This window comes from Cheilinus undulatus, linkage group 6 (genome assembly GCF_018320785.1).
Source record: "Cheilinus undulatus linkage group 6, ASM1832078v1, whole genome shotgun sequence".
Lineage (NCBI taxonomy): Eukaryota > Metazoa > Chordata > Actinopteri > Labriformes > Labridae > Cheilinus > Cheilinus undulatus.
The window spans coordinates 42,887,007-43,008,252 of NC_054870.1; the positions used below are offsets into that span (position 1 = coordinate 42,887,007).

The following is a 121,246-nucleotide window of genomic DNA, read 5'->3' on the forward strand; positions in this document are numbered from 1 at the left end:
TGAGAGCTTATATTGCTCTGAAACCTTTATATTTCCTCCAGCATTGTTAGTGCCTTTCCAGATGTGTAAGCTGCCCGCACCATTGGCAGTAATGCAACCCCATACCACCAGAGATTCAAGCTTTTGAACTGTGTGTTGATAACAAGCTGAATGGTCCCTTCCCTCTCTTAGTCTGCAGGACATGATGTCTGTGGTTTCCAAAAAGAATTCCAAATTTTGATTCATCTGACCATGATGAATTAGCATAGGCTCAGAGAAGGCAGCAGTGTCTGCTTCTTCATTGCACGATACAGCTTTACCCTGCATTTGTAGATGGATGCATGGTTTACCTGTGATAATGATTTCTGGACGTGTGCCCAAGCCCATGCAGTGATTTCCAGCACGGAATAATCCTGTTTTCAATGCAGTGCCACCTGAATGCCTAAAGATCATGAGCATCCAATATTGACTTTCAGCCTTGTCTATTGCACACAGAAATTTCTCCAGATTCTCTGAATCTATTGATGACATTATGTACTGTAGATATTGATGGATATGTGCAAAAATAGACATTTAGAACCCCCATATAGGCTAGCTGGAGTGAAATGATCCTTGTTTCATATGCAGGGACCATGAGATTGGTGGTCCAGTAAGGCGAGTATCCTTATTCATAATAGAAGATTAATTTGGGAGTTCCAAAAACAATTGAAGTGTTAGAAGCTATTTGGTAAAGCAGGAAATTAGTGTCCCAAGTATGTTTGAAGATAAGAATGTAAAAGAAAACTAGACCTGTAAAAATCCTTCTTCTTTTCAGTGCATGTCTCCCATTGACTCAGTGGTATGTACTTATTATTTATCACCAGCAGAGGGCAGTGTAAGACTGCAACATTGAGCTCTTCATTTTCAATTCTTGCAAATGAACTGTGGCACAGTAGTACAAAGACATCAGTTTCTTTGCAGAATGTTTTCATCTAGTGTTTGACAGAAACAGAAAAAAAATCAACGCTCTGTTTTCCTGTTAGCTGAAAAAAATCACAGTAATTCAGCAAGAAATTGTGGATTTTGGAGGCCATTTGTTAACATCTCTGCCTTGTTACACAATTTGATCAATGACACAAAAACAGAGCAGTATGCAGGCGATAAAGAATGACTCAGCATTTTATGTGTATAGTATAGTGGGCTTGTTTCAGCAGAAATCTCCAGCTGATATATTACAGTCCACCAAACAATGGCCCTTTAGTTTGGGTGTGCATGCCTGGAAACTAGAAGATGCTCCGCTGCATTTCTTTATGTAGTAAGTGTAGAGACAATGTATGCTGTTATAAACATTTGAAAAATGATCCAATGCATATTCAAAATGACCAGAATATCACCTCCATGTGACTTTTTTTGTAGATATGGTGACAGAAAACGTCAAATTAAGACAGCATTACAGGCATCAGTTTTTATCTTTTTAAATGTTATATGACTAGATTTTCCTTTTCAAAATATCAGCATGAACACTTTAATGCACTCTTATCAAGATCAAGAGGGAACGTATGTTTATGAGACAAATAAATATTGAAGCTCAGAGCCAGGCAGATGAGGGAGGAAGGTTCCCTCTTTCTAAAAAGTGGGCATTTTATGTAGTTTCTCCCCTCATTTTTTAGAATTTACTTCAAGCATCAGATTATAGGGCTGCAATGGGAGCACAGGGGCAGGAGGTTTTACTGTTGCTGCAGGGGACAGTCAAAAAAATCCCAACCAGTCCCTGAATGGTCCTGGTGATTTAGAGCCTCTTATGATGGAATTAAAAAACAGAATGAAAAAGACTGATGTTGGTTTTTATGACACAAAGAAAAATCTGGGCTAATTTCTCATTTATAGATAAGAAAGTAACTGGCAAAGTAATTCAAAATGGAACAAAATGTGAAAAAAGTTCTGATATATAACAGAAACAAATCTAGCATGTGTGGGATGAGATGATACACATGATCTTTTCTCCCAGTACAAAGTAAGCTCTTCAGTCCCTGCAAAACAAGAAACAACAGAGAAACATGTCACACTGTCAGAGACATTTACTGAGACCTCATGTTGCACATACGCTATATAGGACAAGAGTATATGACTACCTGCCCATTACACCAACCAGGATTGTAATGACATTGTATGACATTGCTTTAACAACCTCCACTCTTCCACAGATTTTTAAGTGTTTCTGTGAAAATTTGTGCCTGTTCATTATGTAGAGCATTTCTGAACTAAGGCCCTGATGTTCAATGAGAAGGCCTGGCTCGCAATCTCCATTCCATCTCAAGCCAAAGGTGCTCCATAGGGTTATGGTCAAGGCTCTGTGCAGGCCAGTCAAGTTCTCCACACCAAACTCATCAAACCATGTCTTTGTAGTTCTTGGTTTGTGCACTGGGACACAGTCATGTTGGAATAGAAAAGGGCCTCCCATAAGCTGTTGCCACAAAGTTGGAAGCATGGCATTGTCCAAAATGTCTTGGTACGCTATCAGCATTAAGATTGCCCTTCACTGGAGATAAGAGGCCAAGCCCTAACCATAAATAACAGCCCCATACCACTATCCCTGCTCTACCAAACTCCACAGTTGACACAATGCAGTCAGCCAGGTAATCATCTCCCAACATCTGCCAAACCCAGACTCACCCATCTGACTAGCGAACAGAAACTGTGATTCGTCACTCAACAGAACATGTTTCCACTGCTCCACAGTCCAGTGCCAGTGGGCTTCACACCACTCCATCTGATGCTTAGGATTGGACTTGGTGATGTGAGGCTTGCATGCAGCTGCTCAACCATGGAAACCCATTCTATGAAGCTCCCACTGCATGTTTCTTGCACTTAATAATAATGTGGAACTCTTCAGCAATGGAATCAGCAGAACTTGGTGACTTTACCCCCCTGAGCAGTCAGGTGAATTTCATGTGGTCTTCTGCTTTGTGGCTGAGTTGCTGTTGTTCCTAAATGCTTCCACTTTCTAATAATATCACTTATAGTTGACTGTGGAATATCTAGAGGGGATGAAATTTCACAAACGTATTAATGCAAGGGAGCATCCATCACAGTCACAGCATTTCATAACAGCCAATTCAATTCAGTCCAATTCAATAACAATTACTGTATTCATCCCCCAGGGACGGTTGGTTTGAAACAGTAAGTACATAAAAAAACAAAATGCAGTGACATGGATAGCAACACTAAAAACACAAATTAGGCTGACACTAAATAAGCAGACTGAATAAGAACAATAGGGATTTAGTGATCTGACTGCAGAGGAAATGAATGATTACAAATGGCGGTTGGTTAATGACGTCCTGATGGCAACAGAGACAACCAGAGGAAGCCAAAGTACTCAGTACTCAAGTCTGTTTTTTCACCAATGATCTAGAACAGACTTTTTAAGTACTGTTCAGACTGTTCCTGTCCATAAGTGTCCAAACAATGTGATGATGCTTTGTAAAGGCTGAGGGCCTGATTCACAGAGGACTGAGCAGCTTTTGCACCCCTTGTGACTGTACAAATGAGTCTAAAAGACACCATCTAAAACAGGGAGTTTTGCCTTTTTTCAGGGTGTAAAAGATCATGCTATTTCATGCATCCATGTCTCATCTTTAAACAGTTTTTCAGTGTATTTGAAAATGTTGTCTGCATATTTTTTCCAAGCATCCCTCTTTGAGAGGTAATTAGTTTATTGCTTTTGGCAGTAAACTAATCACCAGTGTTCCCTTATTATCATCCTCACCTTTAATTTAGTGGGAACAATGAGTATGCATTTATGCGGTTGATGAGGGTTTCCCTGTGGAAAAGAATGGCCACAGGTCCTCCTCCACCTGCAGCCTTAATTGCTTTTGATAAATGTGAATAACCCACATCCACACAGGTGTCCTTGGTGTTTTCAATGCTGAATGTCTAAGTTGCTTTTGTTCTTGTCGCTTTCTGTCAAAACACTCTGGTGACTTTATTACCAAATTTGGGCGCTTAACCTCAACATGATGTTGGTGTTTACCGGTCTCATGCTGTCATTAGCTTGCACCTCTTACATACTGGGCTGTGGAGCACCATCAGGACCAATCCAGGTGAATCCAGACTTTGATGGTCATACATTTTTTTTCTACTCATTTCAGAACCTGTCTCTTCTTTCTTTCTAGTTATAAAAATACATCTTTTTCCTCACACATTGCTGAGGTTAGCTAAAGCATTTTTTTTCTTGTTTTCCCACACTGTGCCTTCCCTGAAGTTCTCTGGCTCCTCAGCCACTGTGTGTAATTTGCAAAGAGGTGCAAGCTAATGACAGTATGAGCTTGTATAAACCCCAACATCATATTCAATTCATAACCAAAGTAATCTGAATACACTTACAAAGAGGGCGGGTCTAGACTGTTCTCTTTGATGTATTATTATAAAGACCCAACACTAATCACCATAAGCTCAGCACCAGCAGTGTTTAGCCTCGTTACAGTGGCGAGGAAAACCTTCCCTATAGTTGGCAGGAACCTCGAGCAGAACCAGACTCATGCTGACAGCCAACTGCCGAAGCTGTTGGAAAGGGGTAAGGCGGTAAGGGGTGGGGGAGGAGCAGGAAGAGGGGGGTGCAGAAAGAGGGACAAGAGAAACAACAAAAAAACAAATGGGGGACAAATCTATGGCTGAATTTGCTATAATGATGAACTGTTGGCTACATTTCTCAACATCCCCAGTTATGGTGACTTTGCACTGCTTGGCCTGTATCAGTAAGCTTCAGTGAGATCACTCAGAAATATGCATGAAATGAACATGGAGTACCGACAGAAAGCTCCGTCTGTATCCATATGCGTTCATCACATAAAGCATGTATGAGTCTTTATGCATTACAGGGCGAGCTTGGGCAATGGAATGCAAAGCTGGTGGCAGAGAAAAATCCTGGTCCATCACAAGTAAGTAGCACAAAATAAGAAATTATAAGATTTTGTGCTGACCTTGCAAAGAAAATGCATTGGCTAGATTCCATGTTTGTCATCAGGCCAATCTGTCTTACAAAGCTCAAGTCTCAAATGACTGTGGCAGGTCTGAAAACAAATCTGACCAGTCAGCGTAATTTGAGGAGAATGAGGGTAGCTACAGGCGGGTTTTAGTAGCAATAGCTGCTGCAGGCGTAGCATTTGGCTTGGCTGTCACTGTAGTATAGTGGTAGTTTAATCAGAACTGGACCAGATTTTTTAAATTATATAAATAGCAAAGAACCACACTGAAAGCTTTCATAATAGAAGATGTTTTCACACTCCTGACCAGCCATGGCATGAGTTTTACCCATCAGCAAGCTCCACTGTTTATAATAGCAGCGCCTGTCTGATGAACTCAGGTTACAGCTGGAGCTGCACATGCTTGCAACCTCATTTTTTCTTGTTGCTGTAATTGGCCCGTGATAAATGTGACAGAACATTCATCCAATCACTGTCAAGAATGTTTTGAAAGTCCCGCTCTTCCTAAATGCTTTGTATGGGAGGTTTCCCAGATGAATATGAAATATTTTCCTTGCAATGTATAAAACGGTCTATCTGGCATGTCAGGTTAACTTTGTACAATTGTGTATAAAATAGTGTTCAATTTGAATCAAATTTTCTAATAATATTAATTTATCATGACATAACCTAGGACACTTCATTTATTAAAACAACAATTTAAAATGTTTTTCCTTGTTTTTGCTAAAATTGATTTTCTTATTGTCTTGCAGGCAGACTAATAATAAGGCTGATGCATTTGTGTTGAGCAGGCAGGGCTGAGTTCATGTTTACGATTAAACAGTGTAACTTTTATAATATGGAGTGTTTTCTCACCTTAACCACGCTTAAATACGACACATTCAGACCAGAATGGAAACACCGGAGAGAAAAATACATCTGACTGACTCAAAAAAAGAAATCCAATTAAAAACTCTGAATGACAGATATATGAAGAAACACATGCTTCCTCAACCGTGAAATACTTTATCAAATTAAATGGACGAGAAGTCTGAGGTGCAGCCTTGGTTAACATTATAAAATGTGTCAACTTGCTCTGCCCTCTCAGATACGGCCTTCACCTGGTTTTAAAGCTGCTCCAGGAAAGATTTATGTTGAAAATTACTCACGCCTCACACCTCATCTCATCTGCCTAAACCTTGAATTGGGCTGGAGTAAAGATCCGTCAAAAGCTTCAAATCAAGAGTCGCGCTCAGGGTATGGTCACTCGTTTTAAATGTCTTTGTGCACTGAAAATGAAAAATTGAACCTTATGGGCAGAAAGAAAATGTCTTCCCTGAGAGCAAGCAAGCTAGACCCTGCAGAAGCAGATAAACCTGCTCCTGATGGGATTCCTCCTTTATCAGTTCTCCTCCGAAGAGTTATCAAGAAGACGGTGTTTAAACATGCCCTATGATGTCTGGGTGTTAATATACATCAATTATTTGTTGTAATTTAAAAGTATTGTATCCAGCTTTCTGTCTTAGGCCACTGTGTGTAAACTTCAGCACAGTTTAAGGACAAGTACAGCCTTTCCTCTGCAGATCCCCTTAATGTTTCCTTTGCTTATGAAGGCAGAAATGATTGTTTAAGAGCAGAGAGGGAGGCAGCTGGCCAGGCTTTGCAATAACAAATTAACACGGTGTTTGTTTTTGGAATAATCAGTTCTAAATTCTAGCTTAAAAACATCATTTTGCTGATTAATATGGGTTTTATGCCAAAGAGTATCAGCCAAGAAGTCTGGCACATTTATCATCTGCATTTATTAAGGGACGGGGGATGGTGGCTTCCTCATTAATCAGCAAAAAGAAGTCAATGGATATTTGACATAGAGCAGCAGACTCTAGAAACAACACAGACTGGAAATTATAAGCATTGTCATCCTGGCATTGCAATTTCCCCATCTACACAATAAACACACCCAAAAAGTTGCAATAAAAGTCGTAATTTGTCACAATACATCCAAAAAGTTTAAATGCAATGCACAAAAAATACAAGAACAAAAATCTGAGAACATGGTTTCACACAAACTGTTAACTACCTTCAAATTAACAGTGGTTTTGGATTTATTTTAGATTCAGAAAAAAAAATGTCCAAACACTTTGGACTGTAATGACATTTTATTGAAATCCATCTACTTTAATATGGAGTTGGGTCCATTTTTGCAGCTATAGCAGCCTCCACTCTTCTTGGAAGGATTTCCCCAAGATTTTGGAGTGTTTCTGAGGGAATTTGTGCCCATTTATTCTGTACAGCTTTTATGAGGTCAGGCACCCATGTTGGACGAGAAGGCCTGGCTTGAAATCTTCATTCCAGTTCATCCCGAAGGGGCTCAGTGGGGTTGAGGTCAAGGCTCTGTGCGGGCCAGTCAAGTTCCTCCACATCAAACCATTTCTGCAATGGGGCACAGTTATGTTGCATAAAAGGGCCTTTCCTAAACTGCTGCCACAAAGTTGGAAGCATAGCATTGTCCTAAATGTCCTTTTCTGTTCCAACATGACTGTGCTCCAGTACACAAGGTAAGGTCTACAAAAGCTGTTTCTCAAAGTCCAGGTTCCGTCCTCTGTGGGAAGGATCCTCCTGAGTCAGGTCCATTGAAGGTGAAGATGAGTCCTCCATGGTAACTCTAGAACACACTTCTGGAAAGGCTAGCGAGTGTGCGTGATTATGTCAAAGGAAGGGCTGCACCCATGTACAGTGCTTAACAAATTTATTAGACCACCCTAACCCTAACCCTAACCAAAGTAAGGTTTATGTCACAGCTGCCCTAAATTAATAACATTGGTAATTACCAAAATATTTTTTTATGTTTCTGCAATGGTTAATACACCAATATGTTGAAGCTCTTTAACCCAAATGATATTTTTAATGCTAAAATATAATTATTATTGTTATCCATGAATTTTCACAAATTACAGATTTACAAAAAACTGAAAAATCAGTAAATCACATTAATATTTCTTGATTAATATGTCAAATTATAGTTATTTACTTGCATTCCCGAACAGAAAAAATGAGTTTTAGTGGCTGAATGTTATGCTTGATTAATTTCTGACTTCTCAGAGAACCCCATTGAGCCGGCTCAAATTTGGGTGAATTCAGTTTGAAATTCCTCATTCCTGTTCAAAATGGTAAAACATGGAGAGCTCACTGAAAATGAAAGAGTCCACATTAAAGCACTTCATGATGCTGGATAGTCTTTGAGACAAATATGACAGGTGGTCTAATAAATTTGTTAAGCACTGTACGCGGTGCTAATAAGCTGTCACATCATCATATAATCATAATATATATAATGATAAGATCATATAATCATTTAATATAATGATATGAAATAATTATATAATATAATCATATTATATGGTGCTACTTTTACCCATTCAGCTTTACTATGATGATTTGAAATAATGATGGCAACATATCTGCGGTGGAAACAGAACATTTAAAAGTGTATTGAGCATGGTAGAACCTGGCTTTCTCCTGTAATATGCTATTTTTTTAAGAGAAGGAAAACAATGTGTATTGGATTGTGAGTAATTCCTGCAAGCAGAGGATACACATGTGCATCCTTGGAAATCCTCTGTTTGACGGACTCAGTCCTTGGAAAAATCCCAGACATTGGAACAGTCCTCTGGTGGCAGTCGATGACGTAGTGTCCTTTAAAAACGTCTGTACGAGGATCCTCCCTTGGCTTTGAGAAATAGCTAAAGACATGGTTTGATGAGTTCATTGCAAAAGATCTTGACTGGCCCACACAGAGCCCTGACCCTAACCCTGTGGAGTACCTTCGTGATGAACAGGAGCAAAAATTGCAGGCCAGGCCTTCTCATCCAACATCAGTGCCTGACCTCATAAAAATGAATGGGCACACATTCCCTCAGAAAATCTTCAGAATCTTGTGGAAATTCTTCCTAGAGGAGTGGAAGCTGTTTTAACTGCAAAAGGAGGGAACAACTCCATATTAAAGTACATGTATTTGAATACATTTCCCTGTTGGTGTAATGGTAAGGCGGGTGAATACTTTTGTCCATATTGTGTAACAGAGAAACTCGTTAAGATGAAGCAGTTCAGCCTAGAAACATAAATAAATGATAAAGTGGAAGCAAAAGTTGTCAATAAGAATAAAGATTCCTCTCAGAAGAATACTGACAGTGTTCGGGTGCACGCTGTGAGTTGCTGATTTGTATTACAGTCCATGGGTGCATGAAAAGCTTTGAATAACTGGTAAGAAACATGAAAATATTCTCAAACAATCAACTTTTATTAATATTCGATCACTTGCATTCTCAGTGGACAGCACAGAAAAGCAATAAAGAGACTCTCCTTGTATCTCTGACGTGCTACATCAGTTTTATAACCGTGGATTTTTTTAACCTTTTCCTTTCCTCCTGGGTGTTGTTTTCCTCTCCAGTCACTCCTCTAGCAATGCTGTTGGAAAGCAGGCTCTGTGGGACTCCTCTTAGCATAATGAGGAGCGCACATCAGGCTCATGTAGATTCCCTGAGCACTGCTGGGACTGTATAGACAGAGACACCATGATATAACCGCTCAGCCTTTCCTCTCTTCCTATGCTTGCTAATGGTGCAGCCAGTCTTGTCTTTGTTGTTTCTCTCACTTTACACCAACATGAAACAGATTTTATGATCACAAGGTTTCATTTTTCCTCTGCTTTCTTCAAGGTGAAACACAGAGGCCAATTAAAAGTACTAATCCGAGTGATTAATACCTCTCTCCAGTTTGCATCCGCTCTGTGATTTCCTCCATCCGTCCTCTCTGTTCTGCAGCTGAACCTTATTGAAATACCATAAATGTGTAGGGTTCAGTAACACATTAATTCAGCTGCCTCCGGGGGAGCTGAAGTGGGGACAGTCGCTGATAGTGGAGTGATAGTGCAGTCAGCAGATTTAACTCCATCCGCAGAGCTGCAGCATCTATTTCTCCAGACAGAAAGGAGGAGAGTATTTGTAGAGATGAGACGGGGAAAACGAGACAAAAGAGAGATTGGAAAAGATATTGCAATTGTCCTCCTCCTGGTGCCGTAGGAACAATTTGGTCTATATTTAGGTGCATTTAGTGGCTGCAAACAAGATTATCTGCAGCGCCCACACGTATAAAACATGCACAATTTGCCCATAAAAGATCAGCAGCAATATACCTGTGCTATTTGCTTTTTCATCGCTTTACTCTCCTGCAAATACAGTGGTTGTACACACTGATTTGCAATTCAAAATGCAATTTAACCACCCCCATTTAAGAATCAAATTGAGTTTGTATTTTTTCCTTACTCAAGAGATTCAGAAATTCCATCGCTAAACAATATACTTTAGTTCAACTAAAGCTGTCTTTTCACATTAAAGGAGAAGGCCCAGATGCAGAGTACAAAAAGGATTTATTACAACAGCAAAGAAAGTTTACAAAAGGCCCTTGGCTGCTGAGTCTAAAGGAAGCAAGTAGGAAACAGACATCCTGAAATAAAAAGGCAAGGTCAGGAACAAAAACAATGAAAACGGCTGAAAACATGGGTACTGCCTGAAGGAAAACGTCCACACAAGAAGCAACATTTGAAGGAACAAACTGACACAGACAAAACGTGAGGTAATAAGGTGAAAACAAAAAGGACAGGCTGACAATAAAACAGAAGAAGAAAATACATAAATAGGTATTCATAAGAAATGACAGTACTAACGGCTCATGTCTTTCATTGCAATTTGAAGTTTCAATATGTTAAACTTTCACTGAAATGTCTACATTAATTTAAAATGACTACTCCTATGTTACAGTGCATTCAGAAAATATTTAGACCCCCTTCACCTTTTTCAGTTTTATGTTGCAGCCTGATGCTACAGTCAAACAAATGTAGTTTTAGCCTCATCAATCTCCACTCAGTATCCCATCATGGCAGAGTGAAAACAGTTTTAGAAATTTTCGCAATTGTAAAATAATTGAAGAATAAAAACCTAAAATATCATACTGACATAAGTATTCAGACCATTTGCAATAACACTCTTTAGCTCAGGTTCCTCCCATTTCTCTTGGTCTTTGCTAAAATGTTACAACACCTTGCTTGGAGTCTACATGTGGTATATTAAATTGATTGGACATGATTTGGAAAGGCCCACACACCTCTCTATAGAAGGCTTCAAAGCTGACAATGCATATCAGAGCAAAAACCAAGCAATTAGCTCAAAGGAACTGCCCTCAGAGCTCAGAGACAGGATTGCTTCAAGGCACAGATCTGAGGAAGGCTGCAAAAAATTGCTGCACTCGGGGCTCCCAAGAGCACAGTGGCCTCCGTTAGTCTGAAACGGAAGAAATTTGGCACAACCAAATTGTGAGAGCTGGTTATCCAGCCAAACTGAGCAATCAGCGGGGACGGGTCTTAGTAGGGAGTTGACCAAGAACCAGATGGTCACTCTAACTGAGCTTCAGAGATCCTGTGTGGAGATGGGACAAAGTTCCAGAAGGACAACTATCACTGCAGCCCTCCACTGACCTGGGCTTATGGCAAAGTGGTTAGACAGAAGCCTCTCCTGTGTGCAAAAACAAGTGAAATCCCACATGGAGTTTGCAAAAACTGCATTTGAACCTGTACTTGAATCTCCCGTTCTGTTGCTGTATCTCATTTGGGTTTTGTGCTGCTTACTTGTGATGGACCATGATTATCCTCTGCTATCTGCTGTGAGTTTTATCACCCAAAGTCATCCTCATAATGCAGAATTTTACCCCCTTCAGTGACACTGAAGTCACTGCACAAGTAGGCGTTTTCAGGTCGGGTAAAGACCAGGCCCACGGCTTAGCACGCCCATGTCCATAGTTTACTATTTGTTTTGAATTGAGGATTCTGTTCATTAAAAACTGCATTCCATAAATAGAGCATAATGATACTGACTGTTTTAAGGAGAGGGACCGAATCTCCTGCAGTTCAACATCATGTAAAGTTTCACCTTACTACACAATATAAGTTGTACCACTATTGTTTTACCAGCATGCTCCTTAGCTACATAAGTCCTCCATCTGCAGAAACTCAAGGGCTATTTTTGGAGAGATCAAGGGCTTTCATTCAAGTGACTTCCCACAGCCATTTATGAGCACATTGGAAGCATGAATATGTAAAGTGATTTTGATGACACTCCCATCAACAATGGAAGCAGACACACACACACACAATGGGGGAAATTCATTTTATTTTGAGATTGGCTTCAGATATGAAGATAGTAAATCACTGCTCACCACTCAGCACAGCAACAGACATTAAGTGACTTCTGGAAAGTTGGAAAGATACACGGATTCAGCCTTCCTGAGTAAATAACTCTGCAGCTGAACATAGGTTTTATCAAAGTGACACCTCTTTAAATCATGGTGCTGCACAGAGAGTTACAACTGGACTTTCATCCGCATGAGCCGTCCTCTGTAGCAAATAATACACACTGGCTGCTGGGAGTACTTGGTAGAGACTTGAGTGTGCAGGGACCATCTGTCCCATCTGGGTGTGCAGTGCAGAAATCACACATAAATCATTAGAAGATCCATAAGTTTTGATTACAATTCACCAGTTCTCTTGTGTCAAAAAGGACAATTAAATTAAGTCACTCAAGATAAAGTTCTTCAGCAGAGGTGGGCATAGTTATTCTAAAATTACTGTTAATCTGTTAATAAGACATTTACTATGATAGCAGTGAATGAGTTACTTCCACTCGTAATTGACTGGTTAACCACTATCATAGAGAAAAACAACACAACAGCAGCTTTTTGAATTGTCAGTAGACTGATTTTTTGAAGCCACGATGACTTAGAAACTCAAAATTAAATACTGGCTCTCTGCCAGAAAAAGGTTGATTGCTCTCTCCAGGTGGGGAGTGAGTCTTTGCTCCAAGAGAAGGAGTTCAAGTTTCTCAGGGTCTTGTTTACAAGAGGGGGCAGAATAGACCAGGGGATTGTTGTAGAATCAGCAGTGTTGCAGACATTCAGGATTGTTGTTGTGAAGAGGGAGCTGAGCCAGAAGGCAAAGCTTTCAATTTACTGGTCAATTTTCCTTCCAACCCTCACCTGTAGTCTTAAGCATTGAGCAGTGACTGAAAGAAAGATATTCTGGATACACGCTGCAGAAATGAGTTTCCCCCAGAGGGCAGCTGGGTACACCCTTAGAGATAGAGAGAGTATCTTCAAGGTGGAAGGGGGGTCCTGGAGTAGAGCTGCTCATCCTTACATTGAAAGGAGTTGGTTGAGGTGGTTTGGGAATCTGATCAGGGTGTCTCCTGGCCATCTACAGCGCATATTTGTCACACTTGAATGTTTCAGATCATCAAATAAATTTAAATATTATTCAAAGATAAACAGAGTAAACACAAAATACAGCTTTTAAATGATTTAATTCATAAAGTGAAAAAAATCCCAATCCAAACCTACCTGGCCTTATGTGAAGACATAATTGCCCCCAACCTTATAACTGATTTTGCCACCCTTGGCAGCAACAGCTGCAAGCAAGTGTTTAGGGAAACTGGCTAACTTCTTTGTTTTAATTCAGCCACACTAGATTTCCGAGCATTCTGGCATGGCCGGACTTTCTCCTTCAGGATTTTCTGGTAGAGAGCAGAATTCATGGTTCCATCAATATTGGCAAGTCATCCAGGTCCTGAAGCAGCAAAGCAGCCCAAGACCATCATACTACCACCACAGTGGTTGACTGTTGGTATGATGTTCTTTCTATGAAATGCTGTGTTGGTTTTACGCCACTTGGAACAGGATGCAAATCTTTCAAAAAGTTCAACTTTTGTCTCATCAAGCCACAGAGTATTCTCCCTAAAGTCTTAGAGGGGAAAAACACTGACCCTAAGTGAGGCCTGTAGGTCTTTAGATGTTTAATGGGATGTTAGATGGTAAATTGACCTCAGCTTGTTTAGCTCTTTTCTTATCATCTGACCACTCAAAGTGCTTTTACACCACAGATCACACCTACCCATTCACACCCTTTCTGATGGTCAAGTTTGCTATGGAAAACTGGCCATCAGTATTAGCTAATCGCATACAGTTGTATCCATACCCATTTACACGCCACAGACGAAGCAGTGGGAGCAAACTGGAGTTAAGTGTCTTGCCCAAGGACACATTGAACATGTGACTGCAGGAGCTGAGGAGCCCACAACCTTCCAACTGTGGGACGACTAACTCAACCTGCAGAGTCGCAGTCGCCTCTTATAGATGTTCTGAGTTCTTTTGCGACCTCCTGGATGAGTTGTTGATATGTTCTTGGAATAATTTTTGTGGGCCATCTGCTCCTGGGAAGGTTCACTGCTGTTCCAAGTCTTCGCCATTTGTGGATAAAAGCTCTTCCCATGGTTTGCTCAAGTCCTAAAGCCTTAGAAATGGCTTTGTACCCCAATCCAGACAGATAGATGAATTTCTTCAGACGGTGCCATGATGTGTTGCTTTTTGAGATCTTAGAGCCTACTTCAATTTGTCAGACTGTTAAAGGAACTTCTTGATTCAACAGGTCTGGCAGTAATCAAGCCAGGGTGTGGATAAAGAAGTTTGAACTTAGCTTTCCAAAAAAATGTGGTTAATTCATGATTTAACGGGGGGGGGGGGGCAATTACTTTAACACATATGGTCAGGTAGGTTTGGATGGCTTTTTTCCTGTAATAAATGAAATAAGAAATCAGGTTAGGGGCGAATAACTTTTCATAGCACTGTAGGTGGCAACCAAGACCGTCAGCTTCACCATAGTGTTCAGCAGCAGGAAGCCGTTCTTGCCCACCAGGGGCGGTTCCATGAGTAAGATATGAATAAGAGTGCAGGCTCTTGTTCAAGTTATTCCGGGACCAGAGCCAGGCACATTAACCCTTCAGCCCTTCTGTTTGACCAACCACCGTATGTTAATTGTCCAGCTACTGTATTTTACACAGGGGGCATAAAACCACTACGTGGAAGGTCTAGGTGGTTGGAGCAAAGGTTTTCTCTCTGTGGCTCCATTTGAGGAAACATAGAGCTTCTTACAGGTAGCTTAAATAATGCTTTCCCAACATCTTTGAGGATGAGGATGAAATCTGACAGGGTGCATTTGTAGTGACTAACCCACAGAGAGTTTTCATTATGTTTACTGAGAATCTCTTAAAACCAGTTGCACACAACATCACACAGAAGAAAATCACAGTCAGGGAGAAGATAATGAACAGAAATGACCAGGAAGAAGAAACAGTGCTCTCATTTGCCCCCAGTTGGCCAAGAAACTGCCGCTGTAGTGACTTATTGCGAAAATAAAGCCTTTAGACACAATTACAGTTTCCCATTGCAGTATTGTAATGAATTTTTCACAGAAAATGTGTTATTTGAAATAATGTGGTGTTAAAACTGCAGGGGATCGAGTTTTTCTTCTGGGTAAGAGCAAATAAAAAATAATGTGACTGCAATTTTTTTTTCTGCTTCTAACTCAAATGCAGACCAAGTTAAACGTGGTGGTTTTTTTTTTTTACTTGCACTTTCAGGCACAGAACTTCACCTGCCGTGCAGCTAAGTTACATATGAAAAGCAGCCTGACAAAGTGGTATTATAAGTTAGAAAAAAGCAAATCTCTGTGACTGAAAATTTGCATAAAAGTATTATAACGCTGTCAGGACTGTTGAACAGAGACGCTTGGAGATGAGCTGCTGGTTTCACTGGCACTTCAAAGTGAGCTCTGTACCTGTGAAGAAAACTAAAACTTGGATTATTTGGAGATTTTCAAGGAGCAATCAAGAGAGCTACTCTCTGTGGACTCTTAGATAATTATTTTCTTTAACATTTTAATGAAGAAAATCCATTATTTACTCACTTAGTCTGAGCACAGTCTTCATAATGTTAACAGACAGAATACCCACAAGAGCCATGAAAGTGAGCAGATCAGATGTTGTGGCCTTAGATCAAAATACCTGGAGACATTTCATTCTTGTGTGCTGTGTGGGCTTTTAGGACACACAGTAATTGGAAAAAGGATGGGCATTCAGGTTGCAGATTTTTCAGCTAGAATTAAAAAACATTCAAAGTGCTCACATAAAAAATGATAGACCTGAAATGGATGAAATAATGACAAAAAATTATTAAGCAATTTCTAGAAGCCCTCTGTAGACAAAATAGGACAACATGGAGAAGACTCTCTTTGGTTTTGGGATGTTAATAAAGTTGCAGGGAACCAAAGGGTCACTGGTACATGTCCCAGTTGGATCAGGTCTTGGACCTGGACAGGTAGCTGGATAAGTGCCAGTTCAGGGAGGGCAGGACTTTTCAAGAAATTCTTGGAAGGTGATTGGACCAACATTCTGTCATATTTGTTACGGGCCAATCAGATCAGCAAGACAAAGTGAGGTAGTAAACATGCACAGCTCCGTCAAGCAACCTGTGTAGTTTATGAGCAGTGGAGCTTGTTGGTGGATTAAACACGTGCCGATGCCAGACGGGGAGTTGCATAAACATCTTCTCTGCCAAGAGAAGCTTTTAGAGTGGCTCATTGCTCTTGATTTAATAAAAACAATGTGACCAAGATCTAATAAAACTCCCCCCTCACTATGGATACATCCGAGCCAAACGCTACACCAACGGCAGTCGTTGCTATTGGTTTCCAGTCGCATTTGACCACGCCCATAGCTACCACCTCATTCTCCTCAAATGATTCTGATTGGTCAGGTCGGTTTTCAGATCTGGTACAATCATTTCAGATTTAAGCTTTACAAGATACATCTGCCTGATGACGGACGTAGAATCCATCTGGTTTGTAGTTTTCTAGAGAATGTTATCCAAGAACATTCTGAGAAATTATCAGAGACTTTTCAGTGAAAATATTTTTGAGAACATTAGGGCATGATGTTCTTGCAACTATGTGCTTAACATTTTAGGTTACAACGAAGGATGTTGAGATCAACTGAGTGAATCAAGTTTAATCAAGATTTATAATTAATGCACTTATTGTTTTAATCGCAATTAATCGTATACCTTATTGTCCCTTTCAGCACACTTTGGTTAAGGCTCGTCAGCATCTCCTTGCAGCCACAGTCATGTAAAATAAGCCCAAGACTTCTTATTGTCTTGTTTCACTTTGAAAACCTCACAGACAGTTCAGTGGACAAGTCAGAACTCACCCGAACCCTTTTAATGAGCTCTTATTTCATTTTTAATCCACGAAAAGTTCCTTTTTCTGTGGTTCAATTCAGGTTAAAATCTTCAATCTATCTCTAGAAGCAGGTCTGTATCAAAAAAGGTCAATTACCCTTAGTTTAAGACAGTAGAAAAATCCAAAAATGACAAAATAAATACAATAAATTGCAAAATCAAGGAATTTTAAAATGTGATAAAAAGGATGTGATTAATAGAAATTAACTTCAGAAATTCAGTGATTAAAAATGTCAATCTTTTGAAAGCCCTAATTAGAACAAACATTTTAAGAAGGTTATCACCAACAATAAGCAAGGGATGAATGTCAGGTCAGGTCAGGTCAGGTGTGCCGGTTTGGCACTTCATTGCATCAAACTTGTCCCTGTACTGCTCCATCCTCCTGATAGCCACTATCCAGGCCTGTGCCAGGCCCATGCCCCATCTTTCCAGGTATCTTCCCAGCTGACCCCTCTACAATGTGCACTGCCGCCCCCGATGTCTGGGTCCTGGGCACCCAGAATGCGGTGAGCTGGATCAGGCCTGGGAAGGCAAGCCAAGTACCCATAGAAGTGCAGCTGTCGCTCCCGTATTCAGCAGGTGACCCTTCTCTTTCTCGCTCTTCTGGGCACATCAGCATTACACACACGGTCTTGCCAGGGGATACCCAAAATATTGACAAGTCATCCAGGCCTCACGTAGATATATTACCACCAGGAGGACCCAGGACTGAAAGACACTGACACCAGTCTGCATACTTAGATACTGTGATCGCCACACTGCCTTGGCCTTACAACCCATCGCTCCATGTGTGAGGTAAAGTTTGTGGTTGATCTCAGTCTTTCAGATCCATGGATTACGCTGCTAAGACAGATGAACTGCCACACTCTCTTCCACACCCTCACAATTCACAAACACAGATTTGATGGCAGCATCCAAGGCATATCCAAATGCCTGGATCTTTGTTTTGGCCCAAAAATTTGCACTCCCAACATTTCAGCCTCATTCAGCAAGTTAAGAGTCCCAACAAGGACATAGAGGGATGAATGTGAGGTCTAAATACCTTGATCTTTGATTTTTCCTCCAAAATCGAATCAGTCCATCTTTGAGCCAGAGCTGACATTTGCCGAAAGTTTGAAGAAAATCCCTCAAAGCCTTCTTGAGATATTGTGCTCACAAGAATGGCGTACGAACATCCAGAGGACCTGAAAACATAAGACTTCTGCCTTGGCTATCACCATGACGGTGTTGTAAAAACAACACTTAAAATGACGTTTCTGCAGAGAAGGAGGGAGATTTTCTGCAGAAGCTGGACATTTTCCTCTTTTTTCATCTGCAGATAATGAACGACCATTTGAATTTTCTTCATATCGCCATTTATCTGACTCATAGAGGTGTTCAGAGCAGCGAGGTTTCCCTCTCCTCTCCTCTTGATTAGTATTCATCTAAGTTTATCTGCTGTGAACTGTGTGCTTTATTCCATTTACGCGAGCTGACACTGAAGGATTGTGCCGCAGTAAACACGCTGCTGTGTTGTAATCTAAGGAAGAGATCATATTAAACTTCATTAGCTGAATCGGTGTGTTTCCCTTATCTATTAACCCCTCTGTCTTTGCATGGTAATTGAAAGAGCAGATGTTACAAGGTAATTGGCTCATCATTCAGGCCGCTCTACATGTAAATGTCACTTTTCCGTGATGACTTTTGATTTCCATGCTCCGCTTTAAATGCAGATACGCTTGCTGTCTCTTCACATACACTTAAAGCTCTGCAGGATTTTCTCCCCACTGTGCATTGTGGGTAAACTGATGTAACCGCAGCCACTTTCTCAGCACATTAAAGGCTCATAAGAGGAGGTCCCAGGGTTCAAAGTGATTTTCGACGTGGCTTCACGTATCATTGCCTCAGGTGGATATAAAGTGGAAAGAGCCTGAAGGAGAGCTGTTAACTGTCTTATTATAAATGTCTAACGTTATATCAGAGACAGCTTTATTCCTAAGAGCTGTAGGTCATTGCTCCGTCCTCATTTCATATTCAAGAGTCCTTTGTCTGTCCTTCTTTTGGCTCAGAGAGACGATCAGTTTTAAGGGCCATCTTGGACAAAAATGACATTTTTTGAGTGTCTCGGTCTAGTTTTTATTTTTTAATTCAGACAGGCTGTATACAGGAGTGGTCTGGGTTGCCTTCATCTGGATTAGTTTAAACATGTAGACACTGGCTTGCATGAGTCAATTCAAGCCCTGGCCTATCTACTTGGTGTAATCTGCTTTGGACTTCCAGTAAAACAATGTCCAGCCTCGGCCATAGCTTGTTGTCTTGAACTGAGTTGTCATTTTAGTAAGAGATACCGCAGATGTCCTTATTGTAGGATACTTGTTGCATTGCTCCTTGGGTGGAACTACTCTGTCGAAAAAAGTCAGCAAAAGCATGTTGTGGAATGAATAAGGATGACTTTAGTGCTCCTTTTATCACTGCCACATGTTGAAGGTCCCCCCTCTAATGGGTGCCAGAAGACTTCAGGGGAAACAAAAACCAATAAAAGTCATTTTGCAAAGCTGTCTTCTGCAAAGCTTGGGGCAAATTGGAGTGATTTTTAGTAAGTACAGAGAGAGAGGAGACAAATCCTGTTGTGAGCAGAAAAAAGGAAGTACGACCATGCCTACTTAAAGATTAGCCACGCATAGAGGTGCAAACCAATGATAGCAGTAGGGCATGTAATGCATAGACGAAAATTGATGACCAAGCACAAGAGTAGCCCCCCATAAACACATTTGAGATATTAAGCGCTGTAAATACCAGGACAACCTACGTGAGTTTGAATTTTCATCGTTGATAATTATCAAAACTAAATACCAACACCAAAGTCACCAACACCTTGCTGAAGAGTTCTGAACTGGCACTAATGTAAGCACAAAAACTGTGCAGCAGGAGCTTCATAGGTTTCCATGGTCAAGCAGCTTCATGCAAGCCTCAGTTCATGGACTACAATTACAAGTTTTAGACTGAGTGGTATAAAGCACACCGACACTGGAATGCAGAGCAGTGGAAACGCGTTATTTGGTGTGACGAATCACAATTCTCTGTTTGGCAGTCAGATGGGTGAATCTCGGTTTGGCGGATGCCAGGACAACATTACCTGCCTGACTGCATTTTGCCAAGAGTGAAGTTTGTTGGAGGAGGGATAATGGTATGTGGCTGATTTTCAGAGTTTGGGCTAGGAGACTTATCTTCACTGAAGGCCAATCTTAATGCTTTAGCATACCAGGACATTTTAGACAATGCCATGCTTCCAACTTTGTGGCAACAGTTTGGGGAAGGCCTTTTTTTTTATCCTAACATCGCTGTACCCCAGTGCACAAAGCAAGGACTAAAAACACATGGTTTGAAGAGGCTGGTGTGGAGGAACTTGACCAGCCCACACAGAGCCCTGACCTCAACCCCATTGAGTACCTTTGGGATGAACTGGAACAGAGAGTGTGAGCCAGGCCTTCTTGTCCAACATAAGTGCCTGATCTCATAAATGCTCTACAGAATGAATGGGCACAAATTCCCACAAAGCACTCCTAAAATCTTGTAGAATTTGACTAGAGTCCCTGTTGATGTAATAACCAATGTATGTCACAAGAATGGGAAAAACATAAGGGTTAATGACCTTGACCTTTGACCTATGGCCTCTAAAATACAGTCAGTGCATCCTTTTGTCTGAAAGTACATTTCTGCAAAGTTTGAGGAAAATTCCAAATATGAGATATTGCATTTAAAAACAGACTCGACAGACGGACCAGACAACCTGAAGCATAATGCCTCCAGCCGCGACTATCAGTGCCACACAGAGGGGTATAAGAAAGGGCTTAAATGATCTGGACCAGCAGGCTGCTCTAGGTTCAAGCAGAGTTTATTCAAACAGAAGGACATTGGTTTTTTGTCATTACATTAAAAATTTTACCCACAGTACCCAGCAACATAATATGAATCCCAGTAGCACTAATATTTAGAACATCTCTCCTCATAAATGCTTGTAGCAAAAATGTGTTAAATTTGGTCAAACTAGTACATTATTTACTTTTAAAGAGCCCTTAAATGCCAGCTGATTTGGCTATGTTAGTCTGATTCCCTCAACATAAACTACATTACCCATCATCGCTGTAATAAAAGACTTATTTAGACTTTGCTTTGGTAGGAAATCAAACGCTGAATAACCGCTTTTATTTTTCCTTTTGTTTGAGCGACCAAATCATGATCTTTATATCAATCCATGTTTGATTTGAAGAAGTTGCTTCCAAGTGAGAAAATGTACTGCTGATGACACTATAATCCTGAGGTTGACTGTTTCAGAGCGTGTCACCGTTCGCTCTTCTCAGACTGATCATTCAGTTTATTTCATCTGACAGCAGTTTGAGTCTCAACAGCTGGACAACCAAATCACATGTGACAATCCAAAAACGAAGATAGATGACATGTTAGCAGTGAGTGGGAAGAGAAGAGTCGGAGTGCATTTTTATCTCCTCCTTTCGTGTAAGCAGGTCGATTCATCTACGACTGGTTTGCAGACACGGATTGATCTGTACCGTGTGTGTCCATGTTTTATGTCTGAACAGGAGAGAGAGAGAGTGAGGGAGGAAACACGAGGAGACGTAGAGAAACAGCAAGATCACTTCTTGACAAACGGCGGGGAGTCTGAGTTTTTCTGCCGCAGTGAAGGAATTGACACACGCACGCAAGCAGTGAGAGAGCTCAGAGGAAACACTTCAGTCTGCTGCTGGAGGTTTAACTGCAGTCCTGTCTCCCTGTGGGATAATCACACTGTGTTTCACCGTGTGTTTGTGAGTGTGTGTCTCAGAGAGGGTTGTTTGTATGCACAACAAGAGAGAATGACTTCACTGATACAAGCTTGTAAAACGACCTCTTTCTGCTGCTGTATTACTCCTAAAATTTGTATTTTATTTTCTTTTACTCATTAAAGGGACTCTGATTTTAACATTTACCATTATCAAAAGATTTTCTTGGTTTGAATAGTTTGTCATCGATTCCTTTTTTTAATCATCATTTAATTGCTGATCTACTGCAGCGGTTCCCAAACTTTTCTTAGCTGACACACCAGATAGACTGTTTCTTATATTGCACAGATATATTTCACATTCATTACAGGCCAATCAGAGCAACAAAACAAATAGGGAGTTAAGGAGCATGTGCAGCTCCAGAAGTAACCTGAGCACAACAATGGAGCATGTTGTTGGATAAAACTCATGACGAGGCTGGTCAGAAGAAGTCTCTCCGCCAGGAGAAGCTTTTGGTGTGGCTCTTTGGTCTTGTTTAATTAATAAATGTGGTCAAGTTCTGATAAAACTTCTACTAAACAATATACATCGAACGGAAGCCATTGCTCCCGGCTTCTAGTGCCTCTAAACTCCTACTGCCACATTCTCCTCAAATTACGCTGATTGGACAGGTCTGTTTACAGACCTGGCACAGTTGTTTCAGACTGGAGCTTTACAAGATGAATCTGCCTGATGACAGACATGGAATCTGGCCAATGCCTTGCCTTTGCAAGGTACATTTTCCTAACCTTGCAAAGAGCAGATTTGCTAGTCTGTCATCAGGCAAATCCATCTTGAAAAGCTCCAGTCCATCTACCATTTGTTCAGCACCAAACACAGGTCAGACCAATCATTTGAGGAGAATGAGGCGATAGCTATGGGCGGGGTTTAGTAGTATTGAAAGCCAACAGCAATGGCTGCCGCTAATATGTCAGAACTGCACCACCTTTCTTCATGACATTAAGAGCAAGTAGCCTTCTGTAAGCTTTTAATGCTGGGAAAGGTAGGTGTTTTCGCTCATCTGATGATCTGCTATGGAATTGTGAGTCGGTATGGTGGATGTAGCCATACCGCAGTTTTAATCTGAATTCGACCACATTTCTCCATGAAAAAAGAGCACAAAGCCACACCAAAAGCTTTACAAGACAAACAGGGTGTTTTACCTCTTCTCCAGCATGGGTTGAGTTCTACTGAAATGGCTTCTACCACTGAAGCGTTTTGCATTAGAAAGCAGCACTCTTATTAGAATTGTGCCACATTTCGTATTTAACTAAAGCAAAGAGCTACACCATAAACTTTCATTGGCAGAGAAGACATTTTCACTCTTCTCCCGATCAGCTTGGCATAAGTTTTATCCATTATGCTCCGCTGTTTATACACTACAGTAGAGACGCATTGATTAGCCCATAATGAATGTGACAGAGAGAGCGTTTGTCCAGTGACCTTCTGAGATTTTTTTTTTTAAAGTCCTGCCCTTCCCAAACACTTTGCATGAGAGGTTTCCCAGATGACTTTAAAACATACCCATGCAATGGATATATGAAACAGTCTAACTGGCGTGCCAGGTTCTAATTTTCCTGTGACAAGTAAATTTAGGTTGTTTTTAAGATCTTGACTTATTTAACTTCTTACCTTGTGATCACAATGCAGGTTGTTTATGGCTGCCTTACTTTTTATAATGTGTCCGTAGTCTCTAGCTTGAGTCTTCGTCCCTCCATCTAGACTCATGGAGAGATTGAAGGAATTGAAGCACAGGATAGATGTTTTAAGAGATCATGAGACATCCTTTCCTCTGCAGGATGGACCCAACTGTTGCCCTAATTCTTCTCCAAGCAAAGCAAAGCTTTATTGAAGAGTAGCAAAGACAAAGCTCCATTTGATGAAAATTCAAATCAAATGTGTACTAAAGTTCACCAAAAGGGCATGTGGGATCAACCACAGACCGAGGACTGATGAAATAAATGACATGGGATGGACAGCATAATAATTGAGTTGATTTCTTAAGACCTCGAGTGTTTGAGTGAAGTTATAAACAAGCAGTCACCTTTAAATAAATGAAATAGATGAATTCATACCCCATGAGACAACCAAAATGCTATCGTTGTCACAGGGAAACAAAATAAAGTGTATAGATGCATGTCCTCTTAGGGCTTCTGCAACATACAGCTAATAATAACATTAATATCACTTAATGTGCTGTTCTTTCTTTATTCTAAGGCACTAAAAGCTGAATTTCTTTGCAAAAAAAAAAGGCTACAAATGTTTCTGTTAGTATTAAAACAAAGAAATGGCTCAGGGATTATTTCTACCCATAACTGAAACCAAGGAGTCAAATCTAGTTACTGTGGAAAATCCTGATTAATTCTTCTTTCTTTTCTCAAGAGAAACTTCAGTAAAAAACAACTATTTTGTTAGGTAAAATGCACTAGTTCAACAAAATCTATAACTGTAATTATCCCAAATAAAGATCCAGTAAAAGCAGAGTTGTTTTAGGGTTGCACTGATTCCCCGGACGACATAAATGGACTCTTTAATGTTCTATTCAATGGTAGAGACCTGGTTTCTCACTGAACAGAAAATAACCGGTGAGCTCAGACTTTGTGGCCACAAGGACTCATTTTAACCCCTGAGCAGTGAGATAATTGATGTTGTTTTTCAGCATAATAAGCTTGGATCAGGCTCATTTCAATAATGAATGCAATTACAGGTCCCCCTTTATGACTTACATCCTGATCAAACTATTACTGAAGAGACACGCTGTTTCCAAGGTCCTTCCAACAGGCCGTGTGTTTTCTGAGAGAAACAGTGAGACTGAGGAACACAGAACTGTTTTAAGCCATAAAAGATCAAATATATTTATTAAAAGGCAAAATAAATATGGTTTATTTTTCTTTGTGTGCAGAAATATGATTTAAGCCTCTTAAAACAGATCAGAAATTAGATTTTCTGTTGCATTAAAACTTGCTGTCCATTTAGTGAAGTTTGAGATTTTTATAAATGAGAAATACATCAAGGAAAATTTCTTAAAAGTCAAACGAAATATCAATTTGCACTCATGGACTGACTCAAGGATTCCTGGTTATTACTTGACTGCAGAATTTCAGGAAAGCTTCAAGGGAGTTTCTTTAAATTATGCATAACATTCGTACGGATCATTTGGTGGTCAGAGTTTGTCCTCGTGGACACAAAACCTCCGTGACAGAAGGTCAGGGGCAGTTTTTAGTGACTTGGAGGCCCCAGGCAAAGAACAATGTGAGGCTCTACTTCATTTTGCTAAAGCAAGTGAAGAAAAATACTCTAAACCATTTTTTTTCAATTAGAATACAGACGTAAAACAAAAGAACTACATGACAAAACAACACCCAAATATGAACGAGGACTTCTTCATCACATCTTACATGAGAAACATAAGTCAAAGTTTCCACGTCAGTGGTTTCAGCAAAGGTGTGACTTATAGGAGGAAAACAACTATATGCTCTCTAAGTGGTGTCATAGCTGTTCCTCTGACAAAATTAGTGATTTTAATATATGCATTTAATATCATTTTACCACACAGGAATACAATTTTTATGGGTTTGATGTTTCTAATGAGATCTACCTTGCTATAACATACTTGATGTAAGGACAGAGTGGGCCTTTTTAGGGGCTTGAACTCAGGAGGAAGAACTAGTGTCCCTCCTAGGGAATGATTTTGACTATCAAACTCTGTTTCCATGTACTTTCACAGCTTTGACACAGCTACGTGTACAATCAATGCCATGAAATCCGATTTCCGCCCATGGACCAAATGGTAATCTTTTTTTTTTTTTGAGTCAAAATATCCTTCCTTGGATAAACAGAACTCTGCAGAACTTTTAAGAATATTTGGGCCAGAAATTGAGGCTGAAGTTAGGCATGTAATGGCATGTAAGCCGCCTGAGGGCACCATCTCACAGAAAGGAGGATTAACAACCCCGGTCATGCTCTGGATGACTTTGCATACTACCAGGGGCATGGGAAAACAGTTTGTGTTTCTGAGGACATCTCCAGGGCCCAAAAACTGCTGGCAGTCTCTGGGTGTATTACTAGGGGTGAAAAGACCCAGACGAAAAAAAAAAGGCCCTTGAGATTGACCTTGCTGCACAGCGGCACATTTGTGAGAAGTTTTATTTGATTGGAATTTGACCTGGGGGTTCATAACACAGTGACCTATCATACAACAAACCTAAATACAGATCTGTTTCCACTTTACAGGGTCTTTAAAGGGATATTCTGGTATTTTGAAGTTGGGTTGTATGAGGTACTTGGCAATAGTGGTGGCATTAGCCTTTAGAGATTTTTGGTGTTTCCCTTTCAAACTAACCTTGCAAAGCAGATGGATACGCCTGTTTCCTTGTTTTTCACTGGCAAATCCATCTTGCAAAGCTCCCATCTGAAGTGTTTGGGCCCGGTTACAAAGTGACAGGACCAATCAGGGACGAGGGGCAGTACTTTCAGGCGCAGCAGAGTCGTGACGTAAACAAGCTGCAGCAAGAGCTGGTGCAGTTATGGAGGAAGAGATTAGCACGGATGCTGCTAAAGCACCAGTTTTATCAGAACTTGACAACATTTCTTCCATTAGAAGAAGAACAAAGAACAGCAGTGAACTGTTTTCTTTTCAAACACGACAAAAGTCGAGTACTTACATGTCAACAGTCACCATGTTTTGCATTATTCCTCAGTAGCTGCGCAGGCGCAGCTCGATAGAAGCAACGTCACGTGTTTTGTTGCTCTTATTGCCCCCTAGAGATGTGATAGACAGAGCAAGTTTTTTTCAAATCCTCTGCCTTTTCTCAAACAATTACTATTGAAGCTTCCCGGATGGATGTGTGAAACAAAGCCATCAGGCTTGTCAGGTTACTTTCAAACAGGATATTACAGACACTAGGGAAGCAGTGCTACAGACAGCTACAGTTGTTCTGTGTAATTTAGAGAGTTTTTGGAAAAAATGGACCAAAAAACAATGTTGGCTCAAATGTACGCTATATTGAACATTTTTGAAGTGTTTAATTTTTCACTCAAAAACCTCTGTATTTGGCTCTATTTTGCAATACAAGCTACAGATACCGGCTACATGCCCTTTTGCCTCATCCTATCTGATTAGCTGTTTGGCTCTGCAGCTTCGTCAAAGAACATTTATTATTTCAGCTCAGTTTTCCACTTAAACAGCTGACAGTTTTCACAGCGTAAACATATCACAATGACTGTAGCTTGTCTAATTATCAGCCATTAGAAGAATAAAGTCACAGCCATAAACTTACTTGATGACAAAAATCCATTTAGCTCTTATGGACAGAGATGGTTTTTCCAATTTGTCTCCAGAAAGGTAAAGAGGGTCAGTAAAACATCGGCATTCAGTAAGGCAGGGAACTCTGGATGGGGAGTGATGCAGGCTGCAGGCGTCTGTGAGCTACTGTCCTAAATCAGAAACTTCCTGAAGAAGTGTTCATTTTGTTTTAGCTGAGTTTGTTATTTCCTCTGACAAAACCTGCAGACCCAAACAGCTGATTGGGAGATGACAATTTGCTGAAGTGGAAGAACACAGAATGCCAGAAGCTGCACTGCAAAATAGTGCCAAACCCAGAGGCTTTTGGGGGGAAAATGAAATGATTCGAAAAAATTTAAATGCTGCATACATTTGAGCCAGCATTGTTTCTTGACCCAGTTTCCCTAAAACTCACAAAATTACGTGGAGCAACTGTATCTGTCTGCTATGCTGTATAGCAGCATCCCCGGCAGTAATCTGAATCCATCTTTCTTAAAGATGCAGCTCTTGTTGAAATCACTGGAGACTAATGCCACTACTATTGCCAATTACCTCATATAAACCAACTTCAAAAATATTTAAATATCCTAATTATGGACCTTTATCAATCATGATTTGTGTATTCATGATGACGTGATTTTTCTCCCAAATAAGGGAATTAAGTTTGCAAAAATAATAACATCATGATGCGGATTTGTAAAAAAAACATTCTTTGTCAGGTTTGTCCTGAAGAGGAGAATAAAACTTTTAAATGTCATGTTTTTTATAATGGAGTCTGGTCTGAACCACTGGTTGGCTGTGTTCAGTGTCAAGCAGATTTCAGGTTTAAGTTTAAATGTTTGATCTACAATGGATGTTAGCTGCACTTTGATGTAGCTTTTCTTTATAGAGACAACGAAATCATTTAAGGGCTTTTATAATGTGTCTCCTGGGTTATTATGATGTTGGGCTTACATTGTTGGTGTGGGTTCTTCTGTTGTAGGAGTTTTCTCTCATGCTTGTGTTGGGTAATGATGCTTTGCATTATTTGGGATTCTTCATAGTCAAAGCACTTTGTAAATCTCAGTTTTTAACCCTTATGCCCCCCTTGGGCATTTTTGTCTATTTTTCTCAACTTTTTTTTTTAAATTAGAGATCATTTTGGCAGTTTTACAGCTTGTGGCATGCATTTTTGCAGGAACTTTTCTTTCTGGTTAAATTTTTGAAATCAACTCATTTTACTCCATCATGCCATTTATACTATATTGATGCATTTTGTACCCTCTGGACACCTTCGAGGCAAAAATGTACACGTACATAAAACTGTCATTAAACCACCATACATCAGTATTTTTTTTTCTACTTTTTTCCCCATAAATCTCTTTCACAACATCAGACCTGCTCAAAACTACCAAACTTTCAGTCATTTTCAAGATTTTAACCCTTAAAATGCCAGTTTTATTATTTGAAATATTTTATTTTTTACTACAAAAAAAACACAAAAAGTGAATTATTTTCCATAAAATTAATAGTGGAAAGAAGGAGCTTTGTTGCTGATAAGAGTCTTGGATGGGCCAAAGATTAGCAACAAAATTGATTTGATTGCATTTGTATTTTCTGTGTAGGGCCAGCTTTAACATTCGGGCACCCTCTGGACACCTTTGAGGCAAAAATACGTAAATGGTCAACAAAGTTTGGACTACAAATGGAATCTGGAGCTCCTATAGGGAAAATACAACCTCTGTTTACAATTTCTGCATCTCTGTGTAGAATTTGAAAGTAGATTTCTATGAGAATAACAGTCCAGACATCAAAGAAACATCAATAAATATCAGAGTGTTTAATGGAACCCCGTCTTCTTTCATATAGGTTTTACTTTTCATTACATAAATATAAAAAGTACAATCATTGGTATAAATGTGCAACTTGCAAACAGAATTAATTTGCATACATTAACTGGATGTTAACACCACAATGCAAGCAACATGAGACACACACAGAGGTGTAGAAATATGTCCATAGAGCTGAAGGTTGACATAACTGTGGATCACAGACTCTTTGTATTAAGAAGTCAATGTGGTTTGTTGCTCTGCGTCATTCGTCTTAATAGAAAAACAAGAGCCGCTTAGATTGTGTCGATTTGGAAACAATGATCCAGATCAGAGCTTACAATGTGACTCCTGTTGAAGATGAGAAATGGCTGAGTGGAGCGGTCATACATCATTCTGTTAGGCTGGGAACACACACAATGATTTTAGGCCTGACTTTGGGTCCGTCTACCCCTCTTCAAAGGTTTGTGGCAACTGATTATTTGTCCAAATAATCCTGAAGTTGAGTGTCAATACAGTTATTTTACTTCTCCCAGATGAGTTGGAGTGAACCTGACACGCTGGATAGACTGCTTCACATATCCATGGCATGGGATATGTTTACTATCAGTGGAGCCAGTTGGAATAAGTCTGTAGAGGAGACAAACATCAGTGTGGTTCTTTGCTCTTCTTTTAGCAAAGAAATGTGTCCAATTCTGTCCAAGTTGTTCTCCTCAATAGACATTGATTGAGCTTTTGTTTCAGCATGATGTTTTGCAAGATGGATCCGCTGAAGACAGACATGGAATCTGGCTGTGGTTCAGTTGGAGCCTTTCTGATTTAAATATCAAACATGTTTAAATGTGATGTGTCAGGATTAGGCTGCTTCTGAAGAAAAACCTGCTTTCATTATCTGCGGTTAAATAACTGCTCTTGATCAGCTCTCTATGAAAATCAGTGCACTCAGATAAAGGGTCATTTTTACCCACTGGCAGTTTTAGGTATATAGAGACCCCTGGTGGTTCTAGTGGGGTTTTTTTGCCCAAGGCACAGGTAAGATGAAACCAAAATGGTAAGGCTCTCCATATTAATATCCAAAGTAAACAGGCTTTGTAACACATAGTACAGTATCTGTAGTTCTTATAGAGTTGTAGTAAAAATGAATGTAGGTAGAAATTCCCACAGCCCATCTAGACTTGCCTCAAGGTACACTAGTGTGCCTCAGCTCAGCAATGAGGAAAACCTGGTCTTGGGTGTGCATTTGGAGGACTATAAAGTTCTAACCTGGCAAAGCAGATGGACTGGCTAGAAAGTAGTCTGTCATCAGGCAAATCCATCTTGCAAAGCTCAGATCTCACAACCTGCTAAGTCTGAAAACAAATCTAACCAATCAGTGTTTAAGGAGAACGAGGCTGATGTAGTCCAATTGCACTGGAAGCTGATAGCAATGGCTGCCACTAGTGTAGTGATTAGCTCAGATGTACAGTGCTTAACAAATGTATTAGACCACCTGTCATATTTTTTCTCAAAGACCACCCAGCATCATGAAGTGTTTTAATGAGGACTCTTTCATTTTCAGTCAGCTCTCCAAATTTTACCATTTTGAACGGGAATGAGAAATTTCAAACTGAATTTACCCAAATTTGAGCCAGCTCACTGGGCTTCTCTGAGAAGTCAGAAATTAATCAAGCATAACATTTAACCACTGAAACTCATTTTTCTGTTTAGCAATGCAAGTAAACAACTATAATTTGACATATTAATCAAGAAATATTAATGTACTTTACTATTTTTTTCAGTTTTTTTGTAAATCAGTAAATTTGAAAATTCATGGATAACAATAATAATTATATTTTAGCATTAAAAATATCATCTGGGTTAAAGAGCTTCTACATATTGGTGTATTAACCATTGCAGAAACATAAAAAAATGATTGTTCATTTTGGCCACATTTATTTATGAAATAAAGAGCAAAGAACAGCCCTGTAGGCTGTTTTGTTTTTGCTTTTCTTTTTGCATGACTCCTGACCAGCTTTGTCCTAAGTTTTGTCCACTGACAAGCTCCACCATTCATGAAATACAGCAACGCTTTAGCCAATACCACCCAGGCAAGTGTTGGAGCTGCACATGCATACTGCCTCATTTTGTCTTGTCGCTCTGATTGGCACATAGTGTGACAAACAGAACATTTGTCTAATGACCTTCAGCCAATTTTTGCCCTTCTCAAATGCTTCTCATGGGAGGTTTCCCAGATGAATGTGAATATAACCATGCGATGGATATATGAAACAGTCTATCTGGCATGCCAGGTTTATAAAGCTTAAAAACGAGTTGAAACCGTCTTCATGTCATTGATCTCCTATGCCTCAAAAATCTGTACAACATTGCCAGTGTGTCGCCAGCCTTTCTGAGATCCTTTACTGTTTACTAGGCCTGTCCAATGTGCTCCAGCTGTTAATTTCAATGTTTCATTCCTGAAACAAGCAGTTTAGGCAATAAAAATATTAGAGTTTACACACTCCTCCTGTAGAGAGATGGCGTTCTATGTCATACTGTGATTACAGAGAAATAAAAACCTTACTGAATAAATAATTATGCCATTAGCTGCATCTTGAGTCGTCACTTATTCAGAACAAATTGTTTTATTATGGGGCTTGTAATGGCTGTGGAGCATGACATTTTAATGGCGCTATTTTACAGTCAAATTATTGTCTACACTTCAGAGCAAATCCTCAAGAGTGAATGGATTGAAATATGCTTTTTAGTGAATAAACACCAGCAGTGTTTGACAATTTACTGTAGAATTAATGCCGACAAAATTTCTGCTGTGATCCACGTCTGCTATGTTCACCCAGCAGTGCGGAATAATAACCTTGCATCATTTAAATATTATTCTGCTTTTGAGAAGGATATGAGAGGCAATAATTACACACAAAAGAATAGTCAGTGATATCACATTGAAGAGCAATTCCTGCTGATAACAAAGAGACGTACAGTAATTCCTACGACCACCTGTCTCCTCTTACAGAAGATACAGAGGACAGCGGGGCAGTTTAAACCATTGCAATCAATGGAGATCAATTTTGCAAAATGCAAAAAGGTTGTAAAGTACAATACACGAGCTCTACACACTATAATCTTTTCAATAAGGAACCTTTTTGTTATATGCAAGGACTAAAGTAAGGCAATTGATTTCAAGCCAGGCATGCATTTTAGGTGAGCAAACATTACTCTAGACACTAGTTTCATGTTTTAAAAGCTTTTTTTTCAGGCTTAAGGAAAAGACATTTTAATGGATATTATCTTAAATTGAATATCTTCTGGGGGGAGCATTTACCATAACATGTCAGAGTCCTTTCACTCTCATTTCCAGTCCTTTACAACCCGGTGTAGACAGAAATGCAAACATACACACATGCTCCTTCACTAATAGTCAAAGATACAATGCAGCTAGCTCGACCCCGGAGGCTGCAGACGCTTTTAAAACTCGGTAAGTAATCCTGAAACGTCTGCTGTTGTAACCTTAAGTCTCAAGGGGGAGATTCATCATTCAGGAATCATTGTCGAGCCATCAAAACATCCCCCCTGACATTTTACAGCAGGGGAACACCGGTGAATTCAGATTACAGTGTTTCATTTGCTACAGCATGCCGTCCCCCTGCTCGATAATCCCCTGGGTTTGACACTTTCCCATGTCTGTAATGTCACAGCGGGGCACGGCATGTCTGACACCACGAGCTTCACAGCACATCAACAACAGCAGCTCAAACTGCTCATGAGCCTCTGCTGGGAGGTGTTAAAGAAATAACATCACATTTGGGAAAAACAACACATTCACTTTCTTACAATAAAATAAGATGAGAAGGTTAATATCAGGTAGATTCATAATGCTGAATACGTACATCCAGTACACAGGGTCCATAGGTTAAGAAGACTGGAAACTGCTAGTTAACTATATTTCACTAGTTTTAAGTGAATTAAATATTTGAGATATGATGTGTTTAATGAGCTTTAGATATGTCTTAAACTATGCTTTAAACAGAGCAAGAAAACTGCAGCCAGAAGCTGGTTAGCTTTGCAGAAAATGACACTTATGGCTGTAAAGCTCTTAATTCTCTTATCTTGACAGTTCATTATTTAACCTTTCATTGTTGTTAAACAATTTCTTTGTGAGAAAGTACCTCCCTGAAGACACAAATTCTTGTCTGAATAAAAGTGGAGCACAATTAATTTGAGATTTTTTGACTAGTCTAATGCTGTTTCAGCACCATGGACAGTTACCATGTGGTCCATTATAACAGACTCAGCTTTAAAGTCATCCTGTTTCTGTTTTGATCATAATTGGATTTACATGTCAGTCCCTATAACCTGGTCCAGGAGCATGGCTCTCAACCTGGGGGACCCTCAGAAAGGGCCACTAGCTCTGTCTTCTCTTTATGGAGCTTTTACTGTTGCAAAACTGTTTACAAATGTGTAAAGAGAGCTGCAAGTGACAGATGCAAATATGTGCTTAGCAATCTGCAAATGTGGAGAAAAATTTGGAAATTTGGTGTTTTAGAAATTAAGTATACACACAAGTTGTCAGTGACAAGTGAGGTGAGCCTCTCGGTTGGCTGCCAGCTAACACATGAATTTTGCAACACCTCCGCTGTGAAAGACTCATAAATGTGTGACAAGATCCACAGCTATCTGTTGCGAGGGTTTCACTGCCCTGAGCTCAGGCTGTGAGGATCATTCTGGTTTATTTACATCCATCCGCCCTCACTGGTCACTTTTTGTCTTGAATTGACAAGTTACTTCAGTCCTACCAGCCCTCTATAGCTTTTACAGTATACTTATCAAATATTAATTTAACACCCTCTTAAAATGAATGACTGAAACACTCAGCTGTTTAAAGAGGCACTGCTGGTCTCTTGGCTTGAGGCTCGGTATCCCTGCTTGCTATGTGCAAGCCATTGCACAAAGTCTGCCTCATTTTTAATACAGGTAAATTATTTTAAATGTGAGTCAGTTTTTCACCTGGATGTTGACGGGGACTCGGCTCTGTTTTAGCGATAGGTGGGTCGGGCTCTAAGGAAAATGGTTGAGATAACTGCTCTTAGGCATACCTAGGAATATTATCACTAATTTTACTCCTAAGGATATCTTAATTCACAAAATAAATGTCAAGCTGCATTAAAAAGACTGGAAATTTGCAACCTTGAACATATTAGAAGTGTTTACTCTGTAAAAAAAAATCTGAGAACCCAGACAAGATAAAGAATGAAAATAAAACCCTATCAGTATCTCCATTTAAAGAAACATTCATTTAATACCGCGTTAAATCCATGCATCATCCTACAAGTAAAAGTAAGCTATCCAGCTTCACATACAAGTTCACTTAAAGGACATGAGAGCAGAATCTTCTCACCTTCTTCTCTGTAAGAAAGCGAATGTGCATATTCCAGAAAGCAGTGTTCCCTTCGTATCTTTGTTTTCAGAGGGTAGTTCAGTGCTGAATGCTGCATCTTAAGTAAGAGAAATATGACAGTGAGACCTCCTCAATCATCCACATGTAGATATTTGAAAGCTATATGTAGAAAAATAGACTTGAAAGAGTCCTCTGTTTTATATATACAGCTATCTTGTATGGCTTTACCATAATGGCATGCAGGAGAAACTAAGACAAGCCTGAAGATTTAACTACCTGAGTCATTTTCTCTATTCCTCTGTGTGAAGTATTGGAGTACAGGAAATTATTCAGATCTATGCACAAACAGGATGAAAACAACACAGATCCAAAAAAACAATTCACGCCTTTTCGTAAAGGCGGTCATAAGACATCACAATGCTGTATATACACAACGATTTATGGCATGTCTCATCATATTCACAGTGTACGGGTGATGAGCGTGAGGAGAGAGCCGAGATCTGCAAGGAAAAGGAAGCAGGAGGGTTTTGAAGGGGTGTGTACAGGGGTGACCGGGGGGGCACCGATCTCTGTGAAGTAGACCCAGAGGACCATCCAGTTTTTCTGAACTCTGTTGTGTTTGGTGTCAGACGCCTGAGTTCACTTTTTAAGTTTTGTTGCAAAGCTGCTTGTAGCTTTGGGGACATTCCAATGTTGTACATACTCTTTTGTTGGTAATGTATACTGTAACATCAAGAGCTTTCTCTCCTATTGACAGAGTCTTTATAGCATTTGACACAAGTGAGCATCAGCAACAAAACCAGCTTGATTCAGCGGTTTTCTTCAGAGTGCAAACAGCCGGAAAGCAGCACAGTGTGAAATAGTGCAATGTGGTGTGTCATTTTCAAACCTGATTTTTTCCTTTACTGTGGCTTAGAGAGGGAGATTGACAAGGTGCTGGGGGTGTCCTACAAGAATATTTTCTTCATTTTCTTTCACTTTTCTCACTCATAGAGCTTGTTAGGTTGTTTTACAAATAGTAGATGGTGGTGCGATAACAATTAAAAAAAAATTATATATATATATATATAATTATTATTATGATAATAATTATTATCATGTTCGGGGTCTGGAGCTTGCCCCAGTCAATCACTGCTCCATCATATAGAGACAACCAGGCACTTTCCCACTCACATCCATGGCCAATTTAAAGTCACCAATTAACCTAGCAAGCATGTCTTTGGTCTGTGGGAGGAGGGCAGAGTACCAGGAAAGAACCCAAGTATGCACAAGGAAAACTCTGCACAGAAAGGCCCTGACTGGGAAGCAAACCAGCAGCCTTCTGCATTGTTAATAGTGTAAAGTCCACACTAAACGCTACATAAAAAGTAGTTAAGGTATAACTTAAGTTGTGTGATTGTTCAGTTGCACCACAGAGACATAAAGTTGATCTTAACTAGCAGAGCTTCACATCCAAACTCACTAATATATTGTTGCAGATATGACATTTTCACTTAATTTAACCAAGCCTTTTTTAACCCAGTTGTTTCCAGCTCTGCCTCACATGTCCAGTTGTCTCTAACAGACTAACAACTAAAAATAACTTCAGAACAATCATCATGTCAATCATTTTATGGAGGACTTTACATCTAGCAGGAGGTAGGTGTAATATTTAAGTTATAACTTAAGCCTGCGTTGAAACTATCTCAGCTGGTACACCTTATGTTACACCTCCATGTTAGTAGCACATAAACTGTCATACGTGAGAACTTCTGTTCAAACTAGGCTACATTTAAACTTATGCACAGGTGGTGTGACCCATAGCTGGAATCTTCTTGCTGTGAGGCATCAGTGCAAACCCCTGCTCTGCTGTGCAGCCTTATCATTGTTATTAATATTATTGTTATAATTTAAAAAGTTGATAGGCCTCACTGTGCAGGTCACCAGACTCTCCTCACAACCCTTTAACCCTTGTTTAATTAATTACATTTTTTCAACTTTTAGTCAGTCTTAAAAGATGCTTTTTCAATAAAAGTTTGGTAACCCTAGAAAAACACTGCTGTGACTCTTAGCTTTCCCATCCAAATGTGTGACATTTAGTGCTTTTACTTTGAAATGCCGAGAAATCAAAGTGTGTTGCTTTGTATTTCAAAAACCTTTGATGGCTGTGAACCGCAATTTTGTCTCCATGTTGACCCAATTTAGTGCAGAATATTTCAAATATGGATATAAATATTACATTTATATTGCAAGATATAATGCATGACTATCTGTACTTTATAAAACAAGCTATGAAGTTCTGTTGAGAGGGGCAAGTGAAAGAAATTCAAGAAAACCTCCCTTTCTGACACTCCTGGTCCCTTGTCATCTCCCTCTCTCCTTGTTCCTTGTCCTTCTCAACACCAGTGACTGAGAGGAAAACAGGAACAAGACATCAGGGGAAAAACCTCATCCCTCTTTGGCAATTAGGATACAACAAGAATCAGTGTAATCAGACTGATTTCACTGCTGATGCTTGCTTTGCATGGACACACTGGTAGAATTTCCTAGGATGCCAACTTGTTTTGCTATTATCTGTAAGAAAGAAAGGATAGCATATTCCATCATGTGTTTAATGCAAACTTCACTGCATAAACCACTGCCTCTAATGGGCCACCCCAGTCTCAGATGTCCTGACACACCTCTGTGTTTTGGTGGAGTGTGTTTTAAGTAAATGCAAAGATGACAGAGAAGAAGAAGTGAGTGGCCTTGGAGGATATTGGTTTTTAAAGATGTATGCCAAGAAGAGTTCAGCCCTTGGCTTAAAGTGGCCATCGATTTTCAACTGGGCATGAATTTGGATACGAAAGGAGTGGATTAACACCATCTCCCCTCCTCTGCGGCTGTCACCAGGCCATGTATCTCATATCTAGTTCGCGTCCTCCTTTACCGCCTAACAGACAGTTTAACTAAGAGCGTCTCCCCCTCTGTCTGCTGCTTATGAAACATCAAACGCCATCACACTGCTTTAAATCACTGCTGCCTCAGAAGAGATAGTTGCCAGCTTTGAGGGCATTGATCGTGCAGCCTGACAGGGAAGAACTGTTTCCTCTGCAAACACCTCCCATCCATTAAACCTCGGCTACACTTTTACACCAAATCAAGGGAAAATCAACCTCTGCGGGCTTTTGGATCATGCTTTGTATCTACACTGAAGTCTGCCTGGATGAAAACAAAAGAAAAGATCTCTCACAAAAGATAAATCGATGCAAGTGGGAGAATCCTAGAGGGTTTTGTTTTGCACTTCAGCGTTTGAGATTGACCCAGCTTCTTTCAATCTGCATCACTTAACATAATGTGCCTACGGGATAAATCCATCTATATTTTACCTTTTTCTCTGCCTTCCTCTGTTGACTCCCTTACATTTCACTTCAAAAAACATTAACTTCCCTCTTGTTTATTGTTTTACATGAGTCTACATGAACACATTGCATGTCTTAATTGTTTGTTTTCCTTGCAGACAGCTGTTAGCTTCAAAAGGAAGAGAGGCCTGGAAGGTGCCTTCTTTTACCCTCCGAGTCAGTCCTTGGCCGCTGAAGCATTTTCTCAGCTGATAAGAAGGCAAGTTCCCCCCTCACGAGAAATGGATTTTCATTCTTCAACTCAAGCTCGAGCTTCAACTCCTTGTAGCCTGTTAGTGCAGCAGACTTACTACAGCTCTGGCACAATCAGCTACATTGCAGCCGCGCTAAGCTAAACGTCTCTTCATGCCCGCCTAGATAGGAAATCAGTCACCTGAGCGTAAACCATGTCAGGAAAAATGGGGGTTACACAATCAATGGGAGGTCTAGAAATGGTGCAAAAAAATGCATGAGAAGTAAAATGCATAGATCCATATGTGCTATATCATTCAGTGATTACACTACATCAGCATTCAGTATGTACATTCAAATGAAACCCAGCAATGATTGCACTCTGTGCTAGTCCTGGCTCCATCACAGCTCAACATTTCAATCACATATGTCTGATATATTGAGCGTGTTACAGATTAATTCTCTGCAGACTAACACTGACATTAGAGAGACTTGCTGTGATTTGTTCTGTGTTGTGTTTGAGGTTAATGAAACGGTTGATGAGTGGTCCCCGCGCTTCCAGGTAGGGCTGCCCCGGGCTAAAGAATGTCCTCTTCGACTTGTAGTCATTAGTCTGAGTTGGCAGTTTAAAGGTGGTGGCATGTTTGTGAAATGAACTGAATTATTTACCTTTATACTAGGGGGAGGTTATCAGTGACATTTGAACTGTGCTTCATTTCATGAAATAAGCTTTTTAGAATTTAAACTCTGTGGCTAACACAAGAAGTAAGCTGAAAATCCTAAAAATGAAAGTACTAGCCTTGATGATTCTGAATGTAGGAAAAAACCAAGAACAATTCTCTCCTGTCCAGAGATGGAGATCAGCCCTGTTAAGACCCGGTTCTGCATTTTTTAAAACTGAAAATCAATGACGATTGAGCTTATTGACACCACTATTGGGTCTTGTGACAAGATTTAAATTAACTCACTGGTGCATAAGCCATTGCCTTAAGTTTTTGAATAATTGAAAAGCTGGCAAAAAAATGTTAGCCATATTTGATCACATTAAACTGCTTGAGGAAGACTCCATTGCTCTGTCTGCTTCGACTAAGTCATCCTCCTCCACTTTTACTACACTATATGGACACAAGTATTTGGCCATACCTGTTAGTCATTGAATTCACCCAGCCATACAGTCTCCATTTGCAAACATTTATGATACAAAATGGGTCGTTCTAAAGAGCTCAGTGACTTCAAGCGCAGTACTGTGATGGATGAGGCCTTTGTAACAAGGCGGTTCATGAAATTTCATCCCTGATCCACAACTGTATGTGAGATTATTAGAAAGTGGAAGAGTTTAGGAACAACAGCAACTCAGCCACAAAGAATAAGACCACGTACAATAACATGGCACGGTCAGTGACTGCCGAGGTGCATGTTGCTTAAAGTCACTAACATTCTGCAGATCCCATGGCTGAAGAGTTCTGGACTTTCACTAGCATTCATGTAAGCACTTGAAAGCTTCATGGAATGGGTTTCCATGGCCGAGCAGCTGAATGCAAGCCTCACATCAGCAAGAGAAATGCCAAGCTTAGGATGTGGAGTGACCAATCATGCTCCTTTGTTTGGCAGTCAGATGAGCAGTCTGGTTTTGGCAGATGCCAGGAGAACATTACCTGCCTGATTGTGTTGTGCCAACTGTGAAGTTTGGTGGAGGAAGGATAATGACATGGGATGTTTTTCAGTATTTGGGTTAGGCCCCTGATCTCTAGTGAAAGGCAGTTTTAATGCTTCAGCATACCAAGACACTTTGGACAATGCTATGCTTCCAACTTTGGGGCCTTTTTCTATTACAACATGGCTCACATGGAGATTGTGAGCCAGGCCTTCTTATCCAGCATCAGTGCCTGACCTCATAAATGTTATTACCATTGGTTACCAACCTAGAGTCTGGGACACCCTGGGGGGGCACCAAAGTTGTCTTTTCTGCTCTGAGGCTGACACTAAAAACATGTGTAGGCCTATGTTCTTAATTTTTAACCAACAAAACAATAAAGATAAATGTTGAATTATGATGGAAATGTATGACTTATCTTTTCATGTGGTCTTGGGGGGCTTAGACATTCTTATGTGCATGTAGGGCAGGCTGGGAACCACTGCTCTGCAGAATGAATGGGTACAAATTCCAAAAAACAATCCAAAATCTTGTGGAAACCTTTCCATGAATAGTGGAGGCTGCTATAGTGGCAAAAAGAGAACTAACTCTATATTAAAGTACATGCATATGAACACAATGTCATTACAATCCTTAGTGGTGTAATGGTAAGGTGGCCAAATACTTTTTTACATATAGTGTAGCTGTGTTGCCCCAAAACTTTGAGATGATCCCATTTGTGTAAGATATTTATCCAATTTTAATCCAATGTTTTAAATAAGCTCTGGTCACTATAAAAGATCAGTAATCACTGTGTGCTCTGCCAACTTTGCCGCTCATTTTGCTGAGGGTCTATCATCCTCCTCGTCTCAAAACAGCAGCTGTAAAGTACCCCAAAGTCTGAAGCAGTACAAAAGCTAAAATGAGGTTACATACTGTTCATTGCTTTGGTTGTTAAAGGTAGCTTTGGTAAAATAATTATTAGGTCAAGGTAAATAAAATGTCATGATGACAATCTTGTGTTCAATTATGACTTTAGGAAAAGAAAAATACAAGTATTTAGCCAAAACTCGAATGAATACAGTTGTTTGGCGATTAAATTTGTTTGTTTCTTTAACCATGTCCTAACTGCATGCAATGCAAGCAATTTTGTCAAAATCAGCTGATTTTGACTTTTTTTGGTGGTATCCTGTCAGCCCGTGAGCAGGATGCATGCAGACTGCGGTAGAACATTTTGAATCAGTATCTGTGTTTGAAATGTTATAATCTGACTTGTGTTAACGCCAAGGCAAAACGACCTGGCTCACAGCTGTCAAAGGTTTGTCAATACAACACATTACTCTTCAGCTTCTCCACTTTCACAATAAAAGCACAAGATGCCATATTTTTAAACTGAAATCCACAAACAGAGGATTTAACAATGCATTAAAAAAGTATTCAGACCCCCTTCACTTTTTTCAATTTTGTTATGTTATGTTGCCGCCTGATGATACAGTTGAAAAAACCCTTTTTATTCTCATTAATCTACATTCAGTATCACATAATGATAAAGTGGGAACAGGATTTTAAAAATATTTTCAAATTTAATAAAAATGAAAAACTAAAATATCACACTATTTTCTTTACAAAACACTTGAAATTTAGCTCAGGTTCATCCCATTTCTCCCAATTTTTGCTGAGATGTTTCCACACCTTGATTGGAATCTATCTGTGGATTGGATCAGTGTTAATTTTGTTGACTAAAACTCTGACTAAAAATGTTCGTCAACACCCTTTTTTTACATGACACAAACTAGACTAAGACTAACAAAATAGATCTGTGATGACCAAAACTTACAAAAACTAAGTTTAGTTTTGTCAAAATGACTAAAATGTAATAAAGTTTTTGTCCAACATTCAAAATCCGTGATATTTCTCCACTGTGGATTAATCTGTCAAAAAACAATAAATCTATAGCTATTCTGCCTCTCAGCAGGGACCCCAGGATTGGCAGGGTGCATAGAACACACATCCATAATTGGTACCAGATTTAGGCAAGAATAAAAATGCTTGGACTAAAAGTAAAGACTAAAATGTGAGGACTTTTTATGGACTAAAACTAGACTAAAATGTTTAAAGTTTTTGACGACTAAAACTAGACTTAAACTTTAAACAGGATAGAAATGACTAAAATGTGACTAAAATTGAAATGCATTTCATTTAAAGATTAAAACTAAGACTAAGATTAAAAATAGCTGCCAAAATAACACTGGATTGGACATTATTTGGAAAGGCTAACATCTCTCCATAGAAGTCCTCACAGCTGATAATGCATAACAGAGCAAAAACCAAGCCATGAGGTCAAAGAGTTCAGAGACAGGGTCGGTTTAAGACACAGATTGGAAGTAGGCTACAAATTCTGCTGCACTGAAGGTTCCCTTTATCACAGCGGCCTCCACAATTCTCAAATGGAAGAAGTCTGGCACAACCAGGACAATCTAAGAGCTGTTTGTCTGGCCAAACTGAACAATCGGGGGAAAAGGGCCTTAATAAGAGAGGTGACCAAGAACCTGATAGTCACTCTGACTGAGCTCCAGAGATGAGTGAAGATGGGACAAAGTTCCAAGACAACCAACCAGCAGCCCTCCACCCGTTTCACCAAATGAAAGCCCACTTGGAGTTTGCAGAAAACTTCATGTGAAAGTCAAGCAGGCTTTCATATGTTTTGTACAAAGAAGAGGGTTCTGTCTTCTGTCCTTAGACGACATGGCTTGTTTTTTTTCTCTGATATGCATTGTCTGCTGTGAGGCCTTCTACAGAGAGGTGTGAGCCTTTCCAAATCATGTCCAATTAGTTTAATTTTTTTTACCACAGGTGGATTCCAATCAAGGTGTGGAAGCATCTCAGCAAAGACCAAGAGAAATGGGAGGAACCTGAGCTAGATTTCAAGTGTTGTTGCAAATGGTCTAAATACTTCTGTCAATGTGATATTTTACTTTTTTTGTTCTTACTAAGTTTGCAAAAAAATTCAAAAACTCTGACTGCACTTTGTCATGATAGGATACTGAGTGTAGATTAATGAGGTTAAAATGAATTTAAATGCATCAGGCTGCAACATAACAAAATTAACAAAAGTGAAGAGGGCCTGGATCATTTCTGAATGTGCTGTATTAACTGATGATTGCATGCTGTTAGGACTTGGCATTAATGATATAAAAAGTAAAAAGAACTAGTAAAGTAAAAAAAACTTCCTTAAAAAAGAAAAATGTGGATGTTGGTAAAATAGGAACTTGAATTGTTAAGGAGTATTGATATGGGTCAGTAATTATCCTCATCCCTGCTTTGGTCCAGCATTTTTGGAGACTACCAGCTTCTTTTGGCTGAATCTGTTGGCTTTAACCTGGTTCAAAAATGCCAACAGGCAGAGTAGTGAAGAATGATAGGCATTGGCTCTTGGAAAAAATGTGTGGTCTTTCATTCCTTGGCTATCTGACTGATAAAAACTTGGCCTATTATGTCATTTTGACAGGAGTAATGGGGCAGCCCTACTTCCTGGTCAACTGAGATTTTAGTTGACTCTGTGGTTCTCTCGTCATGCCATCATCAAATCAGTGCTACAACCATCACCATCATTACCTGTTTTCTTATCATCAGGCTTGTAATTCCAACCAAAGTATCCAAAATAATCACACGCATCATGCATAACAAGTTTCATTGGCAATCCTCTTCGTGTTTTTTCAATCAACTTCCAGAGTTTGTTACACAGTATGAGTATAAAGAGCTCTCGTCCTCTGATTTACGTCTCACTGGGTCTACCTGGAGTTACTCGTCTCTGCCAGTCTGTTGTTCATAATACCAAGGGCGCCAACCCCCCCAGAGAACCCATTATGGCGTGAGCTGCCGCAGACTGTCCTGGGATATCCATTAGCCGACTCAGATAGCTGCTTCTGCATGATGGCCAGCGACACCTTATTGGAGGCTGCCAAGTCTTTCATTGAGATCATCTCCCCAGATAGTCTGCGTCCCTCAGTGTCACTATCACAGGGTCCATCTGAGTCAGGCGACGGGCCAAAACGGGCCTGACGACCCTTAGAGCCCGGGCGGATGGCGTTACGTCTCCCCAGAAGGACGTTGGCCTTATTACAGCGCTGGCAAAACAAGCAGCTCATTTTCTCCAGCATCCAGTTGAGCACCTGCTTGATGACGATGGAGATGACATTGAAGAGCGAGTAGATGCAGCAGACGCCTGTCAGCATGAAGAGGAAGTTAGCCACCCTGTAGAGGCTTTGATATTCATACGCCGCGCTCTGGCTGCTCACGTAGTCTCCAAAGCCGATGGTGCTGAAGGTGACAAAGCAGAAGTAAAGAGAGTCTAAGTAGGCCCAGCCCTCCACGGGGGTGTACATGGCTGATGCACAGCAGGAGATGGTGATGGCTGACAGGCCGAGGATCAGCATCACGTGGTACACAGACGGCTTCCAGCCTGGGAGGGAGTACGCTGAGAAGTCATGGCGGATCCCCGGTGGAAGTAAACCGCTGTTAATGATTCTTCGCTCTCTCACAGCCTTCATCACCACGGCCAGCAGCGTGATGATTCGCTCCAAGAAGAGGTTGAAGAAAAGGATGGTGGCGGCACAGCCAAGAAGCCCGTAAAAGATTAGGAACACCTTGCCTGCAACTGTCACAGGTGTCGTCATCCCGAAACCTGCAGAGACAGAGAAGAGATATCAGCAGTTAGTCGGGGAACTGAAGCCAAAAACAGATTTTCTCCCACTGGAAGTCGTCAGATTTCTCCGAAGAGGATTCTGATTAGGAACAAGGGAAGCAAAGCGTGAAGGCGAAATAGCCTCAAATCCAAATTGGGTTTTGAATTAGGCATAAGACATATTTCTTAACATTTCTGCAATAATGAAAAAGATGTAAAAGAGTGGAGCAGTGGAGCACATACAAAAATGAAAGAAGAGGTTGTTGAGTTAAAGCTGATTAAAGTTTGCAAGTTTGCTCTACTAAACAAGGATATGTTCACTTGTTATGGGCAAAAATTATAATAATTAAAGTAACTGGGATAATTAAGACAGATTCCTTTGTAAATGAAGTCCATGATGTAAAGAAAATTAAGAAAAATGACAAAATATGCACTTGTGCATAACACACGGTATATTTGCTGCAGAACTAAACAACAACAAAGGGCAAAAAATGTAGAGCTGAATTTTCAACAGTCCCACGAGCTACCTTGGGAGGAATTAAACTCTTCTCCTTGTTGTTGCTGGGATTTTCAACTTAGTATAATGACCCATCAAGATAAGGAAACTACATCTGCTGTTTTGTGAAAGTGTCCTCTGGGAGTGTAAATGCTCATCCATTTAGAAATGTTCACAATGCAGATCCAACCCCAGAGACATCCACGCTTTTAGAGAGTGCTGCCTATAGGAGTTTGGAGTTAAAGTTGATCCACATCAGAAGCTTCTCTAAGATTCTTAGATATCTGATCAACATGAGTCTGGTTCTGCTCGATAAAGGGAAGTTTTTCCTTGCCACTGTAACTTTGCTAAATGTTGCTTTGTGCTGAGCTCAATGTTGGACCTTGTATCAGTATAACAGAGTACAATCTAGAGTTGCCCTCTTTCTAAAGAGTCTTGCGATATGACAATATAAGATTCACCCCATCTGCAATTCTTGAGGGAGTAAAATATTGCCCCTGGTAGGGCTGCTTAAATATTTCAAAAATGCTACAAGAATGTAATGAACTCTGTGAGTTAATTTACATTTTTCCTTCCTGTTTACCAATGGATCCTGTCATCTTCTTAAATTTTCATTTTTGAAACTAACCAGAGCTGATGCCGTAACTGCCTCTGCTCCTCACTTAAATTACTGTGAGAGCAGTTTTGGTGGATGGAGCAGAGCACACGCTTTGCTGTAAGTTATTTACCACACATGACAAAACCTACAGACACCAATGCTAGCTTTGTCGACTAAAAGTATGACCAGAAATAGTCATCAAAAACCTTTTTCCACAAGAAAGTCACACTAAACCTGGCTTAAATAAATCTTTGATGGCTAAAGCACTAATGAAAAGTAAGTTTAGCTTTCACCAGGGAGACTATAATGTAATTTAGGTTAAATCCATATTTTTCAAATTTGAGTAAATTCATCAAAACACAAAGGATTTGTAGCTCTTCTGTCTCTCAGCTGTAGAAAGCAGGAATCCCATGTTTATGATTTGGCACCAGATTAAGGCAAAGGGAATACATGTTTTGAATACTAAAGACTTGAATGTAATCACTTATAACCACCACAATGTTTTTGGGTTTTGGGCGACTATGAACTTGAACTATAAGGTTAAATAAAGGACTAAATATGACTAGAATTAGGACATTTCAATGTTAAGAACAGGACCAGGGTACTTGTGTAGCTCAGTGAGTAGAGGCCTGCACTGATTGCGAAATCATTTCCTGATCTCAGCGCATGTCTGGTTATGTCTTCTTGACTCTCCTGTCTCTCTTCAGTCATTCTAACAAATTGAGGCAAAAATTTCCCAGGTTTGGTCACTAGACTTCCTGCTTTGTCTCAGTATGAACTCAAAGTTTACTCTGCCATTAGCTTGTACATTTTCGCAAATTAAACGTTTTGGCTGTTGAGCATTATCAGGAGCAATGCAGGAAAATCCAAACTTTAATAGTAGACTCAATAGTACAGTCTTTATTGTAACTATAGCTCTACGGAGTTTGCCCCATGCACAGCAAATTGCTGTTTCTTTTCTCGTTCTCCTCCTAAGTCCTGTGACATCCCTCATGGAAGACCTCTACCACTTTCTCATCCCTGTTTCCAGGTCTATCCACTGTCCTCCTCTATCATTAAAGGCATAAAAAGCCTTTAAAAAGGCTTGAATTAAAAACAGCTGTCAAACTTAACACTGACGGACACAACAAGCTCTTCATGGCGTAGAAAACAACAATCCTTAATCTGGATAACCCTGTTTTCATGACTGTGGGAAGCCAGAAATACTTGAAATTGAAACTCAATTTCCATTATGAGTCCCTGGGACTTTATTTAGAATTTGGTCCCAATAGGGGAAATGCATCAAATACTTTACATGCTGTGACACCAGGGCCAGTTGCCCTGTACCATACTAATGCACACTCGTCCTCTCTACAGTCCCCGCTGGCCTTCACTCTCACAACTCCGTGCCCAACCCAACCAGGTCTGAGAACAGACACGCCAACATGACTCAGTTTACAAGACACACTCTCTCAGAGTCAGCACAATGGAGAAATACACAGACAGTATTTAGTAGTTTACTCACTTTGTGGCTCATTTTGAGTAATTTTCTTCAGATGCCACTCTCTTATACTCTGCCATTGTTTCAGTGATAATCAAGCAGAATGGTCCTATCAAGCCATATTTATGCTGTGCACCCGTGCTTGTGAACAATCAACCATACCATCGGTACAAGGGCCAAGGAAGTGTACCGTGCCTGAGCATGGTAAAGAGCACACACTGGTCAAACTGGATATTGGGGGTTAAGTGGGCTTATGGATTGCCTAGTAGGAGTGGGTCCTTTAAACCCCCTGTCCTTGGGGAAAGGTCCTGCAGCAGGACACAAAGCTAGAGATGCCTTAGACATACACTGACATCATAGCTTACATTACAAAAGGCCTACAGCTTTATAAAACATCAGGCATTACATAAAAACAGCTGATACAGTACACAAAGTGTTTTACCTAAATTACTCTTGTTACTATACTGTTAATGTGATTGGAGCAGCTACAAAAACAAGGTCATGGGAGTAACCTTGAGGGGAGGGAAGGATGCCAGGAGTAAGCCCAGGTAAGCCTGTGAATTTTTTTTTCCTTGGCTCTGTGGTTTGACTTCCTGCTATCTTTGGATTTCTGAGTCAATTAGACTGAGTGTTCACGCTGAGGACGGGTCACGAGAGGAGACGAGAGGATGTTTATGGATTCAGCTGAAACTTGAAGAAGCACTTCACAGTCTGGACGAGGAGTGTCACAGGTGCAGCTCCGACTGCCGCTCTGATGTTTAAATCAGAGGATAAGTTTGTAAGTGTTTCAAATCATTTCTATTGGTTATGAAGAGGGCTACAACTTCTACTCCAGAGGAGTGTAAATGATGGAGATGAGAGCATTGAGCAAGTCTTATTTATCTGGTTCAACAGAAGCAGAAAGTTGTTTTGTACATATTCCAGTTGAAATTGTAGAGCTATAATATAATGACAATGTGAACCACAAAATGAAACACTTTTGAGTTTTATGACCTCCATTAAAGACTCCAGATTCTGCCAGTTTCTGTCCATTAATTTAGCTAAATTTGGGTTTTATGGCTATGTGCTTTATAAGGAGACAAACATTAATCCACTTTGAGCAATCACTGGGCAGCAAAGGAAGAATAAAGTTCCTTTCAATAGGCAGAAACACTCAATGGTGAACAGCTCTCTGCTTCAAATAGAGAGGAAATCCATACAACGAAACCTACAAATTAGCATTAAAAACTCAAAAAACAACCAAAACAAAACAACCAAATACACCCTATAAGCATCTTGATAGTCCATGATTGGCTTGTGCCAAAGTCAGACTACATGTTATAAGCACAGTTACAGCCTGATCGCACAGTTGTGGGGTTTTGGTACCTGTCTGCTCAGTCATTAGCTGTTTCAGGTGTAGGGCTTTGTTTTGCTGCTAATGATGGAGCGCAGGGCCGCTGTGCCAGTACCACCGCCACCATGCTATTCAGTAGTCTCTTGTTGATCAGGCAGTGTTCTGGCAGTTACTGGCAGTTGTTAATTTTGTTTTTTTTAGTTTTTTTCTTTTTTTTTATTAGCAATAATGAATGAGACTGATTGCATTTTGTCCAATCACTTTCTGAGAATTGTTTGGAAAGTCCCTCCCTTTCCAAACACTTGACGTGTCATGAATTTCACACAATGAGAGAGAAAAGATGTTAAAAGTGCACTTTCTGGTTTGTTGCATGGTGCCTTGAATTGCTTGCAGCATTTACCAGGAAGGGTACTATTAACTCCCTCATTATGTGAAATGTATCAATGAAACCAAAACATTGGGGAAGATAATTAAAAAAAGCAGCAAATGAATCTCTGAAACATGGAGAAACATCTGATATAAAGCTTCATAGTAACACAAAACTTCAACATTAAATCAGTCTTACATCCATCACTTGATATAGTGCCTTCAGGCTTTTCTTTGTGTACTTGGAATCAGATCATTAATGCCAGGCGTCTTAATGTCCACTGTCTGCTATGTCTTCATTACAGAACAAAGACATCATTAAATCAGATGTTAGCCTGCTTTCCATTTTTTGCCCATTCCCCATGAAGAAGACAGCCAGAATGTTTTTCCACTCGAATTTCTATTTCTGTTTTTGTACTACCAAAATAGATATTGATATTGTCTTTATTTCACTAGTTTTGCACTGGATATAAAAGATGTCTCCAGGGGAGTTAGGGTAGAAATAAAGATGGCTGAAATCAAATAAAGAGGCTAAATTTAATAACAGTACAAAAAGAGAGACCTCACATGTAAAGGGAGCATCAGTGAAAGTGAAGATATGTTTGAAAGGAGATACAGATGACTTTCAACTCTGTGAGTCCTATTTAAATTGGAGCTTTTGTTGATATCATTTTGATTATCTACATACAAAACTGTATTTGAATGCAGAAAACAGCACAGCACCTTTCTATTTCTAAGGCTTCAGGCAGCAAATGCACGCATATTTACATTTGCAATAAATGTGTCATGCTGATGCTGGATTTTTCATGTGCAAATTTCATCTCTATACATTTCACGCCTATTCCCATGCACACTTCTAAGCACTCATACCGTCTCCTGGGGCTGATGCGAGCACACATGCCGTCTTTAAAGCACACACACATTTGTACACACAATGTCATCCCCCTTATCCACAGAACAGCAGATGGTATATTTGTCAACAAATAAAATCGTGCTGAAAGATCAAGCGGTTCACTTCCAGGCCAAGGTTAATTGATTTTTCCATCGTGTCTATCCTCCATTTCAGTCTTCTCTGAACATTACAGCGACGCTTTTCCCCTTTTTCAACCCAGCCAGCTGTAATCATACTTGTCAGGTAATAAATGACATCAATATCGGGACAATTCTTCCTTTATGATACCCAAAATGGCTTTTTTGACCTTATCTCTGGCACTGAAAGCACTCTCCTGTGGGTTTGCTGTTGACTCGCCGGGTCATTTAGATCAACACTGATTGTTACAGATTGTTTTATAGAGACAAGAGGGAATACCGGCCCCACAAATCCACATATGAACACACACTTTAAGGCCGGCACAAACTCCGATAGAGGTCTTTGAATTACACCAGACTTTGAATTATAAGGCTTGGTGAGAGGATAGTGATAAAGCTCAGGAGCAGACAGTGAAGCAACAGGAAGGTGAGGGGCAGCGATTACCCAAATAGAGCCCTCCAAGTAAAATCCTATTTTAGTGTTTCATAGCTAATTAATTAGCAGCCCATGTCTTTTTAACCCAACTTAATAATAGGGAAAACAGATTACATCTTCAGAGCCCGCGCAGAGACAGTCTCCTGCACCGTCTCTCATTACCGAGTAAATTACTTCAGAGAGGAAAAGACACCAGGCATCGATTCAGTGTAGCATATCAGAGCCATTACTCCAGACCACTGTGTCAGGACGTGTAAGAGGAAACAGAACAATAATGGAAAGTAAAAGGAGAGGAAAGCCAAAACTCAGGATCAAACTCTGAGAGGCTCTGTTTTTGAGTCCAATCATATTTGGAAACTTATTTTATGGTTAAATCACTTTTTTTTGGGGGGGGGGGGGGGGATTTTATTGATTTAGTTAAAGGGAAAATTAATAAAGAAAATTGTGCTGAAATGTTAACAAAAGTATCCAGCTGCCTCAGCATTACAGTTATATTCAAATACATGTACTTTGATGTGGAGTTTGGTCCCCTTTTTGCAGCTACAACAGCTTCCACTCTTCTTGGAAGGCTTTCTATGTGTTTCTATGCCCATTCATTCTGTAGAGCATTTATGAGGCCAGGCACTGATTTTGGACGAGAAGGCCTGGCTCACGACCTCTGTTCCAGTTCATCCCAAATGTTCTTGATAGGATTGAGGTCGGGGTTTTGTGTGGACCAGTGATGATCTTCTACACCAAACTCATCACACCATGTCTTTATTGCCCTTGCTTTGTGTACTGGGGCACAGTCATGCTGGAATAGAAAAGGGCCTTCCTCAAACTGTTGCCACAAAGTTGGAAGCATAGCATTGTCTTGGTGACTTGGTGTGCTGAAGCATTAAGATTGGCTTTCACTGGAGATAAGGGGCCGAGCCCAAACACTGAAAAACAGTCCCATACTATTATCCCTCCTCCACCAAACTTCACAGTTGGCAGTCTGCTTTGTGGCTGAGTTGCTGTTGTTCCTAAATGCTTCCACTCTGTAATGATATCACTTACCATTTACTATAGAATATCCAGCAGGGATGAAATTCCAGGAACTGTCTTATTGAAAAGTGGCATCCATCACAGTACCATGACTGAAGTCCCTCGCTGCATTGCTAGGTGCTTGATTTTATGCACCTGTGGTAACAGGTCTGATGGAAACACCTGAATTCAATCATTAACAGGTGTGGTCAAATACTTTTGTCCATATAGTGTATGTCTATCCTGTAATCACGTACTTAAATAACCTTAAATAGCTCAAATTTTACTAACCATTTCAAAGCTAGATAATTTCAGTCATGTGACTGTGCTGAGGTGTGAAGGGCAAAAACACCCTTAGAACAGTGACAACTATTGACCACTACGTTGAACTACAGCACTGGACATTAAGCCTCCATCTTCTCAAAATGGCACATGTGTATAATACATGGAAACTGCAGAAACATTTGGAAATTTCAGCCATGCATAATTGTTCCTTGAAGATACAAATGTCATCATCAGCATGGCTCTAGTAGAACTAAAGTACTTATTAGATAATCCTGACCTGTTTGGCATTTGTGACTTTCCTGACTGCCATCTTGATTTTGAAGACATTTTTACTAAAGATGGTCAGAGGAGAACAGTGCATGGGATGACTTACTAATATCCACTAAAATCAGGGCTGGTTCTGATCATAGGTGGTAACGGCAGTCGCCTAGGGCGCCACTCTGAAGGGGGCGCTGATGTGAGCCCCGAATGAAGCACCAGTAACAGGTTGTCAACTCCTGTGCTTCTCTCTTACTGCACCCCTCAGCCCTGTCTCACTTCACCTCTCTCTCTCTCTCTCTCACCCTCTCTTCACACTTGCCCTACGACATAAAGAGCAGAGCAGGCTGTCAGAGTGATCATATATCCTGACAGAAAAGCAACTCAGTGTCCTCTGATTGCTCCAAAACAGCGGTGAACGTTCATTTTTGACATTGTTTTTTTTAATCATTATTTCTGCCATTGGCACTTAAAAACAGAAAAAGAGAGGCAAAGAGATCTGCAGATAAACTGAGGCCGAGTACAGAAATTACAAATGAAAACCTTGTGTCAGAAAATATTGTGCTATCATTGGGCCAAAAATGCAATCAAAATACCTAGAACTTATTGTAAAACTGATCATTGCCAAAATGTTCAATGATTGCAGATATGCATTATCAGTCTTCATATATAGGCTATATTTGAATGTAAATAAGGAGTCTGCAGAAGATGAAATAGCATCAAAATAGAGGACAATTATCCTCATTTTCATCCTTTAAAAATCCACTTCATATCTCCACATCCTAGCATGTTGTAGTGAGCTAGATTTATCGTACATTTGAATATTAGATCAATGCCTTTGGTCCTGGGATAACTGTATGCAGTGAAGTAGAAATTAGTCTAACTGTAGAGAAACTGATACTACAATAAACATGAGTATTTTTAATATGACTTGCAATTAAACTGGAGATATGATACACCATTTAGACCAGACTACAGCATAAAGGAAAGAGAGAGAAAGAGCAGTGTATTATTAAAAAAAAAGAAATGAACAGTTGGCAGTTAATAGAGGCTAAACAGTGCAACTTAACTCTGCAGAAATGTGACTTTAAATGAGAGTTGTCAGTGCCTGTGAATAGGGATGGGTACCTTTTGCATTTGAATTAGCCCAGTACCTGTGAATCAGTACCAGTACACAACAGTACTCATTTACAGTGCACATTTACAGTACTTTGATTTCAGTTTATGTGATTATAAATGTTATTTCATTTTATTTAGAAAATCTCAAAAGTTCTACATTTTAGATATTTATTTCTGAATATGTAAATGCAACCAAATATCAAATATATCAAAACAACATCAAACACCGTTTGTAATGTAACATCACAAATGTTTTTACAAATTACTCCAACATGAAATCCTAAACTACTGTAACTACAGAGTGTTTTTTCTTTATGTTGCACAAATTAAAACCCAGCCCTACTACCACCCACTCATCTCCTTTCCCCTCTCAGAAAAAAGTGTGTTTGGGTCCATGAACGATGAATAACTTCAAAACAAATTAGAAATGGAGAACCAAGTCAAAGTAAATAAAGGTATAATATTTTAAAAATGAAAGTATTACAAACTACAAATGAAAGTGAACAAACTAATTCTTCTAACATGACGTACATGTACTGCTCATCTTTATCCTAATGCAGTTTTTTTTCAACAACACTAACATGTCAACTTTCTCAGGTTAGAGCAGAGCCATCTCCACACTGATCAACCAATCACATGGCCGTCCACGTAGAAAGCATAACTGAGCCTTAATCCAAATAAACGTCACGCACCCAATCTAAGCACACTGAGTCCATTGCGTTCTATTTGTATTCACTGCAAAAATTCACAGAATGTGGCAAATTGTTTCAGCCGGTCTGTTAGGCGGGTGTGGTGAAACAAATTGTGCCTTTATATGTTTTAGTTCCATGGTTGATATCCACACACCACGCAGTCTAAAGTGAGGTTTCAGTGCAAGAGAGGGAGAAAGAACAGGAGGGGATGAGCGAGCAAGTGAGAAGGAAGTAGCGGGTGCTGTTTTAAATCATCAGTCCTCACAACGCTTCCTATGATTAGAAGCTTTGCCGTGGCAAGCCTTACACTTCTCGCCACAAATACTGCAGAGTAATCTGAATCAGATTTTAAAAAGTGGAGCCATACCTACGAGGTCTTCCTATCAGCCATGCTCGCTTCAAGCTGCTACTTATTATGCTCTCATGTAATGTGGCATTCATGTCCGGCGTGGAAACCCACCTACTATTCCACTGCCTCACAGTCACAAAGATGTGTTTAGTTACCGAAATATGGTACTGTTTGATTTACATGAATCAATACTCGGGATTACCAGTGGAATTTGGTCGGTACCTATAAAAGTACTGAATTGGGTACCCATCCCTACCTGTCAATAAGATAGAAAGCCAAAAGTAACAACAATAACAAGAATTCTACTATTTATGTATTATAATGAACTAATGTTAAAGGAAATGCACAGAAATGTTAAAAATGAAGGTTAAATGATAATGACTGTATCGCAAATTAGAGGCATACATTTAAAATTTTCAGAGATTAATTTGATTGTTAATGAAGTGCCCTGAGTGCATAAAATAGTATCAAAACAGAGTGCTTTATCAAAACAAACCCCCAGACCCCCATGAGGTCTTAATAGACCCACTAATGCCCTCAAACCTTTGCACATTGTAGGTATATTAAATCATAATGTAAGGTCTCTACTGAAATCATGTTTATTATTTCACAGTGCAAATATGATTTTTTTTCTTCTATCAAGTGCTGGGGGGCAGGGGGCACCAAATAGGAATCTTGCCATGACTAAGATGGCTGACTCAAAACCCTTTTCCATCAAGACTGATTCGTCATGTACATTTTTTTGAGTAGCTGCCCATTAAAGGGTTAATTCATGACTTAAAGTTAAAACAGTTAAAGTTGTTTATATAACGTTGTTGCTGTCTGAATTCTGCTTTGATCAGCCGGATCAGTTTCTTTGATCCTGACCGCTGTGAAAACATGCCCAGAAGAAACATTAGTCAGAGGTTTCTTTCTTTTTTCTTTTTTTTTTCTTTTTTTCTATATAACAGAAATTCAGTAAAGTTGTTGACATGCAATTCTAGAAGTAACCTGGCTGAGTCTAACTTCTTGATTGGGTATTTCAGCCTGAACACTGTTTTTTGGAAGGTCAGTGTCGGACTGATGGACAGTATAAAAACCACAGCTGATATTCTTTCTACTTTCCAGTGAATAGGGAGATAAGGAACAGAAGTCTTCTTGTTCCTGAGTTCAAGGTCCATGTGGGCCCAACAACACAGGACCTTTACTGAGGAAATGAAGTCTGATGTTAAATCATGTGAAAATGTTGTATGACAGCTCAAACGTACCCCATGTTTTTCTGTGAATTTATTCCTGCAGTATTTTGTGGCTCACCAAAGGCCCAGTTTTAGAGGGAGACAGGGAGAAAACAGAAGCTTTTGTGTGCATCTGTATGACAGCTGTGTTTGCATTAGAAACAAAAGCTTCTGACAATGAGTTTGTGTTTACATTAGGGTTGGTCTTAGCAATTAATTTCCTCACTGGTTAAATTAAATTCAAACCAGTCAACTAGTCAAAAAACACTGGTAAAACAGGTTATAAGGCATGGATAAATACTCTCCATTCTCTTTTAAATTTCATTGCCATTTTATCCCACTGCTCAGTAAGAAAACAGGCAGCTGTTTCTCATCGTGTTGAAATATCTGTATCTATTTTCGTGAGTGAGCATGGCTTCAGCTCATTCAACCGACCAGCCCATGCCATCCTAGAGCAGATTTCACTGCCTTATTTGTCATGTTTTTGAGGCTTTTATAAACTTAGAGATGTTTTTCATGACTGAAATTTGGCCTGGTGGTTCATAACACAGTGGCCTTCCATAGAAAAAAAATCTAAAATAAAGGTTTTTTAAAATTCTTTTAAAGACCCTGTAAAGTGAAATTCAAATATGTATCATAACACACTATTGGAATTTGGTTGCTGTAAACATGTGAAAACACTGAGATCCACATGTGACTGAATTTTGGATTTAGACTGTTAGAAAGTTTTTCACCTCTTTCCTGGCTTAGTTTAACTTGGGCGGGGCCAATATGTGACATCATGAGCCCACAGCGGGGAATGACCCCGCCCCTCTAACACTACGATATAAAATAACTAAGCAGTGAAAACGTGTTCTGTGGAGTGACAAATCACCCTTCTCTGATCAGCAGTCAGAGGAGATAGTCTTGGTTTGGCAGATGCAGGGAGAATGTTACCTGCCTGACTTCACTGTTTCAACTTTGGTGGAGAAATAATGATGTGAACTGTTTCTGGGTTTGGGCTTGGACTCTTATCTCCAGTAAAGGCCAATCTTAATGCTTCACCATACAAAGACATTTTGGACAATGCTATGCTTCCAACTTTGTGGCAACAGTTTGAGGAAAGCCCTCTTGTCCGCATGACTGTGCCAAAGTGCACAAAGCAAGGACTATAAAACATGGTTTGATGCATTTGGTGTGGAAGAATTAACTGGCCCACACAGAGCCCTGAGCACCTTTGGAACAAAACTCCACGTTAAAGTGCATGTATGTGAATACAGTGTCACCACAGTCCACGGTGGTATAATGGTCGGGCCTATTGTGTTGGGTCTCACATTTTCAACACTGCTGCTAAGTTTTAAAATCTGTCAGCTTGTGCAGGATTTCATCGACTAATCCCTAATTGAACCTTTATGCTAATACAAGATGTACTTTTTGTTCAGCTACATTTGCTTATAATGCCATATCACTGGTACAGCGACAGTTTGATCAGTTTTTCACAAAGTAGTTTTAACTTTTTATACAAAGTGGTTTTAATAAATGTCACAGGATTCCCCCCTTGGGTAACTTTCCAGGACTTTTGCTTCATCCGGGGCAGTAATTGGTGTCGAGCAAAGCTTTCAGTGAATATCCCCACACACAAGGGACTTTCAACATAAAACACTTTGTCATTTAAATTTCTTTAATTGTTACTACTGGAGTCACCAGTCCAGACCAGTGATCCTGCTGCTGACCTCAGATGAGTCATTTTATTCAGCAGAACCTGATAAAGCAGGAAATCAAATGTGGGTTTAATCCCATTAAATCAAAGCCTTGGAAGATTATTTATTTATTACATTAAAGATTGTATTATGGAAATAATGCTCTAATAGCTAATGATTCTTGCACTCATAATTACACACTTGAGATTTGAGCAGAAGGAGTATGATGAAAAGGGTGCCATCAGTTTCCATTAATTACCGTTTGACAGATTTAAGAGAAGAAGAAGACGATGCTCTAATGGTTATTAGACTGCTGGGAAATTAAAAGCACAAGGAGACAAAAATAGATTGTTAGGGATTTAAGCGTTTAGGTCAAGTTTAACCCACACGTGCTTTGCAGCAATCAGACACAATTTAGATTAAAAGGTCTCATTATAAACCAATGGGAAATGATCATGGCTCATTAAGTTCAGTAGTAAAATCAGGATGCAAACAAATAGCACAAATTAGCGAGCTTGCTGTTAATAGAAGTATTGATGGACTCTTCTTTCATTTGAAACACTTTGAAATCCTCTCAGTGGTAATCATTCATCAAATCTATAACAACAGCTGCTGTGAGTGGAGGAAATGTGCACAAAATCTTCCACACTCCACACACACTTCATTATCTGGAGAGTCTGCAGTGCAGCTGAGTTAACGGCGGCTATTAAATGTTAACCTATAAAGGGCACTGGGTGAAATTACCTCAGGCAAGAGATTTTATTGTGAGCTATTCCAGAGCTGTGTGTTCCCTAGCAATGAAGGAGAAGAAGTTATTTTTCAATAAGCATAAAATCAGAGTATCATAACAGCTAAAGTGAAATACTTTGTCAATTCACCAAGACAAATCGTAAAAAGACTCACAATATTTTCATTTTTAGACTAAAAGTAACACATCAATTCAAGATTTAACTGTGCAAAGTAGACACATTGGCCAGATTCCTTGTCTGTCATCAGGCAGATCCATCTTGCAAAGCTCCAGTCTGAAAGGGTTGTGCTAGGACCTGACCAATCAGCATGATTTGAGAAGCGTGAGACGGTACCTGCAGGTGTGGTTTTGTTGTACTGGAAGCCGACAGCAATGGCCACTGGTGTACTGATTAGAGCATGGCAGCAGTTTTATCAGAACTGGAACACATTTCTTGTATCAAAATGAGAACAAAGAGCTTAGAAAGCTTTTCTAAGCAGAGAAGATGTTGTTGCACTTCTCCTGACCAGCCTCGGAATGAGTTTTATCCACCAACAAGCTCCGCTGTTCATAAACTATAACAGTGCCTGTCTGTTTAGCCTGTCTGCTACCTCATTTGTCCTGTTGCTCTGATTAGCATGTAATGAATTTAACAGACAGAACATTTGTCTAATCACCTGCTAAGAATTTCTGAAAAGCCCTGCCTTTCCAAAATGCTTTATATGGGAGGTTTTCCTAACCTGACACGTTACCTCCACCTAAACCTTTGATGGACGGCGTTTGGGAAAGGGCAGAGCCTTTGAAAATACACTCGGAGGGTGATTGGATGAACGTTCTGTCTGTCACAACTTTGTGGGCCAATCAGAGCAACAACACATGTGACGTTGTAGCCGCTACTGAGGTGCGCACGCGCTGCTACCGAGGAATAAACTTCATACAGAACAGCATAACATGAACCATGGCAACTATAGACATGTCAGTACCCGACTTTTGTCGTTTTTGAAAAGAAAACAACTCAGTGTTTTTTTTTCTTGTTGCTGCTTTCTTACGTCACGACTCTGCCGTGCCCGAAAGTACTGCCCCTTGATGGTGATTGGTCCTGTCACTTTCTAACCGGGCCCAAACAGTTTAGATGGGAGCTTTGCAAGATGGAAGCGCCAGTGAGAAACACGGAAACGGGTGTATCCATCTGCTTTGCAAGGTTGAGGTTTTCCAGATGAATGAGAAACATGCAATGGATATATGAAACAGAACCAGAATCAGCCTTCTTGGCCAAATATGCTTACACAGTAAGGGGTTTGACTCCAGTTAGCTTTGCTCTAAATGTACAAGAATTCAACTTGAAATACACAAATAAATAAACCTGAAAAAGTATAGCAAGTTAATATCTAAATATGTAGAAGGCATATTTAGTGGTAAGCAACAATGCTTACCACTGCACCGCTGTGCTTTAATGTAGGAGTAGGGTTGTCACAATAATAGAAACTTTCTGATATGATTCTAATAAACAAACAATAAAGATAACTTTTTCTATACCAAGACAACAAAAAAGCACTCATACTTTAGCAGAATGTTGCCAGTTGTAATTGTGCAGTTTAGACAGTGCGCATGACCTTTTAATTCAAAATGCAACTGAAGATTTTTTTTTTCTAGCTTCAATACTGTACAATGCTATCAACTGTTAAAATAGCAGAGATTGTGTTGGTTTAAAACACACATCAAAAATAGCAGAGTACAAACATTTGAAAGCCTTATAGGGAAGTGACTACAGGTTCTAGAAAAACAACACTCATAGCATTTATTCAAGACAGAAACACAATGGTTGCACTAGTGAATATTTAGGGCATCAGGGCAGTTTGTAAGGGAATTACTTAAAATAAACTTTGGCCAAAGCCCATCACTGCACCAATGGTGTTTTACAAATTACAAACAACACTGGAGAAACTTTGTCATGGGAATAAGGGTTTAGTTCTCTAAAGTAGATGTGTTGACAGTAATTAAATAGTTTAAATGTGCAAAGCACACAGTGTTTGGGTAGATATTTATTTAATATAATAATAATACATATTGCCTGTTACAAAAGTAATGCATTACAGGTGAATCTCAATAAATTAGAATATCACGGAAAGGTTATTTCAGTAGTTCAATTCCAAAAGTGAAACTTTATATCATATAGATTCATTGCACACTGAGTGAAATATCTATTGTCTTTATTTTTATGGCCTACAGCTTGTAAAGCTCAAAATTCAGCATCTCATAAATCAGAATAAAGTGAAAAAGTTCTATAATCACTATAATCAGTGAATGAACTTTAAACACCTGCAAAGTTTTCCAGAGCCTTTAAATGATCTCTGTGTGGAACAGCAGGCTACACAGTCATGGGGAAGACTGCTGACTGGTCAGTTGCCCAGTCATTGACACCCTCCACAAGGAGGGTAAGCCACAGAAGGTTACTGCTAAAGAAGCTGGCTCTTCACAGAATGCTGCATCCATATATTAATATTAATAGAAACTTGAATGGAAGGAAAAAGTGTGTGATGCAGACTGCAGGTGCCTGTGAGCCGCCACCCCCTGATCAGAAAAGTCCTTTAAAAATTCCCACTCATGACAACAGTAGCTCTCATGGGCTCACAGTTTCCACACTTATGCCAAGAGATAAGTCAGATCTTGCCTGCTAACCAGTCTCCACTTCAGTATCTCTCCCCTCTTTGTTTCCACTGAGTCTCTATCTGTAGAAGTTCCCCAGTGGACTCCAGCTCATTAAAGTATCCTCTGGTGTCCACAGTATCAATCACTCAGTTCAGTTTGTCTTAGCTCAGCAACTTGTAGTTTCCTCTGACGAAGCCCGCAGACCCAAACTTCTGTTTAGAAATGCTGAGATGGAAAAGCACATGGCTGGTAGCTGAAGCTTGCATTGCAAAATAGCAAAATACAAGGGTTTTTAGGTGGAAATCAAAATGCTTCAAAATTTTCAGATATAGCGCACAATTATGCCAGCATTTATTTTTGGCCCATTTTTACCTAAAACTCATTAAATTACACAGATAAACTGTACCCATCTGGTATGCTGTTTAGCTAAGCTTCTTCTAGTGTGTCCTGTTTGAGGACAATGCTCACTGAAACCACTGGATGCTCATGGCACTACTACCAGGCCAGGTCAGGTATGGGGGCACTTGTAGTGCGGCACTTTGGCCCTGCAGTGCTTTTGCCTCCTGTTGGCTATCCTCCAGGCCCACGCCCCATCTCCAGGTATCCCCCAAGCTGCCCCCTCTATGACACACCCAGTCACCGCTGGACCAGCCCAACGGGTCCTGGGAACAAAGTATGCGGTGAGCTGGATCAGGCCTGGGGCAGCACGCTAGGTACCCGTAAAAGTGCAGCTGCCATTCTTGTATCAAGCAGCTGACCCTTCCCATCTTTGCTCCCCTGAGCACATCAACATTAGACACATGGTATTGCCAGTGATACCAAAAGATGTGCTGAAAAGAAGTTGTCGCAAAGGAGTCCAGTTGGTGGCTCTGGCCATCAGTCAATGTCCAGGCCTCACAATGCCACATTGTCTTGCTCAGTGAACCCATTGCCCTGAGTGCAAGTCCAAATCTACGGTTGAGCTCAGCCTCACAGTCAGCAGATCAATGGATTACATTTCCAAGGTAGGCAAACTGATCTACAACTCCCACGCTTTCACCAGTTACAGACACAGATTAGATGGCAGCATTTAAAGGCATCCCCAAATTCCCAGCAGAGGGTACATTCACAATGCTTAGCCTCCTCTCTCAGTAAGTTAAGAGCCCTACAAGGACATCTACAGTCTCCACAAGGACAACGGCATCATCAGCAAAGACATCGCCAAATGACACTCCACAGTTTGCTGCCTCTGTTACCCACCCCATTTTCAAGTCCATACAGGTACTAAATGGCGTAGGTGCTAAGATGCACCCCTCACCCCAGAATTAACTGGGAAGAAGTCTGAGGTGAAGCTGGATGAGCAAATGCAGGATCCCGCAGAGCTCCAGAATCTTCCAGGAGATAACTCTACTCACCGAGTTGAAGGCCTTCTGGAAGTCAAAATAGGCTGCAAGCAGCCCATTACTGAATTCCTGTAAGCGCTCAGTGAGGACGCGAAATACCAGGATGTGGTCTACCATAGACCTTTTAGGTGTAAAACCCATCTGTTCAGGCCGCTGGTGTTGGAGCAGCGGATCACGAATCCTGTTTAGCAGTATTAGTGCAAGGAACTCCATACGGAGCAAATGAGTGTAACAACAGGAGGGAGGTTTCAGCACCTGCCTTGAGCATCTCAACCTACCATCACCAAGTACCTAATACAACCCAACTTCAAAAATACCGAAATAGCCCTCTAAGTAGAAAATAAAATACGGTTATAGAAGCTTAACTTTACAACGAGCCATGCTTTTGCTGACTTCTATTGGTCCCCCATGTGGGGCTCTAGAAAGTTCCTGTCTTTTTCCCACCTTATGGTTGGCCCTGGTAACGGTGCTGTGATAACTGAATTTGGCAACAGCAGTTTGTTTTATCACAGTGATCCAAACACGTGAAAATGGAGGTTATTCACATTATTTCTATGTGTGAATATCCATCCTCCATGTATAAGTGGAGATAAAGTAATAACGTAATGATTTAATGAATAAGAATACATACATTTTCATGTCCGCCTGTGTAGAGTTTCAAAAGAGTTCACCTTGGAGTCTGGTGTGTATCAAACTTGATCAATACTAGTTTGACTCCTTTTAGAAAAAGTATCCTAAAACAAATATAGGCCTATTGATTCCTCTTCCTGGACTCTGACCTCACAAGGCCAACTATCACAAAGCCGAGGACATTTCACTTTGGTTAGAAAAGCCTGCATCTAAGACGATGATAATGGAATCGATAAAGTCAATGAGGATTAATAGATACAGTTATTGTATTCAGGAGCAGACATGCAGATCCTTGTAAGCCATGTGAGACTCCAGGGTTATGCAGGGCATGTTCCTGAGTCTGAGTGAAGGACGTGAGCAGTACATTCACTGGTCTCTATTGAATCTGAAGGTCACTCAGACTCACTGAGGGCACAGAACTCCCAGATGGTCTGAAATGAACCCAAAGATTTATTGTACAACTGCTTTGCACACACAAAAAAATCAAATCTCTGCCTCCTATTGCCACTTCATGTCCCCAATTAATGAGCTTAAAAACAAGCTCCAAGTCAAACCAAGCATGTCACACTGGTGGGAATAGTCTTATATTGACCTGATAGAAGCTGCAACAGAGAACGCCACCTCCCTCTGATGACTGTGTTTCTGCAGAGAACAGGAAATAATTAGTCACGGGGAGGCGTGGCGGGGGTCTGCAGAGAGGACAGAGGGCTGAGGAAGCAGAAACGTGGCCAGACCCGAGACATCATCACCACACCATCTGCTGAAGAGCTGCGAGGATTAATGGTAGGCTGGATAATAATAGGGACGTTCACACTTTGCACGACAGAAACATGAATGAAGAACATGTCAGATACATGACAAGGAACATTTCAGATGTGGCTGTGATGAGTCCACTTATAACCGCCGAGAGCCTAAATCTGAAACATGCAACTCTTTTTTAGTGCTTCATATTAGATATCAAAAATTTAATAAGCTTACTTATTTATGAGGTGTTAAACCCCAAAAGTACTGTACCACTACCAGTGCACATGGTGTGTCACAATTATGTCACTCATGACAGTGGAACATAACATTACCACAAGTTAATCACTGCAAAACTTATGGCAATTTTCAACTTCATAATGTTTGCATATCAAATCTTTTCTAGTCTTAGTATTTTTGTTCTTTGACAATTGGAAATCAGTGCTAAGTATTGGATGTTTGCAGTCACGTGATCCAATGAAGCATGAATGACAGATGGGGGCAGGAAGTGAAGAACACAAGTTATAAATGAATAGGAAAGTTAGTGCACTAAAGCTGTATCATCAGACAATTTCTCTACATACAAAAAGTTTGGTCCCTAAACTATATAAAAAGTGATTTTTCCATGGGTAAACCCATTCATTTAAGGTGGAGTTGATCAGTATCACAATTGTCTCAGTCCTGCAGACCCCCTACTACTCATCTATCCAGGTAAGGCAGACAAGAGTCTTAAGCATACTTGTACTGAACTAAGAGGCTAGCCATGCCTCTCATTAGCATGCTTTAAATGGAATAGTTATACACTAAACCTTGTGGGGCAAGAGACTGACTAATGACGTGTCACTCACGAATGAACCTTTAATGTAAAACAAGGTTGCTAGCTCCCATGAGTGCCAGTTTTCTTTCCTCCGTTTTTCTTTTTCTTTCATCTGAAAAGCCAAACATTTACCACATTAAGAGCTGTTTAGGAACCAAACCGCCATCTCCTATTACTGAGCTAAGCCAAATGATCAAAATCTGCCAGCTACCGTTCCTCTGTGAGCTTTAAAACTTTGATTTGCAATTTGAAAGGTGAGCAGTTATCAACTGCACAAAACTTTGGCATTCTAATAGTGCTTCTCTATGCAGAAATCACTTCTGCCATTCATCCGGAGTTCTCCACCATGATGTGACACCATCTCTAATGAGCAAAGAGCGAAAGGTTGCAGTAAGAGCCCACCCAACTGTAAACCAATAGGAGGCAGGGGCCTCCTATTGGTTTACGTGGTGAATGTACAGGTCACGACTTGTCCACGAGAGCGTTTTGGAGTTGTTGGATTGTGTATTTGATGAGTTTGATGAGGGAAAGCTGGAATACCATCTACTTACATTGAGTTGGCACAGCAGGTCTGAACTTGGCAGCGCCGATCTAGAAACAGCTTGCACCGACAACTAAAGGTAACGAACCTATTACAGTGACATGCAGATGTTGTGTAACTTTGTTTTCATGCTGGGCGAGTTGTGATGTCGTACCAACATGGATCCTGGCATAATCTTTTCTGGAAATTGACGGTATTTAGGAAACGTTATGATTAACTAATCGTAAAGTCTAATACCACAATTAATTGTGAAAACGGGTAATTGTGCCATCCCTAGCTATGGCCTCATTCTCCTCAAATGATGCTCATTGGTCAGTGTGTCAGATAAAAGCTTTCAAGATGGATTTCCCTCATGATGACATGATTTGATGAGTTGGGTGTGGAAGAACTTGACTGGCCCGGACAGAGCCCTGACCTCAACCCCACTGAGCTCCTTTGGGATGAACTGGAATGGAGGTTGTGAGCAACATAACAGTATTGTTATCCACTGCAGGGATTTACTTCCAGATGTGATGTTTTAATTCCCTTTCTTTCTAATTTTCAGGCTGTCAAACACCAGAATCTCATTTCTTTTACTTCATAGACCAGGAAACTCTGGGAGCGAGACCGGCATAACTATGAGTATACAGGAGCATGTTATTAAAAGGATCAATAGTAGCTGCTGCATTTATCATTGGCCTCTTATTTGTATGCTGTGACCAGTCAGACATGCACGTTTCATAAATCACACATGGACCTTGCCATAAGATGAATTCTACACCCAAATCTAGGCTGGTTTCTACACCAGACTGATAAACGAGGACCAGTGTCACTCGCAACGCTTATGTGAAGAGCCATGAAGATGTCATTTAAACCCTTGATCTGGTACTTGCACACAGTCTCAATGACAAAACAAACTCTAAAGAACAGTATTTGACAGATTTCCAGATTATTTCTAAGGTCTATCTGCACATGGATTTAAGTTGGACCCTAAACTTTGTTGCTATTTTAAGTCAAATATCCAGAGGTATTTAATTAATCAGGGTAATATCTTTAAAACACCTGAAGCATTTTCATGCAATATTTTGGATTGTGGAAGAAAACAAGGACGCTCCAAATTTCAACTCCATCTCACCCACACACAATCGTGCAACCCGTTAATAATGTCTGTTCTGCATGTCAGAGCTTTGATAATGAGTCTTTTTGTGCTACACATGGCTGTGCAATAATTAGAAATAATTGAATGAGGAGTTCTGAGTCAATGCAGGTATAAATTACAGCTCAGTCATTTACACTGTTAGGAGGGAAAAGATAAGAGCAACACAGACCTGGGAAATAAAAAAAACAGGCAGAAAAGATGTTCTCTCACTGATTTTTCTGATTTCTTCAGCCCCTGGAGTGAATCCTCTCTGTGTTTTCAATTGTATCTCAGTACTTGATTCACTAGCAAAGAGAGCCTGGAGGATTGATGACTCTACTGCTGTCTCCATTGATTTATTGTCTAAACAATATGCCACATTGTCTTTGGATCCGCACCAACTGTTATTTCTTGTTTGTTTCATTTTTCGATCTTTTTTTCATCTTTGTAGATTTTTCAAAGACTGTAAAAGACTCCAGCATGCATAAATAGCACTGCTGTGCAGTCTTACAGATAAGGAAGTGAATTTAAAGCATATAATCAGAAAAAATAAGATAAGATTCATGGGGTTTTATCCCTGATTTGCAAACAGTAAAAACAGATTTTGTCCTTTCATGTGACAGCAGTCGTTCTCTCATCAGACTGATGGCTTCTCCCTGATTGATCTAAAGGGTACGTCCTTGTGTTTCCTATTATCTCGTACTGTATGCACAGTCAGTGTTTGCATAAAAGCTTAGCTTCGTAAAGCCCTCCTGTATTATTCCCCAAAGTAAACACACCTGTCCAGGTGGTGCTTTTGAAACACTATCGCCCTCAGATCCCTGTGATAAGCTTCCATGTTATACATATTAGGTAGTACAGACCTGTGCTCATGGTAGTCTGGGACATTACATGTACTGTACTTTATGTTAAGGATTCACTAGATTTAAAGGCATCACAAGCAGAGTAGAGAGTCACTTAGTAGAATCATGCTGTTTGTTCAATGGAGGATCTGTTTACTTATGTACTTTTTAATGCTATTCCTACTTTATTAAAGCCACTTGCACTTTCTGCTCCTTAGATTTGAAGATTTTTAAACCAGGCTTACTTCTCTAGCTTCTAGGTGACTTGTATCCTTACATTAAAATCACAACTTTTTCCCCCTCTTTGCAGTAAAGGTCAAGGCATCAGAAAACCAAATGCACGTTCAAGTGCTACTACTCCATTCTCCCTCTAAAACACACCTGCTATGCCAAATACAAATCAAACAATCACTGAGAGATGCTTTTATAAGTCTGAGTGTTCAATAGTGATGGGTCGTTCATTAACGAGCCGGTTCAAAGAGCCGGCTCTTTTACATGAACGATAAGAGCCAGATCCCGTTTGAGAGCCATTTTATATTATTATAACTATTATCATTATAATTTTTATATATATTGTGTGTTATTTGATTAATTAGTAGGGATGATCTTTTATAATCTACCAGAGGTACACCATGCATTAAGAACTCATGTTTGATGGTGTAATATTAATGTTTTATGTCTGGTGTGTCATACATCCCAGCCAGGGAGCAGATTTTCTTTGACCCAAAAGATGTTTTGGAGACACAGTAGAATTTTGAAAAATAATTACATGATATTTTCATTAATTTTAAAAACAGTTGGAGTAAAATACCTGCCACCATATCATATCACATTTGATATTTTATAACATTACTAAAATTGGCAGGTCAATGGAGCCAAACTGGTACCTGAATGAGGAGCTATTTTTTGCTGAGCTGAGCCAAATGACCCTGATCACTGAAAAGAGACACATCACTAGTGTTCAGTTCACAGTGTTGTAGCTTGCTTGGGTTTAGGTTTCATTTCTCTCCTGTTTAGTTCAGTAAAGCTGATGTGGCTGCTTCAATTTAAAAACATTTGCACAACATAAAAAATGGGGGCTTTGCGAAAAACTTGTCAGAAATAATGTTTATCACTGAAAAACCAGAGCTTTTACAGAGATACAACTCAAAGCCAGAGAAGAGAGTTACAGTATTTACAGCAGCTCCTTTGACCATGAGTCACAGTCTCAAGGCTAGTGAGTAATCTAATAAATATTACTTTACATTAGATGGCCAAAACTCCTTTTTCACTATCTATATACCATCGCTGTAAACAGTTTCACTATCACTCTGAAAGGAGATTTCATAAAGGTGTGTTTTCAAAATGATGTTTGTGAGGGTACAAAAGGTAAAAACCACTAGCTTATACACAATATGGTCAAAAGCAATCATGTACTTTAATATGAAATAGTCCACCTTTTGCAACTATAACAGTCTCCAATCTTCATGGAAGGCATTCCACAAGAGTGTTTCTGTGGAACTTTGTGCCCATTCCTTCAGTAGAGCATTTATGAGGTCAGACACTGATGTTGGTTGAGAAGGCCTGGCTCGCAATTTCCATTCCACTTCATCCCAAAGGTGCTCAGGGCTCTGTGTGGGCCAGTCAAGATCTTCCACACCAAACTCATCAAACCATGTCGTTATAGTCCTTGCTTTGTGCACCGTGGCACAGTCATGTAGGAATAAAAAAAAGAGCCTTTCCCAAACTGTTGCCACAAAGTTGGAAGCATAACATTGTTCAATATGTCCTGGCATGCTGAAGCATTAAGACTGGCTTTCATTGGAGATAAGGGGCATCGCCCAAACCCTGAAAAACAGCCCCATACCATTATCCTGTCTCGACCAAACTTCACAGCCTGCACAATGCAGTCACGAAGGTAACGTTCACCCTGCATCCACTAAACCCAGACTCCCTCATTACTCTGCCAAAGAGTATTGAGGGAGTAAGCTTTGCAGATAAACAAGTACTGTAGAAATATCAATCAGATGACTTCTTATAACTGTGTATGTTTCAGTCCGTTCCTTTTACTTCAACCTTAACTGAATCAGTCCCTCTACTTTTGCCTACACTGGTATTTGAATTTCTTCTTGGGTGAATGTGTGCACTTTTGCCCTCTCTGATTGCCTGAGAATGGAGGATTCAGATAGCAGCAGGACATAAGTGCTCCAGGTTCAGTTTAATAATTTTTCATCAGACTAATATGAAAGTACAAGTCCCTGAAATTTAAGTCTGAGCAGGAACTTGATTGGTGTCAGGGGCTGCCGAGTCACTGACAGCTGCAATAATGATCTAGGATCAAACACGGATCCCACCGCCTCAGAGAAATGAAGAAGCAATGCTCTGCTGCTCACAATTAAATGATGTTTTATTTTCTATTAACTGAATGTGCCCACTATGAGTCTGACACTCTTTGACTCTGCCAGCGCAGAGGAGGCTGGGAAATTTGTAAATGCTGGCAAACACAAGCGTTTCAGCACATTCATCTACGTGTGATCCTGGTGATTTCCAGGGATGATAAATCTTTCATGATGAAAATCAAAATGCATGCCAAATGAGTGTTAGAGATGTAGAACTGTTTCTTGAATTATTTAAGTTCTTGTGTGAATGGCAGAGAGACACGAGCTCATAAAACCCCATCAGTCCAACTGATCTGTACTGAGAAAATCACACATTTCCAGTGAAATAAACACGCCGTTCTTTGTAAATAAAAGGCACAGCAGTGTTGTTCTCTTTCATCCTAATTCATCTTCGACATGGCTAGTACTGCGTGCTGTTTCCAGTTTTCAACAAGCTCTAGTGCAGACATATTTAACTGGCGAATGAATGAGGCAGGTTTGGACTCAATCATTCATAAATAAGCTATGAATCTGCATTAAAACACAGCTGCATAGAGTCTCCAAACAATGTAATTTAGCTGTAAGAGCTAAGTTATTTAGGCTGTAAAAGCAGCCATAGGAACCTGACATCAGTTGCTTTATGGATACAACCCCAGTTCCAAAAAAAGTTGGTACACTGTGTAAAATGTAAATAAAAACAGAATGCAATCATTTGCAAAACAAATAAACCCAAATTTTATTCACAATAGAACAGAAACAACATACCGGATGTTGAAACTGAGACATTTTACTGTATCATGAAAAATACTTTCTCATTTTGAATTTGATGGCAGCAACACATCCCTAAAAAGTAGGGACAGGACAACCAAAGACTGGAAAAGTAAGTGGCACTAATGGAAAACAGTTGGAGGAGTATTTCACAACCAAGTTGGTTGATTGGTAAAACGTTAGTAACATGCCTGGGTATAAGTGGAGCATTTTAGAGAGGCAGAGTCTCAATGAAGTAAAGATTGGCAGAGGTTCACCAATCTGTGAAAAACTTGCCATGTTTCTCTATGTAAAATCGTGCAGCCTTTGAATATCCCACCATCTACAGTCCATAATATCTATGAAAGATTCAGAGAATCTGGAGAAATCTCTGTGAGCAACTGACAAAGCTAAAAGTCAGCATTGGATGCTAGTGATCTTTTGGCCTTAATGTGACCTTGCATTAAAACAGGCATGATTCTGTTCTGGAATACTCAGGAACACTTCCAGAAATTATTATCTGTCAGCAAAATTCACCGTGCCATTAAGAAATGCAAGTTAAAGCTGTGTCACTCAAAGAAGTCATGTGAACAAGATCCAGAAGGGTCTGGTTGCGGAACTGGCCTGTCTGCAGTCCAGACTTTTCACCAGTAGACAACAGCTGGTGTGTCATAAAACAAAAATCCAAGCAAAAAGACCAAGAACTATTGAGCAGCTAGAATCCAACATCAGACTAACCTGACACGCCATATGGGAAACCTTCAATACTAAACATTTGATAAAGGGCAGAGGCTTTGAAAAAAACTCAGAGTGTGATTGGATGAGCGTTCTGTCTGTCACATCTTTATGGGCCATTCAGAGACACAAAACACGTGACGTAGCCACAACCGAGGTGCGCGTGCGCAGCTACCAAGGAATAATGCGAACCATGGTGACTGTAGACATGTCAGTACACAACTTTTGTCGTTTTTGAAAAGAAAACAACTCACTGCTGTTCTTTCTTCTCCTTTTAATGAAGAAATTTCATCAAGTTCTGATAAAACTGGCGCTTTAGCAGCATCCACACTAATGTCTTCCTCCATAATTGCACCGGCCTCTTGTTGCTGCTTGTTTACGTCACGACTCTGCCGTGCCTGAAAGTACTGCCCCTCGTCGCTGATTGGTCCTGTCACTTTCTGACCGGGTCCAGATGGTTCAGACAGGAACTTTGCAAGACAGATTCGCCAGTGAGAAACAAGGAAACGGGCGGATCCATCTGCTTTGCAAGGTTAACATCAGACAAGAATGGGATAACATTATTCTCCCAAAACTCCATCAGCTGGTCTCCTCGCTTCCCAGAGGTTTACAGACTGTTGTTGAAAGAAGTGGAGATGCTACACAATGTAAACATAGCCCTGTCCTTACTCTTTTGAAGTGTGTTGCTGCCATCAGATTCAAAATTAGATATTTTTCTTGAAATGGTAATGTTGTTTATGTTCTGTGAATAAAATATGGGTTTGTCAGGTTTGTAAATCATTGCATCATTTTATTTACATGCTTAACAGCGCCCCAACTATTTTGGAATTGGGGTTTTAGATTTTTTTGCTTTTTTAGAAGATCAACATGCATTAGCATTAGTTGACCATAGATGTTGCAGGACTTGGATGACTTGTCATAATTGATGGAACCATGAATTCTGCTCTGCACCAGAAAATCCTGAAGGAAAATGTCCGGCCATCATTTTGTGACAAAACACAACAGATGGACTTGACCGACAACTGTCACATCTCATGAAGCACACATCTTTGAGGTTTAGTTACTCTTCAAGTGTCTTAATTCCTCATTTTAATGAGATTTTTTCAAGCTTTTCGGGCTTTTGCGGTTTTACAACACTGAATCATTGCACAGTCCAACCTATGAGTGAGTTATAAAATCATCCGTTCATGTTCAACTATGAAACATTTTCTGTTGTAAGCTGGATATACAGGGGCGGAGCCAGATATGTTTAAAATCTGGGGCTAAGCCCAAACAAAAGATGGCAGAGGGGCAGGCACTTCTCTAGAATTTTTTTTGCTTATCAGACAGTTTAATGCACTTTTTTGTGCACTTTGAAATAAAAAATTAAATTCTAAATGCCAACAAATCTACACATCATTTAGGCAAAAAAAATTGTTGTTCAACATAAAAAAAAAAAAAATACTTAATTGATAACATTTTTGTGTCATTATCATTCTCAAATCATGATTCACCATGCTGGAGGCCAATCATTTTCACTTCTGCCTCCCACAATGTAACATTGCATAGAGCAGGAATTTGGTAAAAAAGATTAGAATTGGAGCTCTGCATTTTCAAAAAAAGCACATAAAAAGCAACAATTCGGGTTGGAGATATTTATTTATTCACAAATATGCTGAAAATTGTATTTTCATAACAATGTTAAAAGTATTTTTTACACTTCAGTGAGTGGTACAAAAGAGGATTAGGGCCATTCAAAAAATTGGCATGCATTTTTATTTTAATTCTGCAAAAAAGTCAACAAATTCGGTCATTTTTATTAGAATTTTTTTATTGAATGTCCCTAATCCTCCTCCGTATATACGTTCTTAAAAGTAAAAGAAAGATCTGATTTTTTTTTTTAAATTGCTTTTAAAATTGAAGTTACTAAATTTCATTTCTGTGCTGTGATCAGCATGGCCCAATCATTTTTTGTTTATTTCTTCATGTATTAATTCAACATAGTACTCAAAACAACATCCAACCGGAAAGATTTGGGGCTATTAAGAAATATTGGGGGCTGAAGCCCCATAAGCCACCCCCTCGCTCCGCCCATGCAGATATGTTAAAGTAGGAGTAGGGATTGAGCCACGTTGGAGCCAGCCACTCTAGGAACTGCAGTTTCTCTCTGAATCCTTGGCCCTGAAGGTTGCTGCTCGGTCTTACTGAGAAAATGCAAACATCTGACCTCTTACAACACATCAGCCTTTTCAAGTCTTGCCCTTCTCAGACATAATAGAACATGCCTGCTCCAGCGTTCAGCCATTCGTCTTGAGAGCTGATGTGTAATATGTTGTAGCCATGACTCACACATGCATCACATGCTTTCAAGCTTCAGGGATGACAAAGTGGCTCCGTTAGTGTTTCCATCTTGTAATCTAATCATAATGATCAACCATCCTACTGATTCAAGGTCAGACTCAGGAGTCATGTGTGCCTCTGCTTTACCAAGCTTGTTATGTACAGGTTTTCTTTTTTCTCTGGTTTGAAGGATTTCACCGGTGCTCTAAAATAAAGATTTTAATCGACTACAACTGCTTTGCTTTAAAATGTATCCAGCATGTTTTTATTGCATGTAGGGAGTAAAGATTTAGTAGCGCAGCATGTCCTTCTGTCTCTGTTCTCTCACACTAGGGGCTCGCACTTCCTACAGACAGACTAGTGACTGCCAAATCATGCCGCCTGCCAACTTGCTGTTTGCTTATTAACATTGATAAAGATTAATATCATCTATGCCAAATTGCAAATAAATGCTCTGCTGGAGCAAGAGGGCAATATCAATACAGGCTTGTGACGAAAGGGCATCACTTTACTGCGTCAAAGATGCCAAGTCTCCCAAAGTTCATCGAGAATGACTTTTCTGCTTATGAGGGAAGTTCTGCTAGCTGCAAGTCAGCATTAAGATCAGCACCAGTACAAATTTAGAGCACCAGGGAAAGTGATCCTGATGAAAATATTAAGACCAGAATAGGAAGTAAAGTGGCTGTGGAAATTAAGCCCGATAGTAAGCAGGTCAGAGGCACACAGAGTTTATCCGCTGCTTGTCTTTTCCGTGCAAAGAGCAGAATCAGTGAAATGCTAATCAGAGTGAGGAGGAAGAGGAGGAGGAAGCAAATCTGCTGTGTCCTCTAAAAACATCTTGGTGACGGTTTGAGCCTGAGAGTTAAGGCGGGACACACCTCAGCGAGCCACAGCTGATTTATGACCTGCTGAGACAGAGTACAGGCTGTGTACAGCCATCCTCTACAGCAGTTGTTAAGTAAAGGTGGGGATTTATTGAAGTGAGCTGCTCAGCTGGTCAGCCCTGCACACCGATACACAGTCAGACACACAAATAGATACACACTATGTACTGAGGCAGCACACAGTCAGGAGAAAACCAGGAGAGGGCTCAGAAATGATGGGAATACGTTTAAACGGATTCTTGCAATTCTAAGGAGAATTTATGAATTATAAGACACGTCAGTTCATTTGTGATAATAATTGTCAAGCCCTCCTGGAAAACACCATGTTGCAATTGCTTTTCTTAACACAAAATCATTCAACCAGTTCTCCCTTGTTGGGTCACAATTTTTAAAAGGTGCAGTGTGTAATATTTAGCCCAGTAGCATTTAGTGCTCCTTGCATCAATCCACATCATCAGTCTTACTTTTTTGTAATTGGGGCACAAAAGCCTCCAGTGCAGCACAAACATTTGACATTCACTGATGAAAAATACCCTTTAGTTAGTGCAAGTCAATTTCCTCATATTTTGCACAAAAGTAGGAGAAACCCGACCTTGTAAAGCAGATGGATTCACCCATTTTAGTGTTTCTCACTGGCAGATCCATCTTGCAAAGTGTCAGGGAGAGGTAAAGTGGAAAGCACAGACCCGGGTTTCTTAAAGTTACCCCCAAAGGCGTAACCACTAGAATCAGAAGAGGGGAACAAACTGAAACAAAATGGGGGAAATCCCAAACCAAAAGCTCCCCCTTTGAATAACACTGAGTAAAAATGAGGAACTAAACCATGGCTGCCTAGCAGCTGATAAGAAACTAAAATTCTTGGGGTGTCTGAGAAACACACCTAAGGAAATAAATGCACAAATGCCACCAGACTGGTGTTGCGAGAAAACTGAAAGACTGGACACAGAAATCCAGCATCAACTCACTGCAATCTTTTTAAATAGATCAGGGAAAACACAGGGAGACTCTCTAGAAGTGCTTGATTGACTAACATTCAAGGAAACGATGAGAAAATGTAGAGAGATGCCCTCACTACTTCTGATGGTGAGATTAGAGTCAGCACAGAGCAATGGAGCTGAAGAGTATAAGTAAGCTTCCCACACCTGGTCCTAATCAAGACCAATCAGCCACACACACCTGACTCTGCACTGAGTTAATTCCCTCACCTGCCTCCATGAGCAGTGAGAGTGAGTATCCTCACAGCAGAGCTCCCATCTGAACAGTTTGGGCCTGGTTAGAAAGTGACAGGTGTAACCCCTAAAATACACCAGATACGTGTTTGGTCCGCTCCAGCATGGTAACGGAGCAGATAGGTTTTAGTTTTAGTCAATGAGAGCGCTTTCACCACCTCCACTGCTCTGCATCTCTGCTTCAGCAGTCCTGAGCCCTCCACAGCAGATACGCTGGACTTCTATTTCTGCCGGACGCTGGAGTTCTGTGCATAAATTCAGCACGGAGCAGATCGAACGGGGCAGGAAGTGTCGCAGAAACCAAATTAAAATATCTGGCTAAATTTCAGAATAAAATACTCTGTGTTGACGCCAGACTTATGCCAGACTGTGTTTCTTTTCACTACGTTGACAAAAAGTCTTAATGGGGCATTAGAGCCTGTAATCAACAGGTCAGAGGAGCAAAAAGAAACATATATTTATAAAGTGGAACTGACCCAAAGTAGAAGCAGAAAAATCTACATGAAAGGACAAAACAGTGAGAAATCAAAGAAAGTTCATCCTAGTCCTGCAGTTCAGAACAACAGCTTCATTTGTGTTTGTTACGTTTTATGGCACTTCAGTAGTTTCTACTAGCACAGCCAGGTGTGATTCTGTAACTACCGTGAAACTCTTTGGTCTCCTGAGTCTAGACTGCAAATGCAGTCAGCGGGAGTTAACGGACAGCGGGGCATTCAGCCAAACTGCAGTGCAGCCATGCTGGAGCGGAGACATATCTGGTGTATTTTAGGGGTCGCAGGCAGTACTTTCGGGCGCAGCGGAGTCGTAACGTAAGCAAACAGCAACAAGAGGCCTGTGCAATTATGGCAGAAGACATTAGAGTGGATGGTGCTAAAGCGCCACTTTTCTCAGAACTTAACAACATTTCTTTGTTAAAAGAAGAACAAAGAACAGCTCTGAGTTGTTTTCTTTTCTTTTTAAAAATGACAAAAGTGATGTACTAACATGTCTATAGTTGCCACGGTTCACGCTATGCAGTTCTCTATGGAGTTTACTCGTCGGTATGGGGTGCACCTCGGTAATGGCTATGCCACGTGTTTTGATGCTCTGATTGGCCTGCAAAGATGTGACAGACAGAACGTTTAGCCAATCTCCTCCGAGTGTTCTTTCAAAGCCTCTGTCCTATCCCAAGCAGAGTCTATGGAAGGTTTCCCAGAAGGATGTTTGAAACAAATCCACCTGGCCTGTCAGGTGAGGAGAAATCTAATTTGCATCGTGTATATATTGTGGTGCAAAATGAACAAAATTCATTACTTTACAAGCACTTTTCTATCACAAGAAACTTTTTGAAAATACCTTGATTTGCTCCTCACATTTAATTAAAACAAAATACATAGACAATGCAACTCTTAGCCCAATTTTTGACTGCATATGAGATGCATGTCTTTACTACGGCACAGCTTGATTTTCATTTTGCTTGCCTGCATAAGTACGTTTCATGTGCCTGATGTGCACATCTCATGTGCCAGTTTTGAGAATGAAGGGCTTGCCCATTTTTTCCATGCATCCACTTGGTTCACGGCCTTGTTGTAGCAAATATGTCTACATTTGTAGATGTGGTAATATGGTTGCAATCTGTTTCTTGAACACCACAACCTGAAGCGTGTCTGTTTGACAAAGTTGTTCTCTAAATTTCTACTATAGTGAAGCTTTCTGTCTCCAAAATACAATATGTTACAGGAAAGATAAAAAAAAAAAAACAGTACACCTACTGTTTGTGCTTCTTCCCAGTAAAAGCCCTGTTTCGCCTTTCTTTGGAGAAATTCCATTCATTTTTACAGAATGCTTTTATTCTGAATTTTTCACAGCACATTTTCTCTAGATGATGAATCAAGTCACTTGTAGGAGGAAATGTTGAAGTAAAACTTAAGAAAGACAGGGCTGTGTCAGCAGGGAGCTACAGCCAACAGGCTGCACACTCACGAAGAGCAAGAGCAAACATTCGTGGCAGCTGCATGCAGCAAAACACGAAGCCTGTCTGCCTAGAATTTTTAGATAGCTGTCAGTGATTTCCATTAAAGTAGATTAACTTGCTTGAAATTCTGGGATAATATGCAAGTACATTTTCATAAAATTTATGAGGAATTGTCAGGATTTTTGGGGGGAATTTGCTGGAATTTTTCTAGGTTTTTTTTGTGATATGTTTCTATATCGCCTCTCGCCCAATGACAGCTGGGATAGGCTCCAGCCCCCCCATGACCCCTTATGGGATAAGTGGTATAGAAAATGGACGGATGGATGTTTCTCTATTTTGGAGAATTTCATTGGATATTTTGGGGGAAAATTAGCTTTGAATTTTTTTGTTGATTTCATTGAAATTTTGGAAATTTCTTTGGGTAATTGGGGGAATTTGCTTTGAAATTTTATGATATTTTTAATGAAAATTTGAGATATTTGTTGGCTAATATTTGGGAATTTTTCAGGTGGTGGTGTCCCTTGGAATCCTCAAGACATTTACTGTAATTTCAGGAATTTGTATGGAAGAATTTTCTGTCATTTTCATGGAATTTTTGGGAATGTATATACATTTTAGGGACATTTGGATAAAGGAAAAGTTGAAGAGATTTGCTCGAAATCTTTCAAGAATTTCCATGGAATTTTGGGGAAAAATTGTATGTTTTCTGAACAGGTTTCACAGCTCAGGTCTCAGGAGGTTAAAAAAAAACGCACTTATAATGGACCTAAGTTAATCATGATTATTATTGCTGACAGCCCTAACTATTTAATTGAAATGTTGTTATTGTTAATTGATATATAGAGTAATCCAGGGCCTGAAGCATTGACAAGGTAGGCTCAGCAGGGCTGAATACAGTATCATCATGAATCTACAACAGGCATTTCAATGAAAACAAAGAGAAGAAAGTATGCTGAGTCATATCTTACTATCTGCTTCACCTTTGCAATGATTTTATTATAGAGAGAGCCACACGCCTTCCTTTTACCACATGAGAAATTTTACAGCTTAAAGTTTGGTTACCACTGCATTAACCAGACAGGATTGATCTTACCAGCTCAAATTAACAGCATGTTAGCTCCTTAGACAAGCTTGCTGCTCAGTTAGTTGGCTGCTCAGTGAATTACATTCTGACTTATTTATCTTAACAACTAATGACTGAAATGACTTCCTGTACCTTCTTTGACATGTCTCCTAGGATGTGACTGAATGAATTTGCTGTGTGACCTTAAAGTTAGCTTCCTGCTCCAGCTAAAAAACACGAGTTTGTGAGAGCAGTGACCGTGACGTTAGTCTAAGTTTGCTGCAGAAGGTCTTGACTGAGGTCTCCTTCTCCCCAAAACACAGCAACCTTTTGACCCAAGTTAAAAACACATTATAACTCTGCTTTGATAGGAAAGAGAGTCTGCAAGATTAACTGTCACGCGCTTGTTTCTGAGAGCTCAGCTGGTGTTTAGGCTTGTTTACTAGGTTTTGAATGGGAGCTGCATTAATCTCAGAGGTCTCCTTATTTCTCAAACATGCTGACCTTGAAATTAAAGCAGAAAAAACATCAAATAGAGAGGAAAAAATAAGGGAGGCTGCAGTGTTTGTTGATGTTGCTCTAGGCCCGAGCAACTACAGTTCATTGTCTGTGTGATCCTTATTCTAATTCAAGACTAAAGCTAAAAAGAATGATAATGTCACTCTAAAACCATCTTTCTTAGAAAGGGTGAGACCTATGATGTTAAAAAATGAAAGTATTGTTGAAGTGCATCATGTTGTACATCATTCCTAGTTGGCTTCAGCCTCAGATGTATCTGTGGGCTGTAAATTTAAACATTTAAAAGTAGATCTTTTATCCACATAAAACACATGCTGGTTAGTACCGCTTTAAGGCAGAAATTAGGTATGTAACGCAGTGATAGGATTAATTTAGTCATGGTTTTATGGAGCGTTTATGCTGCTGTGGTGCAATTTGGCTCCACTTCCTCATTGGGGACGTTTTTGTGCCGAGCTTCTGGACTGCGCACAATCTAAAGCAACACCCAGCGCCTTTCATGTGACTGAAGGTCCCTCTGTTTTCCATTTTTAACAGTGACATTTTCTCTGAGTCTGTGATTTCACAGAGCAGCCCAGGAGATCTAAAGAGAGGAAAGGGGGGAAAAAGACGTCAGCAGCAGAGAGAGAGTCACTATGACCAGCTTAGTCCTTATGCAACATATGCATACACTCTTTTTAACAACCGCAGTGTTATTCAGTGGGAATGGCCTTCATGACATCATGATTTTCTATGTTGACTGACTTTCTGAAGCTCTGAGCTTGGCTTTGGTCTTGCAGTGTGGGATTTCTGGAGCCAAAAGAGAAAATATTTGAACCAGAGTCTGGAGCTGGAGAGGAGTGAGGGGCTGGACAAACTCCTAATTATATACAGTCCATGTCTGCGGCCAATTCATTGTCAGACAAGTGAGCTCCTTAACCATCAATTTTCCCACAAATTGAAAAGCTATCTGTAGTCGTTGCTGACTGGAGATAATTTTTTAAAAGACTGAAGGAGCTCAGAGAGCCTGTGAAACGTAGCTGACTCAGCACTCGCCCCAATCTTCTTCAAGGACCCACAGGGAAACGAAATCTTCTAATCTTCCCACAACTTGACCTGGTGGTCTCCTTGTTTTTTTTTGTGTTTTTTTTTTGGGGGGGGGGGCTTTTTTGCCTTCATTCAGAGAGGACAAGGCACAAGATAGTGTAGGAAGAGTGCTGGGATTGAGGATTTGAACCTGTGCTGCCTCCACCCACTGCCATTTCAAATCTGGGGGTTTCCCATCATGCCATTGGGCATTGAGTTTTATATGTTTTTAGATGTGTTTTTAAATGTTTAAGAGTGTGTAGATGTTCATTGATCACTGTTTGGGTTTCTTTGCTCATGTTTCTGGTAGATTGTTGTTTTTTTATGTTAGACACTTCTGCACTATGAGTGAATGCATCCACTGAGTTAATGACTCTCTGTGGTAAAGGATGGGTTTCAGCAAGGGATGGAGTGCTGAGATAAATCAAATTGTGTTTCCTAGCTCTGGATTTGTTTCTTAGCACCATCTGTGCCAGGAGATACTTGATTCTGCCACAAGTGTATGAAAAGTACAATGCAATGTGCCATTAATTAAAAAAGCAAATGCTTCAAATTTACACCTGAAACCAAAGGAAATAACACAATGAAAAAAGTATTCTAATGTATGAGTTTTAAACATTAACATTTCATAGGAGTTAAAATACAACCACTTTCTATGATGTGAATTTAACTCCGAACCAGGTGGAAAAAGGGTTGAATTTAACACTATGGGAGTTAAATTAACACTGATGTTTTTGCTATGTGGAGTGTGACCTAACCACAAGGCCATCTGTATGCTGTCTTGTTTTCTAAAAAGATAGAAAACAATCTTTCACAAAAATATATAAGACAAATGCAGAATAAGCTTAATTTAATGAGAACATACCCAACACATGTCTACACTTTTCAGCTGTCTGATAATAAAAGTGTGATATTTTGCATTTGGTCCATATAAGTTTGACTTAGAACTGACATCCACCCATTAACTACATAGCTTATTCCATTCTGGGTCCTGGGAGGTTGAAGCCAATCCCAGCTGAGGTGGGGAACACCCTGGACTGGTCAGCAGCCAACCACAGGGCTGACAAATAGAGAAAAACAACCAGGCATGTTCACACGCACATCTACGGGCAGTTTAGAGTCACCGATTAGCCTAACAAGCATGTTTTTGTTCTGGGGGAAGAAGCTGAAGTACCCAGAGGGAACCATCCATGTAGGGGAGACCACTGCCATCTCTACACAGATAGGCCCAAACTGGGATTCAGACCTGGAACTCCCTTGCTGTGATGCAACAGCACTAACCCTGCCTAGAACTGACTTTATTTTTGCCATTTCTTTACAAAATAAGAAAATATATTGAGATAAATATCATGTTTCTCCATTACGCTAAAAATGATTGAGATGTACTTTTTGGCCCATCCATATCACCCAGCCCTTACTTACATAGGAGCATAGAACTGTTTTTGACATGTATTCATTAACCAGTGTCGATGCCTATGAATAAAAACTTCAGGTTTATTGTAGAATGATGAGCCATAAACATGTAAACCGTATTAATGAGATGGCAAATTTTCTAAATGAACAGAAGTCATGCTGTAACACAGCATGAAGGGTTTTTTTTCACTGAAGGTTATAGTAGTATGGGATTTTTTAAAATATTTTTATTTCACTTTTACTGCTTGTTTAAAATTTCAGTTTAGTTTGAACGAGCTTGTTACTGATGGTGTATTGGTTTAGTTTTTATTATGCAAAAATGCTTTGTTTTAACTCAGTGTGTTAGGTTTTTTTAGTAATATAATATATACTTAATGGACAAAAGTATTCAGCTGCCTGAACATTACATCAACAGGGACTGTGATAGCATTGTGTTCAAATACATGTAATTTATGGAGTTGTTAGAAAAGCATGCACTTATCTTGGAAGGCTTTCCACAAGATTTTGCAGTGATTCTGTGGGAATTTGTGCCGATTCATTCTGTAGAGCATTTATGAAGTCAGGCACTAATGTTGGACAAGAAGGCCTGGCTCACAATCTCCATCCCAAAGGTGCTCAATGGGTCTGAGATCAGAGCTCCGAGCGGGCCAGTCAAGTTCATCCACACCAAACTCATCAAACCCTGTTTTTATAATCCTGGCTTTGTGCACTGGGGCACAGTCATGTTAGAATGGAAAAGGGCCTTCCCCAAACTGTTGCCACAAAGTCGGAAGCATAGCATTCTCCAAAATGTCTTGGTATGCTGAAGCATTAAGATGGCCTTCAGTGGAGATAAGGGGCCTAGCCAAAAATGCTTAAGACAGCCCCGTAGCCCCTCCTCAGCCCCTGAATTCACTGAGCTCTTCATAATGACACATTTTGTATCACAAATGTTTGCAAATGGAGACTGCATGGCTAGCTGCTTGATTTTATACCCCTGTGGCAACAGTTCTGATTGAAACATGTGAGCTTGATACATAAATTATAAAATACTTTTGTCCATGTAGTGTAGTTGGCAATAATAGCAGCAACTATGTCCAATTCCCTCTGGAGCTGTGCATTCCTACTTGCTCATATGTTAAGTCACTCTGATTGGCCTGTAATGAATGAGAGACAGAGTGTTTGTCTAATCACACAGAAAGATTTTTTTTCACATATTCTGCCCCTCCCAAACTCAGACTATGTGGGATTGCCAAATGAATGTTAGCTCTTTGCTGTACAATGGATATCTGAAACAGTTTGTCTAGTGTGTCAAGCTAATGTTCATAAGCTGGCAATGAACATGAGGTCCATGAACCTTGACCCTTGGCCTATGTCCACCAGAATCTTATCATTTAATGTTTGATCAGGGTGAACATTTGTGCAAAGTCTGGAGAAAATCCATCACAGCTTTCCTGAGATATTGTAATCACAAGGATGGACTGCGCAGACGCAGGTACAGATGGATGGACAACTGGAGAACATAATGCCTCTGTGTCTGCTCTGCATGTTATAAACAGAAGTGAAGCTATATTTACAGATGTTAGACAGGCATATACACTGTCTGGGAATGTCCAGCAACATTTCTAAAGTGAGAGACAGAAGGCAGAAACAAGTGTGAAACATTGCTGCATATCGATGAATCTGCTTTCACAGATTGCAAACCTTTCCCACCCACCTCCTGAGAGCACATTTATAACATACACCAACAGTAACACCAACACAGATGGTTTTGTCCCAGCGAGGCGGCGCCGTCATCTAAATAAGAACACGACATCTAAGTAAAAGCACAGCCTGCCTCCATCCTCGCCGTCTATCATGTGACATTTCAAACTGCTTAAATGCCAACTGCATGCTCTGCTAGTCCAAGGTGACGTTGTGTTGTAACCTCTGAGTTTACAAGACGCAGCTCCAACAAATTTGGTTTGCAGTTTCATTCAGGATACATGGTTCTGGTCAGGGAAGCGTGTAATAGGCGCAGACCTTACAAAGGAGCCTCAGTGCAGCCAAATCAGCAGTTTTTTTAAATGGCACAAGGAGAGGAGGAAGATGATCTGACTAAACCATGGGACTTTCTGTTTACTCACACTGTACAAACACAATGAGGGAGAGGATGTGCATGACATAATAAGCCTCTAGTGTTGTTTGGGTTGTCAAAACTATGATTAATTGATAACAACATACTTGTCTTTGTTAGTGTGATCTCAAATAGTCATTTTCTTCATCACAGAGACTCAAGAGACACGATAATTTCTCTGGAATGTAGAGAATACAGTATGAGGAATGTCCTTTTTGGCCTTTTATAGAGGAGGCACACGGAGGGTCAGAACTATTGTTCATTACCTGAACTGTGCAGACACTTTGCTGAGTCTGTAATATCTCCAGCGATTTCTCAGACTCTACATGGTGCAGAGTTTCACTAAATAAGACAGGATGATGCATCATCTCTTACTTTCGGGGAAACTAATGTACCTGATGTGGAGGCTATAGAACTAAATTAAATCGTATACCTAAACTTGATATCTCAAACACAAATGGGAAAAGTCGAAAACAGCACTCAGTCCAGTTCTGCAAAGTTCGAAGGACGATGCATTCTGGCACGCTGTCTTTCAAAGGCAGTGTTATTTTACTAACGTGGCAGAAGCCATACAGTTTTATAACCAGCCACATTTCAAACGTAGATGTGCAAACCTATTTGAAGAAAAAAAAAATTGCATTCCTAGAGAGTGATCCAGGAAAACAAACAAACCCCATTTCAGAAAGTTGGGACTTTGAGTTAACATTGCAAAGCAGATGGATTGGCCAGTCTGTCATCAGGCAAATCCATCCATCTGAAATGTTTGTGCCAGGTCTGAGAACGGCCCTGGCCAATCAGTGTGATTTGAAGAAGATGTAGCTGTAGCTACAGGTGGGGTTTAGCTGTACTGAAAGCCAATAGTCAATGGGTACCGCCAATGTATCATTTAGCTTGGATCTAGCTATAGTATAGCTGCAGCTTTATCAGAAGTGGACCACATTTTTTCATCAAATAAAAAGCTAAGAAAAGCACTGAAAGCTTTTCATGACAGAAATGTTTTCACTGTTCTCCGACCTGCTATAGTATACATTTGCCATAGTTACAGGCAGGGTTTCGTTGTACTGTAGGCCGGTGTATACAAGGCTGCCACCAGTGTAGCAATTGACTCTAATGTAGCTTTAGTGTAGCGGCAGTTTTATCAGAACTTGGCTACAGTTCTTTATTTAAACAAGAGAAAAGAGCTACACTGAAAGCTTCTTGTGTCAGGGATGTTTTTGCACTTCCGCTGACCAGCCTCAGCATGACTTTTATCCACCAACATTGCTCATTCAAACTACAGCAGTGCCTGACTGGTGAGCTCAGGTTACTACCGGAGCTATGCATGCACACTACCTCATTTTGTCTTATTGCTCTGATTGGAGTCTACTTGTAAAGTATTCAATTTTCTCTGGTCCCATTCCTCATTGCTATCCCCCACTTCCTGACTCCCAATGGACATTAGCGTGTCGTAAGAATCAAGTTACTGCAAAGAACCTATGCAATAGGAAGGATTTTGGAGATTTCCCCATCTACAGACCATAATAACATCAAGGAAACAAACACTGAATGCATGTGACCTTTTACCCCTCAGGCAGCACTGCAATATAACACAGCATCATTCTGTGATAGATATTACAACATAGGCAGAGGCAGGAGAGCACTTAAGAAAAACATTGCCACAGTACGTCGCTGCATCTGTTAATAGATGTTAAGAATTTATCATGCAAATTAAACAACATCCAGAAGTACAGCTGGTTTCTGTGCTTGAGCTCATCTCAGATGGTATGAGCTGATGAGTCCACATTTGAAATTGTTTTTGGAAATACTGGCCATCGAGTCCTCTGGGCTTACAAGGAAAAGGGTCATCCAGAATGTTATCAATGGAAAATTTTAAAGCCAACATACATGATGGTGTGGGGTGTATCAGTGCCATAAGCATGGGTAACATGCACATCTGTAATGACACCATTAATACTGAGAGATCCATACATATATAACAGGTCGGTCACAGCCACAGCTGGTTGATGTTGGTATTTATTTTTGTCTGAACTGATTTCTGTCAGGATATACGGCGAATTTCATCCATTTATCGGAAACCTTTGATTTAATGAGGTAACAAAGTTTAAAGATTGACTAACTCACTCCCACATGCTAAGTAAACCTGACTCAGACGTGACTGAAAGTGTAAACAGCCATATCCTCATAGAGATGCTACTAACTGAAGAGGAACAGGACCTAGATTGTCTTTAATGTTAAGTTCAAAGCATCTGCAATGGTGTGGAGGTGTATTAGTGCCATAAGAATGGGTAACTTGCACATCTATTAGGGCATCATCATTACTGAAAGGTAAAAACATCCCTTCTTATTGCAGCAAGACAATGCCAAGCCACATTCAGCATGAGCTACAACAGGCTTTGGACAAACAGTAACATTTTTTGGGCTGAAAATGGGACAAAAGGGATTTTTATTTTTCTGCATATGAATTTAAAAGGCAGCCAGCCCTTTTAAAAGGCCCTGTTAAATTGTGATGTGTATTTTCATAAAGAGCTCTGTTTATAGAGTACAGAACTTGGTGAATTTGTCATCACTAACTGCAGTTAATGTATTGCATTGAAGTGCTGCTGATGCTGTACAGAAATAAAAGCACTGCACAAGAAAAGGCTCTGCAAAAACTGCCAAAAATGAAGCAAAGTGATATCTGTGCATGTCTGTTTTTTGCTACAGACATGCCGCTAGAACTTAGAAGCTTACACTGAAATCTGAATGTGCTTCTGATTGTTCATATAAAAACAGCTGTCACCAGTTTTCTGTGTACAGAGCGCAGAGAATATCATAAGCTTAACTCAAACACCCTAAAGTTACAGATCTCAACAACAGGATTCATCATTAATACGACCTTTTTGTTTGATGTAAGCTCTTCTGTCCACTGTTGATTTTTATTGTCTATTTGATGTGAGAAAGCTGTGGAGACACAGAAAATGCATCAGGCTGGAATCAAACCTCATGCTGTTGTGTAAAGGACTCAGCATTGGAACACAGGGATGCATGCTCTACTGATCATTTGTGCCCGAACAAGCTAGTTTAGCTTGTTGAAGACTTGCTCATGTGCATCGGGGCAGAGTGACAGCATGGATGTGGATAGACTGACAGGTTAGACATCCAATTATTTTGTTTGGTCCAAATAAGAGTGGATGGACTTACAGGTCAGTAGCAGCCACAGGTGGTGGATTTTGTTCTTTATATTTTGTCTCAGCATTTGTTGAACTGATTGCTGTCAGGATGTACAGAGGATTTCATGTATAAAGCACAAAGTTTTGATTTAATGAGGTAAAAAAGTTCATAAATTGACTGACCCGCTCCCACATGCCAAGTCAACCTGATTCAGACGTGACTGGAAATTTAAACAAATGTATCTTCAGTGACAAAACAGATCAAACAGGTTTCAGTTTCACATCCATAGTTTCCCCTCACCAATCCATTTCTCTTTATGCATGTCCCTCTCCCCCCCTTTCTCACAGCAGCTCCTGACAGTAATGTTCTGAGTCTGGTCAGGGAGGTCTGTCTGTATCAGTCTGCCTGGAAAAGTAAGAGGTGGCACTTAAAAGCTGGGTTTGAAAACAGAAAACTCTAAAAGCTGACTCAAAAAAATGTGGGCTTTTTTCTTTAAGCTCATAGCTAGATGTAAGTGTGCCAGGTGTAGATGGCACAGGTACCAGATGTGCAACACAAAACACAACATATAGCCATCAAACCACTGTCCAAGCTTATGAATGAATTCAGTGAATTATGGTTTTAATTAGCTTAATACAGACTTTCCCAAACTTCAGTGCAGTGCGGCCAAATTTGAAACCTTAGCAACTGTAACATCAGACTCAAAACATTTACTTCCTTATTATTTCATAAAAGGAGAATTTCAAAGCAAATGCCTGGCTTTAAAAAAATATTAACTCCACAAAAAAGTGTTTGCATAATCATTAAGCACAATAAATGAGCCACCAGCATTTGTTTGGTTTCAACATCCACCAATTCACTCATATTTTCTTTTATAATCTTTCTCTTGTAGATTTAGCACCAGTTAAACCATGACACCTGGCCACACAAAATGAATGTTGAAAAGGTGACATTCTAGCTGCGCTTTGTTACTTTTTTGAATGTAAAAAAAAATGAAAAAGTTTTTCACATGTAATTGTGTGTATGATGATCATTTAAAATTTGGTTGTAATTTTCACAAACAGGTTTATGGTTTGTATATAAGGAAAGAGCCCTCCTGCAGCAGCTCCAGGGCCCCCCAGCGGGACCTGACCCACACTGAATATAAAGGCTGTGATTTTGGGAAAACGTGAAAAGGGCAGACTTGTAAAACTGCAAAAAACAAAGAAACTTACAACTCTGTTAAATCTGTCAGTAAAAACAACAATCCCTTTGAGAGTAACAATTATAAGCCAGTTTTTAAAGTTGATTTTTGTGTCAGGACCAGGATCAAGTAGCATGAAGTGCATCTCCGGTCCTGGTAGTAACTCTAAAAGGTAATTATATGAAAACATTTCTGGTGTGAGCTGTAATGTTAGCAATGCCTAATTAAGTTTACTGTGTGTGTTAGTAAGAATTTTAGGAGCAAAGAAATGAGCAAAGGGCTGCTAGCTGCAGAGGTTAGCTGTTGTAAGGTAGGCAAGTACATTCTTGAATCTAATCCTCATCAGACAGGGCCTTTCTGTTGGGCTTGCATGTTCTCCCCTATTCATGCATGGATCCTCGCTAGGTAAATGGCCTAATAGTGATGTAGTGCCTCATGTACAAGGGCGGCCCGTATTAAAATCTGGCCTGTGAATCCTTTCCTCCATGCCGTTTTCTCATCCCTGTTTCTGATTCCACTATCTTCCTCTGTAATAATGCAAAGAAAAAGCCTTTTGGATAAAAAAAAAAAAGTCTGTAGGTGTGAGTGGGAGTATAACTTTTTTTTGGTTCCCATGTCAGCACTGTGATAGACTGGTGACCAGTCCAGGATGTACCCCATCTCTTGCTCAAAAACAGCTTGGATTGGTTCCACCCTGAACAGGATAAAGGACATAGATAAAGCCTGGAGGGATAGAAATGAGCAAATGCAGATAATGTAACACTTTCAGCCTTTTAATAATTAATACAACTCTGCAGCATAGATATTGCCCAGTTCACTACTAACATACACTAATAGACAAAAACATTCGGCCAGCTGATCTTTACACGACCATCAACTACAATGATAATCCTTGCACTCTGATAGAAGGAGACTAGTGAGAGAGGCCACCAAGACACCTATGACTACCCTGAAGAAGTTCCAAGCTTCAACAGCTGCGATGGGAGAGACTCTGCATAGAACAACTGCTGCCCAGGTTCTCCACCAGCTTAAGCTTTATGAGAGAGTGGCAAAGAGAAAACCACTGTTGAAGAAAACTCAGATAACGTCCTGACTTAAGTTTGCCAAAAAGCATGTGGGAGACTCCATGGTCGAATGGAAGAAAGTTCTGATGAGACCAAACTGGAGCTTTGTGGCTGTCAGACAAACTCTGCACATCACCATAAACATACCATCCCCACTGTGAAGCACGGTAGTGGCAGCATCATGCTGTGGGGATGCCTCTAAGCATTGGGCCATGGAAGGCTTCTGAAGGTAGAGGGTGGAATGAATAGGCAAAATACAGGACAATCCTGGAGCATACAGTCAAAGCTACACAGAAATGGTTTAAAGACAACATGGTAAATGTTCTGGAGTGACTGGGTCAAAGCCCAGACCTCAATCCAATAGAGAAATTGTGGCTGGACTTGAAAAGGGCTGTTCACGCCTGACCCCTGTGTGACCTGACTGAGCTTGAGGAAGAATGGAGTAAAAGTGCAATGTCCAGATGTGCAAGTCTAACAGAAAACTGTTTCCAATATTTATCTGGTGGTTGTTTTTAAGTCCAGCTGTCTGGCTGCTTGTGATCAATAGCTCTCTCTCTCTCTCTCAGGTTTGCGTGTGAACCTAAGAGCTAAATGTTTCCTCTATGCACTGGGATTGTTGCTGTGCTTACTATTGAATTCAATCTTGGCAGCGCAACTGGAAAAATCAATATATTGTTCCACCCCTTCTGTATCAGACGCCAGTTTGATCATAAGTGATTTTGTAATTTGGCATCCTGGGGGCAACAGAACAAGCATCAAACACATCTGTGAAGGCTCTCAGTCATCCAGGTCATCATAACTCAAAATTTAATCAAAAAAGGCCACTGGTTCCCATCCATTAAAGCTTCTTTAGATCTAAACTCATGATGAGAGGCAAAACATCGTCAAGAACTTCAACCAAGTCCAGATGCCTTTTGGATTAAACTTTGAAAAACTGTAAACACAACATTCTTGTAATATCAGTGTAAAGTTAAGTCATGTTTCTATGTTTTGCTCTCCACCAGTGCTAGAGGGAAAATATCTGTCTCTCAAGTTGTGAATGCTCTTTTATGTTCAGCAGTTAGTTTCAGGCTTTGAGTGTGTGTTGAGCTGCTTAGTGATGAGCAGGCTTTTATATCGTGTTTTTTTAAATCATTTTTGAGGAAAACATAAGCATGCTGTTGTGAATCAAAGCCAATAACAACACATGTGACTACTTGATTCCAGTATTGATTGGTGCAGAAATATTGAAGGGTATTTCTGAGGAATCTGATGCAGAAGAACAAACAGCAATCTATGAGAATGAAAACCATGCGGCTGCTCTAATGAGGCCCATTGAATACCACACTTCGACCTGGGATCAGTGCTTTGTTAGAGAAGAGACGATCCCTGTCCCAGTGAATCCTTAGAGAAGAGCCATGCCGCTCTGCACAAACAGGGTTTAGCAGGATTTCATCTTCCCCAGACGGTGCCCTCCCCTGACATTCCCCTCTCATTCTGTAGATTTCAGTACTGCATGGTGGTTAAATAGGCCGCATTTAAAGGACAAACTGCACAAGAATCTGTTTTGTGCTGTTTGTTAAACTGTCCTATTTGCTTTGTCTGCTTTTGTGGCTTCTCTGAGTGGGCGGATAATCTTGTGATGGAGCAAAGAAGCTGCAGTGGCTGCCAGGGGCAAGAGGAGGCGAGCAGAGTCCATCCCTAGGAATAAATAGCCCAGAACAAAATCCAAATCTGCAGCTGAATGTGATGTTGAAATGAATAACTGCCACAACTGGTTGTTCCCACTTAATCTTAACAAGTTAAACATCTCAGATCAAGTAGCCATCAGTCAGTACTCAGCCATCAGTAAGAAGCACTTCAAATACAACACAGTACTTTTCCAAAATGTCATTACAGCAACTTACAATGAGACCCGCAGGCCCATTAACGACTACAGAGAGCCGTCCTAATTGGCAGTCATCAGCTATCAATCAGCCTGGAGCACTATAAATAGCTTTCTTATTAATAGAAACAAACTCTTGTGCCCTCTTTAATGAGTGTTCTTACAGTAAAGCAGTGTCTGAAAATCTAGAGCAGGACATCACAATTTAGAGTTTATGCCAAACAAACTCTTCAATCCATGAATCAACAAGATGAGACAAAACAAGGAGAAACTACAGCCAGAGTCTCTGCAGACATCTTGGCAGCTCGGAGAGAGAGCTGATCGTCCACTGATCAGAGGACTCGCTGTTTGATCAGCATGTCAAAAGTGTCCTTGGGCAAAATCAGAGTCATTGGTGTGTGAATAAAAGAGATTAGAGGCTGATGGGCAGCTTGGCAGCCTTTGCCATCAGTGTATGAATTTGTGTGTACAAGCGTAAATGTGGCATGTAAACACTTTGAGTCACAGGGAGATTTAAAAGAGATTTAAAAGATGCTGTCCGAGTGGAGTTCATTCATCATTTACCACCTTTGAAGCTGCACTGAGACGCAAAGGTGCTTCAGTCTGGATGACAGCATTAAAAAGACAAGGCTATGCTGGTGATGTTAAAACTAAAGTTGTCAGAAGATCAACATTAGCATTTTAAAATTCCACTGTTTTGCATTCAAAACTTTTTGTGTCACTCTGGAATGTTTTACTGTCTTAAACTAAGAGTAACTGACTTCCTGTTTGGATAAAGACCTGCTTCTGTAGCATGCACCTAACCATCCAAAAGCAACTTGTTATGGACTGAAATGGAACTAAGCGAACAAAAAAGGTTGATATCATGAGATTAATTGCAATTAAAGTGCACTAATTGTGGATGTAAATTAATTGTGATTAATTCAATTAATCTTGACACTGCCAGTTAAAACATTACTACACAGGAACTGGACAGATGAAAGTTGGCACCTGTTGACATGCTTGCTTCTGTTTAGGGCTGTCAAAGAATTCATATTTTAATCAGGACTGATCATGGAATTTCTGCAGTTAATTGCAATTAATTTGATTGCGTGTTTTAAATACAAGTATTTTACATGTTTAAATATATATATTTAATACTAATGCATGATATTGCATTTTACCAATATTCATTATGCAGATATTTCATAACTCATTTTAGCCAATACCAACCTGATACTGATATATTCACATCTTTTTTATTATAAAGCACCAAGTGTCTCCGCTGCAAACAGAAGCTGAGTCAATCAGAGCTGAGAGAGGAGCAGGGATGTTCGTAATCTGTTTGTGGCCTCATTCAAAATGTTGAAGGGCTCATGATGGGCCTCCTTGAGTGTATAGCGCCCCAGGCAAACAAATGAAGCTCAGTGTTACTTCATGCAGGACACAGTAGGCATACGCCCAGCTGTGATCAGCTGACAGCCAGCTGATCCCAGTTATCGCCTCCCATCTCCCACGGCCAATCAAGGCTCTCTCAACACAGTGGTCCATTTAAATATGATGTACTTCTCATTAATCCCTGCCTGTGTTAATGCTGATGCACAACGCTGCTTCAGGTGCTAACAAGGCTTAACCTCCTCCACCCCAACCTCCTCCTTTGCTTGTTGTACCCTCATATTGCGATGCTTGCTACTATGTATGAATTTCTTTTGACCTAATTTTATTGTATTCAGCACAAATTGTCATTAATATATCTATCCATTTGGGGTTTTCTAGCTGTGCACTGCCTGGAAAGTGAAAGCGTGCTGCTTGACTAACCCAGGGAGCCTTCTCTGCCATGTAAAACTGTATATTTAGTTTGCAGTAAAATGGTTACATGTATGATGAGTGTTCCTGACTAAAATAAATGTACTAGTATGTTTTTTTTCTTCTTTTTTTTTGTTTGTTTTTTACCAGTATTTAAGGCCGATATATGGCTTATACTACCAATGTGTATGCCATGTATTAGCAGTAAATTAGGGACATTCCTAGGTGAATAATTCCCTTTTTGATAACATGCAAATTCTTATAGCCTTTGGCCAACTAGTCTTAAGTCAAGTAAATACATTTTGTAAACTAACTTCACACTGCAAAGGTATCACTACTTCACACTGCAATGATGCAAAGTTGGTTTGCAGAATAGAGCTCAATAATGCCCTCATACTTTTCTGTGGCGCTGGTGTCAGGAGTGAAATTTGGGAGTGGATCTGACTTCCAAGGTCAATGGAGCACAACAGTAATCCCCAAATGATGACTCGGTGCAACATTTTGGGATTTTTTAGAAAATCTGTAACCTGACACACCGGATGGATTTGTTTCACACATCCTTTCATACACAGCGTTTGGGAAAGGGCAGAGCTTTTAAAAAAAAAATTCAGGGGATGATTGGATGAATGTTCTGTTTGTCACATCTTTACAGGCCAATCAGAGCAACAAAACATGTGACGTCATAGCCCCAAACTGAGGTTTGCCGCTACTGACGAGTAAACTCCATAGAAAGCTGCATAACGCAAACCATGGCAACTGTAGACATGTCATGAACAGCGTTTCTGCTAGACTTTTTTTGTCCCCGGTCAAAATGACCGGCAGTCCTCAAGAATGCCGGCCATTTAGAACAACTACTGGACATTTGCTTTAACATTATTTGGCTGCATTAACAGCAGCAAAACGCATAAATCTCTCTCTTATTTTTTTGTGTAAGTAGTTTATCAAAATGAAAACTGCGTGCGTTTTCCGTTAGCCTGTTAGCACATTGGCCACTATCATAACTTTGCAGCTTACAACAGCCAAATACCATCCTCCACCAACAACAACGAAGCATCCAAACACATAACAAAAGTGCCCTTAACCTCTCTTAACTGGACACTGCGTTAGAACTCTACATTTCAAATGAAAAATGAGTCTTACCGTCAGTTGCTAATATCTGTCCTCATGATGATATAACTGTAACCTCTCTGAAGAGAGACAGAGCCTTTGTTATAAGCTTCAAGCAGTCCATGCCGTTCTGCATGATGTGATTCTGTGTTGACTACAATCCAACTTTATCTGAGGATTGGTCATAGGTAGTTTATCGAAGTCCACTACACTCTGCTCAGCGTAGGCCTCTCTCTCTCTGCAGCTGCATCGGTGTTTACGGTGCTCAGCTATACAGTTCCCTTTGCTTCAGCCTCTCCATTACTCGCAGCAGTAACACAAAATCCCTCCATACCGCTGATGATATTAAGCCTTTGGTTAACCAGGAAAACCTCATTTAGATTAAAATTCTGCCTTGTGAGAAAGCTCCAGTCAAACTTTTCCACTTTCCCTGCATAGTCCCCAGCAATACTGAGCTGGCACAGAGAGATAGATTTGCTTTGACATCATCGTGCATACATAATTAAACATGTGCTTGCCGTCTGAGGAGATAAACAACCCTAGCACTGCAGGACAGTAGATGTAGTAAGATTAGGCAACTTTTAGTTTATATTAATGCATTCTTGCAACATATCTTCTAGGTTACACAAAATATAACATGCAAGTATTCAGTATTTACTTATCTGGTCATTTGCATGTTTTCTGCCGGACATTTTGACCGGTTATATTTTTATCTGCCGGACTTCCGCCCTTTTTACTGGCCAATGACTGGCAAACGCCAGCTAACGGAAACTCAGGTCATGACTTTTGCAGTTTTTGAAAAGAATATAACTCAATGCTGTTCTTTGTTCTTCTTTTAACAAAGAAATGTCATCAAGTTCTGGTAAAACTGGCGCTTTTGCAGCTTCTGCTAAGCTCTTGCCATAATTGCACCGGCCTCTCCTTGCTGCTTGCATATGTCCAAAAGTACTGCCCCTCGACACTGATTGGTCCTGCCACTTTCTAACAGGCCCCAAACGGTTCAGATGGGAGCTGTGCAAGATGGATTTGCCAGTAAGAAACACGGAAACAGGAGTATCTATCTGCTTTGCAAGGTTAGAAAATCTTTTTTTTATGGCACCAGTTTTGAAACAGTACACCCAAGAAGTTGTCTGAGAGATATCAAGGACAATTGGAGTAATGATGTGGCATGCCGCCAATTACAGCAGTAAGACAGGTAAGCTTGGCACCCCTATGGAAGGGTGCCAAAAAAGATGGGTCGGTTATTTGGGACCTTTTCCAATGGGATAATGGAAACACACATAAATATGTGCTGTACCAAACTGAACTGGACTGCTCAGTACATTAGTCCTATTATATTGGCTACTATTGACAAGCGACCAGTTAAAATTTAGTCAGAGTTTTTGGCCAGGACTGTAGGCTAGAAATAATAAAAAATGTTAATAATTAGTTTAACGGACTCACTATTCAGGTGCTGACTACAGAGGGATCTGATTAAACAGTCCAGCCAGCTAATGGCAGACAGCCCTATTGTTAATATTGGCAGAAATTTTCATATTTGTGGACATGACTTTGAACTTTTTAAGCCAGTATCTGCCAAGTCCAGCATTGTGCTGATAATATTGTGCTTCCCTTATTAAAACATGTACTTAATGTCATATCAAAACATCTGACAGTTGTAGAAATATAAAAATGAAGTGTCAAACTGTTAAAAAAAACAAGAAGTATATCAAAATTGATTTTCTTACGCAGAACTAAGCTGAAAAACTTGGACTAAAAGCATGTTCTCGACCCTAGAAACAGCACTTCTAGTTTTGTGGCCAGCTGAGACATTTTCATGACACCTGGGCAACCGTGGAAAAAGTTTGTGTGCTATGAAAAAAACTGAAAAAAAGTGTGATGAAAGTGGTTTTGTCCCCTGCTGTTTCAAGGTCAAGGATAATTTTTATTTCCTTGAAGTGCTCAGAGGCAATGGAAATTTTAAATGTACAATTTCCAGACAGAAATTCTTCTGAGAAAGATATCGTGAGCTGACAAAAAGCTCAAGAGCAGCTTCTGAGTGGACTTTGAGATACATCTGTTTTCACAGAAAGGTGCTCGAGTTCTAAAGAACAACAAAAAGCTGCTTTTGTTGCGCGTTCTTGTCTTCATAAACAGAATCTGTAAGAAAGGGACAAGGTGTGGTGTGGGAAGCATTCTTCTTTCCATGTGTAGTATGAGCAGTCCTTTAGTGCTTCTGTGAAATCGGTTACGTAAAGGAAAGAAGTCAACATGGAGCAAAAGAGGTGGACTGCATCAGCCAGTATGCTTTCCTGGAGCCCTTTCGGTTATCATCTGATGGAAACGCATTATTGTATTGATCTCTGTAAACAGATTCGGGCATTTAAAGGGCAGATAACAACTGGTCGTAGACATCGTCTCCACTCTCTAACTCCATTCTTGTGTCTCAGGTTAATGGTTGTGATCAGCACTAGTTAAAGGAAGTCCTGCCCTTCATATCCTTGGTATCACTTGTCAGAGTTACTGCTTGCTGCTACACCAGAGGCCCCAACAAATTGCCAATCTCTCCCAGAGGCCATATTGCCATCAGATGATAGCTGAGATTGCATTTGTTAAAACCGTACCTCAGGCAAAACTGCCATGTAATTTTTTCTGTGTCTCCTGCAGTATTTCTAGCAAAGGGGAAGACAAAGCTCTAGTTGCAACAAGGAGTGTAATGATAATTGTTTTGTGCCAAACTGTTCGAAGGTCATGCTTTGGTGGATTTGATGAACAAGCGTAATTGGAGAAAAAAGACAATCATACGACACAGTATCCAGACCAGCGGTGGAAATTAACCACCCACTGTACATGTTGTTATGCTGGCGTTAGTGCAGATCCATAAAAACATCATCAGATCTCCGACCCGGCCATTCCTATGAACACAGTATCTCAAGAATGTTTTGACTGATTTTCTTAAACTCTGCACAAATATCCACTCTGACAAAAAAAGAGCACATTAAATTTTGTTCAGAGGTCAGTGATCATGGTCAAAGTGAACAGATTACAGTAACATGCCCCTATATTTCCATGGTTTAGTAGGCCTTGCCCCTGAAGTTTACAACATGGATGTGCGTAATACGCAAAAAAGACTGGCACCTTTAATAAGAAGTCTGTTTCCATAAATATCCAAGAGAAGTAAAGTAAAATAAACATTTGATGTTTTTCAGCCTGAAAACTGGCATTAAAGAGAATTATAAATACAGAATGTGGAAGGAAATCCCTGCTATGATTAACAGTATTGTTTTTGACGACACATCTTCAGCTAATTGAATAATTAATTTTTGTGATAGAATATACAGTGCCAATAAAAGCATCCACCCCTTGGATGTTTTAGCCCATTATTTATTTCATAAATCAATCAGGACCAATATAATTGGGCTTTTTTTGACAAAAAAACAAAAACAAAAAAAAAACGTGAAAACAGATTTCAATAAAGTAATGTCAATAAAAATATAAGGGATGTACGATATTATCAATCTGGTATCTGTAGATATCAAAACTTCTGCCAATACTTACATCCAATATTTTAGCTGTGTATTTCAGCATATCGACTGTAAATTTTGTCCATACTGTTTATACTAATAAATTAGCGGAGTTTTAGGCTGAACCAACAGACCTTTGTCAGTTGAGGTCTTTTTTAATTTCTCCTCATTCTTTAAACTTTAGTGTTTTTAAGGACTAAAGTCTGTTTCCTTGGTCATCAGCAAAACTTAAAGTGTGTCCAAAAGGACTGAAATTTCTTGTCTGAAAAGCATAATCGAATATCGATATCAATATCAATATTGGCTAAAATGCATCAGTAAATGTTGGCATACCGGATATTGGCAAAAATCTGAAATCGTGCATCCCTAAAAAATATGTAAGATAGAATAAGTGACTGCATAAATATTTGCCCCTTCATGTCAGTATTTAGATGCACTTTTTGCAGCAATCACAGCACTGAGTATGTGTGGATAGGTCTCAGTCAGGCTTGAACATCTGGACTCTGCAATTTTACTCCATCCTTCTGTGCAAAACTGCTCAAGTTCTGTCAGGTTGCTCGGGGATCGAGGGTGACCAGCTCTTTCCACGTTCAGGCATAACTTCTTTATTGGATTCAGGTCTGGGCTTTGACTTGGCCACTTGAAAATATTCACCTTGTTGTCATTAAACCATTTCCATGCAATTTTAAATCTTCTCACAAGCAACAGTTCTCTTGCCAACTATATAAGATTGTCCTCCAGGATTTTCCTGTATTTTGCCACATTCATTCTTCCCTCTACCCTTCAAAGCCTTCCAGGGTGGGCTGCTGAGAAGCATCTCCACATCATGATGCTGCCTCTATTGTGCTTCACAGTGGGGATGGTGTGGTGATGTACAGGGTTTAGTGTTGCACCAAGCATGGCGTCTGGTCTGATGGACAAAAAGCACCATTTTGGTCTCGTCAGACCCAAGAATTTTCTTCCACTTGACCATGGTGTCTCCTATATGCCTTTTGTCAAGATGAGAGATGAGTTTCCTTCAACAGTGGCTTCCTCCTTGCCACTCTCCCATAAAGCTTTAACTGGTAAAGAAAACAGCCAACAGTTGTTGTAAGCAGAGTCTCTTCCATCTCAGTTGCTTAAGACTGTAACTGTTGAGTTAAGACAGTCCCTTTAAAGGGGGTGAATATTCATGCAACCACTTATTTTACATATTTTTCTTTAGTTGACATGACTTTGTAGAAATCTGTTTTCACATTGACATTAAAGAAGGCTTTTTAAATCATGACCTTTGTGAGCCATTACACCCCTATTGCAACACAAATGACAATTGATTGCAGTCAAAACTCAATGCAAACAAGTGGCTGGACTGGCCACAGCTTCACTTTCATTCTTCAAAGCAATATTATGGAGGCACATCAAGGGGAGCAAAGTGTCACTGCTGATTTAAAGCCTCAGCAGCGTCAGCGCAGCGATGGGAGGAGTGTGGAGAGTGCACAGGGGATGCCAGGCTGATAGAGATGTGAGGGGAGGCCCCCAAAATCCCTTTTATATCATCAGCTCACAAGCGTGCTGAAAAAGTAGCACACAAGCCTGAGGGAGAGGGTGGGGGGGCGGAGGAAGAGATCAAAGAGAGATGGAAATCCAGACAGAAATCCATGCAAGTATGAGAAAAAGACAAAAAAGTGCAGACAGACATCATCCTTTGTTCCCCCCAAGCAGCTGAGTCAGTTTATCTGATCCACTGGGGGATGACTGCTCTGCTGCATGACAACTGGAGCACAAAGAAATTCAACCTGCTGCAGACATGTACACAAACACAGCTGCTGTGGTTCCCCTCCTGCGACTGGGTGAGCCGAGTGCACGGACGCCCTGAGAGCGCTGTGTCTGGGTATCAGAGAGGAGCCAATAAAGCTCTCCTGACAGCTCTACAGTAAATAAAGTTCTGACAGGTCCCCTGCTTGTGTGGATCCAATTCTCTCTGTGCACCCATCAGTTTCCCTTATCGCTCCCACACCGCTGTTTTCAATTAATAAGAGGAGCTTGAGCAATAACAGAGTATATGTTTGTCGGTGCTTGTGTCTTCAGGTCAAGGTCAGAGATGGATGAATGCTGTCAGCTCATGTTCATTTGTTCACACATTCACACTCACTCACGCCAATCCTGCAGTCAGAGAGGGGGGACCAGAGGGTACAGGCTAGGGCTGGGCGGTCCGGATCATTAGCTTTGAAATGATTCTATTTAAAATCAAACTAGAATGACACCAGTCTGATATAACAGAAACTAAAACAGAAGTTCAAGACACTCAATATTTGGCTTTTTTTTATGTCAAACTTCTTTATGCTGTCTAGATTGCACAATGGCAACACCTCCCTATTATAAGGTTGTAACATTTTCTACACTTTTAAATAATCTGTGTTTAAATTGCTCAAATATTGATTATTTTAATGATTGGCAGTGTCAAAAATTGCAGAAACCTAATAACCTTCAGTCATATTTTTACATAAAGAGAGAGAGCACAGTCCAAGTTGCATAAATAAGTTGGCAACCCCTCATTCCTCTCCAGTTCTGCTCACTTTTCTTAATGTTGCAAACTGTGCAATTAATGTGCAATTTAGACAGCCTGAATAGGTCTGTCTGCAGATTTTTGATGGTTAAAAAGTAAATACCCAATAAGGGGTGTCCAGGGTGTCTACTTCGATTTTTTCAAACTATCAATTTCATTTGATAGTTACTTATAATTAGGGCTATTAGCATTAATGCATTAATTGCAATGTAATTAAGGTCCATGATTAGTGTACCAAAAAGCTGAAGAGGGACAGGAGACATGGGGAGAGTGGGGAAAGACATGCACTAAACTTATGCCAAGACTGGGGAACCGGCAACCTTTAATTTCTTAAAAATAGCATTAAAGACACAATTTAGAATTTCTGCACTGAAATGTCTATATTAATTGAAAATGTGACCATTCCTATGTTATCTATATTTTTAATTGAGGTTTTAACCTATGTAATCAATTTCTTAACACTCTTAAAGACAGAGAATTTTTATAATTGTAACGTGTAATGTGTAATTTTTATAGTTGTAATCTTTTATGGAGGCTGCCATATGTTGTGAGTTCACCCAAACTTCCAGAATGTCAGGCTGGGGAACCGTGTTTCTGGGACATTAATGAGCAGTACAGGGACTCCACAAGGAACAGTCCTGGCTCTGTTCCTGGTTACACTGTATACATCAGACTTCAAATACAGCACTGAGTCCTGCCACATCCAGAAACACTCAGATGACACTGCAATCGTGGCATGTATCAGAAATGGACAAGAAGCCAAATACAGGGATCTAAGTGCCTTCAGTGACTGGAGTCACAAAAACTGCCTCCTACTCAACACCTCAAAGACAAAGGAAATGATCATAGATTTCCGCAGATCCAAACCCCCTCTTCAACCAGTGAACACTTGTGGCATGGACATCAAGGTGGTGACATCGTACAAATATTTAGGTGTACACCTGGATAATAAGTTGGACTGGTCTTAAAACGTAGACTTCATCTACAAAAAAGGGGCAGAGCCGCCTCTTTTGCCTGAGAAGACTCTGATCAATAGACATCTGCAGTAAGATGCTGCAGATGTTCTATCAGTCTGTGGTTGCAAGTGTTCTGTTTTATGCTACAGTCTGCTGGGAAGGCAGTGTAAAACACAAGGATGTAAGGCATCTGAACAAACTGGTGTAAAAAGCTGGCTCTGTGGTTGGAATCAAGTTAAACTCATAGGAGGATGAGGTAGAGAGATGCACAATGAAGAAGGTGGAGGCCATTCCGGGGAACATGGATCATCCACTTCATATCTCCCTAAATGACCAAAGAAACAACGGCGGTGGACGGCTCCTCTCTCTTTGCTGCAGGACAGAAGATATAGAAGATCTTTTGTACCATCAGCAATAAGACTATATAATTCTACCATAAACAGATGAGACTCCAGACAAATGAATATCTCTTTGGGGATAAATAAAGTAATTGTATTGTATTGTATTGTAAACTCACCTCTGTAACAAACCCCTGAAAAAAAAAACCCTGACACTCTGCAAGACCAACGCCACTCAGCACCGCCCACCTCTGCTGCCTCTTTCTTGAAATAAACTGACAAAGGCACTTCCTGATCTCACTGGAAACAATCCCAGAATTCCCATATATACATGTTCTGATCTGTAGAAAAGTGGATCAGCCCATCTCTAAATATGAGTCTACCACTGCTACTTAAGTCTCATGGCATAAATGAACTTTTTACCTCGATTGGATCAATGAATGATTATTCCACCCACCTCTGACTCTTTGTGCTGGAAATATCTTTAATCTTTTTCATTTCATAGCTAAAAGGAACATGCACAGATTAACAATTTATGGTTATTTTTTGGAAAAATTGAAATCAAAACACATAGCTGAAATGGAAATGTTTTTTGAAAAAAGTCAAATCTCAGAGACGAGTGAAAAATAAACAACTTGTATTTCTTGCTAACAAAATGAATTTACTTTTATACTATTATATAAAAAGTAGAAAATGACTTTGCTGCTCATGCTGCACAGTCAGCTTAGTGTTTGAGTTTAAGTTGACTGGACTGGATGGTGCCACATGACTTCTTCTTTTAGGTTTCCAGCAGGCTACCTGCCTATCACATGACTACACAGCCAGTAGTTTTAAAGGGTTGGTGCATTAGTAGAGAGAGAATTACAAGGTAAAACAATTAAAATAATTGACATTTTAGGTTTTTGTTGATTAGAGGCTCTAATTGTCAGTTTTGATTATTTTTCGATTAGTTGCCCAGCACTAACTCACAGGAAGCTCAGTGGACAAATAAAAGTCATCTCCACCTTGTGTTATAAAACATTTACCCGCTTAATCTTCCCTTATTTCCTTTCCAGTCCACAACAAGTTCCTTTTTCCACGGTTAAGTTCATGCTATAACTTCAGCTCTATCAGAGGTTGTTTCAAAATAAGGCAGGTCTGTATTTACACAGGAGATCAAAACCCGTAGACAGCAAAAAATCCTAAATGAAACAAAAAGTTTTCAATGCAAATGGTGGAATTTAATCAGGAGAGTAATCAGGATTAACTACAGTAACGCTGAGATTAATTGCAATAAGAAATTGTAGTTTTTTGACCATCCTAATAAATATTACTATCAATTTATTAAGCTCCTAAAAATAAAATGAAATAGGTGGCATAATAACTTCCACTTTTGACTAAACATTTGTAATACCATCAGTATTAAACCTATTCATACCCCTTCATACACATTAACACGACGCAGCAGTGGAGGAAACTGGGGTTAAGCGTCTCGCCAAGGAATGCAGGAGTTGTGGAAACACAATTTAAACACAGCTGAGCATTCATTTTTTAAAATATTACTTTGAATATGTTATTGTTGATTGTAAATTTCTTTGTGTATGAATGGTGGTCTGAATTGCCCTGCCTCGCCCTGTTGGGGCCATCATGCATGCAGTGCAGCTCACCATTGGCCCCCGGGCTGCCCTGCGAGGGGCACTTGCTCTTTTCTGACCTATTGCACGAGTAAATGTTAAAATGAGGGGGAGCAGACGGGGTTTCTCATTGACATTCCTGACGGTTTTGAATGGAAATGTGGCAAAAGAAAGAGGCTGCACCCATGGGTGCTGTCCTATAGCCAGAGATGAGTGTGCTGTTCCTGGCAGGCAAGAGAGTCAGATGTTGCCAAAGTCCCCTCACAGCCAAAATGTAACACATGAGTGGAAAAAACAAAAATGTTAATCTGTTATTCTGCATGTATGCCAGTGGAGAGAGGCAGCCAGAGGGATGGCAGCACCAGACTGTCAGTAATCATATTGTTATTTAACTAACAGAAAATAGATTATTATTAATTCTGTGACTAACTATCTGTTATGTGGCTTCATTAAAGAATAAGATCCCTAAATTGGATCTTAACATATCCATACCACTGAAAAAAATCCAGTAATTTCAATGGTTGAGTGCAGTAGGGCCGGGAAATACAGACCAAAATCAATTTTTGGTCACAAATGTTAAACATGTGTAATATTTACAGCCCAGTCCAGCAGGGGTGAGTGCTAACCTCAGTCAGGCCTCCTCACCCTAGCTCTGTTTCCATCAGCCTCTTGCAAAGCCTGGCTCTGCTGGAGGTGGCGATGCTGTTTGGTCTGCGATGGCCACGTGGTAGGGTAGGTTAGGCGTTGGCGAACACTTATCCTTTCTGTAGGCACAAGTATCTCGTGTTTGCTTCGTATCTACAATCTCTAGTCAGAGTGGTTCCGATCAGGTTGGAGAGAGGGAAAAGGTCACACACAATAGTCTGGCACGATGATCTTTAGAACTATCCAAAAATCTGGCTGACTTTGGTTGGAAAGGGGGATTCAAGCCAACTATCGACATGATTATTGAATAGTGTGTCACCCGCTTGACTTTGGTTCATGAAAAGTAGTCAGAAAAAGAGAAAGAGAGCGAGGAAGGCATGATTCAGTGTTTTATGGTTGAATTCCAACAGGAAGTATAAAAGATGGAGTCGTCAGATGCCACTGACACCATCAGAGGGATTGGCCTGATTCCATGTCTGCCATCAGGCAAATTCATCTTCTCCAATCTGAAATGATTGTGCCAGCTCTGAGAACGGACCTGAGCAACCAGTGTCAACGAGAACAAGGCCAGTTACGAGTGGGGTTTAGTTCTGTTGTGTTTACACCAAACACAGTCATCTATTCGCACTAATCTGAACATGCAAATAAAGGGAGTTTACTCGCTTGTTTTTTTTATTTGTGTGAAATTCTCAACTTGAGCATCAAATCCCATGTATGTGAGTGCCCACAAGACATGTCATGGGAGGGGCTGCCTTCTCCCATAACTGGCATTTCAGTAAATTATCAACAAAAATGGCTAAGATTGACTATAGTATTTAAAGCTTAACAGGCAATCTAACAGGTACCTGAGGATCACCAGAGGATCTCCATGCTCATTGGCCATCACGCCATGAGTGATTTGCATGGGTACAGATTTTCAACTCTCACAAATGGAGCTAATGCATTGAACACGACATGAATTCGCCTAATTCTCGCACCTCACGTTCACAGCATTAGCGTCGCCCAAGGCAAATTTGTGACTACTGGCTTCTTTACATTGACTTTACATGTCATTAACTCGCACAAATGATTTCAATCACTTCCATGAACACAACATTATACTGCGAGAGGGTAGCAATGACTAACAGTGTAGCGTTTAGCTCTGATGTAGCAATACTTTTGCTGCAGTTTTTATCAGAACTGGACCCCATTTCTTTGTCGTAAAAAGCAAAGAATAGTACTGAAAGCTTTTCACGACGAAAAGACATTTTTGATCTTCTCCTTCCCTGCTTCAGCATGAGTTTGTGATTGTTACAATGTGGTTTAGCTGTACTGTTAATCGATACCAGTGGCTGCCACCAGTGTAGCGATTAGCTTGGATGTAGCTACATGTAGTGGCAGTTTTATCAGACTTGACAAGAGCCGAACTGAAAGCTTTTCTTAGCAGAGAAGACATTCTTGAACTTCTCCTGAGTGACTTCAGCATGAGTTTCATCCATCAACAAGCTCCGTTGTTCATAAACTACAACTGTCTGTTGAGCTCAGGTTACTAATGAAGCTGCACATGACTACTACCTCACTTTGTCTTGTTGTTCTAATTGGCCCATAATGAATGGGACAGACAAACCATTTATCCAATCCTCTTCTGAGGATTTTTTGAAAAGTCCTGCCCTTCCCAAACACTTTGTATGGGAGGTTTCCCAGATGAATGTGAAATACAGCCATGCAATGGATATACTGAAGAGTCTGCCATGTCAGGTTAGTGTAATGTCAGAGGTTTCCTTCAGCGGTTCTCTTAACAGTTCAAACACGTGTTTCAACAAAGCATCCTTTAACGGTGCGTAATATTGCATTACTTTGCAATTCCATTAAGACCTCTGTTATCAACTAGATCAAAATTGCAATTTCAGCTGTAATTGCGTGGGGATGCTGAGAGCTGAATTGTGGAAGAACTGCTGAAAATAGCCAAAAGCACAAAAATAGTTGAAAAAAGCATAAAATGGCATAAAGGTAGCTGAAAATGGCATTCAATAGTTCAAAAAAGGATAAAGATAGCTGAAAGTAGGCTTAAAATAGCTTAAAAAAAAAGCTAATTTTGTCCTAAAAGAAGCTGAAAATTGCTTTCAATGGCTGAAAAAGCATAGAAATAGCTGAAAATAGCATGAAAATAGCTATATTTTAAATATTATAAAAGTTAGAAATGAGAAAAGTCACAGCAGTCGAATGACGAACAAACTGAATTTTTCAAAGTCCAAACGGTGTTGATACAACAAAGTATGAAGGAGGAGATAGCTGGTGCTGAGTAAGAATTATAAACAAAATGGCCGATGCCAATATCAATAGTGTGGATGCTCAGCATCCCCTCTAATTAGGCTATAAATACTGCCTAACCCATTTGGGGTCATGAGCTGGAGTCAATCCCAGCAGGCAGGGTCCTGCCTAAATCACTGTGCTGACATACAGAGATAAACAACCACCACCCACGGTCACACCTACTGACCATTTAGAGCCACCAATTAAGCTAACCAGCATGTCTCTGGACTGGAGGGAGCTGCATGCATGCACAGTGAGAACATGCAAACTCTAACCAGAAAGGCCCTGAGCAACTGGGATTCAAACCAGGAACCTTCTTGCAGCTCTAACCACTGCACTACCTTGCAGCCCCGTACTATAACATATTATTTTCAGGTGACATTTTTAATGTGCATGTTGTCGTTGTGCACCAGGTGGTGTATATTGGATTTGGTGGTTATTGGATATTGTTTTTGTTCTTTCTTTGCAATAAAAACATATCAAGATGTGATTTTTGCTCATATCACACAGCCCTATCTGCATGTAGATCAGTGGAAAGAGGGAGCCTAGAGGGATGGCTGATAGTGACCATGTGGTTCTTCAACTGAAAGAAAAAAATGTTACTATTAATTCTGTTACTAACTGTCTTGAATGTGGCTTACTTGTAGATGAGGTCCTTAAATTGGCCCCTAAGACCTCCAAGAAAAATCACTTCTCTTAATAGTGTGGGCTGATGCATTGTTGGATTTATCTTTCTCTTACTGTGTGTATGGACACGCGTGGTTCTCTTTAAAATAGTGCAGGTTTTTACTACTATTTAAAGGATAGCACGCCTGGAAGCAAAGGTCAGAGGAATGAGTAAATGCTGCAGAGATCACCCACCTATAGTCGACACCACAGTCCCAACAAAATAAAAAGCTCCAGTAAAATCCCATCGTGGCCTCAGAGCGTCAGCCCGTATCCCGGCGGCGATGGCAGCCTCGTACTCCCGCAGGAAGGAGTTGAGCTCCTGCAGGCTGATGTTGAAGGTCTCGCTGAAGTTGTGGAGCGTCCCGTTCCAGCGGCCGTGAGCCCGCAGCTCCGAGGGCCTCTCGATGGCAGAGAAGACCGCAGCGCCGCACAGCAGGTACACGATGATGAGGACGGCGAGCAGCACGAAGCGCCCGTTGTCCTCGTTCAGGTGCAGGGAGCGGCAGCCTTGCAGTCTATGGCTAGGCATCATCCAAATTTCAGCACCAGGCGCGCGTCGGACAGCGACAAGCTCCACATCGGAGACGGCATTCACTCTGCTGCAGGTGTCCTCTGGAAGTCACTGTCCTGCTCTCTCACTGCACTTCTGTGGGCAACATTTCCTCCACGTTGTCCCATTGTAGTTGTGAAGTGCGATTATGTAAAGCAGAGAGGCAGAAAAAAAACGCACCACTTGTGGATTAAAGTCCTCACATCCACGGAAGAGTTCACGAGAGGCGCTGCAGCTGCACGTTTTCATATTACACTCATTTTCCTCAACAGATGTTGCAATGCAGTCGTTGTGAAGTGAACTGCAGCGCAAATCCAAGCAGACGCGCCGAACGCTTCTTCTTTGTCCAAATGCAAGCAGTGGTAGTTGTATCCTCTGGGTCCCCTGCACCAAAATGTTTCCCACCAAGGAAATTCTGCAAGTTCCACGTTCAAATCCCTCACATGCCCTCGAATAAAGTCACATATCCTCAGGCTGGCTCAGAGTGTGGATCTGTAGCTTTCATGTGGCACATTACATCCTGTCAGCGCATATGGTGAGATCCCTCCTCGATAGGAACCGGAGGCTACAGCATCCCGCCACTTCAGGAGATCGAATGAGACATTTAGGCTGAGCAGCGGGCTGAGGAGAAGCGCAATCCCCCCGTGCGTCCCCAGCTGAGGCAACCAGGAGATTTACATTTTCACTCGAGTGCAGCCGTGGTACTTCGTGCCATGCGCACAAAGCAGAGTCCACTCACTGGACACTGGGCTCACACGAAGAAACAAATGCACACTCCTGAACTAAGCTGCTGAGGAAGTGTCTGAAAGCCTCAACACGGGACTGGTGGCACAAAGACATGGGATATTTAGAAAAATATTAGTGAGAATAAAGCGAACAGGTAAAGAAGCATAAAACACTTTAAAAGCTCTAATGTGTCCTAGACTCCTGGGAGGAGTTTTTAAGCGGTTATGAAACAGACTGACATTAATATTGAAGCCTCTTTATGACCTACTAAAGCAACAGAGACTATCAGCAACGAGACTGAATGTTTCTAAACAGGTATTTATTATGCTCAGGGTACTGTCAGCAAGACTATGGGGTGTGTGAAATTCTCCTTATTAAGACGATTTCAGTAGATTTTTAATTAAATTCATTAAAATATAGAAGGAGTGAGTGTGGTTTAATTTGATGCAATGTGATGGATGTGATTCACTGATTTAATACAATTCTGTCCAATTCAATTCAATACAAAACTGGATCAAAATTGCAATTTCAGCTGAAATTGCACAGGGATGCTAAGAGCTGAATTGTGGAAGAACTGCTGAAAATAGCCAAAAGCACAAAAATAGCTGAAAATAGCATTTAAATAGCATAAAATGACATAAAAGTAACTGAAAATGGCATTCAATAGCTCAAAAAAGGATAAAAAAAAATAGCTGAAAGTAGCCTTAAAATAGCATAAAAATAGCTGATTTTGGCCTAGAAGTAGCTGAAAATTGCATTCAATGGCTGAAAAAGCATAGAAATAGCTGAAAATAGCTATATTTTAAAAATTATAAAAGAAATGAGAAAAGATAGAGCAGTCGAATGTTGAAGAAACTAAATGTTTTAAAGTTTAAACTGTGTTGATACGACAAAATATGAAGGAGGAGATAGCTGGTGCTGAAGACGAATAATAAACAAAAAGTGCATTGAAATGTTTGAGCATGGCTTGTTGGTTTTGGGTAACCTGACACTGAAAACCTCTCATATACAGCATTTGAGAAAAGCAGAGCCTTTGAAAAAAAATACTTGGAGGGGTCTTTACGGGCCAATCAGAGCAACAAAACACGTGACATCGTAGTCCCAAACCGAGGTGTGCCGCTACCGGGAGTAAACTCCATAGAGAGATGCAACATGGTGACTGTAGACATGTCAGTACATGACTTTTGTCGTTTTTGAAAGAAAATACGCTTTAGCAGCATCTACGCTAAGCTCTTTCCGCCTTAAATGCACCAGCGTCTCCTCGCTGCTCGCTTCCGTCACAACTCCGCCACGCTCGAAAGTACTGCCGATGCTGATTGGTCCTGTCACTTTCTAACCGGGCCCAAACAGTCCAGACAGGAGCTTTGCAAGATGGATTTGCCAGTAAGAAACACGGAAGCGGGCGAATCCATCTGCTTTACAAGGTTAGACACTCGCAGTTTTAAAATTCTTTGCACTTCTGCATTGGCTTCATTCTTCAGGCACGAAACCCAATTAGTAAATCTCAGGTGAAAAAAAAAAAGTCCTGAAAACTGATTGGCTAAAAAAAAAAAAGCACCATAACTTTTTGACCTCAGTAAAGTAATTTAGTTATTGTGTGTTGCATTTACAAAAGCTTTTTAGTGTTGTGCCTGTTGCCTGATGTCTTAGCTTTACTGTTCAGAGCGCCCCCTACAGGCAGTTATTCTTTATCCCCTAAGCTGAGTTCAGGTTTATGTTATTTCAGACATTTTTGTTTCTGTAGAATCTTAAAACTCCATGTAAAAATGATGAAAGTCTAAATAATATGTTGAACCAACCCTATAATCCATTTTCAAAAAGTAGTTTAAAATGTCAAAAATGTTTACAAACTTTAAACCACAGCAGCTGCTCAAAATGTGCAAAATTTGCAACGACAGTAGGAAACCTCCCTAAGGGGGCCCCATCTGCCAACACTTACTAGTGCAATAGTAAATGACAGTGCTGCTGGTTTAGCCTTCACTGTTGGGAAGTGACTTGAATAGCGTAACATTCACCTGCGTTAACTTACGGCATTTATTTTATGGCTGTTTATATTTTAAAAAATAAGTTGTTAATATTATTGTACTTTGATTGATATGCATCAAATTGATTTAAATCAAAATTTCTGTGTCAGTTTTTAATTTTATTGCAAGTTATTGTTGTCTTCCTAACTATAGCATTCATATTTCACCTACAATTAACTGATCATAGTTTGCAAAGGAACGAAACTGAGTTCTTATTAAGTTTAACTTTAAAAAGAAGAACGTATTAAAAAAAGAAGCATCAAAATAAAAAAAGATACCAAAAGACAACACAAGAATTTGTACAAAGGATGTATTTATGTGCCTGTTAAATGTGAAAACTTCATTACAGTGATCAAAGATAGACATGATCTCATCCTGCTGCTCTGTATCTCTTGGTTTAAATGAAAAGCAGCCTACTTTGTTTTTAAGACCAAACGAAAGATTTATTGGGAAGATTGGGAATTTTCCAAAGCACCAGCTTCTGGGTTGTTCTTGTGACAAAATGTACAATAAGGAGCACCACATAGCGGAGCACATTTACATCACGTCAACATATTCTATTGACAGCTTCCAGAACAAAAGGCATGCTTCAGTGAACTCTTACAAGGCACACAGGGTTCAAATTACGATTTAAAAAAAAAAAACAGTATGCTTCCCGGGTTGTTGGACACACAGTGGAGAATCCAAGAAAATCAATGATGACCTAGAGGAGCTGATCCATGAAAATGCCCCAGGAAACATCGACTGAAGCTTAAAAAAGGCGCGTTAAGGGAGTAAGGTGAAAGCAGTGATTCAGAAGTGGTGTTTAAGCATTGTAAAAACAACAGAAAAGAACTTTAATCCTTTTGATTGACAGATTTCAAGAGAAGACACAGAGTGGAAAAAGTTTTAAGTTGGACTTGTTGTGACGGGCAGTGCTTATTTCTCTAATGAGAGGACTCAGTGAGGTTGCAGGATGGCTGTATTGATTAAGCTTTCTAATCTGGCTAATTGACTTACAAATATCAAGGCAGAATACAGAACAAGGGCATACACAGCACAGTCATCTCAGCCGCTCACAGCCTGTCCTTGTCAGTCCCCATCATTAGCTTCAAATGTATGAGAGAAGTGGACGTTGATGTATCACAAGGAGACACTGACATCTGCATAATTGACTGATTACTGAACAATAACATGTGCTCTCTGTCATATTCAACGTGCTCATAACTTAATGCATGCTAAGTGCTTTAAAACCTGCAAATGACCAGCAGGGGGCGACTCCACTGGTTGCAAAAAGAAGTCAAATTTTATAAAAGCATACAGAAAAGTAAGGCCACTTTGCAGTTGATTTATTACAGCAATAACTTATGGTGTAAAGATAATCCAATATGGAACGGTTAACCGATCTTGACGTCAGCAGTCCGAGTGCATCGGTCTGCGGAGACCTGGATTGGTAAAAATGCAGCACGAACCAGTCTTTGGACCGGTTTTAACGTTAGAGATTCATTAAGGTTCATTAAGGCTCTGCTGCTTGTTTTCATCACCTGTTCCACCATGCTCTGGGTCAGTGTCTGTAATCTCACGTGACCCACGGTGACTTTTTACCTTTAAACAAGAGTACCTTTCGCCGTAGGTGCTCGCTAGGTTGCTGGATGTGTTTTACCAGTCGTTGCCTAAACATCTTTCAGTTACAGTTCTGCACCACAGGAAAAAGTCATGTGGACTTTGTATGAAGGAAATATAACTTTCGAAATGTCTGTACTTTTAAGAGAAAAGTGATTAAGAACTACAGCAGCTCATAAATCTCACCTGTTGAGACGGTGGAGCTAAAGTTTAGCTAAGATGCTAACCCTTAACGCAGCACAAACAGACTCGAACATAAACACTTTTCTGAGTTAAAACTCGTAGAAGTCTTCAGTTATCAGCGTAACAACAGCCCCTTTATTCACTGGGTTTTACAACTGTAACGTGTTGTTGGGAGTGATTGATTTGGTGACATAATCAATACATCTAAGCCCACTGATATGATATTAAACAGAGCGGACTTCACTGAGCTGGAGATCAGCTGTTCTCCAGTGATTTAATTCAAGAATGAAAACAATCAAGAACGGTCAGATACACAGAGAACAGAAATAACAATGTTTTGATATTTAGTTTGTACTGTTATTGGGATTAATACTGCTAAGTAAGTTAGAAGTATAGAAGGACAAAGATGTACCAGTAAAAACTGATTTTTATATTTATCTCCCAATTAATGTCAAAGTAAGACACCTGGGTGTGATGAAAACTTTCTAAAACATAATTTTAGAACGTTAGCACAGGAGGCCTGGCATTTAGTCTGTTTAGAAATAAGATCAAATTAACTTAGATTATTATGAAAGGATCTTGTTTTCCCTTTTGTACTAATTTTTGTTAAAGCAAAGAGTTATTTTGATTCTATTATCAGATTGTACCAGATTGAATCGGACTGGACCGAACTGTTCTGTATTTTAATGAAATCAGTGAATGAATCGTAGCCTGTGAATCGAGATTTGAATCAAATTGTCTTGAGAAGGAGAGATTCACATCCCTAGCAATAACCAGTGTAATCAGATTTTAGTCTCAGTTGTTTGCTTTAAGTTTTTGTCAATACGGCATGGTGTAATTTTGTCAATAATGAGTCCATTAGGAATCAAATATAAAAGAGAACGCTTCAGGGCAAAGCTATCAGTATTACAAAGCTTGTTTTTGAAAAGATTTAAAGTCAACTCTCATGATTCTCCATGCCTATAAACATGTAATGATACAAGATATTGCACACATATTTTGCTCGTGTTTTGATACAATCCAAAAAGTGTGCAGGACTTTTCTTGCAACTTTTTGTGGATACATTTTTCTCCCACACACCTGTCGAAAGTAACAATGTATTTTTTTAGTGTGCCACACGACTGATAGTTAAAGTAGCATGTATTTTTTGATACACCTCTTCTAATAGGCTAAACAGGCTGCAGTAACTTTGCAAAGCACATGGATTGTCCTGATTCTATGTCTGTCATCAGGAAAATCCATTTAGCAAAGCTCCAAACTTAAACAGTTGTGCCAGGTCTGAAAGTGGACTTGACAAATCATTTGGGGCAAACAAGGCGGTAGCTACAGGTGGGGTTTAGTTGTACTGGGAGAAGGAAGCAATGGCTGCCACCAGTGTGGCGACTAGTTTGGATGTAGCATTAGTATAATGGCTGTTTTATCAGAACTGGGCCGCATTTCTTTACTAAAACAAGGGCAAAGACCTTCACTGTAAGCTTCTCTATACAGATATTTTTTTGCACTTCTCTGGCATGAGTTATATCTAAAACAAGCTCCACAGTTCAAAAACTACAGCAGCACCTGTCTGTTGAGTTAAGGTCTACTAAAAGAGCTGCACATGGCTTCCTCATTTTGTATGGTCACTTTGATTAGCTCATAATGAATGTGATGGACAGAATGTTCATCCAATCACCTTCCTAACTTTTTGAGAAGTCCTGCCCTTCCCAAATGCTCCATGTGAGAGGATTCCCAGATGAATGGGAAATAAAACCATGCAATAGAAACAGTCTATCTGGCATGTCAGGTTATGGCTGCAGGGGTAAGCGTTGTTGCCTCACAGCAAGAAAGTTCCTGGTTTGAATCCCAGATTAGACAAGCCCTGTCTGTGCAGATAGGCATGTTCTTACCATGTATGAGTGGGTTCTCTCAAGGTACTCCAGCTTCCTCCCACACTCCAAAGACATGATCATTAGGTTGACTGGTGATGGTATTGCCCATAGGAATGTGTGAATAGTTTTTTTGTCTTTGCAGCCCCATATCAGAGATGCAGGCTACTGATAACAAGCTGGATGGTCTCTCTCCTCTGTAGTCAGCAGGAATGGTTTCAGAATAGAATTTGTGGTGAGCAAATTTTATTCTTTGTGCTGACAGACAATGATTTCTGAAAGTGTTCTTGAGCCTATGCAAGTCTTCACAAGTTCTACGTTGAGGAACATCTTTCTGAAATTGTGCCACAATTTTCAGATGCAGGATTTTTTGCAGATTTGGGAACCTCTGCCCATCTTTACTTCTGAGAGACTCTGCCTCTCTCTTAAATACACCTTTTATGCCCACTCATGTCACTGACATGTTCCTAGTTAGCCTAATTAGTTGCAAAATACTCTGTTAATTATTAGAACCACTTTTGTTGCACAGTCCCTACTTTTTTGAGATGTGTTGCAGACATCAAATTCCGAATGAGCTAATATTTTTCAGGAAATTGTCAAATGTCTCAGTTTCAACATCCAGTATTTTGTTTATGTTCAATGACAGTAAAATGCAGGTTTATGAGATTTACAAATCAATGCATTCTGTTTTGAATTGCATCTTAAGCAGTGCCCCAACTTTGGGGGGATTGTGGCTGCATTTAGAACAGTTTACTGTTTTTTAATATATGCTAATATACCACATACTGTATGTGTTGTTGCTTTGATTGGAGAAACATCAATATATCCATCCTGTCTCCAAATATGGTAATTTCCTGTTTAAAAGACCAATTGTTTTGGCTTAAATGTTTTCACACAGGAATTCCCACACTGTTGTCTACCTTGTATCTCCATCACACATGAGCATTAATGATGAAAAACAGGAGAAAAACATTCATCAGAGAAAATTAACTGAAAAACAATATGTTACCTCTTTCTGTCATTTATATTCTCCACCCACTAATTTACTCCCAGGGTCACGGGAGGCAGTAGACAATCCCAGCATGCACTGTGTGGAAGGCAGGGTAGTCATTACAGACTTTCAGACATATAGTGCAGACACTCATTCATACCCCCCAGGCAATTAAGAGTGTCCTCTCCACCTGACTGTGGGAGGAAACCAACGCACGCAGCGAAGCAGAAACTCATCCTGGGTTCAGCAGTTTTCAGATATAACTGAGACACTGTTTCCATTACCTTTAAACGTATCTATGACAAGAGGATTTCATAACCTTCAGCCTTTTTTCATCTGAATTCACACCTTATATTTGAAACTGTAAAAATAATGTGGTTATAAATAGTTAAAAGAAGAACAATTTACATCATTTTTATTGATACTTTGTACCATTTTTTTAAGCTTTGATGACCTTTAGACTTTACTCACCTTCATATTCAACACTGTATAGCTGTAATATTATAACACCATAAGCTATTGAACACATAGAACATCTTTTATTATACCATAAACCATTCTGACACATGCATTATTAATTCACAGTAGGCTTTTAAACCTATAAAATAATTCATTTTAATAGATATTCTGTTATCAAGCATGTATTAACTATTTATATTACTTCATTAAGAGCTATATGTATGTAGGAATGGCTCTAAATGAGTCCTTATGTTCTCACACCTCTTTTTCATTGGTTCATACAATTAGTCCCATGACACCTCCAGAGGGGCTGAACCATGATCTCCAGCACCAAAGAGCCACCCCCCTCCATGCTAGCTCTCACTGCCCGCCATGCCAACATGGACACATTCTGTCTTACCTACCCTACAACATGGACAAACAGCATTGCCACCTTCAACAGATCAGCAAGACCACCCTAGCTCTGCTTCTCCCACCCTCAGAAAAACTAGAGTGAGATGCCTGGACTGAAGCTTGCACTCACCCCCCACTAGTCTAGGCTGATGCTCTGCCTCCCCCTTCTACAACCTTACCACAACTCCAACTACAACAAGGCTACAGTTCCTATCACCAACATGATACATCAAACTGCAAAAGCTACACAAGAGATATTAAGGAGAGAGAGAGGTTTGCAGGAGGGTGGGGGAGGCAGAGCCAGGGTGAGGTTGTCTGACTGGGGCTAGTGCTCAACCCCGTCAGACTACAATGTTACAATGTCATTTAGAAGACACTTTTATCCAAAGCGACATACAAGAACAACACAAGCAAAGATCTAAACAAGAAGAAACAACATCAGTAAGTGCCACAAAGTGCTTCAAGTCCAATTGGATGCAGGTGCTACCATGCAGTGTTAAAGGCAAAGCCCATAATCTGTACAAGGTTTTTTTCCCCTAATATATATATAAACATCAATAATGAAACAGAGCTATCAAGGCTACATGTACCTTGAAAGTTAGCTGCTTATCAATCATGACAAACAGATTTCGAGCAGACTTAGGCTATGTTCACAGGGCAGGCCTTAATGCCCAATTCTGATCTTTTCTCAGATCTGAATTTTTTGTTTGCCTGTTCACACTGCAGTCAACTTCTAAAGGATCAGATACATATCTGATTTAGAACCACATTCAAAAGAGGCCTGATTCTGATTCGAAAAAGGCTAGATTCAATGTGACTTGTGCTGTTTGCACTGTCAGAAGAAAATCAGATACAAGTCACGTGTGAGCAAAAAAAAATCTGATTCAGGTCGCTTTTAACTGCAGAGTGAACATAGCCTTTGTGGGCATGAGATGATTTGATCCAAGCTGCATACTGATCTGTGGTTCCACTGTGGGATTGGCCGGAATGATAATAAGCACAGTCTTGGACAGGTTGAGCTGAAGGTGACGTTCCCTCTTCCATTTAGAAATATCAGCAAGGACTAGGCTGACGCTTCACCTCCCCCTTCAGCTGACCCTCCTATGACTCATAATTACACCTTCAACAGACCCAGGTTTAGCAGGAGGGTGGGGGAAGCAGAGCTAGGGTGAGGTGCCCTGACTGGGGCTAACATTAATCCCTGGTGGTTTAGGATAATTCAAGGAAACCAAACAAAACTAAACAGCTGGCTTTGCTGACCGCATTGCAAATGTAGGGGAATCTTTCACTGATGGCTTGGAAGCAACAAAACACTTTACAGTTTATCATCAGCCCTTTCTAAACTTGCTCTGCCTGCTATAGCTATACACTTCACACTACAGATAGTTATGGAGCTATTATGTTACAGCATAGTGCAGTGCTAGAACCTAAAAACTTCCACAGATCACAAAAAGATGATTCAACTTCAGCTGCCATTAAGAAAAATCAGTTTGCTAAAGTGCATGACAGGTTGAAAGACAATTCTAGCAACATGAAAAAGCCATACCTAGAGTCACAGCTTTTGGCTGCTTTGCTCATACAGAGCAGCTAAATGAGGCTCTTTGAGTCTGCAAAGCTGCAGATTCAAACAGCTGATAAGTTGAGGTGGAAGAGTACGGTAGCTGAAGCTTGCATTGCAAAATAGTGCCAAACACAGAGGCTTTCTGGGTAAAAAATGAAATGCTTCTAAATTTTTCAATACAGTGAACCTCTAATCTGACATTGATTTTGGCCCATTTCTACCTAAAACTTGCTCAATTACACAGAAAGTGTACCCGTCCGCCATGCTGGATAGCCTAGCATCCCCAAGCTCGTTCTGTTTGAAGGGGCAGTGCTCACTGAAATCTCTGGATGCTGATGCCAGTACTATGCTCAAGAACCTTAAAGAACCCAACCTAAAAAAAACCTGGAATATCCTTTAAAAGCAGTGGTTCTCAACCTCAGGGTCGGGACTCCCTTGGGGGTCACCAGATTCCCTGAAAAAACTAAGAATATGTTTTAAATAAAGCTCTAGTGTAAGTTCAGTCAGGAAGACTATGGATTCACAGTTTCAGTCTAAGTTCTCTCTAATAATTCCACTCTCACATCACTTATTGTCTGCTATTAATTGCTGAATCTGCCTCACAAGGGGACGTCATTGTCTGTGGGCTTTAATTGTCTGTGGGATGTTACCGGGTAATCAGCTTTCTCGTCACACAGCCTTATCTAGCCAATCGCACGACACCTCTCCCTCATTGTTAGCCAATCATCGCTCTGCTCTCCTTTTTAAATATGCCTCTCTCTCTCCCCTAGTTCTCTCATGCTGACGTTTTGCGTGTCCCTCCACCACCCCAATCACTGCCAGTCCACAGAATCAAGAGCCATCAAATCCTAAACATCTGCAGTCCCTCAAGCTCCACCACCAGTATCCAGACTCCATGGGGGATTTATTTTGCTGCTGCTCGGACCAGTCAGTCCTCGATCTCAGATACTCCCCAACGAAATTCTGTCAAGTTAATTCATTCCATATCACTCATTATTAAACATTTCCTTTTCTATACAGTGTGTCTGTCCTGATTGAAATAACACTGTTGCCACTTTACACCAATTTTTACAAATTTTAACCCCTTTTCATCATTTTTTTTCCATCAATTTTAACACATTTTTACAGTTTAACACCTATTTTTGTCAATTTTAAACCCTTTCCACCACTTTTTTTCTGCCTGTTTTTGCCACTTCTAAACCAGTTCTATCCACTTAAGCCTAATTTTGCCTTTGTTGACCCATAATTGCAGCTATTAGCCCCTTTTGACCAGCTTCTACACACAATTTGTCCCATTTTAACCACATTTCACTAGCTGATATGCCCATTTTTGCCAGTTTAACCAATTTCTGCAATATCTATTTTTCTTTCTCAGTTAACCCTTTATTGCCAGTTTATTTTATTGTCATCCTATTTCAACTAAGTTCCACCCATTTTTGCCAATTTAAAGCCATTTCAGAAACGTTTTAACTCCTTTTTAACACTATTTATGCCCATTTGTGCCATTTTTATCTAATTTTTGCACGTTCTAACCCATTTCTCCTACTTTTACAATCAATTTTCACCACATTTTCCAATATTTTTTGCCATTATTAACCTATTTTAGACATTTTTAATCAATTTTAATTTTTTTTAACAAAAGGGAGTTACATTTTTAAGAAGGCTATTTACTACATAACTGATTAAAAAGATGTTTGTTTCTTTGATAAGAGTGGTTAATTTTTCAGGCTAAATATGAAATAAGGGATATCACAACTTAACTTTACAATGGACCTTTATTTTGCTGACCTCCAAGGGCTCCCAGGTACAGTTGGGGTCCCTGGTCTCTGGCACCTTTATTCTGGGGGTCGCGGGCTGAAAAAAGGTTGAGAACCACTGCTTTAAGCAGAACAGGGTGTAAGGCCAGATCGGCTTTACTAGGTCAGTCATGAATGCAATAGTTTGAAGTGCTGTAGAGTGCAAACAAAACCAAACCAGCTGGTGAAGGCCTGGGAGAGAGAGAGGAGCAAGATATATTGGAGTGGAAGCTACTGAAATAAGCTGAAGCCAGATTAACTCAGGCGTGCATATTTTACCGCTCAATTCACTGATGTCCTTCCCGAATCTGCCGATTGGCTGCCAAGCCAGGAAACCAAACCAACCAAACTCATGCAGGCAGAGTCACACAACCGAGTCTGTCTGTGATACATCAAGATCTATTTAAGCTCACATTAGTCTTCATAATCTTCTGGTCACCCCATATCAGTATCAGATATTAGTGTTAAATAGAATAAGGCTGTCTTTCATGTTTATAAATTCATCTTCTTCTCTATTAGGATCAATAAGACATTATCGTTAAAGCTGTTCAAGTGTATAATATTCACCCTTTAATCCAGCACATGTAATGCAACAAGCAGAATAACTGCGACTTCCAAACTGCCTACATATTTCCTTTTACTACAGATCATACTGCAGCTCTTTAGTGCAAAATGCATGGACAACTGGAATAGATTGCTTAATAATAACATGCTCCTTGACCTGTGACCCTCTTGTTCGAACATCATTCATGCACATTATGAATATTGATGAGGAAAAAAGAAGGATGCAAAATGCAACACACTGAGTTCACCAGTTTTATGCACTGTGAGGCAGAATAATCAAAAGATTGTTTGGGATTCATGCTGCAAAATGCAACCAGCGTACCATTTCTTTGCATCTCCCATTTGTAAAAATTTGTTTGCTCATGTGTGCATGTATTTAGAGCTACTAAATCTTTTTTCCTGGCAAGCTAAATATTGTAGAAATATGGGAACTGGAGCTCAGTGTTAAACGGTAAATGCACTCCAGCAATAGCTCAGCTCGCACTTTAGTGTCCCATTACAGAAGACACAGAGGGCATCTGGGAAAGACAGAGGAGAGACCATCCTTCAGAGCGCAGCAACAGGAGCTCCCGTGGTGAATAAAGATGAGGAGACAAGGGAGGACACACAGCCACTTACAGTGAGAAATGAAACTGCGGGAGGAGCGAATGAGGGATTTCCTCTCACCCTGCTGAGTTGTGGCTGCTCCCAATGATTGAAAACATATGTTGGAATCCATCATTTTGGCAACCTCAAAACGCTCCACACAGGACAGTTTAATGAACAAATGAGATCTGATTCGTTCCTCGAGTCAGGCTGAAACGAGATACAAAGGAGGATGCACAATAGAGAGGAAAATGGGGATGGTTTATTGATCTAGATCTGGCTTGACAAGGCCAATTTACTTCACACAGTCCTCTGAGATTTGAAGAGAACCCTTCAGAAGCTTCATTTGCTGTGATGGCGTAAGAGGGATTGACTAAACATAGCAGCAAACACCTGCATACGGTGACAAAGGTCAGGACAGCTTTGTGTCCATGGTGGGTGGATTCAAATCAACAAAAGAAAAGGAAAAAATGCAGCAAGAAATGCACAAGTTTGTCAGTTAAACTCAGTGTGTAAATTCCACCAACAACGGTTCTAAGTCAGAACAGTAATAAGAGATGACACTGAGGGTAGTGGGGAATCATTGGAGTAATTCTCTACGACTCCATACGCCATAATCAAGATGAATGAGGCAAGCTTAGGTGACAGAACATGCAGCTGATGGCAGAGAATAACTTTGGTCCATCACAAGGAAGCAGCACAAAATATGAAGGAGATACAGCAACGGAACAACAGCCTCCAGCAGCAGTTTATACTAGTGCGGGAAATTAATCGAGCTTTGATTTTAATTACAAAGTTTTAAGAAAGTTTAAGTTCAATAAACACAAGCACAGCAGTAGGGCTGGGCGATAAGACCTGAAACTATATTGCAATATGAGCTATGGCTATTAAATAATGAGACTGCACTTATGACGATAAAAGTGGTTCACAGTCACAGCAAGTGTTATTTATTAAAGGGGTGGTGTATACGCACAACTGCTGTAAGTTTCCAATAAGTGATGTCTTTGGTTCACTACTAGCTACCAGTGGTGGACAGTAACGGAGTACATTTACTTGAGTACTGTACTTAAGTACATTTTTTCAGTATTTGTACTTTATTTGAGTGTTTGTTTTTTTGGGAACTTATGACTTTCACTCCACTACAAAGACAAATATTTTACTATCGGCTCCACTACATTTCTAGGAAGCTTGTCGTTACTCATTCCTTTTAGGTTCAGCGTAGCTTTGTAGTCAGATACTGGTGTTTTTCTTTTCTAAAATGCAATTGGCCACACGCTGTGCTCCTCACAGAAGGGAACCAATCACAGTCACTGCTAACACCTGGGATGGATTTGGAAATAGTCTACGTCATCCTCACTCTGTGTAGCAAGCTCTCCCGCCTTCATTCAAACAAAACTCAGCAATGGAGATGGCAGGAGAGACTCAAGCTGAAAAACCAGCGCACCCATGGCCATATCTCAGCTCCATGTTTGAGATTTCAGAAATGAGGAATGATTCATATTATTTCAAATGTCTTCTGTGTACACCGCAAACAAACTAGATTTCTGCATTCAAGAACTCACCGTCCAACCTGAGAGAGCACAAAAGGCCCTCCTGTGTTTTTTGGGTGGGGATGTTTAAATAAAAAATATTAAATAATAGTTGTACTTATTGTCTGGGATTCAATTTTTATGGTGAAGTTTTTACTGGTGTTTTTACAGACTTTTTGTAGCAGAGTGGTTCTACATAGAAGTCAGTACATCATTAGGTGGTTTCAGAGAGTTACAAGGTTCTGTAAAAGCACTGAGAAAACAATGTACTGCGATGTACTGATACTAGGAAATGTACTTTGTACTTTTGAATACTTAAGTATTTTTAAAAGTAAGTACTTCAGTACTTTAACTTGAGTAAAATTTCACCAAGCAACTTTTACTTGTACTTGAGTAAGATTTGACCACGAGTAGCAATACTTTGACTCAAGTACTGGCGTTGAATACTTTGTCCACCACTGCTAGCTACTGATTGAAGTGCATGTGTTGTTGCTAACGCCGGCCTTACACCAGAGGACTTTGCCAAAACTCTTAAAAGACTCTAAAAAGACTGACACCTGAGACCCTCTCACATCTACAGTAAAGACAATTTGTTGGCAAACCGTTGAGTTTTTAGTCTCAGACTAAGGTTTTGCAAATTGTTGAGCAGAAGAAAAATCAGATGTTGTTGAATCATTTGCATTGAGTAGAAACGAAAGGAAAGTTAAACGCTGAAGCAACTTTGCATGTTACTGCAACAACTGAGGTAATATCCTGGACTAACTTCAGAACAAAAGTACCGTGTGAAAACACAGGTCGTCTCATCACAAAAACGACTGATTGTGCTTTAACTCTGACAATCCCAGCAGCGGTTTACCGTACCTGTCATGTCAGCCTGGAGTGAACTGACAGACAAGGCATACAAACACACAGGTGCAGAGATCTGACTGCAGCTCTGAGCAGAAAAGCTTTTTAATCTCTTGAGTCCTGTGGAACATTCAGTGGCTCTAGAATGATCTACGCTCACGTCATATTTCATGTTTCATATTCTGAAGAATGAAGTGAATCAATTTGCTTATGCACAACACCGACTCCCATAGGTCGTCGACAACAGTCGCGTCACTGAGAATCACAATTTGCACACAACCAGACTTAAGATTTACGATAATATTAATCACGATTCATATTGTTGTAATGCCAAGACTGAAATAATAATAATTTTGTCCCCATCTGTACATAATTAAACATTTAAGAGGACCATTTATGTGATAACAGCTAAGAATGTGTTTTTTAAACATTGGTTCTGAGGATATAACAAA

At 40.1% G+C, this 121,246-nt stretch overlaps 1 protein-coding gene across 1 annotated transcript; it reads right to left on the reverse strand.

Annotated features, from left to right (window-relative positions):
• Window positions 1-42,547: 42,547 nt before the first annotated feature.
• On the reverse strand, window positions 42,548-105,652 carry kcnk12 (potassium channel, subfamily K, member 12). Its single transcript, XM_041789972.1, has 2 exons — window positions 105,313-105,652; window positions 42,548-44,244 (listed from the first exon to the last, which is right to left on the reverse strand). Exons 1-2 carry the CDS (start codon window positions 105,650-105,652, stop codon window positions 43,352-43,354), a joined length of 1,233 nt encoding a protein of 410 aa, XP_041645906.1. The 3' UTR covers window positions 42,548-43,351.
• Window positions 105,653-121,246: the final 15,594 nt, after the last annotated feature.

Excerpts from the sequence above, each read along its gene's own strand:
- kcnk12 (XM_041789972.1), bottom strand. The coding sequence starts at position 105,652 with ATGATGCCTAGCCATAGACTGCAAGGCTGCCGCTCCCTGCACCTGAAC. Across the intron at positions 44,245-105,312 it reads GACTGTGGTGTCGACTATAG|GTTTCGGGATGACGACACCT; the intron begins GTGGGTGATCTC and ends CTGTCTCTGCAG.